At 37.4% G+C, this 125250-nt stretch overlaps 1 protein-coding gene across 3 annotated transcripts; it reads left to right on the top strand.

Annotated features, from left to right (window-relative positions):
• The first annotated feature begins 25555 nt into the window (after window positions 1-25555).
• On the top strand, window positions 25556-123726 carry nbeal1.L (neurobeachin like 1 L homeolog). Of its 3 annotated transcripts, none has more exons than XM_018236161.2 (56): window positions 25556-25686; window positions 31532-31972; window positions 50529-50620; window positions 51035-51196; window positions 52791-52872; window positions 54011-54138; window positions 55045-55127; window positions 55239-55324; window positions 57220-57526; window positions 57863-57969; window positions 59254-59340; window positions 62487-62570; window positions 64048-64146; window positions 65439-66019; window positions 67378-67510; window positions 68359-68478; window positions 70763-71066; window positions 71267-71352; window positions 73182-73271; window positions 73390-73558; window positions 76574-76707; window positions 78294-78453; window positions 79888-79990; window positions 82344-82491; window positions 83776-83934; window positions 85441-85600; window positions 86819-86904; window positions 87169-87753; window positions 87865-88040; window positions 88639-88792; window positions 89773-89901; window positions 90150-90455; window positions 94462-94611; window positions 98011-98168; window positions 98809-98933; window positions 99100-99220; window positions 100715-100863; window positions 101199-101332; window positions 103113-103214; window positions 103334-103429; window positions 103557-103681; window positions 103935-104075; window positions 105111-105241; window positions 106233-106342; window positions 106528-106645; window positions 108156-108253; window positions 109451-109567; window positions 110612-110701; window positions 111552-111661; window positions 112267-112439; window positions 113147-113241; window positions 114981-115088; window positions 115744-115902; window positions 118111-118259; window positions 119392-119527; window positions 119930-123726. In XM_018236161.2, exons 2-56 carry the CDS (start codon window positions 31922-31924, stop codon window positions 120026-120028), a joined length of 8145 nt encoding a protein of 2714 aa, XP_018091650.1. In that variant the 5' UTR covers window positions 25556-25686; window positions 31532-31921; the 3' UTR covers window positions 120029-123726. The 3 variants fall into 3 exon arrangements, with proteins under 3 accessions (XP_018091650.1, XP_018091649.1, XP_018091651.1); XM_018236160.2 differs by having other exon boundaries at window positions 25581-25840; XM_018236162.2 differs by lacking the exon at window positions 59254-59340 and having other exon boundaries at window positions 25581-25840.
• Window positions 123727-125250: the final 1524 nt, after the last annotated feature.

The following is a 125250-nucleotide window of genomic DNA, read 5'->3' as shown; positions in this document are numbered from 1 at the left end:
GGAGTAGTTGTTGCTGTGACAGGTGAGAACTGCACTCCATGCTGCAAAGCATTGCTTTTATCCCTTAGCAGCCACTAAAGACTGGATTACATTGTGCCTTGTGTACAAAAGCTATGGGTGTGCCACTGTATCCTCTCTGTATAGGGTGTGTCTATGGTAGAGGGGGTGGGTTGTCAAGGGGCAAAGTGCAAAAAACGTGATTTCTGTTTTTACCCTTTGTTCCTTCTCTATTCACCTTGTAAATGAGCCATAACTACTCATAGGATTCTGTGTCTAAGTGATAACATTGTTTTGTGTGCAATAGTGATTGGCCACACACTGAGCATCATTTCATTGTCTGCTGTGTGGCCCCCATTAGAACAATTTAGAAACAGTTCAGTAAGTCACAACTAACTGACTACAAGTTGCTGCTTAAATTTATTTTCAGGATATGCTCAACAAACACATGCTCTAGAGTTCTCTCTTTTTCAGTACAATCCTGGCTGGCTGTTACATTTCCACAACATGATACAAAATAGCCAACGTGCACCCGAATTCACTGTATTCATCACAGTCTTTAATAATAGATGCCTGCTTCCATAGGCTTCAACTTCATTTACTAACAAACTGTAGGGCCCAGCCCGAACACTGTTTGGGGTAGGATTGGGGAAGAAAGAATCTCTGCCCTCCTAAATACTTTTTTTAAAAGTCCATTAGAGTAAGATTAGGGGGAACTAGATTTTTCTGGAATTATTGCTTAATAACTGCAATGCTTTCATATCTCAGTAACCTCATTATGGTCTATGGGGGTCTGAACAAAGGGCAAACCTCAAAGAGGGGTTTGCACACAAAAAATCAATGCCTTCATTGATCAGTCCCTAGTAATAGCCAAGTTAGATTTTAAAATGTCCATTTACATGAGAAAATAGTTACATTATTTTATGCCCAGAAAACAACCCCATTTACATTGCAAAGTGCTCATTTACATTTATCTGTGCCCAGTAACATGCTACATTGTTTTATTATCATGGAAATAGCTTAGTGTGACCTAAGCTGCATGAATGTCTCAGTAAGCCCTCAGTGCAAATGGGCTGTAACTGTTTCCCAAGTCACCATGGCAGCAAATCACCAACATTGGGTAATTCCTGCACCTCTAGGTCACTGGACAAGAAAAGGTTAAGCATGACATATAGGCTTCCACCCCATTAGCCCCCTAGTCTTTTTCCTGTCCAGGTCACAGGGACTTTGAAGGTTTTGATGTCTGTTTCTTTTGAGCCTTTGGACTAACGCTTCTCATCAGCCTGTTGAGCTGTAGAAATGTGTTGGCCATCGGCCAAAGATCTACAGACTATGGTGTTTGAAGATAAAGTTGTTATGAGACCAGTCTTTGCATTTTTGCTTAAAGTAATCTCACAATTCCATTCAGATCTGGAGATTTGTTCTTTTATGATTTTATCCAGACTGCCAAATCTGAGCAAGAGAGGCCCGGGCATACTCCAGATCTAGTTCAGGCTATATTTTGTGGTGCAAGTTCAACAAGTTGTTCCTTATCCCTAAGGTTTTGCTCTATCTAAAGTGACAGTTAGCCAGTGGATTGTCTCTTGGCATACCAACTGGCTGGCAGGGAGGTGTGAGAGGATCTTAAATTGCATTCTACCAGGGCAATGGCTATATCCTGAGCAGCAGAAGTCAGGACTCCCCAGCATTACAAGCTGAAGATCCCAGTGTTGCTGATATGTTAACCGAGAAATGTTATTAACTTACTGTAATTTCTATGTCAAAGTCATGTTTCGTGACAGCATTCACCACCTCCTTCCCTTTATTGCTTGGTTACTAAAACTATGGGGCTAAGAGGGTGGAGGCTTATATGTCATGCTTAACCTTTTCCTGTCCAGTGACCTATAGGGGAGGAAATGAGCAAATGCTGGTGAATGCTGCCATGAGGAGCCAACCTATAAGACACAGTGGTCAGTAGCTGTTATATTGTATAGGTGCACAGTTGAGTAGGACTTTTACCTTAAAAGATAGCCAGTTTTATTGCTCAGTATCCAGGTGTAGTCAAGGTTTGTGCAAAATACAGCATTTTGACTGGACTGCCTTGTAACTAAGTTACATTTAATGAGTCCAAAATATCAAATCATTATCTGACCAAAGGTAAAAAAAATCTAAAAAATCTAAAATCTAAAAACTAGAAAATCAGTACTGTATTTATAAATGGAGAGGATTAAATATTGCGATCGCTGTTAAATGCATGCATGCATTCATACTGAACTTTAGTAAATAGACCTCAGCATATATGGTTCAAAATAATTGGACTTCTGAATCAACATTCGTTTTAAACTGAAAAAAGTGATCAAGAAATGTTAACAATCGGATTGTGGTTGGTTATTGTGATTTCCTAATGACTGGAACTTTAAAATTTAGCATGGGCCCATGGCCAGAATCCCTGTGCCTGTTACATGTGAGCACTGTGCACTACCCTGTGTACATTCACTACCCTGCTTACATTCACTACTCTGCTTAAATTCACTACTCTGCTTACATTCACTACTCTGCTTACATTCACTACTCTGCTTACATTCACTACTCTGCTTACATTCATTACTCTGCTTACATCACCTCAACTGCTTACATTCATTACTCTGCTTACATTCACTACTCTGCTTAAATTCACTACTCTGCTTACATCCTCCTTACATTATACCTGCTTACATTCCACTACTCTGCTAATCATTCTCTTACATTCCTACTCTGCTTACATTCATTACTCTGCTTACATCCTTCTCTTACTAACTCTGCTTAAATTCACTACTCCTGCTTACATTCAACCTGCTTAATTAACCTTCTGCTTTACATTCACTACTCTGCTTACATTCATTCCTACCCCTGCTTACATTCATTAACTCTGCTTACATTCACTACATGCTTACACTACTCTGCTTACATTCATTACTCTGCTACATTGCTTACATTCTTACTCTGCTTACATTCACTACTGCTTACATTCATTACTCTGCTTACATTCACTACTCTGCTTACATTCAACTCTGCTTACATTCATCTACTCTGCTTACATTTCACTACTCCTGCTTACATTCACTACTCTGTTTTACATTCACTGCTTACATCACTACACTGCTTACATTCACTACTCTGCTTACATTCACTTCGCTTCACATCTCTGCTTACATTCACTACACTGCTTACATTCATTACGCTCTACATTCATACTGCTTACATTCATTACTCTGCTTACATTCACTACACGCTTACATTCACTCTGCTACATTCACTACTCTGCTTACATTCACTACTCTGCTTACATTCACTACTCTGCTTACATTCACTAACTCTGCTTTCATTCACTACTCTGCTTTACATTCATTACACTGCTTACATTCACTCTGCTTACATTCACTACCTGCTACATTCACTACTCTGCTTACATTCACTACACTGCTTACATTCACTACACTGTTACATTCACTACTCTGCTTACATTCACTAACCCTGCTACATTCACTACACTGCTTACATCACTACTCTGCTTACATTCACTACTCTGCTTACATTCACTACACTGCTTACATTCACTACTCTGCTTACATTCACTACTCTGCTTACATTCACCTGTCTGGTGCTTACATTCATTACTCTGCTTACATTCACTACTCTGCTTACATTCACTACTCTGCTTACATCACTACTCTGCTTACATTCATACTCTGCTTACATTCACTACCAACTGCTTACATTCACTACTCCTGCTTACATTCACTACTCTGCTACATTCACTACTCTGCTTACATTCACTACACTGCTTACATTCACTACACTGCTTACATTCACTACTTCTGCTTACATTCATTACTCTGCTTACATTCACTACTCTGCTTCATTCACTACTCTGGCTTACTGCTTACATTCACTACACTGCTGCTTACATTCACTACTCTGCTTACATTCACATACACTGCTTACATTCACTACACTCTGCTTAACATTCACTCTGCTTACATTCACTACTCTGCTTACATTCACTACTCTGCTTACATTCACTACATGCTTACATTCACTACTCTGCTTACACACTACTCTGCTTAATTCATTACTCTGCTTACATTCACTACAACTGCTTACATTCACACACTGGCTTACATCATTTACTCGCTACATTCCACTACTCTGCTTACATTCACTACACTGCTTACATTCACTACTCTGCTTACATTCACTACACTGCCTTACATTCACTACTACTCATTCACTACACTGCTTACATTCACTACACTGCTTACATTCACTACTCTGCAATTCACTACACTGCTTACATTCAACTACACTGCTTACATTCACTACTCTGCTTACATTCACTACTCTGCTTACATTCACTACCTCTGCTTACATTCACTACTCTGGCTTACATTCACTACTGCTGTTTGCATTCACTACAACTGCTTACATTCACTGGTACCTGCTTACATTCACTCTCTGCTTACATTCACTACTCTGCTTACATTCACTATCTGCTTACATTCACTACACTGCCTTACATTCACTACACTGCTTACATTCACTACTCTGCTTACATTCACTACTCTGCTTACATTCACTAACTCTGGCTTACATTCACTAACTGCTTACATTCACTACTCTGCTTACATTCATTATCTGCTTACATTCACTTCTCTGCTTACATTCATTACTCTGCTTACATCACTACTCTGCTTAACATTCACTACATCTGCTTACATTCACTACTCTGCTTACATTCACTACTCTGCTTACATTCACTACACTGCTTACATTCACTACTCTGCTTACATTACTACTTCTGCTTACATTCACTACTCTCTACATCACTACACTGCTTAATTCACTACTCTGCTTACATTCATCTACTGCTTACATTCATTACTCTGCTTACATTACTACTCTGCTTACATTCACTTGCTTACATTCTACTGCTTTACATTCACTACACTGCTTACATTACACATTCACTACATTCACTATTACATTATTACTCTGCTTACATTCACTACACTGCTTACATTCATTACTCTGCTTAATTCACTACTCTGCTTACACTACTCTGCTTTAATTCCACTACTCTGCTTACATGCTACATTCACTACTCTGCTTCTTCACTACTCTGCTTACATTCATTACTTCTGCCTTACATTCACTACACTGCCTACATTCACTACTCTCTTACATTCCTACTCTGCTTACATTCATTACTCTGCTTACATTCACTACACCTGCTTACATTCACTACTTCTGCTTACATTCACTACTCTGCTTACATTCACTACGCTGCACATTCACTACTCTGCTTACATTCACTACCTTTACATTCACACACATTCATTACTCTGCTTACATACTAACTGCTTACATTCACTACTCTGCTTACATTCACTACTCTGCTTACATTCATTCAAATCTCTGCTTACATTCACTACACTGCTTACATTCATTACTACTGCTTACATTCACTACCACTGCTTACATTCATTACTCTGCTTACATTCACTACACTGCTTCATTCACTACATGCTTACATTCACTACTCTGCTTACATTCACACTTACTGGCTTACATCACTACTCTGTTTGCATTCACCACTACACTCTTACATTCACTACACTGCTTACATTCACTCTCTGCATTGCTACATTCAACTACTCTGCTTTACATTCACTACTCTGCTTACATTCACTACTCTGCTTACATTCACTACTCTGCTTACATTCACACTCTGCTTGCTTCACTACACTGCTTACATTCACACACTGCTTACATTCATACTCTGCTTACATTCACTATCTCTGGCTTACATTCACTACACCTGCTTACATTCACTACTCTGCTACATTCATACTTCGCTGCTTACATTCACTACAACTGCTTACATTCACTACTCTGCTTAATCACTACTCTGCTTACATTACACTACTCTGCTTACATTCACTATCTGCTTACATTCACTACTCTGCTTACATTCATTACTCTGCTTACATTCACTTCTCTGCTTACATTCATTACTCTGCTTACATTCACTACTGCTGCTTACATTCACTATACTGGCTTACATTCACTACTCTGCTTTACATTTCACTACTCTGCTTACATTCACTACAATTCCTGCTTACATTCACTACTCTGACTTACAATTCACGTACTCTGCTTAATTCACTACTCGCTTACATTCACTACCACTGTTACATTCACTACACGCTTACACACTACTCGCTAATTAACTCTGCTTCATTCACTCTGCTTACATCACACTGCTTACATTCACTCTGCTGCTTAAATTCACTACTCTGCTTACTTTCACTACCTCTGCTTACATTACACATCACTACTCTGCTTACATCATTACTACATTCATGCTTACATTCACTATCTGCTACATTCACTACTCTGCTTACTTCATTACTCTGCTTACATTCACTACGCTTACATTCATTACTTCTGCTTACATTCACTCACTGCTTAACGCTATTACTTCTGCTTACATTCACTACAGCTGCTTATTCACCTACACGCTTTACATTTCACTACTCTGCTTACATTCACTATCTGCTTACATTCACTACTCGTTGCAATTCACTACACTGCTTACATTCACTACACTGCTTACTCACTACTCTGCATCCTACACATTCACTACACTGCTTACATTCAACTACTGCTGCTTCATTCACTTACTCTGCTTAATTCACTACTCTGCTTACATCACTTCACTTCTCTGTTTGCATTCACTACACTGCTTACTTCACATACACTGCTTACATTCAACTACTCGCTTAACATCACTACTACCTTGCTTACATTCACATACTTTCTGCTTACATTCATACACGCTTTACATTCACTACACGCTTACATTCACTACTCTGCTTACATTCACTACCTCTGCTTACATCACTACTCTGCTTACATTCACTACACTGCTTACATTCACTACTACAATGCTTACATTCATTACTCGCTGTACATTCACTTCCTCTGCTTAACCATTCATTATCTGCTTCACATTCACGTACTCTGCTTACATCACTACAAACTGCTTAATTCACTACTACTGCTTACATTCACTACTCGCTTACATTCACTACATCGCTTACATCACTACTCTGCTTACATCACGTAACTCTGGCCTTACATTCACTTATCTTGCTTACATCACTACACTGCTATACATTCACGTACTCTGCTTACATTCATCTACTCTACTTACATTCACTTCTCTGCTTACATCATTACTCTGCTTACATTCAACTATCTCTTGTTACATTCACTACACTGCTTACATTCACTACACTGCTTACATTCACTACACTGCTTACATTCATTACTCTGCTTACATTCACTACACTGCTTACATTCACTACTCTGCTTACATTCACTACTCTGCTTAAATTCACTACTCTGCTTACATTCACTACTCTGCTTACATTCACTACTCTGCTTACATTCACTACTCTGCTTACATTCACTACTCTGCTTACATTCACTACTCTGCTTACATTCCACTACTCTGCTTACATTCATTACTCTGCTTACATTCACTACACTGCTTACATTCATTACTCTGCTTACATTCACTACTCTGCTTAAATTCACTACTCTGCTACATTCACTACTCTGCTTACATTCACTACTCTGCTTACATTCACTACTCTGTTTACATTCATTACTCTGCTTACATTCACTACACTGCTTTACATTCACTACTCTGCTTACATTCACTACTCTGCTTACATTCATTACTCTGCCTTTACATTCACTACACTGCTTACATTCATTACTCTGCTTACATTCACTACACTGCTTACATTCATTACTCTGCTTACATTCACTACACTGCTTACATTCACTACACTGCTTACATTCACTACTCTGCTTACATTCACTACTCTGCTTACATTCACTACTCTGTTTGCATTCACTACACTGCTTACATTCACTTACACTTGCTTTACATTCACTACTCTGTTTGCATTCACTACACTGCTTACATTCACTACACTGCTTACATTCACTACTCTGCTTACATTCACTACTTCTGCTTACATTCACTACTCTGCTTACATTCACTACTCTGCTTACATTCACTACTCTGTTTGCATTCACTACACTGCTTACAATTCACTGCACTGCTTACATTCCACTACTCTGCTTACATTCACTACTCTGCTTACATTCACTACACTGCTTACATTCACTACTCTGCTTACATTCACTACTCTGCTTACATTCACTACACTGCCTTACATTCACTACTCTGCTTACATTCACTACTCTGCTTACATTCACTACTCTGCTTACATTCACTACACTGCTTACATTCACTTACTCTGCTTACATTCATTACTCTGCTTACATTCACTTCTCTGCTTACATTCCATTACTCTGCTTACATTCACTACTCTGCTTACATTCACTACTCGCTTACATTCACTACTCTGCTTACATTCACTACTCTGCTTACATTCACTACACTGCTTACATTCACTACTCTGCTTACATTCACTACTCTGCTTACATTTCACTACTCTGCTTACATTCACTACACTGCTTACATTCACTACACTGCTTACATTCACTACTCTGCTTACATTCATTACTCTGCTTACATTCACTACACTGCTTACATGCTTAGCTTATACTCTGCTTACTTACATTCACTACTCGCTTAACATGACCTTACTCTGCTTACATTCACTACACTGCTGCTTACATTCACTACCTGCTGCTTACATTCACTACACTGCTTACATTCATTACTCTGCTTACATTCACTACTCTGTTGCATTCACTACACTGCTTACATTCACTACACTGCTACATTCACTACCTCTGTTTGCATTCACTACACTGCTTACATTCACTACACTGCTTACATTGCTTACATTCACTACTCTGCTTACATTCACTACTCTGCTTACATTCACTACTCTGGCTTACATGCTTACATCACTGCTTACATTCACTACTCTGCTTACATTCAGCTTACATTCACTACTCTGCTTACATTCACTACTCTGCTTACATTCACTACTCTGCTTACATTCACTACACTGCTTACATTCACTACTCTGCTTACATTCACTACTCTGCTTACATTCACTACTCTGCTTACATTCACTACACTGCTTACATTCTGTAGTAGCCATCCTCCTGCTCCAGTCCACAGCCATTAGCAGTATGCTGTCACATTAATGGAATCCTTAATTCCAAACTTGCAACACACCCTGGCAAGTAAATATAACCCAGTCTTGGAACAAGTAACAAATACCGTGAATTCCATTGTCCTTTTATGTGTAAAATACCGTAGATTTCTCATGGTGAAGTGGACTTTGAACATTGTGTGCCCACATCAGTGTCAGGTCTAAAACTGACCTAATCTTCAAGCTAGTGTTACCTTGTCTGTCTAGGTTTGCACACATGCTTGAAATGTACCAGCAAAGAGGGTGTAAGTTCCGATGAACGAAGCAGTGAGAAATATTTTAAAAAAGAAAAGAATGGAATAATGTTAAAAAATCCATATTGGTGTAAAATGACAAACTATTCTGTCAAGTTTAAAGCAGTTATCGGAAGAGTTTATAGTATTGTACAGTGCTACGCAATATGTTGGCGCTATATAAATACATGTTAATAAATTGTGATTAGCAAAATATTATTTAATTGTGTAACAATTCACTAACAATGTTAAGGTTGCTTCCCAGTAGATCTAAAGAGAGGCCGGTGATGAGGAAAAGGTCTCAATTTACAGTATAAAAGACAGCAATACATAATACTGACTGCACAGCACTGCCTAGTTACCACCTGAATGTTTAATACATGGCTCATTTGCAGCTTTGTGCAGATTGTATTACTTGCAGTTGGAGCCAGCTACTCATCTGAAACTGAACATTTGTCTCGAATACAATTCAGCTTTTGAATGGCTTTCTGTGGGAGGTCACACGGCTTTCTTCATTGTCAATAAGATCCGCAGCAAATGAACAGTCCTTTTTAAGCTTGAGGTTTTATCTAACAAGACAGAATATATGACATCCATATATTTTCCCCAAACAAATGTGCCTGTTAGCATATAATATGGTGCATTGTTGTTTTATGCACACCTCGACCATGGAAACAGTTCTAATTCAAATATTCGCCACCTAAAAACTGCCGAGTTCATTTACAAGTCAATGGCAGAGGTCCGTTGAAACATTTCAATATGATAATTGCCTTCCTGACATTCGAGTTTTTTTTAGAGGTAAAACTCTATTGAATTTGATTCGAATTTTCTGGTTAGGTCTGTTTGATTGAATATTATCATATTTTTTCTTATATAACCTTCTATTTGAGCTGTGAGTATATTCAAATTTATTAGAGTAAAGAAATTCACATCAATTTGAAACTCAACCTTTGATAAATCTGATGCTAAATGAAATCTGTGTATGAAAACATATTTTGGTTTTCTTGGCAACTGAAGCTACCATGTTTGATTATATATAGGCTGATGCCTATATACATTGTCATATTTTAATGACACCTGGAGAAGACGGATAAGTCAGCTGATACTCACTTGTTTAAAGGCATGCATGAAAGGAAAGCAGAAATGTTATCAATGAAAAACATTTAGGGGCACATTTACAAAGCTCGAGTGAAGGATTCGAATTAAAAAAACTTCGATTTTCTAAGTGTTTTTTTGGCTACTTCGACCATCGAATGGGCTACTTCGACCTTCGACTACTACTTCGACTTCGAATCGAACGATTCGAACTAAAAATCGTTCGACTATTCGACCATTCGATAATCAAAGTACTGTCTCTTTAAGAAAAACTTCGACCCCCTACTTCGGCAGCTAAAAGCTACCAAAGTCAATGTTAGCCTATGGGGAAGGTCCCCATAGGCTTGCCAGCATTTTTTTGATCGAAGGATATTCCTTCGATCGTTGGATTAAAATCCTTCGAATCGTTTGATTCGAAGGATTTAATCGTTCGATCGAACGAATAATCCTTCGATCGTTCGATCGTAGGATTAGTGCTAAATCGTTCGACTTCGATATTCGAAGTCGAACGATTTTAGTTCCTAGTCGAATATCGAGGGTTAATTAACCCTCGATATTCGACCCTTAGTAAATCTGCCCCTTATAGTTTAGGGGCCATAAAATGGTTTTGGAGTCCAATAACATGCCACTGCTTGAAACCCAACAAATGCTGCCTTAGATCTTAGCCCGAGCATGAAGTAATTGGATAAATGGCTGTTAAATAGTATAGAGAAAAGACATTTGAAATAAATATAAATTTATTGGTGTTGTAGTTTTATGGCAGGCTTGTAGGATGTGTCTTTGCACAGGTATCACTCTAAAGCAAAACAATAATACAGAACACAATGTATCTTAACTCCTGTCAGAAGCAAGAGTGCAACAATTATGCAAAAGCAAAAGCAACTTTCTAAAACTAACCTGCTTGCACGAGTTCTGTCCCCAAGATGGTGGATGGTGGTGGAACATAACCCACGCCAGACAAATGTTTTGCCCATAATGATCAACTGGCTGACAATGTTACTGCCAAATATATTTGACCACAAATGCCTGATGACATCAAAGAAATAAATTAAGCAAGAATCCTGAATGCTGAGCTTGTGAAGCTATCAGCTATATCAGACTGTATTCTAACTCAAGCGTACCCTGTTATCAATGAAAACACATTAATACATAACTAAAAAATAAAGAAATAAAAAGGGAAAGAAAGATGGGAGAGAAAAAAAAAGATGTTAAAGATAACAATAGTTAGAGGTCTGGCATAGTGCCAAGAGACTGGCGAATTGCTAATGTGGTGCCTCTATTCAAAAAAAGATCCAGTTCTCAGCCTCAAAACTATAGGCCAGTTAGTCTGACGTCAGTGGTAGGAAAGCTTTTCAAAGTTAATTAAGTTAACAAAGTTGATAAAGGATAGCAAATCATAATACTATGAGTGTATGCCAGCATGGTTTTATGCGTAATAGATCTTGCCAGACTAACTTAATTTCTTTTTATGAGAAGGTAAGTAGAGACCTCAATTCTGGGATGGCAGTGGATGTGATTTACTTAGACTTTGCTAAAGCATTTGATACAGTGCCACACAAAAGGTTACTGGTTAAATTAAGGAATTTGGCCTGGAACATAGTATTCATACCTGGATAGAGACCTGTATAAGATAGATTACAAACAGTGGTGGTAAATGGAACATTTTCTAATTGGACCACAGGGCTCTGTACTAGGTCCCTTGTTTTTCAACTTGTTTATTAATGACCTGGAGGTGGGCATTGAAAGTACTGTTTCTATTTTTGCAGATGATACTAAATTGTGCAGAACTATAGGTTCCATGCAGGATGCTGCCACTTTGCAGAGTGATTTGTCTCAGTTGGAAAACTGGGCAGCAAACTGGAAAATGAGTTTCAATGTTGATAAATGCAAGGGTATGCACTTATAAATGCAAGTTATATACTAAATGGCAGTGTGTTGGGGGTTTCCTTAAATGAGAAGGATCTAGGGGTCTTTGTAGATAACACGTTGTCTAATTCTGGGCAGTGTCATTCTGTGGCTACTAAAGCAAATAAAGTTCTGTCTTGCATAAAAAAGGGCATTAACTCAAGGGATGAAAACATAATTATGCCTCTTTATAGGTCCCTGGTAAGGCCTCATCTGGAGTATGCAGTTCAGTTTTGGACTCCAGAGATATAAATGAGCTGGAGAGAGTGCAGAGACGTGCAACTTTTCTCTGGAAAAAAAGGCGCTTGCGAGGGGACATAATTATACTTTACAAGTACATTAGAGGACATTATAGACAAATAGCAGGGGACCTTTTTACCCATAAAGTGGATCACCGTACCAGAGGCCACCCCTTTAGACTAGAAGAAAAGAACTTTCATTTGAAGCAACGTAGGGGGTTCTTCACAGTCAGGACAGTGAGGTTGTGGAATGCACTGCCGGGTGATGTTGTGATGGCTGATTCAGTTAATGCCTTTAAGAATGGCTTGGATGATTTTTTGGACAGACATAATATCAAAGGCTATTGTGATACTAAACTCTAGAGTTAGTTAGATATGGGTATATAATTTATGTGAAAGTAGGGAGGGGTATGTGTATGGATGCTTTGGAGGGGTTGAACTTGATGGACTTTGTCTTTTTTCAACCCAATTTAACTATGTAACTATGGCAGTGGGGTATCGTTGTTATGACATCTATGATGCTGGTACTTTTTTAAGGCAACTTCAGTGGAATGTGAAAATGATTGATTATTCTTACCCTTCTCCTGTCCTGTGTTTTACCCTCTTTTATTTTATCACTGGCTGCAAAGCTGACTGGTAATGAATATTTTAGAAGGCACCACAGTTTCATACAGATTTCCACATGGGAAGATTCTGTTCGCTTGTCATTACTGAATGCTAATGCGTTGGCTTTTGTCCAACAGGCCTAATTTAAATCCACTTAACATTGCTGGATGGAATCTAATGTTGTGAGAGGGAATGCTCCCCTGAGCTCTAGTTCTAGGAACCAAAGCAGGGCATTTCTTAACTTATTTTCTTTCTCCGGGTAACCCTAGGAAAATGAAAAACTTCCGTATATATATAATAAATAATACTGTGTCAGCATGATATATGGACTTTCCATTACAAGTTAATTCTCATGCTCTGATATATATTAGGGATAGACTGTGGTCACATGAGAGAGACCAGTTATGAACAAACTTCATGAACATACAGTATATAAAGAAATAATTATTACCTTCACATTTATGAACTGACAATATAAGTGCAATGCAGTCTAGGAACCATATCAATAGGAATAAAACTAAAAATGGAGAACAGTATTTTCTTCACTGATAAGATAGCACAGACATTTGAAAGATTCTGTTCAGAATTCTATCAAGGAGAATACTAATGTCCTCAAAAGTGCTAAACCACTTATAGAAGAAATTAAATTGGCAATTAAAACTACTCAGAAAGAAAATGCATAGAGCGGAATAAAGTCTTTATTACATACTATACAGAGCATAGGTTACACTGGACACTAACACTTAAAGGGGAACTTCAGCTTTCAAACCAAGATTTCTTAAAATATACCCATCACAGTTACCTGTTTCTTCGAAAAGTATGAATAAATGGCATTTTCTGTGCTGAAATCCAGCTGTTTAACAGTTCTTCTCTTTCTGCCTCATAATGAAATCCTGGCAGGTAAGGAGGGACTAAACACTGATGTTAAAAATTGTAACAACTTCTCCACAGCTTACAGACAGCATGCAGGAACTACATAACCCACAATGCATTGCACATTCCTTATTGAAATCACATGTGCAGGGAATTGTGGGGTTTGGAGGATGCAGGCTGAGGACAGCTGGCTGTTGATACAAAGTAACAGTAGTAAACCAGCTCAGCAAAGTAGTCAGAAAGATCAGCAGAAGAGCAGGGGCTAGGCTTAGGGAACTGTTCCAAACCATTAAAAATCACGAAAAGTCTGCATATTTTTTAATTGATGTATATTGCAAAGTTGCTTGAAATTATGTTTACTTTTCAAAAAGCTCAAGTTATGTTTTTGTTGAGTTCCCCTTTAAGGCAGAGCCTTCGCTAAGTGGAAGAACTAAAGGTGTGGTGTAGTGCAACTACAACTCCCACTGGCTACTGAAATGGATGCCAGGAGGTCCTTCCAGTAAAACAAATTGGCAACAGTTTATTTGTCAGAGACAAATGACTCACAGGGTTACTTACAGTACAATGAGGTATATGCAGAATAGAAAATCAGCAGGCTAGGACAGGTTGATGAGACAGCTGAATGTGGCACCCTGCAGATGTAGTCAAGTAGTAAAGCAGACCTCCAGGCAGATATACCTCAAAAGTGGTGTGGATCCCACCCAGTGGAGTGGTCAGGGAGGAGAACCTAAAGCCTGACACCCTATCCACTGTGGTCCCTCCACAGTAGGCAAATCTTACAGCCTGGGAAGCTACTCCCTGCTACACCTCCTTGTTGGAGCACACAGCTGCTCTTTCTCTCTTCCCTCACTATCTTACTCTCCTAGAGAATCTATAATAGATCTTATCCTGTCACTAGCTGGCCTTGTTCATGGGGTCCCTGCTCCCGACTTAACACTAGAGGTTCAGGTCCCTCTAGGGCAAAAGGGTGTACCCAGGCTCCCTGGAAACATCCACTTGGATCAGCAACCAGAAGCCAAAGAGGAAGATCCACCCCTTCCCAAACTCTATATCAAAGTGTGGCAGTTACTGATGGGCGAATTTGCGAAACCCGAATTTGATGCTGGCAACAATTCGACAATTTCGACGCCGGAGACATTTGATGCGCATCAATGTCAATGGAAATTTTCGCTGCAAATTTATTCAATTCTATGGACATTCGCCGCAAATTCACACCTGGCGAATAAATTTGCCCATCACTAGTGGCAGTAAGTGGTCATAACACCTCTTGGCCAATTACTGGGATATGTAAATGATAAACTAGATACATGGGCTTTTAGCCCAGCTACTAGGAGAACAAGGAAATATGGGGATTTAAAGCCATAGGGTCGCATTAACCCTATGTGTCCCTACACATGTCTGTGGAGACACAGTTTGATGCTATTATTGTGATAAATATATTTTGTAGAGATGCACAAATCCACTATTTAGGATCCGGCTGAATCCCCAAATCCTTCGACCAAATACTGAACTGAATCCTAATTTGCATATGCAAATTAGGTACGGGAAAGGAAGAAGTGGGAACAAATTTTTGCTTCCTTGTTTTGTGACAAAAAGTTATGTGATTTTCCTTCCCCCCTAATTTACATATGCAAATTAGGATTCAGATTCAGTTCGGCAAGGCACAATGATTCGGCCAAATCCAAATCCTGCTGAAAAAGGCAGAATCCTGGCTGAATCCCATACCGAATCCTGGATTTGGTGCATCCGTAATATTTTGACGCCTTTATTTGTATTCAAATAATTGCCTCAACTCATTTGCAGAACTCAGTAAACATTCTCATATATTTTAAATGTCATATTTATTCTGCAACATCTAAAAACATTGTTTTCAAATAGTATAAACATTCCTTTCTATAACATAGATTATACAAAGCGGTGGACACAGAATGGTTTTGCAGAAACAAATGCGAGCCTAAATGATCACTAAGCATTTGCCTAAATCACTTTATCTAAAGCTCTATTACTAGAGTATGGCGTATACAGAAAATGTTACTGCATGCCTTTATTTTTTGGAAACACAATTAATAATGGAATATTATTTAGACAAATGACAATTAGTTCCCTGAAATTTGTACAGTGCAGCAAAATGTATACAGCTCCCTTATAAATCCCTTCTGTGTCCTTTATTTTTACATTATGCCTTTAGCATCCCTCATTGGGTTTCTTGTATAAACCTTTTTTAAGTAAGAAACTGTTTTGCTCCCCTAAGAAACAACCCCTAATATACTGTATGCTGAATTTGTCAGGAGAACGCTCTACTTCACTTCTATGTTGCAGTCCAACAAAGAGCCTATTATTTCATTTTAAAGGGCATCTTTATTTTGACATTTCACTGCTTACAGAAAGGCAGGGTACTTTACTAAGCATTCAATTAAGAAGCTAAAATAAATTATATACATACAGTTTTTTGGACAGAGCAAATATTACATAATGGGTACTGTGCAATAGATTTATCTAAAGTGATTTAGGTCATCATGCTTAGTCATCATTAGGCTTGCCACACCTCATTCCTTTGATATTAAACACATGTGAAATGAATATGCCGCTTGGCTGATTAAATTAGGAATACAATTAAACCACATTCCTTAGCACTGGTTTATCATATTACATTACATTTTTAAATCAGTAGTTTGACATTTCATGCATACGCTATTCAATAACAGGGGTTTTGTTTGTTTTATATTTATTAAAATTACATATTGTTCATATATCTGGTTTTAACATTTTTTTCAAGGCTACAACCCTAGTGTTTCTGAAAAGAAATGTGAATCAGTTTTTTTTAAAAATTCGAATTAGATTTTCGAGATTTATTATACACTGACCCTATGAACTCAAATCGACTATTTGTTTCCTTAAACCTGCCGAATTGCTGTTTTAACCTATGGAAGTGTAAGGTACCACTGGGCGCAGCTAAGCCTTCGCCTGCGCGCAGGGGTGTGCAGGGTTCTGTGCATTCTCGGCGCTTGTGTGCTTCTGTGCGCGTGTCTTTGCGCGCACATGCGAGACCGTTTATTCGGATGCACGCTTGTCGCAACGGACGCGCTATGTTTGATGCACAGCGTCATCACGCTGCGCCCTAATGTTTGGCGCCAAAATCGTCCCTTTAAATAGACGTCTGAGGAAGTAAACAGCGCTTGGTTATTTTCCTAGCTTGTGCTTCTCACTTGTGAAACTTTTCCGGTGTGATTCGGCTTGCCTAGATATTTCTGATCTTCTGTGTTTGACCTCGGCCTGTCCCTGACTTCGTTTGACTTCAGCCTGCCTACCGACCTCTGCCTGCTTCCGACTACGCTTGACTTCAGCCTGCCTAGTAACTTCTGCCTGTCATTCTCTCCGCTGAAGTTCTCTTCGATTGGCTAAGCAGTTTTAACTGCTTGAACTCTTCAAGTAATTGGCTCTAACACTCCTGACAGGAAGACATCCTGGGATCAATTTGGAGTTGTTTTCAGAGAAAAAACTTGAATCAAATTTGATTCAAATGCTATACGAGTTTTCATAAATTAGATTTTGGTAGAATTTCGAGTTCATGGGAGTTTTAAATAAATCTGCCCCACAATGTTCTGTTACTGTGTTCTGTGACTATAGTTTATATAATCAAGCTGCTGTGTAGCCACGGGGTCAGCCAATTAAGCTGAAAAAAGAGAAAAAGATACTCAGCAGAAAGCAGATAAGCTCTGTAGTAAACAAAGGGTTTATTTATAATGTACCTGTTTTCTACTGTATATCGTTAGTTTATATAATCAAGATGCAGTGTAGCCATGAAGGCAGTCATTAAGGGTCAGGGCACATGGGCAGATTCAGGGAGATTAGTCGCCCTGGCGACAAATCTCTTCTTCTTCGGGGCGACAATCTCGCCGCTAGAATGAAAAATCGACAGCGGGATGGCACTCGCGGCGCTTCATTTTCCGAAGTTTCCTCGTGAGCCAACTTTGGGCGACTACGGAACACGAAGCGCCACGAGTGCCATCCCGCTGACTATTTTTCATTCCCTTACTTTCAAGCTGAAAAAGGAGAAAAGGCAGAGGGTTCTCAACAGATACGCCCTGGGTTTATTTAGAATGTATCTGTTTTCTACTGAATATTGTTAATGTATCTGTTATCTACTGTACATCCTATGCTTGAATTGCTGCCCCCATGGCTACACAGCAGTTTACTTATATAAACTATAGTATTCTTTCTGAAGCAAACACTCCAGTTTTATCAGTGCAGAGCAACAGTACACTATATTGTCATTCATATAAAACACTTTCATTTTTAGTGTTACTGTTCCTTTAACTGCAAACTGTCAGCAAGTTCCAAGGTGTCCTAATCAAGTTGATGTTGGAGGTTTGGCTGTTTTGACAAATATCTACAATAAAAAGAAAACCAGTAAATACAGGCCATCAATAGACCATTAATAATATCAGGTAAAAGTGTGAAATCCGGTGTTGTAATCAGGATACGTCTAGGGAAATGCTATAGCGATTATGTAGCATTAATATCCGTATGAAACCACATAAAGGGGTTGCCCAGAAAAACATAAACAACCCTTTTAATAGGAGGCTATGTTTGAACTAACAAAGCCGCAGCTCCAACACAACTACACTGGTGTGTCATGCGAGATTGATTGCCATTGAACAGTATGTGTCAGCCATTAAAAACATCTCTGCCAAAAACCACTTTCATGTGGGAGCAACACAATGCAAATAAAGGATAAATAGCCCAAACTGGTTTGCATTATTTGCAAGGCGTTTGCATGTTCTTCCCATGTCTGCATGAGTTGATTCAGTGTACTCTGGTTTCTTTCCACACTCCCAAAAACATTCAGGCAGGTTAACTTGCTTCTTACTTAAGTGACCAGTGTGTGTGTGTGTGACTGTGATAGGGGCTTTAGATTGTAAGCCCACTGGGGCAGGGACTGATGTGATCATGTGAGTGATGTATAATCTCTCCTACAATCTGTCAACACTATAAATAACAGGAAAATAAATAAATGAATGAACCACTGCCCTTCCTCTACCATAAAAAAGCCCATGTACATGATGGTTAGCACATGGGCAATGAGAGTCTTTAGGAATTGCTGCACAATGGGCAAATATGATGCAATATTAAAGTTGCACCCTGTAGTGTAAACACTGTTTCAGTACTGCAAGAATGCTGCTGCACAGTTCTACTAAATACAGTTCACGGACTTGTATGACAGCATTCCAAAAAGCACTGAAGCTGTTCTGAAGACAAGGGGTGGCTCTGATTCCTTTTTTGTAAACAAGTGGGAGGGAGAAAGCTTTCCACTCACAATAAGGAAAGAAAAGAACAGTGACCAGTGGTTTAATGCTTTTGGAGTGTTCCTGTGCTGATTTAGCTGCCAAAGACACAGCTGATAAAAATAATTTGAGGCAAACACTGTCCTTCCTGTAGTGATAAAAGCACATGCACCACAGCTATATCGAACTCTTAAACATGGGGAGCATCAATAATGGCCTGACAGCTATCTCGGGGAGGTCAAATGATTGCTCAGAACTAGTTGCATCCTATAGTGTCCTAACACTGTTCCAATTCACGGACTTGTATGACAACATTCCACCTAGGACTGAAGCTATTCTGAAGCTATCGGCCCAGTGTGATAATAAAATGGCTAAACCATTGCAATGTGATTAGTGTTGCCAATTTTACTTACAAATGTTACACTAAGTTAAGCGCTGTCCTACCTTTACCATCACCTTCAAGAACCTCTCCCTTGTCCCATGTGGATGATGTAGTGAAGCCAATGGAAGAATAGAGTAAATTTACATTCTACCTCATGTGAACGGGGAAGAGCTATTCATATTAGTAATGAGAAGAGGGTTTTTATATATGTAATGTAGGGCAGATACCTCAGCCATAAATATGAAGACATGCAAAAATGTAGGGGGGTAGACGTTGTGGCTGCTAGTTAACCCACTGCAATGGGTTTCTCATACATGAGTAGGCAACATATTGACAGAAATTATTTAATCCCTTATAGACTGACAAAAGATAATCAGCCTACGTATTAAGTTATTATAATTACTACTGGATTTAAGTTAGTGCATTTATTTGACAACATTATATATGTCTACAAGGCATAGGCCAGCATCAGTATATATGCTATAGATGGCAGTGTCTTTATCAATATAAAGAATATTAAACCCAGCATGTATAAAAATCATTGAGAGGCTTTTTAAGGCTGTGGTTAATATAGATTTAGACACTGTTTCATGTTGCCCAGGGTATGTGCCTTTTTGGCTTCAATTAAAAAAACCGACCCTCATTACAGGAAAAACTTGGTGGATAGCAGAGCCAATGAAAAAAATCACTTACATGCTAAAAGACAAACTGGACAATAAGACTGGACTGATAAGATGTTATTGTACCTGAGTATATTTTGTTTACTCTTCTTTTTTTTTCAACCTTTTATTTCCTTTTCTAGCCAAGGGTTCTCTAATAGTCCTCATTGCCTTTATACAGAACAGTATAGCTTTCCATCTAGTGCTTGATAATGAACATATGACATTTATTTTTGCTATATTTGTACTCCCTCAGAAGCTCTTTTGTTATTATTTATGGAAAACTTGAAAAACTTAAAAAAACATAATATTCCTGAGCTATTTCCCCCCTGAAAAATACACACACACACACAAAAAAATCTTTGGTGCGCACATTGTCTGAATCTCGTATTCAGCTCTCTTTAGCAACCATCCCCCATAAAGTCACTCAACCCTTTACATTGTCCCCAAGTCTTTGTAGACCCTTTTAAAGACACTGAAGAAAACAATGCTGATCCCTAAATCTCTATCATCATTGTTTGATTCTTTTGCTCATTTCTAGGGATGAAGAATCTAGTCAAATTATCGTCTTGGAAAATAAGTTGGGATGTATCTACTAAGGAAGTAAATGAATATGTCCCGGTATCGAACAATAATGAATTCAACATAAGGCTGATGTATATGTGCAGCCGCCAAGCAGAAGATTTCCTCAATATAATCATTAGTAAGGGCCATGAGGATACCCTAAACATTGACCTCTTCAGAAATAGCACAGTCACTAATTTCGCCCTTGGCTTTACGAGTCATCATACATTCTCTATAAAATTGGCATTTCTGTCTGGGGAGTTTTTTGCGGGTACAGAGAAATTACTCTTTAGATACCACTTTCAAAAAAAGAACTAAAGAACTTACTCACAGATTGCGGCAACAAGTAGTTGATCTATACGTAAGGGATTTCTGAGGGCCAAGCACACCACACAGAGTAGTACCAAAAGGAGAGATCAGATTCCCAATAAATACAGTTTATAATTACATTCTCTGATCAATGGCAGGCTATTAGACGTTGCAGTGAACAACATTGGTATATTTTGCAAACTGATCCTGTATGGGGGAAAGACCAAGCGTCACTTATCGATGTGCTCCTAATCTAAAATCTAGCTAGCGAGGAGTCATCTCCGTAAAGAGAATAAATTTAAGAGTGTGAAACAGGCACCCCTGTGGATATAGTAAGATGTGTAGATATATTCTACCCAGGTCTGATGTGAGGTACCGGTTTGGTAAGAAACATCCCTTGAGACAGTATATCAGTTGCAATGCAGTGGGTGCTGTCTACTTACTTGAGTGCCAAAACGGACACTTAAACAAATGGTATCGGGACATGTACAGGCTATACAAGCAGTGGTTCCATGCCAGGATATAGAGCAGTGATCCCCAACCAGTAGCTTCTGAGCAACATGTTGCTCTCAGTGTCCTCAAAGCAAGGGCTTATTTTTGAATTCCAGGCTTTAAAGCGAGTTTTAATTGCATAAAAACGACGTATAGTGCCAAATAGAGCCTCCTGTAGGCTGCCAGTCCACATAGGGGCTACCAAATAGCCAAACACAGCCCTTATTTTTTTACCCCAAGGGACTTTTTCATGCTTGTGTTGCTCCCCAAATCGTTTTACATTTGAATGTGGCTCACGGGTAAAAAATGTTGCGGACCCCTGATATAGAGGATACCCCAGGGTGGGAGAGTACTGACTAACTCCTATTGGATGTAATTTTATCGCTCTGGGGACATATCGGCCTTGAAGGTCACAGGCCTGCAACATATTAGAGGATGGTGACATTGACATCTCAACAAGATGTTGTTGACAAAACATAGCAAATGGATATTTGATCTTAGCTCTCTAACACCTGAGGGACTAAATGAAAGCCTCCCTATGTATATGTTCATCTGATGTCTATATCATTATACATCAATACTTATCATTGATCAACTGTGGTTATCATTGGTGTCCGGAGAAAATGTTCTGGGGGGGGGGGGAGTGGCAAGTAAGATATCACATGGGGTAGCATCCACCTGAAAATGAACCTAGTAATGATAATACAAAAGATATCCTGATTAAGGCTTGCCTTGGGGTGGGAAGTATAAAAACCATTTTGTGTTGTTGGGAACTAAATTTTCAAACAGGGTGGGACAATTGCCTCCTCTTGCCCCTTTCTATGCCATGTAAAAAGTGAAAAAAACTGAAGCATTAACGGCGATGTTGCTCATAGCAACCAATCAGAACTTTGCTATTGTTTTGTAACTGTTGAAATCTAATTGCTGATAGGTTGCTGTGGGCAAGATCACTGGTAATGATTCACTCCACATAAATAAGCTGTTACTGTAACTGTATTCATTATGGGGGTTATTTATCAAAGGTCTTGTTTGTGTGTTTTTTTATACCTTGAATAAACTCACAACTTGAACATTTGCTTATTTATGAAAAAAACAGTATAATTGAGGGGGGGGAGAGTTTGAGTTCTCGAATTTATCGAGTTTTCAAGCGAAAACCACTGAAAAAAACCCCAAATATCATGAAGGCTACAAACATCTTCAAATGGTTCAAGGGACCTCTGTCACTGACTTCTACGTGACCTCGACAGATTTTAGCTGGTGTATTTTAACTATTTCCAGCTTCAACATAATGAATCTCTAAAAAATTTTATTTTTTTTTATACCTGAAAAATTCTAAAACTTTCAGGAAAAACACAACTCGACCTTTGATAAATAACCCCCTTTATGTATGCCTCTATTAAGGACAATGGAAAACAGGGCAAATTCAGGTGTTTTGACATCGACAAGATTTCCAGTTATTTGAGCTAGCTCTAATCAACAGCAAAACAATTGCTGTAATCCCTAGTACTGCATGGCCACAGTAATGCTACTGTCTCCACCTAAATCTTAATGGCGATGGCGAGAGAGGAGGGAGCAGGTTTTTCCTCTGGGGGGGGTTATCACTTTACCAGCAAGGAAATCATTCAGACAATCAATTTCTTTAGCATCTCTAATAATACTGCAACATGCTCAGTAACACTGCCAATTCACCAGCCAGTGGCATTCTGTCTGAGCCGACAACTCTGAAGTATTTTTAGCAGCAGGTTACTTGGTCCACCTGTAGAATAGTCACTGAGCTGGTGAAGAAAACATAGTAAACACCAGGCATTATGTTTATGTGGGACACTGTTCTGAGGGCATTAAACATGAATTGAGCATTCTTCAAGAGAAATATAAGCATTTTAAGCAATTCTTATGTCTCCATAAAGCATATGTAAGTGTGAGATAGCTACTGTGACATAATGTGCAATAAATGTGAAATATACAAAATGAAAGGTGGGTCTTCACCTATGAGTTAACTTCTAGCATGATGTAGAGGTCAGTATTGTAAGACAATTTGCAATTGGCTTTCATTTTTTTACTATTTGTGTTCTTTGAGTTATTTGGCTTTTTTTTTCATCAGTTCTCCAGTTTGCAATTTCAGCAATATGGTTGCAAGGGTCCAACATAAACCTAGCAACCATGAATCGATTTGAATAAAAGACTGGAATATGAATAGAAGAGGGTCCAATATAAAGATAAATAATAAAAAGTAACAACAACAATACAGTTATAGTGATAACAAGTAGCAACAATAAATATATAGCCTTACAGAGCATTTGTTTCAGATGGGGTCAGTGACACCCATTTGAAAGCTGTAAGAGTGAGATGACAAATAATTAAAAAATATAAAAAAATAAATAATGAAGACCAGTTGAAAAGTTAAAGGTAAACCTCCCTTTTAAAGGAGAACTAAACTCTAAAAATCAATGTGGCTAAAAATGCCATATTTTATATAATGACCTTTTGCATCAGCCTAAAGTTTCAGCTTGTGAATAGAAGCAATGATCCAGGACTTCAAACTTATCACAGGGGGTCACCACCTTGGAAAGTGTCTGTGACACTCACATGCTCAGTGGGGTCTGAGCAGCTGTTGAGAAGCTAAGGTTAGGGATCGGTGCAAATTATTAAGCAGAAAATTAGGTTTGCCTGTAATAGAAGCTGATTATTAAATTCAGGTGCTAATTGCCCTGGTTTCTGTGCTGTCATGTAGTAATTATCTGTATTGATTACTAATTATCTTTATATTGTGACATTTCTATTCTATGAGTACTGTATATTGTGAGTGGGTCCCTAAGCTCAGTAAGTGACAGTAGCACAGAGCATGTGCAGTGAATCAGCAGAAAAGAAGATGGGGAGCTACTGGGGCATCTTTAGAGGCACAGATCTTTACTGCAAAGGGGATGTGGTTCCTTGGGCTGGTATAGAAACACAAAGCATAATGTCTAACATTTCTAACCTACTTCTTTAGTTCAGCTTTTGTTTTCCTTTAAAAACTAAAAAGGCCCTAGTTTGCACAATATCTCTTTTTTTCAGTTCCTTGGGTCAAGTCAGAACTCTGAGAAGGAAATATAAATGACTTCTGAGGAAACTGGGAGCTAAGGGAATGGTGGGAAACCATGTCTTTTTTTTTGGTTCTCTAAAAGGAGGTGTGAGCAGTAGAGGAAAAATAGGTTTTGAAAGGAGACATATAGGATAAAAGAAAAAACCCTAATTTTGCAAGCAATTATAAGTAATATATGGTGTTGCTTTTACATGGTGCTAAAAATTAAAATTATCTTTAAAAATATGTTCAAATATGGGGGCGTGTCCTAACGGTCCCTGCCAGAAGCACAGTAGGAGGGGGACAGCCAATCACATCCCTGCAGTCACACAAGCACAGACAGGCTTCAGTTCCCTATCAGGTCCTGCTAGCTGCTGATTGGTTCCTGTCCTACAGTGCAGTGAGCTGAGTGTCTGGGAATTCAGGGAGCAGGAAGTGGAAGAGAAGGGAGGGATTATTAGGGGGTTTTGCAGAAATATTAAATAAACCAGCCTGAATCACACAATTCTTCTATATCTAAATGAGTATAATGCACTGGTACTTTGTTATTTTTATACAATGTCTCCTTGAAGGGAACTGCTCTGTGACTTACTAGCGGCTGACTTACACTACATCGTCACTCCCACAGGGCGGCTAAATGATGTGTCCCTCCGCTTACGTGTAGTCGTGACGCTAGTCTCGCGAGATGAGTCTTGCGGCGTCGGGATTTTCTGTAAGACAGGAGGCTGGGGTCCTGCAGTTCACAGTTTCACGGGAGGTGTAAGTTATTATTCGGGAGTGCCGGTTGTGTTAGGAAAAGCGGGAATGGTGGGCAGTGTGAAAGCTGTTTAGGGAGAGGACACGCAGGCACCCTAGCAGACTCCTCCCTCTCGAAGTCTGCGGCTCGCTGACAGCAGGGGGAGCGATTATCCAAGTAAGTTCTGGACCCCTTTAATTCCCGAAACCCACGGGACTCTGGACGACTGTGCCCCTCTCCACGCCCCTCAGCGAGCCTGGCATTAGTTTCGCCTGCGTGTAAACTCATTTGTGTTCCATGAAGTTGCTAGTTCTTTTGTTTTGCTGTGTGTTTCATTAACACGATCCATTAAGTTGCCACTGAGTTGATCATGTTTATACAGTAACTAAGGAATCCTAAAAGAAGTTGCCACTGCGTTTATACTGGTCTGTGTTCAAGGTCAATACAAATGAAGGTATATCTGCATTGACACTGCTATATGCTCTGGGGACATTATCTGAAGCATTAAAAGTGGGTTTGGTACTTTATCAACATGGTATTTGTTCTGGGGAGCTTTAAACATAAAGCTGACACTGAATTTGCATTGCTATCAGTTGTGCGGTTATTTCATATGAAGTTGGTACTATATGTATCTTGTTGTGGTTTTTGGGTGCATTAAATATGAAGTTGGCAGTGCATTTGGTTTTTATAAACATTCTGTTCATGTAGGTGAAATGACAGTGGTCCAATGGAGCATGTCCTAATTCAAGTTTTCGGGGGCCTATTTAGCTTGGTGTGCCTCTGTAATATTAGGCTAATGCTGCTGCTGGTTTGTAGAAAAGGACAATTGAGGAGTTTGTATTGGAGAGATCTGTTTTAAAGGGGCAACAGAGAGATTAAAGCAATTTGATAATTTAATATAGCATATGGTGATTGAGAGGGCTGATCGCAGGACTGTTAGGTTAATACTTGTGGGCTCTGAGATAGAGGTGTAATTTAGAGCTTGAATATCTTCAGGAGGCTGATGCACACAGGACTGCTATAAGAATATATGTAAGCAAGCATACTTACAACGTTGAAAGAACGCAGGGACAAGTAAGGTCCTGCTCTGGGATTGAAGCAAAATATATATTTTAAATGTATTTCATGGCTAGAACTGCTTTACAGTTTCTGATGTACATCATACCTGTTAGGGTGGTGGCACGCAGGGAGATTAGTCGGCCAATGACAAATCTTCTCTACTGCGGATGACTATTCTCCCCGAAATGCCTTCCTGCTGGCAAGAATACTAATCACTGGCATACGAATTGCTTTAGATTTCCATAGTCACCGAAGTTTCCTTATGAGGCTACTTCAGGCCACTTCAGAAATCCTACGCAATTTGTATTCCATCGCACTGGTGATTTGTATTCTTGTTGGCGGGAAGGCATTTTGAGGAGATTAGTCGCCTGCAGTAGATAAGATTTGTCGCTGGGCAACTAATCCCCCCATCCGCCACCACTCTTGGGGATCGTTTCAGATTTCCGAAGTTTCATAAGGGCCATGGCAGAGGGGGAGAATTGTCGCCTGCAACAAGTCTGCGTTCCCATGGATGACAAATCTCCCAAAGTGCTTTCCCACTGGCAATAATGTAAAATGCTGGTTGTAAAACCTGTATGTTGCTTTGTTTTTCCGCAGTTGCTTCACAAGGAAATGTTTTTTGTCTTAGGAAAAAACAAAACGATTCTGTCTTCCCACCGGCGAGACCAGAGCAATGGGATTGGCACAAGGGAAATAAAAAAGTGTTTCTGAACAGATGTGGTTAGGCAGCAGGCTGTCCCCTAAAATCCTGCCACCCTAGGCCCGGGCCTTGGTGGCATTTCCACAAATCCATCCCTGTTTGTAGTTAATACTTATATATATATATATATTAATTAGAGCAGGCGTATAGTCCTATAAAAAAACACAGTATTCAGATAAATAATGCCCACTGAAAGGGAAAGCTATGCAGATATGTAGTTCAGCCTGGCTGAACTGAATCCTAATTTGCATATGCAAAATCACAAAACAAGGAAGTAAAAAATGTTTTTCCCATTTAGGAAAAAATTAAGATTTGGTATGGTGTTCGGCCGAATCTTTCATGACGGATTCAGTGATTTGCACGAATCCCAAATAGTGGATTTGGTGCATCCCTAGTGAATATTATATCCTACGTGAATATTAGCTCTACTTATAGGTTATACTTCCCTCTACAATCCCTTGGAAGTTGTGTACACACTTGTTACACATGTGTTGCTTTCGTGAAGTCTTCAGGGCAAATTTCTATTGCATACAGACTACACACTGAGGGAACGTGACTAGACTTTAGCAAACAGTATGTACTTCAAGCTACAGGCAAAATCAGGGCTATCTGCAAGAGCACAAATTAACTTGATGCTTAAAATCTTCCACAAGGACGGAACAGAATAAGTGAAGACACAAGTTCAAGGCTGCTAGTGACACTAGGGTAGGAGGGAAGGAACCCAAAACAAATAAAATTTCAAGACAAACAAATAATTGCCAAATGATTTGAAAAAACTACATAGTACACACGCTAGGCTTTTGTGAAGTTGGAAATAAATGTATACTGTTATATGTTTTGGGGATATTAAAAAAAAAATTGGAACACCATTTATATTGTTAAAAAACAAGGCCAATTTTTATTAGTTTGACATATGCACTGTTTGTCCATTATCATAAGGGGAGTGTCTTACATTCAGTTTGTGTTGTGTTGGTTACTAATGTCCAGCTCGAGCAGAGACGGAGAACAGAAAGGGAGTCATTCATCTTAAAGTATAAATGCAATATAAATAATAAATACATGGCAATCATCCTTCTTGTTCTGAGAGAAGCTTGATAACATGGGATACTAGCATAGAATTTTTTATTTTTAAAGACACCTGTTTAAATCGTTCTGCAAATAAAACTTGTTCTTTTGTTTCAACCTTGGCTACGGTTCAAAAATGTAGGACATTCCTGTCACCAAAAGCTTCTTGATCAGTTTTGTGTTAATAATGAACTGGCATTTGTTTCTGTCGGGATGATTTATTCACTGTTGAGAAACCAAAGGCTGAAATATGTGGTCTAGTTGAATCCAAGTAGTCAATAATTAGTCAGTGATGCATCCTAAAAGTGTCAAAGGCTTATATTGTGAGAGACGTCACTGTTTTGCTGCAAAAGCCAAATATCTCACAGGCATATTGTGTGTGCCTTTCTGCTTTCAGACATGTACAACAAACTAGCAGTACCAAGTATGACTGTGAAACAAGCAGCTGCCAGACACTCCCTATCTCCCCCATAACATGCATGCAGCTGATGCAAAGGAATGTGCCCTGCTGCATAGTTCACTTTCTCCTTGCATGTAACACACTCTTATTCACCAAGATTAGCATCAATTAACACATTCTCCAGACAGATTAGAATTATTAAAGGAGATCTGCAATTTTTTTCCAAAGGCAGTTCTTTAAAGGGGTTGTTCACATGCCAAACACTTTTTACAGTTCAATTGTTTTCAGATTGTTCACCAGAAATACAGACTTTTTTCAATTATTTTTCCATTATTTATTTTTTACCGTTTTTTCAAAAACTAAGTTTAAAGTTTAATGTCCCTGTCTGAGTATGGCAGCTCATGGTACTTCACGTGCAGACTCTAAACTGTTACACTTTTGCAACATTTAGCTGATACATTTTCAGCAGCATCTCTGTAGTATTAGCAACTATTGTATCATTATAACAGTTGTCTTTAAAGGTGAACTAAACTTTAAAAAAATCAGTGTGGCTAAAAATGCCATATTTTATAGAATTACCTTATTGCCCTAGCCTACAGTTTCAGCTTCTCAACAGCAGGAATGATCCAGGACTTCAAACTTGTCACAAGGGGTCACCATCTTGGAAAATGTCTGGGACACTCATATGCTCAGTGGACTCTAAGCAGCTGTGGAGAAGCTAAACTTAAGTGTTGTCTCAAGACTACAAGGCTGATTATTAAAGGGGAACTCCGGCTTCCAAACCAAAATTTGATACAGAGGCCCACATAACACAGAAACCCCTAATATATCCATCTCAGTTACCTGTTTCTTCAAAAAGTATAAATAAATGTCATTTTCTGTGCTTAGATCCAGCTGTTTAACAGTTCTTCTCTTTCTGCATCATTTCAAATCCTGGCAGGGAAGGAGGGACTAAACACTGATGTTACAACTTGTAACAACTACTCCACAGCTTGCAGACAGCATGTAGGAACTACATAACCCACAATGCATTGCACTGTGATGCTCCTTTCCATATTGAAATCACATGTGCTGAGAATTGTGGGGTTTAAAGGATGTAGGCTAAGGACACCTGGCTGTTGATACAAAGTAACAGTAGTAAACCAGCTCAGCAAAGTAGTCCCAGAGATCAGCAGGAGAGCAGGGGGCCAGTCTTAGGGAACTGTCAGAAACCATTAAAAATCATGAAAAGTCTGCATATTTTTTCAAATGATGTATATTGCAAAGTTGCTTGATATTATGTTTACTTCTCAAGAAGCTTAAGTTATGTTTCGTTCCCCTTTAAATTCTGATGCTAGTTGCTTTGGGTTCTGTGCTGCCATGTAGTAATTATCTGTATTAATCTGTATTAGCCTTATATTGTGACATTTCTATTCTATGTGTACTGTATATTGTGAGTATGTCCCTGAGTTCAGTAAGTGACAGCAGCACAGAGCATGTGCAGTGAATCAGCAGAAAAGAAGATGGGGAGCTAGTGGGGCATCTTTGGAGACACAGATCTTTACTGCTAAAGGGCTGTGGTTGCCTTGGGTCGGTACAGATGCCCAAAATATAATATACAACATTTCTAGCTACTTCCTTAGTCTAGCTAGGTTTAATGAAACCCATGGATTTTGCTCAGCAGAAACAAAATTGAGAAACTTATCAACAAAATGTATCAATTTAGAACAGTTTACAATGTTGGCGACCCTCCCCCCCTGCAAGATCTGCTTTAGAAGGTGAAAAATGGCACTTTACACTTCAGTATTAGAAAAACTGTCACACATAGAAAATACGGAAATAATTGGAAAAGGTCTTTATGGTGAACTATATGAAAACTGAACTGCAAAAAGTGTTGTAATGTGAACAACCCCTTTAAAGTGGATCTAAAGCCAGAAACAAAATGCACTTATTTTGCTATCAGAAAGCAACATAAGCCGCTTTGCAATATGCTTACAGTATTTTTTCTAGTTCTAAAATGACAAAAGCTTGTTCCCTTCAGCAGGGGTAAAACAAGAGAGCTGCTTAGATTTTCTTGCTAAAGGGTCCAGCGGCACTCCTTTCTACAGATCAGAGTGGCAACCATATTTGAATTAGCACTATTTTTGTGCACCGTTATTTGGTGTCATGATGTTCTAACAAATTTTCAGTAGACAAGCTGTTACCTTGAGCCATTTAAGCAGGCCAGGCATGGATGCTGATATTGTTGGATCTTTTTGTTTTTCCAGACAAATTAGCAGGACTGATTGGGATTTCACAATATCCCAATCAGTTTTTACATACAACATCAGACGGTAAACGATATAGTGAGGTTGGTGCATGATCATCAGCCAAGTAGCTTTCCAGTTCCCTTGGTGATCTTGCTTATTTGGCACTGGACCTTTAACCTCTGAGTAATGATTGTGTTGATTTTTCTCTTTACAGAAACGTGTTGATACATGTAGTAAAATACATTTAATTGTGATTTAATAACATTTCATTTAGTGTTTTCCCCCAGTGCTATGTATTGCAGTTTTCTTTATTGTTTTCAAGATGAACAAAAATAAAGGATTAGAAATGTTTACAAAAAATGTAATGTTTTGTATTTTTGTTTCTGAACTGAATCGTATTATTTTCTCTCTTGCAGGTGAGACATCTTCATCTGTCCAGTGTCTTGTTTCCGGCCCCACTGTGCCTTTTGTCCTGTAAATTATTTTACCGTAGCGGATGTTATGAAGGCATTGCTTGGGATTTTATGAAAAGAAGAAAAACGTATTTGTTTTGAAGAACTCGGGTCCGAATTTTCACCTTTTTTTAAACTTGCAATGGAAACAACAGTTGTTAGAAGAAATGCAATGCTATGCCAGCCCTGATAATCTGGTTTTCTACTGGAATTAACTGCAGGCAACTAGTTTTGTGATTGTTTCTGATATACTGCTACGTTTGTGGAACATTTAAATGTGAATGCGTCAAGCTGCAAATGTTGGCTGGCAGGTTCTGAAGCAGCCTCCTGCAAATCCGCTGAAGAGAGCAAGGGATGGCATCCAGAGAGAGACTTTATGAGTTATGGATGCTGTATTGCAATAAGGTATGTTTTCCTTTCTTTGTTACAAACTTAATCAGTTACACTGTTCATTTACCCTTGACCATTGTCTGCTATTAATATAGAATATATTATTCTTTTGTGTTAACTTGACCTTTGCGAGCAAATGGATTTCTTTTTTTTGAAAATGTCATGGAAATCGCTAATATAAACTGTGTTTGGCGTAATGTACTTGAACAATTAAAACCAGTTACTAGAGCAACACTAGAAGGATTAGGACGTAATCATAAATCTCGCTGTGTGTGCAGAAACAATATTCATTAGACACTGCAGGCACATTTCATTGTGACTATCTTGGTATACCTGTAATAATGAGTATTTATTTTATTGATTCTCTTGTTTCCCAGTGGCAATTCAGTATGCAGATCCCTAACGTTCTATCTGTTCCTGTTCGAAATAGTAGTTGATACGTTGTTCAGCTGAAGCTTCAGCCCTTACTGAGCATGCTCCCTGAGCTTTACGATAGTCTGCCATAGCGCAACTGTTATGACTGGTACATTAGTTGCTGGCAATTCCTTCAAAATCATTTGTACAGTTTAGCTGATTGTTCACCTACAGTAGCTTGCACTGAGTACATTGGAATTCATTTTTAAAACATAAATATTAGAAAAACAGTATTAAAAAACTTATTTTAGGAATAGTAGTTAAAAATGTTTTTTAAAGGTGAACTCTTTGTTTTGGAAAAAACCTCAAATTAAATAAAGTTTTTATACACAATTATCTATCTGTTTATGTAAAAATGGCTTCCGTAATAAGGACTATGGGTCTCTGATTCTCCTTCTGCTCTTTTCATGGGCAGAGGCCAACCTTTGGAGTTTCGTCCGCTTTTTTTTTTTTGTTGTTGTTGTTGGTTAAACCAAACCATGTGACTAGTAGAATCCCATGATTTCTATAAAAAAATGAATTTGCTTCCAGGTTTGCTTTTCAGTTTGGTTTCATCTTATGTCTAGAGCACAGCATTGAAGTGCTAGAAATGGTGCCTTTTCACTCTGGAAAATGCAACAAGCTAAAAGGTTGTCAATTAGCATTGAAATTATTTCATATGCATTTTTACAAAATATTTACATGATTAGACTAAACTAAGTGTGGTTGAAGTTTCTATATTTTAACATTATTGTTCTTCTCTGCTGTATCAGGCATTTCCATTCTCTTTGTATTTTTTCTTATTCAGTTTGTGCTGCGCAGTGATACGTTTGTTAATGTATTTTGAAAACCTGTTTTTGTTATTTGGTGATTTTTCTTCGTGTAGGGAACGTGCACCATGCTTTTTTTGCTTTTATTAATGGCTGAATTGTAAACAAATATATACCGCTGCCCCTAAACAGAGGAATTTGCAAAAGTGGAACATTTCCAATTTTAATGCTTTAAAAATGCCTCCTTTATATATTAAAAATTAAACATTTACCCAATTCTGTGTTCAGCATAGATTCAGAGAGGCAGTGAAGGGGAAGGAGAGAGCTTTGCTATGTTTTTTTTACCCGGCTGTACTCCTCTGACATTACTCTCCATTGCCTATCTCTGCATGCCTACAGTTGAGGAGGGACATATCTTAACAATTTTAATAATGTAAAGGCTATATTTTTTAAAAAAAACATTATATTGGTTAATGTTCTCCTTTTCTAAAGTCCTACCAGTCAGTTTAACTTTGCAAAAGGTGAACATTCCATTTAACAACAATGACATATGTACTGGGGACATTTTGACTACCACCGTTCTTCAGAAGGCAGTAGAAGTCCAAACAACTGTGTACCATTAGCCTAAAGTTAGTCTATTTGCTCGCTAAGTCATTTTGCATTTCGCATTCATTTTCTATTTTAATAATCCTTTATTTATATGACGTCCGCAAGTTCCACGGTGCTTAACATTTTATACAGAATAATACGTTTCTATAAAATGTATCCAATTTAGGGGTTATTAACTAAACTCTGAATGCAAAAATCGCGAAAAACTTTTGATTTTTCTTTTTCATAGAATCGGACTTTTAAAAAATCACGAATTTATTAAACCCAGAGGATGGAAATTCTGAATTAGAAAACCCGGCATCTCAGACCTGTCGAGGTTGCATATAAATCAATGGAGAAGTCCCAATGATTTTTTTTGATGTGCGCTGTATTATTTGGTGAAAAATCCAAAAAAATCGTGAAAATCAGATTTTTTTTTCACACAAAGCTAATTTTCGGGACAATAGAATAATAAGCATAAAAAACCTGAGCGGATTTGATTGGAGTTTGTAGCTGAAAATGTTGAGGTAAAATCGGACTTTGATAAATAACCCCCTTAGGGTAGGGACACACTGGGCGATTTGGGGAGTTTTAGTCGCCTGGCGACTAATCGCCGCGACTTTTCTCCCCGAATGCCTCCCCTCGCTCTGCGCCTGGCTAAAATGAAAAATCACCTGCGCTAATCACACGCGGCGATTCGTTTTCCGAAGTCGCCCGAAGTTTCCTCGTGAGGCAACTTCGGGCGATTTCGGAAAACGAATCGCCGCGTGTGATTAGCGCAGGCGATTTTTCATTTTAGCCAGGCGCAGAGCGAGGGGAGGCATTCGGGGAGAAAAGTCGCGGCGATTAGTCGCCAGGCGACTAAAACTCCCCAAATCGCCCAGTGTGTCCCTACCCTTAGACTTGGAATCTGTGTCGGAACCTAGGGTTAACTGATTGTACAGGAAGTGCATATAAAGTGTATAGACAATTAGGGTGGCTGACACTTTGACCTTTGATTTGAAAGTGTATTAGAAGTTTAAAATAGTCTTATTTATACAGTTGCTGTAGGGAAACAATGCTCCCAGGATGGCACTCCAAATGTTACGCTTGCTTGTGTCTGGGTCCAGCTGACCCAATGTTTTTTCAAGAAAATGGGCAGGGCATATTGCCACTAAATCTCCAAATCACCAAAACAGCTGAGTCCCTATAACATAACACTTAATACGCTATAAATAACTTTATTAAGAGCCATTTATCATGTCTGTACATTTTTGCAGTGTAGGAAACTACCCATGCAAGTGCAGTGGGAACATACAAAATTCTTGCCCAGAGTTCTGTGGTAAGAGTCAAATGTAGAACCCCAGTGCTGCAAGGCAGTAATGCTAACCACTGTTCCACTTTGTTTTATCATCCCTTTAAAGGGGACCTGTCGCCCTAAGAAATCATTTTGAATCCTTTTCCATCATGCTAGTCGAGCAAAAGAGACTTTAACACTATATCATTTGTGTTTCCTTCATTCTTTGGATTCACAATCACGGCAAACAGCAGGCACGATTTTGTTGACATTGTTATTAAAGGGGTTGTTCGTCTTTGAGCTAATTTTTAGTATGACGTAGAGTGTGATATTTCACAATATCCAAGGAATAGAAAAGAACCCCCACTATGATATTTTAGCCTCTCAAATCAGCTAAGGGCTCAGTTAACTACGAGACCACAGTCCCGGTTACTCTGCCTTCTCCATCTTTGTGGTGTCCCAGGGATAGAACAAACAAGGTAGCAGTTTTGGGACAACTCCACCTCCTTTTATTTCATTTTCCTCCTTTCTTCATGAATTTGAGCATTGATTTTAGTTTTTATCCTATTTAATGGCAGTCTAGTTAATTTATTCAATTGAACCTTATTAATTAGGAAGGATTATTAACTCATACAGCACTTTATATTTAATGAATTTAATATTCTCATCTTAGTAAATTACTTATACAAATCAATGATATTTCCCAAGTCACCCATGGCATACAATTCACCAACATGGGTTAATCCCGCCTATCAGGTCACTGGACAGGAAAGTGTTAACGATCGGTTTAAATACCTTGCTCCTCCCAGCAATACTCGTCTTTTTTTCCTGTCCAGGTCACGACAGGCTGCTACAAGCTGTTACAGGCTGCTACAGATTGCTAAAGGCTGCTAAAAGCTTACCATACCAGGGTGGGTCTCTCTCTCTCTCTCTCTCTCCCCTCTGATGCCTCCAAGTGCACCCTATATGGGTTGTGGTGAGAAGAACCCGTTGGGCAGGGTTGTGTGCTGGAGCTGCTGTAGGAATTCCCTCCTAGGGTAGAGAGGAGGATGAAGCAGTCCAGAGGATCAGCCGTTTCATGTGGATTCGAGGCTGTGTAAATTGTTTGTTCCATGTGGAGAGCACACGCGCCAATACTGACGCGGACGCGCGTCGAGTGCGGACGCGGAAGCGCGTGGAAGATGCGCGCCTGAGTTGACGAACGGAGTGACGTGCGCCGGAAGTGACGCACGCGGAAGACGCGCGCCCAAAGGGGACGCGCGCCGGGATTGGCGCACACGAAGGACGCGCGCCCGGAGGTGACGCGCGACCGGTCTGACGCGCGGGAAAACTGCGTCAGGAAGTGACGCAATAAGAAGACGCTGGCAGTATGTGCAAGGCTGGTGTTTTGGCTGGATGTGATAGTACACTTCGCTGGAAGTTGGGGAGCGTTTGTTCACTCGGCTACAGATTGTTACTATGGATCAGCCTGGCTCTGGAAAAGGATCTCAGCCCAAAGGTCCTACGTAAGCTGGCTGTGGTTATATGGATGTAATGAGAGAGAACGATAATTAGTGGCTGATGGTTGTCTTTTCCATTTTCAGCCTACATGTGTCAACTGAATTGCAGAAAGGGGAGCCTACTCTTTCAAGGAAAGCGGCTTCAGCTACGGACCCAGTAGCGTCTGCAGACCCTCAGCCTTCAGGAGCCCCACAATTGGATGCTCTGGTCTCCATCATCAAGCAAGCTGTGGTACAAGGCATGCAAGAGGCTACTGCTTCTACCTCTGGGGTACAGAGGAAAGCTAAGAGGGTCAGAGATTTGCCATATGGGTCTCTATCGGATGTGTCAGATGAAGAATTGTATTCTCCTGGGGAGGCACATTCTGAACTCTCAGAGGAAGGAGAAGTGTTTTCTGAGGAAGAGATTGCATTTGATCCTACAGCAATAGAGAATCTGGTAAAGGCAGTAAGGAAGACGCTATGTCTTTCGGAAGAGCTACCTAAGTCTAGTTCAGCAGATAAGTTCTTCCCATCGGTCAGGAAAAGACAGGTGACTTTCCCGGTGCATGATTCAATTAAGGAAATCATCAGCTCTGAATGGAAGAGAACAGAGAAAAAGTTTGTTATCCAGGGGAAGTTTGCAAAAAAGTATCCGGTGGAGGAGTTTTTCTCTAAGTTGTGGGACAATCCGCCTAAAGTCGATGCTGCAGTGGTAAGGTTGGCAAGAAAGACGACGCTGCCAGTGGATGATGCAGCAGCTTTCCGTGATACAATGGAGAAACGGATCGAAACTAATCTCAAGAAGACGTTTATAGCGGCAGGAGCAACTTGTAGACCGGCAGTAGCTATGACCTCCACATCAAGAGCTATGAAGGTGTGGTTAAATAACCTGGAAGATGCCATTTCTTCTAATGTCAAAAGATCAGGGTTACGTGAAATGTTGTCTGAATTGAAGCTAGCGGTGGATTTCATGACAGATACCTCTCTAGATCTGGTACATCTAGCTTCAAGAACTATGGCACTTTCGGTGTCCTCAAGAAGAGCTTTGTGGCTGAAGCCGTGGCTGGCGGATTCAGCCTCTAAGGTGAACTTATGTCAGTTGCCATTTGAGGAGGAGATGCTCTTCGGTGAGAAACTCGATTCCATCATTAAGAAGGCTTCTGGGGGCAAGAGTGTATTTTTGCCGCAGGAAAAGAGATTCAGACGTCAAGGGGGTAGGCCTATTTCCCCCATTAACAGGTCCTTTCGAGGTTCAAGACAGCCTAGATATGGAAGGACTGCCGGAAGACAGACGAATTGGAAGCCCACAAGGGGGGAAAGTAGGCCTCCCAATAGGAGAAGTTCTACTTTCAGCTCAAGCCATACAGAGAAGAAGCAATGAGATCAGGCCGGCTCAGACCAGCAGAGTGGGGGCACGTCTAACATCCTTTTATGCGGTCTGGGCCTCAAAAATCAGAGACCAATGGGTCCTGAGGGTGATTCAGGAAGGATATCGGTTGGAATTCCACAGGGTGCCGTCTTGCAATGTGTTCAAGATGTCTTCAGTCCCGCAGGTACCAGGTTCGGACCAAGTGTTACAGGAGTATGTAGATCAACTCCTGAACTCAGGGGCAGTGGAATGGGTTCCGAAGTCCCAACAGGGCTTAGGTTTCTATTCGAAGCTCTTTCTAGTCCGGAAGGCCTCGGGGGCATTCAGACCGGTTCTGGATTTACACCCTCTGAATCAGTTTGTCAACTGCAGGCGCTTCAAAATGGAATCACTGACGTCCATCCTACAAGCAGTTCCGCCACAGTCATGGCTAATAAATCTGGACTTGAAGGACGCATATTTCCATGTACCAGTGCACAAGACACACCGGAAGTATCTTCGGTTTGCCTTCAAAGGTCAACATGTCCAGTTTACCTGCCTTCCCTTTGGCCTCTCAACGTCCCCAAGAACATTCACGAAGGTCCTGGTCACGGTCGTGGCTTTTCTGAGAGAAGAAGGTGTACCTATATTTCATTACCTGGACGACATTCTGTTGGTGGCTTCATCAAGAGAAGAAGCTCTGAAATTCAGGGACAGAACAATCCTGGTACTCCAACAGTTCGGTTGGGTAATAAATTGGGAGAAGAGCAACCTACTCCCGTCACAAAGGATGGTCTTCTTGGGTGCACACCTAGATACGCAGGAAGGAATAGTTTCACTTCCTCAAGAAAAGATACAGCATATATTGAGACAAATAAGACAGTTCAAAGAACAACAAAGAGTCTCAGTAAGGTCATGCATGTCGGTCCTAGGTCTCATGGCATCTACGATCCAGATGGTGAAGTGGGCCAGGTGGCACATGAGGCCTCTCCAACGATTCTTCCTGAGGGAAAATGCTTCAAGACAGTTGAAACTAAATTCACGGATTGTAGTTTCAGAGGACGCCAAAGACAGTTTAAATTGGTGGCTGGTTGTAGGAAACTTGACTCAGGGGATGGTTCTTGCAAAACCCCCGTATGTGGTAATCACGACAGACGCTTCAGAGAGAGGCTGGGGTGCAGTACTGGAAGGTCGCAGTGTTCAAGGTCATTGGAACCTGCAGGGTGTCTCCTCAAACATTCTGGAACTACGGGCCGTGAAAGAGGCGTTGCTGGCCTTTTCAGGAAAAATTCTACATGCCTGGGTAAAGATTCAGTCGGACAATGTTACAACGGTATCTTATGTGCAGAAGCAAGGTGGCACCAGAAGCGCCCGACTGCTAAAAGAACTGGCCCCAATAATGACGTGGGCAGAGGAAAATCTAGAAGGGCTGACAGCCTTACATATTCCAGGCAGTCAGAATACGGAGGCAGACTTTCTCAGTCGCAACACCTTGCAACCAGGAGAATGGAGTTTATGTCTGCTAACCTTTCAAGGCGTAGTACAAAGGTTCGGAAGGCCAGAAATCGATCTTATGGCCACAGACAAAAACCACAAGTGCAGCAGGTTCTTCTCCAGGGCACCATGTCCTCTGGCAGAGGCAGTGGATGCACTTCTCCAGGATTGGAGCAGGATATTTGGTTATGTCTTTCCGCCCTTTCCAATGATTTGGAGGGTGTTGAAAAAGATGGATGTCGAAAAAGCCTTAGTCATAGCCATAATTCCGTATTGGCCGAGACGCCCTTGGTTTCCGCTCCTGCAGAGTTTGGCAGTAGAGCCACCTCTGAGACTGCCTCTTCAGCCGGATTTGTTATCCCAGGGCCCAGTGGTCTACGAGGGAGTGGATTCCCTGTCACTGACGGCATGGAAATTGAAAGGCAGAGGCTAGCAGAATATGGTTTCCAGGACGATCTGGTGAATTTCTTATTGAAGGCTCGGAGGGCTTCTACCTCGGCTCAATATTACAGGGTCTGGAAGTGCTTCGCAGAATTTGCAGTACAACACAAGTTTGACCCAAAAGATCCTACTGTCCAACAGGTGGTTCAGTTCCTGTTTGTGGGTTTCCAGAGAAAACTTAGCACAAGCACTCTGCAAGGTCAAGTCTCCGCATTATCTGCGTTGTGTGGCCATTCCTGGGCGGAGGAGCCTCTGGTTAACCGGTTCTTCAACGCAATGAGAAGAGTGTGCCCTTTCAAGAAATCCAGAGTTCCACCTTGGGACCTTACGATTGTCTTACGAGCCTTAATGTCTTCGCCTTTTGAGCCTTTGAGGGAGGCCTCGGACTGGCATGCGACGTTGAAAGTCCTGTTCCTGGTCGCTATTACCTCAGCTTGCAGGGTTGGAGAGATTTCTGCTTTGTCAGCAAAAGAGCCAGACACAGTTGTCTATCAGGACAAAGTGATTATGAGACCATCTTTCGAGTTTCTTCCAAAAGTAATCTCCCAATTTCATGCCAATTTGGAAGTTACACTACCTTCCTTCTGCCCTTCTCCAAAGTCTGACAAGGAGCGAGAATGGCATACTTTGGACCTGGTGAGGGCCGTTTCGCATTATCTGACACGAACGAAGGATTGGCGAAAATCTGACAGGTTATTCCTGATTCCGAGGGGCCCTAGAAAGGGTTTGGCGCCAGCTAAGTCTACGATTGGCCGCTGGATTGTCTCCTGCATTGCTCTAGCTTATCGGTTGACAGGCAATGAGATTCCTAAGGACCTGAGGGCTCATTCTACAAGAGCCATGGCTACTTCCTGGGCGGCGGAAGCCAGGGCCCCGCCAGACCTCATCTGTAAGGCTGCTAGGTGGACGTCTTCCTGTACCTTCATTCGTCATTATAGACTGAATGTGATGTTGTCTCAAGATGCAAAGTTTGGAAGAAAGATTTTGCAATCTGTTGTTCATGCTAAATAAAAGTTTTTTTTTGTTGATCAATACTGGTCCCTCCCTTCTTAAAGCTTGGGGAAATCCCATGTTGGTGAATTGTCTGCCATGGGTGACTTGGGAAATATAGAAATTTTTTCATACTCACCGTAATTTCTATTTCCAAGTCACTTCCATGGCAGCATTCACCAACTTCCCTCCCTTCTTCTGGAGCTTGTTACTAGACGAGTATTGCTGGGAGGAGCAAGGTATTTAAACCGATCGTTAACACTTTCCTGTCCAGTGACCTGATAGGCGGGATTAACCCATGTTGGTGAATGCTGCCATGGAAGTGACTTGGAAATAGAAATTACGGTGAGTATGAAAAAATTTCTATATTTTTCTTTAGCATTACAATTAATTTAGAAATAAGTGATCAATCCAGGTATCAGTCTATTAATTGGCTCAATATTACTGTGGTATTATAGATTTTTTTGGCTTTTTGAGCTCCTCACAATTAACTCATTGCACTGCACTTTATAATTTATTGCACAACACTTTATAAATTTTCAACAAGTGTTACATTCAACCTTATGCACTGATTAGTGGTGTTTATTTAAGTGCTTACTATTTAACCGACTTTTAATAAGTGTGTCAAAAATACTTTGTGACTGCCCTAGTTTAGATTGTTCAAGTGGGGGTTCTTTTCTATTCCTTGGATATTGTGAAATTTTTGAATACTGACTGCAGTCAGACCTCTACTTGAATTAGAAGGATAAAAACCAAGGGATAGTGGGGCGATTCGTGTTGTTTAGTAGAGTGTGATATCGTGAGACAGTTTTTTTTGTGTGTTTTTTTTTAGTTATTTCACTTCGTATTCAGCAGCTCTCCAGTTTGCAGTTTCTGCAATCTGGTTGCTAGAGTCCAAATGATCCTAGCAACCATGCATTTATTTGAATAGGAGTCTAGAACATGAACAGGAGAGGGCCTGAATAAAAATGTGAGTAATAAAAAGTTACAATAATAAATTTGTAGCCTTACAGAGCATTCGATTTCTAGATGGGTCATTGACCCCCATTTAAAAGCTGGAAAGAGTCAGAAGAAGAAAGGCAAATCTTTAAAAAATAATAAAAAATAAACAACGAAGACCAATTGAAATGTTGCTTAGAATTGATCATTCTATAACATATTAAAAGTTAACTTCAAGTTGAACCACCTTTAAGGCAAGCATCATCCCAAAATTCTGTGTGAGTGCCAGAATGGGGGACCTGATTCCTATGGCCATGCTACACAAATGTACAAAAGGGAGAGAGGAATGTTACGAGTGGAATCACATCTAAGAAGTACAGAATGGAAAGTAAAAGTGAAGGCAATATATGATTGACAGCTCAGAGTTTTAAATACAATTATAACAGGCATGTATGTTTTCATTAAAAAAAAATAGATTTTCTTGTTTATTTTTAAAAGAACTTTTATTATACAGCTTTTTATATCTGGGTGACAGGTCCCCTTTATAGAAACTAAAATCATATTATTAAAAAAAAAAATATTCTGATTAAAAAGTTATATTTTGATTGCTTGAGAGTGTATAGATAATTCCTGTATTTGGTATATAACGTTCATAGCTGCCAAAGCTAGAAGTATAAGTGCCAGCAAAGGCAAGCTGCAATTGCCAGGACTTGAGATTCCTTTTTGAAACAGAACAATGGCAAACTGGATAAAAATGTGGCGGGCAAGTGCTGCACAATAAAAGCACAACATAAAGGCTGCTACTGTGAGAAAGCAACACTTCTAGGTCTGAGAGTTATTTGGGGTTTTGTTTTTGCAATTGTGTGAAGTTTTCCATTTGGAAACCAAATTTGAGTCATGGAGCTGCAGGTGCCAGAATAGCACAGTAATGGCCAAACCCTGTGCGTTAATATTTTTAAATAGTTCTTGCATGTTGATTTCTTTTTCCAACATATATCTGTTGACAATTGTATTTAACATAAGCATTTTAAAGCTTGTATTGAAAATAAATCCAGCTTATTCTTTTCAGACCTGGTGGTGTGGTCACTGCAAACAGACCTGAGTTTTTGAGTCAGGAATAAGAAAAACTTGTCCCCAACTCAGGAAAACTCAGTACTGTTCACACAGTTCATTATTGATGCAACACATTTACTTATCAAGAAAATGCCTCTCAAATATAATTTAGCAACGTAAAAATATCACTGTGAGAAGAGTGAAAAACACATAGTACTGACTGCTTGGAAGAGTTCCCTCTCCATGTAAATCTAGGGGCAGATTTATTAAGGGCGGAGTTGTGTTTTCCATGAAAAATTTCTTTGAGGTTATTTTTGGGCCATAAATCGATTTTTCAGGTTAATAAAAAAAAAAAAAAAAAAAAAAAGTTTTTTAAGATTTAAAAAAAATGTTTATAATACCCTGCCCCCAGAAATAGCTTGAATCCAAAAACACACCACCTAAAACCTGTTGATGAATTCGAGTTTTTGGGTTTGTTATCCCCGAACTTACTGAGTTTTTTTTTTTTTATTCAAGTTTTTTCTTAAAGGAACAATTCAGTGTAAAAATAAAAACTGGGTAAATAGGCTGTGCAAAATAAAAAATGATTCTAATATAGTTAGTTAGCCAAAAATGTAATGTATAAAGGCTTGAGTGACTGGATATGTAACATAATAGCCTGAACACTACTTCCTGCTTTTCAGCTCTTCAGCTAGTCAGCGACTTAAAGGGGGGGCCAAATGGTACATATCTGTTCAGGCAATTTGCAATTGATCCTCAGCATTCCGCTCAGATTCAAAAGCAACAGATATGACCCATGTGCCCCCCCCTCAAGTCTCTGATTGGTTACTGCCTGGTAACCAAGGCAGTAAGCACAAGATAACCAGGGTAACCAGTCAGTGTAAACCAAGAGAGCTGAAAGGCAGGAAGTAGTGTTCTGTCTATTATGTTACACATCCAGTCACTCCCAGCCTGCTATACATTACATTTTGGACTAACTAATTATATTAGAAACCTTTTTTATTTTGCACAGCCTATCTATTTACCCAGTTTTTATTTTTACACTGAACAATTCCTTTAAATCAGAAACCATTTGAGTTGTGAGTTCATTTGAGGTTTCAAAAAGCTCACATGACTCTAAAATGCGACCTTTGATAAATAACCCCCTCAGAGTGGCACCCAGGGCATCCTTATCATTTCCTGGTAGACTTGTGCAGTTTTTTGATTTTTATTGGAGCAGACATAAGGCTTTGTGCATATTTGTAGAGCACTTTCCCTCTGCATTTTATTCCTGTTTGTCATTGTTCTGTTTTTGGAAACTGGGCAGTTACATAATATTTCAAATTCTGGCAATTCCAGCAAGCTCTTGGTTAGGCTGGCATTTCTATTTCTGCCTTTTTTCCCCTAACTATGATATGTCATCAATTAACCAGAAACCTGTTATCCAGAAGGTTTACAAACTGTCATATCCTTATACATATTGCATTGTTTAAATAACTATTTAATATTTTAATGATTTTTTTGTACATTTCAATGTTTTTAAAGAGGCTGTTCACCTTTCAGTTAACTTTAAAGGAACAGTTCAGTGTGAAAATAAAAACTGTAAATAGGCTGTGCAAAATAAAAAATGTTTCTAATATAGTTAGACAAAAAGGTAATATATAAAGGCTGGAGTGAACAGATGTCTAATAAAACAGCCAGACTCCAACTTCCTGCTTTTCAGCTCTATAACTCTGAGTTAGTCAGCGACTTGAAGGGGGGCCACATGGTACATTTCTGTTCAGTGAGTTTGTAATTGATCCTCAGCATTCAGCTCAGATTCAAAAGGAACAGATATGACCTATGTGGCCCCCCTCAAGTCTCTGATTGGTTACTGCCTGGTAGCCAGGGTAACCAGTCAGTGTAAACCAAGAGAGCTGAAAAGCAGGAAGTTGTGTTCTGACTGACATATTATACATCAAATCACTCCAGTCTTTATACATTACATTTTTGGCTAACTAACTATATTAGAAACAGTTTTAATTCTGCACAGCCTATCTATTTGAACCATGCAATGATTTGAATAAGAGACTGGAATATGAATAGGAGAGGGCCTGAATAGAAAGATGAGTAATAAAATACATTTGTAGCCTTACATAGCAATTGTTTTTAGAAGAGGTCAGTGACCCCCATTTGTAGCTGGAAAGAGTTAGAAGAAGAAGGCAAATAACTCAAAAACTAGTCAAAAACAAATAATGAAGACCAGCTTAAAAGGTGGTTCACCCCCAAACAACTAGTAGTTTTCAGATAGTTCACCAGAAAATAACGACTTTTTCTATTTTCTATGTGTGACTGTTTTTTTAATATTGAAGTGTAAAGTGTAATTTTTCACCTTCTGAAGCAGCTCTGGGATGGGGGGTCGCCGACCCTGTAAACTGTTCTAAATGGATACATTTAGTTTAAACATTTCATATCTTTGTCGCTGCTGAGCAGAATCTCTGGGTTTCATTACAGGCAGCTGTTAGAATTGATACAATAGTTGCTAATATTCCAGAGATGCTGCTGAGAAATGTATCAACTAAATGTTGCAAAATTGTAACACAAGGGACACAAACATTCAACTTTAAATTTATAATATGTCAGTACAGTGAACGCACTTCTCCCGGATTAAATTCTGATGATGATGGTGCGTTGGTCAAAGTTTCATTTTACAATTATTTATGTGTGTGTGTGTATATATATATATATATATATATATATATATATATATATATATATATATATATATATATATATATATATATATATATATATATATATATATATATATGAAATGTTGATTGGAAGAAGAGGGGTGACAATGGCATTGGACAACTCTTAGGGGCATATTTATCAAGGGTTGAATTTCGAATTGAAAATACTTCGAAATTCTAATTCAAAAAGACCAATCGAAATTAAGTGTTTTTTTTTGGGTCGAATAGGTCCATATTCGGCCTAATTCGAATAGAATGAATAGCGGAGTCAATCGAATTTATTTTTGAAGTTTTTCACAAAAAAAAAACCTTTGATTTTTCAAAGTTCACCAAATGACTCCAAATAGGATCGAGGGGCCCCACATAGGCTAAAACAGCAATTCGGCAGGTTTTAGATGGTAATGGTCGAAGTCGAATAAACATGATACATTTCATATTAGAATTTTAAAATTTTTTGCAAATTCGAATCGAATTTGGAATATTCCCTAGTCGAAGTACACAAAAATAGCTCAAAATTCAAATTTTTTCAATTCGAAAATTCACCTCGACCTTGGATAAATCTGCCCCTTACAATATGGTCATTGTCATTTTGGGTGCTTTATTACCAGTGTGGAATGCAATTTACATGGAGCAAGAAAGTGTCCCATCTGTGTACCCTTAAGAGAAGCAATTTTTACTTATCTTAAGTTATTGGAATGCTGGAAGAAACTAAAGTCCCTGTAAGAAATTTTAACCTGTTGCCATGTTATATATAATATGGAGAAATATACAATTTCCAGCTGTAATTAAAAAGAGATTTGCAACCTATATACTAATTGACTTGCTTGATTGGTAAATAAAAATGGGAGTAGTCCTTTCCCTGAACTCACACTTAATCAATGATGAAAGTAATTATTTATACTTTCCAACAGTCCCTCTCCCAAAGACAAAGCCAGTGACATCTTGGTGGCCCATAAAACTTAAAGGAACAATAACAATAATTTTAATATATTGTATTGTAACTGTGCAGGTGTAAAAATATTGTGTTTGCATCAGAAACACTGTTATTGTTTGTGTAAATATGCTTCTATGTAGCCATAGGGACAGCCATTCAAGTTGAATAGGGCAAAGGGGCTTATGTTTGCACAACAGATCAGCTGTGTAGAATACAATGGGTTTAGTACAGGACAATAAACGGGGGTCATTCATGCCATTCATAGCTCTTTACAGGACTATTAAATGAAGACCTTTCACTTAGGACTTCTGTTGTCAAGGAATACGTTTTGTAGGTGTTGAATAACTTTAAATGCAAAAAGAAAAAAAAAAAAAATATATATATATATATATATATATATATATATATATAATCCGTTTGTGGAGCGCACACCATAAAGTAAATAATAGCCTGGGTGCCAGCCTGAAAGAAAATAATAGAGTCAATGCAGAAAAGACGGCACTCACAGGCAAAAAATCAAACGATCAAATAAGGTGATAAGGTTTATTGTGATCCTACGTTTCGGTTCCTTCTTGGAACCTTCGTCAGGGAAAGAAAACAGCTGTTTTCTTTCCCTGACGAAGGTTCCAAGAAGGAACCGAAACGTAGGATCACAATAAACCGCATGGTTTCACCTTATTTGATCGTTTGATTTTTTGCCTGTGAGTGCCGTCTTTTCTGCATTGACTATATATATATATATATATATATATATATATATATATATATATATATATATATATATATATATATATTTTTTATAAAAGGCAAATTTGTTATGAATTCCTGTCATTCTTCCATGATTCCCCCCTCCTTTTCTCCTTATCTTCTCTTACTTTACATATCCTATTTTCTGCTTTCTATTTTTTTAAACACTTTATGTTTTGCTTTTTTTTCCTCCAGTGTCTTCCACTCTCCTCTCCCACTACTTTCTATAATTTTTCTACTAACATGTTAAATTCTCTCCATCTTCATGTTGGGACTTGGGGAAGGGGGCAGAGGGTGGTAGTAAGGGTAATTATGTGCTGGCACTTTAATTGGTTCAACACTCCCTTCTAAAGTGAGGTATTTACTTGTCTCATGCCATACACACAGCACTGCCTAGATACCAAAAATGAGCGTTTTGTGTCTCCTATAAGGCATTATGGGCGGAGACATTCAAATCACTCCATTATGTCCCTTTGGCCAACTATGCATCCAGAACTGCTGGTTTATAGCACAGATACAGCCTAATGGTTCAGAGCCATAGTTCCAAACTTGCAGACAGCCTGTTTCAATCTTATTAGATCTCATCCGTGCAAGATATTGGAACATGGCTTCTGATGGGTAGAACTTGGAGGGTAGCGAAATGGGAAACCGAACCTGGTTAGGGTGAGAAGGGCTGAAAGGAGCCAAAAAGCCATTCACAAGCAATTGCATGCAAAGTGAAGCCTTCTGATAATAATTTTTAAAGTCCTTCCTGCTACTTCTTCTCTGGGATGCAGTATTAATCTTTTATGTGAATGGAGGTCGAATAGGCTATACTTAAGGCGGCCATGCACTATTAGATCCGCTCGTTTGGCGACCAAACAAGCGAATCTTAACCCGATATGCCCACTAATGGCTGGGCGATATTTGGTGAATCTGAACGTTTGGCCCTGGGGCTGAACAATCGAATTACAATGCTGCGAATGGGTGCCGACAAGGCGCTGATACGGTCCTGGATCGTAGAAAAAAAATCAAACTTGACCTATCGATATCTGCCTGATACCGATCGGGAGGACCCGTCGGGAGCCCCCACACGGGCAGATAATTTGCCGACGGTCGAAAGGGCCGATAGCAGCTTTAACCTTTAACGTTATCCTCTGCATAATGTACTCCTGCTAACAAAACAGTCACAACAAAGGCTGAAGGGTTTAAGACAGGACCAGGCCATAGTGGATCTCCAACTGCATTTTTCCGCAGGCTGAGAGTCCACTACCCTGCTGTGCTTCCGCTCCTGGTCTGCCTGCACCTGGGAGGATTGTTTCCTCTTGGGTGCAGGCAGACGCGGCAGGTTTTGGCACCAAAATGCGGCATTTTGCGCTCAAATCAACCTGCAGTTAGAAAGCAAAGAGGAGCAGCAGGACAGCAGAGAATCTGCTTGTGCTAAGGATAGTCTGGCCCTAGCCTTATACTGTCCCTTTAAGACATGTAAGGACATTTTGCTCCGTATTATGGTTGGACTCCTTATCCAGAAAATCCCAGGTTGCAAACATTTTGGATGGCAGAACCCACACCCATACCATTTATAGAAAGTGTTACAAATTCTCCAGCACTATATTTCCGTCACCTACATTTAGTCAGATAGAAATTCCATTTATCAAAGTGAAATGAGGCATTTTTGCTTTGGCATTGAGATGCCTGAGAACAAAAAGTTCTGTTTTCATGTGCCGTAAGTAAAAAAAAAAATATCAGTTACCTAAAAAATATGCATGCTTGTGTTTTTGGTTATTTATTTGGGTATATGCTATAATCAGGGCCTTTCTCTTAGAGTTGTTTGAGGAAAGCTGCTGAGACAAACCACCAAAAAGGCTTAAGTATTCAATAAAAAAGTCTCCTCACTTGGAACCCTGTTTATTTGCTTACTTTCCTTTTAATGTGGTTTTGTAAGATTTCTTTTTATTACACATATACTAAGTGATTCAGCTTTTATTCCATTATCCCAAATGAAGGCATTTCTTATTGCAGGGATTATTACCTATAGTTTGGGACCAATTTTGGATACCGTGTTGTTTAGAACGGGTCCTTTTAATAATGCGAATTTTGATCTAGAATAGAAAATAAACTAAGCAAGGAGCAGAAAAATAATTTTTGTGTCTCAACAGTGATTTTACATCTTAATACTGGTTTCTTGAGAAAAAGGTTAAGATAATTGGTTGGTAAAGCATATTTTATTTGCCAAAATGGGCAATGGCAGAAACCAAGCTAGTGCTTTGCAATAGTTCTTTGCCCTGGGGGGGGGGGCAAATCAGAGGCTGAAAGGCCAACCTGAAGGCCAGTTAGTTTGAAGTTTTGTGAGAATGTCTGCTACATATTCTGTACATCTACAGATGTTGGGTCCTTTATCTGTAAACCTGAAAGCTCCAAATAACAAGGCATACTCCCATAGACAGTATTGCCCTATGTCTGCTTCCTTCTCTTTTCTCTTTTACATACTCCCATAGAGTCTATTTTAAGTAAATAATTCTCATTTTTAAAATAGATTTTTTTTAAATAGATTTCCTCTCAATAATAATGAAACAATACCTTGCATTTGATCCTATCTAAGCTGCAATCTTAATGGGTTTAATTAGTCTTAAATTAATTTTTAGTACACTTCAGGAATTGTTGGTCCAAATTATAGAAAGAGCCCTTATCCTAAGTCCCAAGCATTCTTTATAACTAGTCCCATACCTGTGCATTTGCTGAATGCCTGTTAAAACAACGTATTCATATAATGTGGATGGGAACCTTAGATTGAAAGCTCCACTGTGGCAAGAAACTGAAACATCCAGCAAGCTCCAAATTACAGTAATGCCATCTCTCACAGAGCCCATTTTAATCAAATAACTCTTTGTCTTTGTTTTTTTTCTCTGTAATAATAGAACAGTACCTTGCACTTGATGATAACTAAGCTGTGTGAATATTACAGAAATATGCCTTGTCTGGAAAACCCCACGTCCTAAGCATTCCAGATAATAGATCCCATACCTGTACTATGTGATAATAAAGATCATATCTGTAACATTGTTATGAGCTAAGCAGGAACCAGTCCAAATGTTGAATTCAAAAGTGAGTCCAAAAACCTGGAATAAAAAAATGTCCCGATTAGTATTATGGCACTAACTTTGTTACAGGTCTATTTATGCATAACTTGAAATCCTACTTAATTTAGGATCCGATGCCCGTCTTTTCGAGTCAGGAAATTCATTGCCAATACAAATTGTGAGAGAGACTACTCAATATTAGACCATTCTTTTTTTGTAGGCATAAATTAATACTTTTATTCAGACCACTTTATCCAAATAAATATCTTCTATATCTAGGAATGTGGTTTATTTAATTGTACTTCAATTTTAACAGTATTTTTCCTAAACTTTTATCTCTGTTACAGAAAGACCCAGACTATCTGCGGCTTTGGTTGGACAGCTTTGTTTCAGGTTATGAACAGTTCCTTGATGTTGACTTTGATGAATTGCCAACCAGGTATTGTACATAAAATGTAGGTTTTCTTTGTAAAGCTATGTTTCTTGCCTTAAGAAAATGTCCATGCATGTAGGGTCATTGTCATTCTACTGGCTGCTGACTTCACTATTCCTGACTGATTCTGCTGGACAAAACAGCTTCTTTCTTAAGACGTTTGACCAACCTGATTTGGCCAACCATTTGGATATTACTGTGATGTCAAAACTTCACGCTTCTTCTAACCAAGGGTTTAGTGAAAAATACAGAATCAGCATGGGGATGTTTTGAGTACAGTAGGGGTTGGAAACATAGGAGGTAAACAAAAAAAGAAAAAACTCAGCTGTATTTTTATGTACATAATAAAGTAGACATTTTATTAGATTATCTTCTTTCTTCATATTTATATGTGTATTTTTTTTTTTCTGCATTTTGTAGGATTGACGATGAACCTCCAGGATTGTCACTGCTCCCTGATCATATCTTGCAAGTGCTTAGACTTCAGCTGCTGTACTGTGTGCAAAAGACTGCGGATGGAATGGAAGAGGAGCAACAGAACCTCTCCCTCTTGCTTGTCAAGTTTTTCATCATCATATGCAGGTGATAACCAGTTAGTGTTGGTCTACATGCTTATATAAATAACATGTTTTGACAACAGTTTTCTGTGTTCTCAGTCCGTTGGCACATAATCAGTTTCCTTGGGCCTGAGTTAATGAATTGCCAGGTCTTTGAAATATATATATATATGTATATAATTTATTTTACAATTCACTTAAAAATCACATATAGTTTATAAAACTGGGGAATGGAATAGCAATGAATTGAAACTCTAATTTTAGTATTTTTTAGTATTTTAACTCTGAATTGGCAGATTGGCTTATGAAAAGAATACAAACACGACTGCCCCTTTATTTTACTGCTATATAAGTAGTTAAATTGTATTGTGCTTTAAGTCATCAAGTGTAATCATCTTTCTGCAATAAGTAGCTACAGCACTGGCCAGCTGTTTCAAGTCTGAATTGATCTGTAAGACAACTTAAAGGATATGTAAATCCCCTCCACAAAAATGAAATCCGTGAACAGCCTCTTTGAAATCTTTAGATACCTGCCACTCTGGTTGTTAAAATGTTAACAGTAAGGCTGCAGCATTCACTTTATCACTTAGAAATCCTTCTTCTCCTATAACCCCCTCTGCCCCCCCCTCAGGAATTTTATTTGGCTGTTGTTTTATGAGCTTGCTCAGTTCTTCTCAACTCAGATTACTAAACACACCCTCCAGTCTAACAGCCAATGAAGAGATTGCATTGCTGGTACCCATAGAAACTCTACTCTAACTGTCTGATCCTGTTTTTTTCTCCTAACCACTTCTGGGCTCAGCTTAAAGGAAAACTATACCCCCAAAATGAACACTTAAGCAACAGATAGTTCATATTATATTAAGTGGCATATTAAAGAATCTTACCAAACTGGAATATATATTTAAGTAAATATTGCCCTTTTACATCTCTTGCCTTGAGCCACCATTTCGTGATGGTGTCTGTGCTGTCTCAGAGATCACCTGACCAGAAATACTTCATCTCTAACTGTAACAGGAAGAAGTGTGGAAGCAAAAGACACAACTCTGTCAGTTAATTGGCTCATGTGACCTAACATGTATGGTTTGTTGGTATGTTTGTGAGTACAGTGAATCCTACGATCCCAGGGGGCGGCCCTTATTTTTTTAAAATGGCAATTTTCTATTTATAATTACCCAATGGCACATACTACTAGAAAAGTATATTATTATGAAAATGGTTTATTTACATGAAGCAGGATTTTACATATGAGCTGTTTTATGCAATATCTTTTTATAGAGACCTACATTGTTTGGGGGGTATAGTTTTCCTTTAACCATTACAGTGCTCAACCCCAGTTGAACTTTTTATCAAAGTATATTGTGCCTGTGTAACCTGTATTTTGCATTGCATGAACTTTACAGCATACATGTCTCAATGTTTCTGATGGTGTCTAAGGGAAAATGGCCGCCGGTGAAAGCTGCACTTGCAAATGGATTGGGTATTTGCAGTACAAATGATGTGGCTTGGGTGGGTTAGATATGCCCAACTTTTATACATGGTAGGGAAATATAGGCTTTTACACATGCTTTAACATTTTCACTTGTGCAACATAATAATAAAAAATCATCTTCTTTCAGAAATCTTTCCAATGTGGAAGAAATTGGATGCTGTTCTTACATAAACCATGTTATCACAATGACAACGTTATATGTGCAACAGGTAACGTGTTTTTGTTTGAACTGAATTGTGTTATTAATTTATTTCCACATATTTTGTGTGCTTTTAATTAAAATGTGTATTGCTGTTCATTTGGTAATAAAGAGGGGTCTATTAATACTAATAAAACTTGAGGTAGGAACTCCTCAGACAGGTATTCCTTTATTTAATATTGTTCTAAGCATTTTGACGTAACTACTGTTTGCACAGTGTTCGGGAGATTGTCTCCCCTTCTTTGGCTGCAAAATTGAAATATAAGTGGACCCACTTTATAATGCTATGGCCTCAAAGAATAGTTATATGCAGTTTTATTATTTACATGTACATATAATAGTATAATATAAAACATATAAATCATTAGTATTAGGCACACTTTATACTGCATCTAATTGAATGTAAAACTGTCTTGCATTACTGCAGTCTTATGTTGGACATAATTAGTAAGATAGACTTGGTCCTACTTGATGTGGCAGAGATGTTGGAAAGTTTTTCAGTCGGCAACGGAAGCAATTTTATGGTATCTTAAGTGTCTGTAAAATGCATATTTCTTCAAGATAGGGTAAGTGGTCACTGAAAAACTTCCTTGTTATCCCATAAAACCTATTTTAAACAAGTTTGCATGTGTATGTATCCAGCTTAGTACAGAATCTGCTACAAAATTACGAGTCAAACAGAATCTGAAAGCTACTTTACAAATGGAAATGAGCCATAGAGTTTTTGCAGCGTACAAGAGAAAATTGTCACCTTCAATTTTTATGTTGTTGTTTATGGTTATGCATGGTTCAGCCAGGCCCTCCAGATTCACTTGATTCCTGCAATAAATCATTTGGCCTAGTACATACACTTTTTTACATAATGCTGCTGTGTGCACACTACTTTTATTTTACAATGCAGGAAAAACCAGTTGAAACATTAGACTGAAATTACAAGGTAAAATTAATTGGCACATGTTAAAAGACACAAGGAGGGGAGGATCATGCCTTGTAGAGCTTACAGTCTAAATGGGACTAGGTTTTTATACATTGCTGCAACTGCTGGAAAATAATGTTATGCAAAATAAGGGGTATGCTTATACCTAGCACCATGAGTTTTTTTTCTAAACCAAAAATTAACTTGTGATTTAATTCAATGCTTCTTGCAGCTTAAAAGCAATACAAAGGAGAAAGAACTCATGGACCAATCATCTACTGAGGAGTTTGTACAGCATGCTCTGGTATTTTGTGAAAGCCTCTATGATCCATATCGAAACTGGAGACAAATCATTGCAGGGTATGTTTCAAAATTCTATAACGCTTCCATTCCACTTCTGTAAAGGGAACTTTGAAAGTAGACCAACTTTTATACTTGAAGTGTTGGATATTTTGAATTGTCTAAAGATATTGAAGATAATGTTGGATATCCAAACCATTTTTGCAAAAACAAAAAAAAAGATTAAAACCTCTTGTGACTTGAAATGTCTTCAAGCTGGCTTTTTTCCCTCCCACATGTCTGTCTTTATGTGCTTCAAATTTAATGTTTCATTTTGAGCAGTCACCAGGTGTGTCAGCAGGAGGTATTACTTGGTTACTCATTCTTGGCACTGATCACAAGAGCTCAGTTACCTCAAATGTTCGTTACTTTAGCTTACAGTTTGAGGCTATTCCTAGAATATGAAGTCCAAAATCTGACCTGAGAGTAAAATGTTAATTTACAAAACTCCACTGTAGCAGCAACAATGTTTCTTTGATATGTACTGGTGAAGATTTGCACTAAATGGCCGTACTTTATATATGACCTGTATTACAAACGTGTGTAAACATGTTGGTTCCTTAGCCCTTTTTAGTGCCATGGTTTACTCTTTGATCACTTTGTAGACACATTTCTACAGCTGAACCATGCAGCTTCCTTATTGCAGTTGAAGGCACATTCCTGTAGTCTACAGATCTTTACCTCCCAACTGGCTGCTCAGTTTGAAACACCTTTCATTGGGAATGCACATTAACTTGTCACTCTGATATCTGTACTAGCTGGAACCACGTCGTCTCACTGTGTATTCATATACTGCTGAGATGACAATAGTTGACTTTGACTTATACATATTGGGTTTTCAGGATTTTTTTCCAAATGCTATTTTGCTTGCACTGTTATGCTGTATATTTGTGAAATAATCTTGTTATATAAACCTCTGTTATTCAGGAAGATCATCTGTCCAGTTGAGAAGAGTAGACAGAAATACAAAGCAGCTTCCCTCACTGTTGAATTCATACCTTTCTTTTACCGTAAGTATTTCGAGATATTAGCAGAAGACTAAGCAAACCACTATTTATTGGTGTGATCAAATGCTTATGACGATTTGAACTTGTATTATGTTTTTTAAATTTGTTTCTTAGAATGTTTTCAAGAAAGTGAACATCTCAAAGAAAGCTTGAAATGTTGCCTTCTGCATCTCTTTGGGTCCATCCTTTCTGGTGCTCAGGTAAGAGGTGAAACGATTAACACAGTTGTGCAAGGCAAAGCATTTTCTTGGAATGGATCAAATAAAATACTGTGACCATCTGCATTCAAGTGTTTTGCAAAAATTAATATTTTACATAACCAAAATAGCGGAATTTTTGCCCTCTCCAATGATATGGCTGAGATGTAATTTAAAGGAACCGTAACACCAAAAATCGAAAGTGTTTTAAAGTTTATAAAACATTATCCCTGCACTGGTAAAACTGATCAGTTTGCTTTAGAAACACTACTATACTTTATCTATAGTAAAAAGTCAAATCAAGATGTTTCACTAGTCATCTTATGGCTTTCTCAATTCAGAATTGAGTTCTGAATTGAGAAAACCAGTCGTATGACTAGGGAAACGTCTTCAAGGAAAAAGAAAATACAGCAAGCCCAGTTGATATAACTTATTACTATAGATATACCATAACCTGGATGAATGAGAACCTTCACAGACACTACTATAGTTTATATAAACAAGCTGCTGTGTAGTAATGGAGGCAATTGTAATAAGGCTAAATGGCATAGGTTAAATAGCAGATAACGAATAACCTCTGTAGAACATCACTTAAGTCTACAGAGCTATGTAACCTGAGCCTTTTCCCTTTGAATGAATTTCCCCAACGGCTACACAACAGCTTGTATATTATATTCTTCTATATAACCGTAATAGTGTTTCTGAAGCAAACACACCTGTTTTACCAGTGCAGAGCAACAGTACATTTAAACACTTTAATTTTTTAGTGTTCCTTTAAACTGCACTTGTTTTTAGTTTGCTTTCTTGTAGCAAAGAAGGCTCTTCACTATAGTCTTTTATGATTAATACAGTTTGACACACATAAGACTGACTATAAGCAGGGATATTAAATGTCAAAATACCAATGCATCCCCAGCAGAGGCATGTCATGTCTTCCTAATTGTGGTGTAAAACATTTGAAATCTGTACTTGTGTAACAAAGTGCTCTTTTGTTTAATGCTGTTTGTAATACAGTATTAATACGGTTTGTGGTATGGTTATTTGTTCCCTTTAACAATAAAAAGTTAATCAAAATTGATACTGTTATTACATATTTACGTCCAGTTGTGTAACTAGCTGTGACAGGGTCTGGGTGCAGGATGTGCACCGGGGCCTCCCCACCCTCCAAACTTGCGACAGCTGCAGACATTGCTGAAATAAAGAGGCTAAATTGATGGAAGAATTGCATATAGTATGTAAAGAAAAGAGACTAGGAGAATAGAGGTTGATTGAGGAGATGAAGAATATTAGTACTGAGAGTGGGCCCCTGGTGTCCCAGTCCGACACGGCTTTTAATAATACGTATAGTTTCTAACGTCATACTGATATCATCCAAGAGCATATCGGTATACCTACCTCTCCCACGAGCCCTGTGATACTTGTGTTGGTTTTCCAAAATCTTTTAGCCATGGTTACTTCAGTCTGTCATGTGTTTTTCCCACCTCGAATACAACTCAATAGTTTTCCATGTTTTAGAAGAGCATTCTTATAACTTACTACCATTACTATTACTTATTTTGTTGTTAAATGGATGTTCAATCAGCCACTGTAGATCATATCAGCAATGTAGTAATGTTAATGAGCCTTTCAGATAAAAGGCTGACTTAAGGTGGCCATACACGGAGAGATCCGTTCGTTTGGCGATGTCGCCAAACGAGCGGATCTCTCCCTGATATGCCCACCTTGAGGTCTGTCGGCAGCTTTTATCGGCCTGTGCATGGCCACCTTTAGCTTTGCATTGAGTGAGAGCTGCTGAGAGTACTTCCAAAATCATGATAAATCATGACAAATTAGAAGTAGAATAGAAATAAGTACCAGTACTTCTGTGTTTTTGATTTAAATGGTTTTTTTTCCTGTAGAGAAATGCACTTCAGGCTATCTCTCCAGCTACAATTGAAGTCCTGATGCGTATCTTGGCAGATTGTGATACTTGGGATGATGGAGACACAGGTGAAGTGAGTCGAAAGGCTGAGCTAACTCTAAAATGTTTGACAGAGGTCATTCACATCTTGTTGGTTAGCAGCTCTGACCAGCGACAGGTAGAAATAAGCACTATTCTGGAGAACTACTTCAAGCTGCTCAACTCTGACCATTCAGCATTATCCAGTCAAAGGAGATCCAGGCATTGGGAAAACCGGTTCATTACACTGCAGATTAAGATGCTGAGTAAGTTTTTGTTTTTCTGTTTGTTTTTTTTTTTTTAAATAAGAATAGTCACAGCAAAATAAAATGCATATAAAGATTGTAATGTGATGTAAACTTTATTTTAAAATATGATTTCTTGTTACTTCCATTTCATGTAAAATGGTAACTGAAATACAGTGTTTTCGTGGATGTCCAAACATTGTCCTCATATGAGAAAACTACTATTAAAATTCTTGAATATAAAATTCAGTCTTTTCCACTGTAGCTAAAGCTCCGGCATCCACTTTGTCTGCTTTTTTAAATGTTAAAACATATACAAATATGCTGAATCTCAGTTGTTTTTTTTTTTTTTTGCAGCCTGTATGACTGAAATGTTAAACTGCAAAGACAGACCAGTCCTGCAAGCAATTTTTCTAAACAGCAACTGCTTCGAGCATCTCATCCGACTACTACAGAACTGCAGGGTAAGGTTAAATTGAAAATGTGTTTGTTGCTCTTCATATCGAATGCAAGATTCTCATTTTTCAATAAAATGCAGGTCATCTGGAGGGTTCTTGAGTAATCCCAGCTGCTGGGCTGCCATGTTACCAGTCACTCACCTGCTGGGTCTATATAAACTGGCCTTAAACCTACTGGTAGCAGCATACATTTGCAATCACTGTCAAAAGGCATCATATCTCAAACTTGTGACCTTTTCCCTTGGTCCTTAAAGGGATACTGCCATGGCAAAACATGTGCAGAACACACCAGTTAATAGTGCTGCTCCAGCACACTTCTGCACTGAAATTCAATTCGCAAAAGAGCCAACAGATATTCAATTTTGAAATCTGACATGGGGCTAGACATATTGTCCGTTTCCCTGCTGCTCCAGTCATGTGACTTGTGCCAGCACTTTAGGATGGAACTACTTTCTGGCAGGCTGTTATTTCTCCTACTTAATGTAACTGAATCAGTCTCAGTGGGACTTGGCTTTTACAATTGAGTGTTGTTTTTAGATCTACCAGGCAGCTGTTATCTTGTGTTAGGGAGCTGCTATCTGGTTACCTTCCCATTGTTTTTTTGTTAGGCTGCTGGGGGGGGGGGGGGTGATATCACTACAACTTGCAGTACAGAGTGACTGAAGTTTATCAGAACATACTGAGGGCAGCTGGGAAACTGACAATATGTCTATCCCCATGTCAGATTTTAAAACTGAATATAACAAAATCTCTTCTGAAAAATGGATTTTAGTGCAGAATTCTGCTGGAGCAGCACTATTAACTGACAGTATCCTTTTTATGTTTGTTAATTTTTGCATTGATGAGCCACTGATTTTTCTAGTTTATTATATGATGAAAAATAACCTGATGTCCTATTATGTTCCTGGTTATATAATACTTTTTCTTCTTGACTCCCTAAATTACTATATATATATGATTTTTGCATTTAACTAAACAGTGCAAAGTTGCTTTTAGTCTTGTTTTTTTTTTTTTTTTTATAAAGCTACAATATTTGTACTGCCCCCAAGGTATTTAACATATTAAGCACCCCAGTCCTAGGAACCAAGTCTAATAAACCATTAACAGTGCATGATTTTTTTCCTTTGCTATAAAAACCCATTTACAGGCTGGCATTTATTTGGGTTAATTGTTTTTATATTGGAATACATGTTCTTGTTGAGATTCTCATCTGTGATGGTCCAATCCCCTTCCTGGCTGCTGCTAACAGTTAATTCAGCTCTCTGCAATGTTCTTGTCTCTATCCTGCAGCTTTTGTTAAACGCTTACTATAGAGGGGCAGAAAAGAGCGAAAAAGAATTTGCCAACAAATTACTGACAGAAATGAATGAAAATCAGGTACACATAGTCAGTAACAGCACCAATGGACTAAGGGCTTGAAAGGATGACATTTCTTGCACCTTACTTTAACTCAGCTTAATTCTATATTCTGGTTTTTAACATTCACTGCATGAAACATTTTTCATAATTTTAACAGATATTCAGTTATAAAGTTAAGATGGTTTTTTTTTTGTTTTACAGTTATACAGTTATTTTTTACTAAGAAACAATAAGCAAATATTGTTTTCCAAACAATTTTAAATATTTTACATTTACCGGTACACCCCACTCTTAAAGGGGATGTTCACCTTTGTAAAAGTTTATAAAAAAATAATCTTTATTTTTTTATATCTTGCACTGAAGTGGTATAAAAAGATAAGTAAATGGCTTTGAATTAATGGCAGTGTCTGCATTTAGGATGGTGTTTTATATGCATAGCTAGAAGAGGCAATAAAAAGGGCAATTTGCATGTCTCTGCCTTCAGTTTTTCAAGTGAACGTTTCTTCTTTTCATCATGTGTAGTACTTTTAGTTTTTAGTGATTGCATATTTTACATAAAATGCTTGTGTAAAACCTTTTAACCATTCCAAGGGCTGAGTTCAAGTAATGTATTTGAAATGTGATTCAGTTATCTTCACTAGTAATGACAATTCTTTAATTTATTAACTTTTTTTCAGCATTTTGGTGGATTGGTTATTTGGGTCCTATGTGTGGTCCTATCTGAATGTATGTTAGATTATAATTAGCTGTAAGATCTTCCTTTTGAGCCACAGTTCTCTTTTTGTTATCTGTAATTCCTGAAAATATACTTGTATAGAAGTTGAGGTAGAAACAAGTGCTTAAACTTACTTTTAGCAACTTTTTAAAGTTCAACACATTTAGGGTCAGGGCACACAGGCAGATTCACGGAGATTAGTCGCCCGGCGACAAATCTCCTATTCTTCAGGCGACTACCGGTAATCTCCCAGAACTGCCTCCCTTGCATTCCCACCAACTGAAATGCAAATCGTTGTCAGGATGGCACTCGCCGCAATTCGTTTTCCGAAGTCGTCTGAAGTTTCCTGTGCCTGTGTGTCCTGACCCTGTGTGCAGATTTATTAACGTTCAAATGGAAAATTCGAATTCAAATTTTTGATTTTTTTTTTTTTTTTTTGGGGGGGTCAAAACTCATTTAAACCACCAACTCGAATTTGAATGTGAGATTTATCACACCTAGCCCCTGGAAACTTACGTACAAGTCAATGGCAGAGGTCCGTTGAACCATTTGAAGATGTTAATTGCCTTCCTGACATTTGAGTTTTTTTCGGTGGAAAACCCGATTCAAATTCAATTTGTATTCAATTTTCGGGTCTTTCGTATTCGATCAAATGTTCAGATATATCAGGTGCTTAAGAGCTTGGAAAAGTACAAGGAACTGAACTTTAAGTTTTAATGTTTAATAAAAATAAGGCAAAATAGTATCATTTTAAAGGGCAACCTAAAAACTCTCTTAAGGAAATATAACTATGAAGATTTTCATTCATCCAGGTCATGGTATATCTAGTATAGGGAAATTTAAAACAACTGAACTTGCTGAGTAATCATTGAAGACGTTTCTCTCTTAAGGAAATAATTTAATAGTGGTAGTTTGTATATATGTATGATATATCTGAAAAAGTAGCTGGATTTCAGCTAAATAAACACATATAAATAAACACAGTAGCCTACTCTTAAATTTGTTTTCTTTTACTTGGAGTTGCAGCTATTGTAGAATTCCTTAAAAATGAGAAAACGAGAGAGAGAATTTGAGGTTATAGAGGACATTTAGGATCACTGCTCTCAGCAACAAGGCATGTTTTTCGATACCTGAATGATGCATCAGTTGGTAAGAACCAGAACAAGATGAGAAACAGTGAAGAAACAAAAATGTAATTTTCACAGTCAATCGCACGTCGTTTTTATGTTTCACTTTCCATAGAGGTGAAATCGGCAAATTATTAAAAAAATGGGAAAAAATATTTAGATGAAACTAAATGGACATTTGCTGGGATTACTTTCATCTGTAACATTTTTAAAGGGCCTTTGAAGGTAGTCTTCCGCTTTAACAACTTTTAGGGCTGTGGCAGGACTGGCCAAAATTGTGCTTTTGGGGAGAAAGCTCCAGTGTCAATGTCATGGTCTGTCATAAATATAAATTGTCCAGTCTTTTCGAAAGGAACAAATGGCTGGTGTGGTAGGGCATTGTGACTGCTATGGTGTGTACAAAATGTACAATCGCTATATGATTTGCATAATCACAAACTGATTATAACATTAGCGGTAAGCAGCGGGATTCTATTTGTAATAGTATATACAACAGTCAAATAGAATTCAGTTTTTTCAAAGCATTTTATACATAGCAAAAGCAAACTTTTTATAAAGATGCAATGCTACCTTTTGATATAACGGTGCACTAATTGATAAAGAAGGCAAATTATACTGACCTTTATATAAAGGTCAATATAATATAGGTTAAGTCTAGGTTGAATGTGTGTGAAAAAATGTGGCATTTATTTTGTGTTGATTAGTGACCCCAGTTATGCATTTTAGACGCACAGTATAACATTTTAAATATACTAATTGAAGCTTCTAAATCATTTAGTGGCAACCCCCTTAAACCATAATACACAGCTATTTTATGTATCAATGAATGCTTGCATTTTCCCTGCGCTTTGTGAGTATGACCGTTTTTCTTGTTCTCCTGCATTATACATTGATTGATTTTGTTTTTAAGTTGGGCTGGTGGAGGGACCTATATAAATACCTAAAATCAGTATTGTGTGATTACAATGGTTAAAGGGCAGGTATCACCTCTAACTAGGCTTATTAATTTGGAGAAGACAAGTTAAGTGTATACTAGTAGTGCTTTCAGTAACTCATTTGGCTGTCTCTCTAATTTTTATATTAATGCATGTATGTCCTTTGGCCTCACATAAACACAATTAGGTGGGAGTCTGCTCCTATGTGTTAGGATTATAAGAGGTAGTAGTCAGCATTTAAAATCCTAGAATATTCTCATTTGTATAGAACAACAGACATGTTGGAGGTGATAAATACTCTTTAAAATGATTACATTTTATAATTCTCCATTCAAGAGCAAATCCATCTATTCAAGTATGTTTTTGTTGGTATTCCTCCTTCTGCAGGTTTTTCAGGAAAGGTTAGATCGCTTAGCTGTAACTACCATTCAGGCTCTTACAGCAGTGAAGCATAAATCTCCTTCTGCAAAGGTAAAACTTTCTTTTCTAGTTACAGAATTGCATTTATTTCTAGCTACCTAACATTGATGATGTATTAATGCATGAAATGTATGCAGGTAAACAACTGTCTTTACTGCCTCTGTTTAAAGGTTTATTTTCTTTGTTTTTTGGGTCCCATATGGCTAGGCACAACACTGGCACAAATGCTCAACCCACTAATTTTGGAAAAAAATAAATAATCATCTTCCAAATTCAAAACTTCACTCACATAAAAATATTGGAACCCTTGCACTTTTTTTCAAATAACTTACACATTTTTCTGAAATAAACTGATTTACTTCCACAGAGATTCAGCTTTCTGACAGTGTAGTAAAGCCTTTGTAATCTCATTATTTCATGTTGCGGTGCAGAAATTCAAGGCGCACTGTTTCAAGGGCAGCAAAACACTAAAACATCATTAACTGTAGGGATTGTGTTCTTTTCTTTGGAGGCTTATTTTTGGCCTGCAATCAAAACAGTGTTATGCCTTACCAAAAAGTTTAAAATTTTGTCTTGACTGTCCACAGGTCCAAATCAGTTTGAAGCTGCAAGTACATATTTTTCAGTGATGCTGGCATCCCAGGGAAAACTCTGCATTGTGTGATTTGTGCCTTGCATATTGCACTAGCTTACATAGTAAATGAGCCTTTATATGCAGAATGTTCCCCTACGCACTGGACCAAAGTCTGCCCCCTTCTCTTGGCATTTGACACATGCACAGGTGGTCCTGCTGTCGTGCTGAGTGCAGCAGAGAGGGGTATACCTTAAAGCAGTGAGCTGGGTTTTTCCCCCAATGCACTTTTATCTGCTATATAGGCACCCAAGGAGCACCCTCCTAAAACTGCTGCCATAGACATGATACTTTGTGTGTCTTAATGGTAAATACAGCCATGTTTATATTTAGCAATAAAAATATTTAAAAAAAATATTGAATCTGCCAGTAGAACATTATATAATTTGAATAATTACCTAATCCTTTTTTACAGATTTTTTTGTGTGGGATATCTTTGATTAATTATGTCTTAGTATGGTATTTCTTATTTTACCTAGTTTTAATTCTGTTGTACCTGTATTTTAATTTAAACTCACAGGTTTTAGGCAGAGACTGAAACCTTTATTACCTCATTGGTGAATTTTTTTTATATTTTAAGAAAATTCTGGGCAACCATGATGTCCAAATGAATAAAAATATGCACAATTAATTAGATCTGTTTTCTGCAGTTAATACATTCTAGACTTTTATGAAGATGTTCTCCGATGACTTTTAGAGACAGCATTCATACCACTTCCTTCCCTGCTTGAAGTCAATGTGCATTGACAGTATAGGTGGATTTTGGCACAAAAATGTGTAAACACTTTGTGTGACATAACTCTAAGTGCAATATCAGCCAGGGATATTAAGTCATACTGGAATGCTTGTAAAATTAGGACTGCTTTTCATGCTCTTTTCTTTCCTGTTTTTTTAAAGGAAGTTTTTAATGAAAGAATAGGTTATGCACACTTTATTGATGTATTAAAATCACTTGGACAACCATCTCGGCTTTTACTAGAAGAACTTCTAAACATGGTAACTTTTTTATTTATTTTTTAAACTTTAAATTGATATATAATTGATTCTACAGCCTGTTTGAGAACAGATCATTTATTCACCACATAATTTATATATCTAATAGGGATTGTCATCATCTGCACAGTATTTTGACATAAACAGCCATATTAACAGCACCCTTTAATTTTGCTTGATGTAGAGCAGTTTTGATTTTACAGATATATAAATATATCTGTCGAAACATGCTGTATAGATATACAAAATAAGGGTGTTTTATCAAAGGATAAACAGACAATTTGCCTCATGGGACCTTTATTGGCCTGTACAACATTAGTGCCTTAGGGCCAGATAAAACCGAAACTCAATATACAGATGTAAAACGCTGTGTCTCTGGATACTTCTCTTCACAATTCTTGCACTGGATATGACAGTAGTGATAGAACTGAGCAGAGGACTGTCAGGAGATACTGCTTGCATGCAAAGCTTTGTGCCTTTCTCTTAGCCCTAGCATGATCTGCTTATATAAGAAAATGCAAATTTCAAAATTGCTCAGAGGAGCAATTTTTATGCATACAGGTGAATATATATCCCCTTCTACTTGACTTTGGAGTTTTCTTCTGGTGATCTGTGGAAAACTTGAAAAATGCTAACAGCAGACTGAAATGTCGCTATTGTCAAAGGTTTTCTAAGCCATGTGTTTCATATAAAGGCTTTTTAACTTTTACAAGGGGTGAAGAGTTGCTGTTTGCTTGCTTTATTGGAACTATGTTATGGGTCATGGCCATTAATGAACATGCTACACATTGCAATCATAAGTATATGGTGTAGCTGACTCTGATGTCTGATCTGTTTAAAAGTGCCTGTTTACCATGTCATATAATAGATGTGCAGAGCTCTAAGTAGAAGGGTGATTTCATAATTTTGTGCAGGTTGGAAAAAACCTAACCCACCCATTTGCAAATTATATGGGTCTGTGTGTAGATATATGTATGGTTTGCATTTTTCCATTGTAATTTATTTTACTTCAAAATAAAAGAATCTGCATCTGTTGATCACAGTGTTGACAAAATATAAATATATATATATATATATATATATATATATATATATATATATATATATATAATATATATATATATAATATATATATATATATATATATAAATATACACACACACACAGTATATAATATAAATTGAGGGACTGAGGGACTGAATACTCTTTATAGGCACTGTATGTAGATTTGTTATGCAACTTGTATGTTGTGTTCATATTCTAACTGCACATCTAACTGCAAATCTGTTTTGCAGGCTGTTGAGGGAGATCATAACATTGTTGGAATTTTGGGAATCAGTAATGTTCAGCCCTTGCTGCTACTTATCCAGTGGTTGCCAGAGATACAGTCCCATGATCTCCAAATCTTTATCTCTGAGTGGCTGAAGAGAATCTGCTGCATAAACAAACAAAGCCGAACAATGTGTGTTAACGCCAACATGGTCATTCGAATAATAGAGACTCTAAATTCACACTACTCTCTTCATCGAGCCTGCGCAGAAAACCTAATTGGCCTTCTGGGTTCACTTGGAAGCCAGTCAATGAGCTCTGAAGAGTTATTTCACCTCTTTTACTTGCTGAGAACTAAAGAACCCAAGCAAAGTCATCCTTATGTAATACCTGTAACCCGTGCCTTGCTTGCAATAACTAGAAAACAGGGATTGTGTAGTGCCTTACAGTACTTCAACTTGTCCCATAGTTTGGCAGGTATAGCTGTGCCCACTTTTCAAAAATGGCCCGGTTCTGCTTTTTCATTTTTTGCTTGGTTTTGTCTGGATCAGGACCAGTCATTTTCTAGTGCTTCAAGCAGTGGAATGAGGCGAAAACAGTTGTACAGGTATGAACTCAACCATTTGTTCATAACTAATTTTTAAATTTGGCAGTTTATTTAAACATTAACTCTACATGTAAAGTACTTTTGTGTTGCTGGAATATTTAGTGTACATATATGTGTTCAATATTATGGCATGGTCTGTTAGTGCCACGTGTTAACAAACTTTCATAACAACAATATATCCGGTGGCTAGCTAAAAAATTTAGGGGCACATTTACTAAGCTCGAGTGAAGGATTGGAAGTAAAAAAATCTACTTCACCACTTTAAGCCTACTGAGCTACAATGTTAGCCTTAGGGGACCTTCCCCATAAGTTTTCTAAGCTTTTTTTGATCGAAGGAAAATCCTTCGATCGATGGATTAAAATCCTTTCGAAGAACGATCAAAGTACTTGCGGTAAATCCTTCGACTTCGATATTCGAAGTCAAAGGATTTTACTTCGAGGGTCGAATATCGAGGGTTAATTAACCCTCAATATTCAATCCTTAGTAAATGTGCCCTTTAGTGTACCTCTAAACAGACTAATGCAAGATCATACATATTTTTTCTGTACTTTCTGTAATCGCAGCAAGATGGAGCATTTTTATGCCTTGATAGGTATGTTATTTTTGCGTGTCAGTATTTTTGTAAGGTGCAGAGTAGTTAGCAGAATATACAGTATTCAAAGACTGACTTACATGCTATTGAATACAGGGAAAAAAATGACATATTTATTGTAAGTGATGTTTCAAACCTTCTAGGATCCTTTATGAAGGATGGTGTGGTCACATTAGCCATGTAATACAGCACTGAATTCACTGAAAAGGCTCAATCTGATGTAATTTTTACAGTAAAATGTACTTTTAACCTTGTGTAATCTGTCTTGTATTTCTTTAAACATACTTTTTAAATAGACTGCTAGGAAATGTTTTGCCACAGGCAATTCACTTTATCTCCAGTCAGGAAGCATTTGGAGGAGATTAGTTACCCGCAGAAGAGGAAATTTTGTCACGGGCAACTAATCGCCTCATGTGACATTGACCTCCTCTTGGTCTGCTGAGTGGAATAGTGTCTAAAGCCATACATAAGCTCCTGTTTTAGAGTATAAATTATAGTATAACCCCTAATAAATTTAAAAAAGCTATTAGAAGTCACCGTTGAGTTTTGCAAACCTTATATGTTTTGCCTTGGGGGGCTTCTGTAAATTACAGTAGTATACTTTTATTCGCTATATGTTTATATTTGTAATATAGAATATAAACCAATAGTGTGAACACACAAGCAAATGTAGTAAATATGCAGTTTCAATTAACTGCCCAAACCATGTGATGAATATTTTTTATTGTTTCACAACAAAACTGACCAACAACTCTCTTTTTACAGCTTTTTCACCAGCAGTGGTACAGGCTTTGAAGCATTTATTACTTCCTCGGGGGTTCTTGTTGTTGCAGTATGCACAAAAAAGGAATATGCTACAGTTATGTTACCCGACCATTGCTTTTGTGATTCATTATGGGTAAGAGCAGTTTCCAGCAATAGTATGCATCTCTTAAATTAAATAAGAAATATCTCTGTAGCGTATCTATTCCCTGTTTAACTAGCCCTTCTTTAGATCTATGTATATTTAGGGACCAATGTCATATTTAAAATGGTTTAAAACTGTCTAAATTAATGCCAAACTCCGTTAGTACAGGCATGGTAGCTGTTATCCAGAATGCTCAGGACCAGGGTTTTTCCAGATAGCGGATCTTTCTGTAATTTGAATCTGTATACCTATACTAGAAAATCATGTTAACATTAAATAAACCCAACATACTAGTTTTGCTTCCAATAAGGATTAATTATGTCTTCGTTTGGATCCAAGTACAAGCTACTGTTTTATTAATACAGAGAAAAAAGAAATCATTTTTAAAATAGAGTCTATGGTAAATGGCCTTTCCGTAATCTGGGGTTTCCAGAAAAGGGATCCTATACCATGCGGTGCATATGCAGGCCAATCAATCAGTCAATCGGCTGACCTCCTCTTGCTCCTGTGTTTGCAGAGAGAAGCTCTTTGTGGCCCTTGGTACAAACATGGAGGCGTTTTTTTGCTCAGAAATGCTCAAGTATGTAATTTTTTGTGGCAAAATCCACTCTGCATGTTTACCAAGGCCAATAAAATGCCTCTCTTTTCAGACACAGGAGCGAGCCTGAATCTCTGCCTGTGTTTATACGCAGGCTGGGAATCGGCACCATGTGGCAATGGCCTTAGAAATACTCAGTTATTATTTACAGCTTACAGCTAGGTATCCCGCATTTAAATGTATTGTAAATAACTTTTGTTATATTTATTTAATAAGATTGTTTTTTTGTCACCTGCAACAGCATAATGTTACAATTGTTCATGTGCCTGGAAAAAGACCGTTTGGACAAAGCTTTGTATATATCTATGTGAATGGCCAGCAGAAAGTCTCTGCCCCTCTCAAGTTTCCTTCGATGCATGAAGTAAGTAAAGTTTAAACAGTCTGTACTGCTACATAAAAGTATTTTCTCTTATGGAATGATCATATGGGCATTAGTTAGAGGACCAGTACTGTTGTTGTTATTATAATTATTAACATGTATTTATATAGCGCCAACATATTTCACATCGCTGCCTGTTAAAAATGTAAATATTTTTTCAATATTTAAAGTTTTGTATCTGGTGATTTAGTGGATACAAATTATTTCTAAGCACCACAAGAGAATGATCAATGTCTTCTTTAGTCCTGTAGATAGCCTTGAATTGCATTTGGACCCCTATTTACCTTCCTAAACTATTGGTTCTACACACCTTAACTACTATGTAAACGTGCCTTATTGCCTTACCCATCCACAATGGCTACCCCCATGGCTATTCGTTTTTTATATAAATTATAATAGTCTTTCTGAAGCAAATATATAGTTTTATATAAATATAGTGCATAATAAACACATTAGGTATACACACACACACACACACACACACACACACACACACACACACACACACACACAGTAATATATATTTATAAAAATACTGCTTTGAACTGAATAATTTTAGTGAGCTCACTTAGAATTGCATTAAATAATACAGCACTATTACCTGTTCACCAGTAGCTTGCTTTTAATCAAGACTGAATATACTTCTCTCCATAAGTATGCAATGGGCTAACCAGCAATGTTCCCTCGAAGCTGTGTGCACACAAATTTCGGGACCAGTACACACAAAAACTGTGCACACAATTTACATAGAACACATAAGGCCAAGTTATTTAGATATTTTAAATTCCTTTAGTAACTTGTATTTTCTGGTATTTTCTTTTTTTAAAGGGATACTGTCATGGGAAAAAAATGTTTTTTCAAAATGAATTAGTTAATAGTGCTGCTCCAGCAGAATTCTGCACTGAAATCCATTTTGCAAAAGAGCAAACAGATTTTTTTATATTCAATTTTGAAATCTGACATGGGGCTAGACATATTGTCAATTTCCCAGCTGCCCCTGGTCATGTGACTTGTGCTCTAATAAACTTCAGTCACTCTTTACTGCTGTACTGCAAGTTGGAGTGATATCACCCCCAACCTTCCCCCCCCCCCCAGCAGCCAAACAAAAGAACAATGGGAAGGTAACCAGATAACAGCTCCCTAACACAAGATAACAGCTGCCTGCTGGGTCTAAGAACAACACTCAATAGTAAAATCCCATGTCTCACTGAGACACATTCAGTTACAGAAAGCATTTCTCTCCTAAAGTGCAGGCACAAGTCACATGACCAGGGGCAGCTGGGAAATTGACAAAATGTCTAGCCCCATGTCAGATTTCAAAATTGAATATATAAAAATCTGTTTACTCTTTTGAGAAATGGATTTCAGTGCAGAATTCTGCTGGAGTAGCACTATTAACTAATGCGTTTTGAAAAAACATGTTTTCTGATGACAGGATCCCTTTAATATTGAAATTTAAAGTTTCATATGTTTTTCTGAAGCAGCTCTATTCTAAATTGATACATTAGTTGATACATTTCTTATCTTTGTCTCTGCTGAGCAGAATCCCTGAGTTTCATTAAATGGGAAATCCTACTTCCAAAACCAAAATTTGATAAAGAGGCCCACATAACATAGAAACCCCTAATACATCCATCTCAGTTACCTGTTTGTTCAAAAAGTATAAATAAATGCCATTTTCTGTGCTGAAATCCAGCTGTTTATCGGTACTTCTCTTTCTGCATCATTTGAAATCCTGGCAAGGAAGGAGGGACTTAACACTGATGTTACAAATTGTAACAACTAATCCCCAACTAATCTAAAAACAACTGAACTGAAAAAAAAATTGTTTGGAAGGTGAACAGAGAGATTTAGAAAATGTAGCAAAAATGTAGTTTTCTTTACCCTACAATAGTTTTATGGCTTTACCACAATGGTCACAACCACCTTTTTTTTCATTTTTAGCAATAGAATTTTCTAATATTATGTTTATTCATAAAGGTGTGAAATGCTGTACACAGAAAAGATCAGGAAACATTTTAAGAACAATTATAGTTTTTAAACAATACTTAACCAAGGTGAAAGAAACTGTTATAATTTGCACATTTATTTCACATGAGAGAAAAGCACCAATAATTCTAGACTAGTCAAGGAAAGGGGGAAAGGAATATTTCAATTTTAAAGTTACTTTACAGATCAGTGATTTATTTGAAATATTTCCTTAAATGTGCATTTCACTTTCTTATTTTAAATTAATTTGGTTAATTTTTTTTCAACACATTCTCAGGCTTTCACGTCTTGTTGTATTGGGTCTGCTGGCCAGAGAACGAATACTCCGCCACCCTCTCAGATCCCAGACCCACCCATATCTCCTCCAAGTGCAGGCACTAGGACATCATTGGGTGGAATTCTGTCTTCTCCTTCATGGAGTGGCACGCATGGAAAGACTGATGGTGTGACAAAATTAATATCGGCAGGGACACAGGACAGTGAATGGGGATCTCCAACATCACTGGAGGGACATCTTGGGTCTGTTCTTATTTTCCATGATGTGTTGCAAGCCTCACAGGTGAAGACTCTTTATTTGGCTGGTATGTATCACAGAATATTACAACATATTTTACACGTTTTTTTTTACTTCTTGTTGGCTACAATGGTTAAAAGGCTGGCCGGTCATTTTAATAAACATTGAAGTAACTGAAACAAGTTTTGAAATTCTAAATCAGCCTTTTGGCTTGCTGTGCCCTGCAAAATGTTCTCTTTGCTAAAAGAGAAACAATGTATTTTCTAGGTCCAAACAGCCTGAGTCCATGGAAATCGCAAGAATCAGAGTTGACAGACTTACCCGCTAAGCTCCTTCTCTACTACACACCAAAGGTGAGCCAGACTGTGTCAGTAATTTGTGTTCCTTTAGGTCAGTGACTGTTTGCCCATAGCAGCTTCAGGCAGTGTCTGGTTGTCTGGACACCCTCACAGGAGTACAGATGATTAAATGTTTAATTTTAGGGCTGCTGTACCATTAGTATGTAATCCATTACATTTTTATGGTTGTTGAGTCTGTACTGCATAAAGAATATAGGAATGGGACCTGTTATCCAGAATGCTCGGGACCTTGGTTTGTCCGAATAACAGATCTTTCCATAACTTTTGTCTTCATAAATGTAAAACATTAAATAAACCCACTAGGCTGTCTTTGCTTCCAATATGGATTAATTACATGTTAGTTTGGATCAAGGGCAAGGTACTGTTTTATTATTACAGAAAAAAGGAAATACTTTTAAAAAAATGTAATCGTTTGGATAAAATGGAGTCTATTGGAGACAGCCTTTCCTTAATTTGGAGCTTTTTGAATAACGTGTTTCCGGATAACGGATCCAATACCTGTAACATATTCTCCCTAATTTTAAAATATATTGTTTATATGTAGACCACAATTTTCAAATGCTTCTCCATAACATACATTTAAGGGCAGTGGCCGACAGGGAGATTTGTCGTTCGCGATTATCTATGCGCGTGACAAATCTCCTGAAAATGCTTCTACATTTGAAATAACTGAAATTGCTGGTGGTAAAACCAACATATTGCAAAGTCGCCTGAAGTTTCCTCACGAAGCAACTACGGGCAACTTCTAACAAACCTAGCGATGTGTTGGTTTTACTCCCAACAATTTCAGTTATTTCCAATGGAGAAGTATTTTCGGAAGATTTGTCACCCGCAGTTGTGCATTTTTATCGACAAATCTCCCCGTCAGCCACTGCCCTAAAAGATGTCAGCCCTCTCCTGTGTTAGTATGTCTGCTGATAAGAGACTTGGTAAATTATGCATTAAGTGCAGTTACATGTCTTTTCAGAACTAGAAACATTTATTCAGGTCTGGGGCCTGTTATCCAGAATACTCTGGACCTGGGTTTTTCCGGATAATGGATCTTTCCATAATCTGGGTTTTCATACCTTAAGTCTACTAGAAAATTATGTAAACATTAAACCCACTATGCTGGTTTTGCTTACAGTAAGGATTAATTATATCTTAGTTGGGTTCAAGTAAAGGAGAAAGGAAATCATTTTTAAATTGGATTATTTGGATAATATAAAGTTTATGGGAGATGACCTTTCCGTAATTCAGAGTTTTCTGAATAATGTATACATATGGTTGAGTCCTTTAATGAGTTTTGATCCACAAAAATTGTGTGTTTTATGGGCAAAGAATTGTAATAATACACAGGAACTAAGAAAAAATACAATACATTTTTGTGTTGTTATCCTTAGGTCAGTTGCACATGTAGCAATTTACTTTACTGAGAAAAGACACCTCTTTTTTCACATTAAAACTTCTGGTACAAATGCTTGCCATTTGTGGCATTAGCCTATTTTATTTTTTAAAAACACTCTAAAGTAATGAACACCATAAATAATCCTTGTATAGACCTCTCACTCTAATAGCTGTGAAGCATTTGTTTCTGAGTAATCATAATATTGATTATGATTTAACCAGGATTATGATTTAACCAGGAAAATAAGAATACAGTGTTGGACACTTTGGTTGTAGCTTTGTCTTTCTCAAGAAGCAAGATTTCCCCCAAGTTCCATTTTATCCATTTTATTTTATAAATGCGGACTTACTTTCAATATGACAGAACAACATCTCACATTCATGTTTGTTTTGGAAGCATAATATACATCATTATACTGTTAATTCCTTTGTTACAGGCTTGCAAAAATCCCATCTGCCTGGATTTATCATCTAATGTTTTGCATGGAAGACTAACTGGGAACAAAGTTGTGAATTGGGACATTAAGGTATATATTTCATTTAATTGTATTGTTTTATATTATTATTGCTGCCTTGCTATATTTAATAGTGTACGTTGCATTGTTTGTCCCTGGGATCAAGATTTCATGCTGTGATTTTTTTCAGGACATGATAAACTGCATTGGTGGTTTAAATTCACTGTTTCCCCTGTTGGAGCAAATCAGCTGTTTAAATGAACTTCCATGTGAAAAAACAGACTTGTGTGTTACTGTCACTGAACATCTGACACCTATAGAAGGGGACTTTGTTGTTTTATCCTCAACTAAAGCTTCAGGTAATGAAAAGGTTTAGTTATAACCAGTAAACCCCCGATTCTCTAAAGAATCGTTAATGAAAGAATGGTAACAACAGTGAGGTAGCAAAATGCGATGGGTGCTGATTCACTCGGCATCCCCAGGCAGCAACTGGCGACGCTAATTTGTGGGGATGTAGAGTGAATCTGTGCCTATTGCTTGTTATTACCTATCTGCTATTAGAATTCTTAAATTTTGAGTTTATTGGTAGTAAAGTGTTACTGAAAAATTTCTTTATAAACAACATTTTTTGTGAAAATGTTCTCCTGTCCTTGAATGAGTTCTCCCTGGTGAGCTGTACTTAAAATCTTGACTTTAACATCAGATGAATGCTGCACTCTTGAAAATGCAACATAAAGTTGACCATGACCAAACACAGGCTCAGATAGGTAAATGCCGACTTTATCCAATGTTTGTCCTTGTGATTTGTTGATTGTCATGGCAAATGCAGCCTTAATGGGGAATTGTCGTCGTTTAAGTTTAAAAGGTAATTCCTGGTCAGAACTGGTAAGGTCAATTCTGGGAATCAAAACAGTATCACCGCTATGGGATCCTGTAAGCACTTCTGCCTTGATAACATTTTGTCTCATGCTCTTCACAACCAACCGTGTACTGTTACATAAACCTTGCTTAGTGTTAGGGTAGGGGCACACGGCGCGATTTCGCCGCGATTCTGCGCTGGGCGAGTTGTCGCTGCGTTTTTTAAGCCGAAATAGCTTTGCTAACTTTGGCGCTGGCGTCAATGCAAATCGCGGCGAAATCGCTGCGCTAATTCACACGCGGCGATTCTTTTTCTACTGTCGCCCGGAAACGCTCAGCGAGGCAACTTCGGACGACAATAGAAAACGAATCGCCGCGTGTGAATTAGCGCAGCGATTTTGCCGCGATTTGCATTGACGCCAGCGCCAAAGTTAGCAAAGCTATTTCGGCTTAAAAAACGCAGCGACAACTCGCTTAGCGCAGAATCGCGGCGAAATCGCGCCGTGTGCCCCTACCCTTAAGGTTTCTTAACAGCATGACTATTGTTCCTACTTTGAGTATAAGATTGTGTTGTGGTAATCCAGCATTGTTGATAGTGTTTAAATATTCTAATGGGAAGTTAAGTTTCTCACTTTCGTCTTCAGAATCAATACAGTCAGTACTCAGAAAGACACAGCTTTGTCCAGGAAGTAATGCAATCACTTGGTTGTTTATCATGTCAACATCAATATTTTTTGGAGATAATATAGCCCGTTTTGCTAAAAATGGCCACCCACGCAGGTACGCAACCGGTTCCCCTCCTAGAGTGACGCTAGCGCCGCCATTAGACAAACTTGCAAAGGAGTAGCAAGATGGCCGACGCTTATACAGACTTTAGTGGGCGGATGACAAACTCGCAGAGGAGTAGCAAGATGGCCGACGCTTATACAGACTTTAGTGGGCGGATTTGGCAGTGGGCGGATGACAAAGTCGCAGAGGAGTAGCAAGATGGCCGACGCTTATACAGACTTTCGTGCAGGTACGCAACCGGTTCCCCTCCTAGAGTGACGCTAGCGCCGCCATTAGACAAACTTGCAAAGGAGTAGCAAGATGGCCGATGCTTATACAGACTTTAGTGGGCGGATGACAAACTCGCAGAGGAGTAGCAAGATGGCCAACGCTTATACAGACTTTAGTGGGCGGATTTGGCAGTGGGCGGATGACAAAGTCGCAGAGGAGTAGCAAGATGGCCGACGCTTATACAGACTTTCGTGCAGGTACGCAACCGGTTCCCCTAGTGTGACGGTGAGCGCATCTGCCTCCCTAGATCCTAACCTTCCAGCGGTCGCCGCCTGAGTGAGCAGGAAAGAAGAGGCGGCGGGAGGCAGAAGGAGACGGTGAGCGCATCTGCCTCCCTAGATCCTAACCTTCCAGCGCATCTGCCTCCCCGATCCTAACCTGTTCTGATCCTAACCTTCCAGCACATCTGCTAATCGAAGGCCGCATCTATGTCTTTCGGCTGAAGTTGCGCGCGCATCTCATAGATCCTAACCGAAGTTGCGTGCGCATCTGCCTCCCCTCCACTCGGGACATAGATAGGCCTTCGGTTAGTATATAGGATATGTTTGATCTCTATCAGTCATCAAAATAAACATTCTGCAGATGAGCTACTTTTGAATGATTATTAATCGCTTAAATTTACTCCACATGTTATACTGTCAATGAATGCTTTGTAGGGATGCACCAAATCCGCTATTTTAGGATTCGGCTGAATCCTTTGTGAAAGACTCAGCCGAATACCCTAATTTGCATGTGTAAATTAGGGACATGAGAGAGAATCCTGCTGAAAAAGGCAGAATCCCGAATTGAAACCTTGATTCAGTGCATCCCTAATAGTTTGTAAACACTAATGAGTAACATACACTTTTGTTCGTCCATGCACAAAAGGCATTTTGCTGTACACTGGTAAAACTGGATGCTTTATAAAGGATTTTCTTGTATTAAAGATTTTTTTCTTCTTCTCATACTGTGATTTGGTCACATGGTACTTCTGGCAAGTATCTCATGATTTTCTTTTACATGCTGAGCTTCTCCAGTCTTTGTGTTGTATAGTAGAGGAGAGACTCCCTGAGCTAATGAACTACAGCTACAGCTCTAATCTCTCCCCATGAGTAAGCAGAATTCTGCTGTTGCAGGCAGGGGTTCTGTTGGTAGACAAGCCCCTTTAAATAATATTGGCTGTAAATGGCTGTTGCTGTACATAGTCAAGGAATCTGACAACCCAATAAGCATTTGTCACTTTCTCTCATAAACTACTTCTCTCAGCTAATACTTCCTTCACTGCAGCACTTCACTGTACAGAAGAGTCCAACCAGGCCCATTCGGAAATGTATTTCATATCTGAAAGTCTTGCCCATCTGGCCCTGGCTGATAAAATGCTACGATGATTTTTAGATGAGAAATATTGACTGATAATTCAGAGAGGTTTTCCCTTTTCTGTTTTTCTTTGTTCAAAAATTTCTAATAATTTGTTGCAGAGGCTCGTTTGGAAAAGAACATTGTTGCAACTTTTATTTTGTTGATAAAACACCTCATTCAGAGACATCCAATCAACCAGGAAATTCTCATTCACTCCCATGGAGTTGCTACTCTAGGAGTTTTGCTGCAGAAGGTATGGTTCTTTTACCATATTTTACACTTCCCTTAGCCACCAGTTCTATGCCTCTTAGGGTAAGGTCACAATGTGAAATTCGGGGAGAATTAGTCGCCCGCCAACTAATCGCCTCTTCTTTGGCTAATCTTGCCGAACTGCTTCCCCGTCTTCCGTCTACTACAATGAAAAAACTACTGCGGCATGGCACTCGCAATGCTTCGTTTTCCGAAGTGGCCTGAGGCTACTTCGGACGACTAAACTCCCTGAATCTCCAGGTGTGACATTACCCTTAAAGGAACAGTCCAGTGTAAAAAATAAAAACAAACTATTATGACCTATATGGCCCCTTCTCAAGTCTCTTATTGGTTAATAACTAGTAACTAATAAGAGAGCTGAAAAGCAAGAATTTGGCTTCTGGTCCAGTCACTCCAGCCTTAATAGATTACATTTTGGCTAACTATACTGAATTTTTTTTTATTTTACCTAGTCTTTACCCAGTTTTTATTTTTACACTAAACAGTTCCTTTAAGATAGAATCTCTTTTTTTCAGTTCATTTGTTTTCAGATTGTTCACCTTATGCAAAGACTTTTATCAATTGCGTTTTATTTTTTACCATTTTGCCAAAATTGAAGTTTAAAGGTTTATGTCCCTTTTAGTGATGTGCGGGCCAGCCTGCAAAAAAATCTTTGGGTCGCTCCCTTACACTTTCCCTGCCCACAACCGCACACTGCCGGCTTCCAGCCCTTCTATTTATAGACGCCCGCCCCAGCCCTCAGTGACCTCACGATCAGGACTGAGCAGGCCAGGCTGGGTTACAGTTGGGAGGGTGTGGGCTGGGTGCAGTTTGAGGGAAAAGTAACCCTCACATCACTATTTCCTTCCTCAGTCTGGCAGCTCTGTAATCTAGGTGCAGATTTTGAAGTGTTACAATTTGCTAAATTTGGTGATACATTTCTCAGTAGACTCTGTGGTATTTTGACAAAAAACAGCATTTTAGAACAGTCACAGAGTCAGTGACCCCCCTATACCAGAGCTGCTTTAGAAAGACATGAGAAGGTGCCAAATGAAACTTTAAACTTCAATATTAGAAAAACGTTTACAAATAAAAAATAAAGACTATTTTCAATTGCTTTCTATTTGCCTCCATACTTTTACTAAAAGTGAATAAATCGGTGGGCAAACAGTGTCTTTTATTATATTCATGAAAGAATTTAGATTGCATATGGATGAAATCTGCATGACATTCAAAACTGTAGTGGGGGTAAACCACTTCAAATATGCTGCACAGGATCCTGGATTTAGTTCAGATACATCTGAGCCTTTTTCAGCAGGATTCGGTCCAAATCCAAGTGTCTTGCACAGCTGAAACTTTAAAATCATATGCGCTTAGACCATGTGAAAAATTCACGTGTTTAGCGTGCAGATCTCCTTCCCTTAGTATGACACTAATTTACATAGTCATGCACCCAGTCATTGACATCCATTTTACATTTCAAATACAATTGGTTCTTGATTATCTGTCATATCTTTGGATACAACAGTAGATAATAATATTTAACATGTCAATATAAGTATAATGTGTTTTAATATTTTGTTTCGTTAGGTATCAGGCAACTTAATGGATGTAAATGTCCTCATGGCTGTACAGCTACTCATTGAGCAGGTGTCTGTGGAAAAGAATAGTTTACTGTTACAGCAGATGTACCAGTACCTACTCTTTGATTTCCGTATCTGGAATCGAGGTGATTTCCCTTTTCGAATTGGTACGTTTTTCTTTATTCAAGCGGGTATACATTCTGTAATGTAACATTACTGTATTTTATGCGGAAATGTGTTAGTTATGTGGTTTTGTACAAACATTTCATTAGCATTACTTACCTCATTTCTTGATAATATTTCTGAAATACGTTCCTCATTAGCTATATTTATTAATGGGATCAGACTTATTTGGTGTCCAGCTGGAAGCCCAATAGAAGCATGTGACCCTCCAACAACTTTTTAAAGATCCATTTTGCGCAGTATGTCTGATTTTTTGACGTGCATAATCATTTCATAATCAAATCCAGCTCTCCAGCATACAACCTAAATTGCACCTAAAGGGAGTAATGTGAAATCAAGTAACCTACAGTAACCAAACATATTCTGTGAAACGGGTAACCCGTAAATGCTACCTGCCAATTAAGCCTAGTGCAAACCTTTTGACGTTTACAGTACCCCCATTTGGTGTAGTTTCTGTTGAAAGCTGAAACTGAATACAACAGATAACTATTATTATCTGTTATTTATACAGTGCTGGCATATTCCAGAGCACTTTTTTTACATCATTCATATCCGTCCCTGCCCCAGTGAAACTTAAATTTTAAGGCCCCTATTGCATTACACAGAGCAGGGTCAATTTTATCAGGAGCCATTTAAAGGAGAAGGAAAGGTTAAAACTAAGTAAGCTATATCAGAAAGGTCAATATAAATACACCAGTAAACCCTGTATCAGACCTCCTGTTTTCAGCTTAAACATCGAGGGCTTGGGCTTGAGTATGCTCAGTTTTCTCCTCTCCCCTCCCTCCTTCCATCCCTGCTGTAATCTGAGCTCAGAGCTATGATTGAGTAGGAAGAGACAGGCTAATATTGCAGCTGCTATTCTAAACTTACAGAGACAGTGTCTAGAGCGGTTTACTCAGGTATGGAAAACAATTCTAAAGAATTAGACACAATGCACTTTTGTGTCTAATCTATTGGCAATAAACTGCATTGATAGCTTTCCTTCTCCTTTAACATGCCTGTATGCTTTTTGAGGGAGTGAAAGCTACACACTAGGCCATTGTGGTGCCCAACAGTTCTGATCTGCTTAACATAACGGCTCCCTCAGACCTGCCTAGACAGAAGTTTAGACTATTAATTACTGTTGATCCAAATCTATAGAAGACACATTATTGCAGGTGCCCTTACTGGATGGTACTTTAGTTGGTTTGATAGATTTTTTTTTTTTTTTGCTGATCCAGAAATCCCTCGTAAAACTTTTTATTTTTCATTAAATGTGGCAGACACACATATAGCTGTTAAAGCACTAGTGCATTCATCATTTAAATGTAGCAGCTATACCCAAGGTTTAGGTAAATGCTGATGTGCCTGCTATATCTGAGGAGATCGACTGAAGAATTGCATCTTGATTAAAATGGGTTTTATATTTTTATTTTCAGGGCACATACAATATGTTTCCACTATTATTAAGGACAGCAGGAAACTTTTCAGAAAGAAATATGGCATTCAGTTTCTCTTAGATACAATCAGAATCTATTACAGGTATGGGATCTTTGTTTCAAGTGATATTTGGAGACTTTTAGTACTGCTCGCTTTCTCTCGGCTCAAAACAAATTAGTTTTGTCTTTTTAAGTACACATTTTATTTAAATGTTTAAATAAAAATTATTCAAAATCCTATTTTATCACATTAGTCAAGCAAAATGAACTTTAATTACACTATATAAATTATTTGGATCTTGCTTCCTTCAGTCTGGGATTTCAAAATTATAGCAAGCAGGCAGCAGCCATCTTGTGAACAGTGTTATTAAGACAAGCCTTGTATCATCTCAGAATCTTGTTTGTGCACCAGAATAGGGGACCCAATGTCCATCCCCATGCCCTGGCTACACAATTAAATGGTAAAGAGAATGGGGGAATGTGGGGAGAGCAGTGACATGTAGGAAGTGCTGAATGGAAAGTGAAAGTAATTGTCTGCCCCGCCTCTATGCCACTGGCATAGAGGAGTGGCAGACATTATTTGATTGACAGCTGAGATTTTTAAATGAGCTTACAACAGCTATGAATGCTTTAATAAAAAATAGAAATTGGATTTCATGTTTAGTTTGAAGAGGACTTTTATTATACAGATTTTTGTGTCTGGGTGACAGGTCCACTTTAACCTTAAGAATGGTGTATATTAAATAAGACTAATGTACATTTTTAATTTATACTGTTAAAGGAATTGTTCAAATAAAAACTGGGTAAATAGATAAGCTGTGCAAAGTAAAAGATGTTTCTAATATAGTTATTTAGCCAAAAATCTAAATCTATAATAATAAAAATAATAATAATAATAGCCAGAACACTACTGCCTACTTTGCAGCTCTCTTGTTTTCCACTGATTGGTTACCAGGCAGTAACCAATCAGTGACTTGGGGGGGGCACATGAGGCATAACTATTTGCTGTTAAATCTGACCTGCATGCTGAGGATCAATTACAAACTCACTGAACAGTTATGTCCCATCTGGCCCCCCTTCACATCACTGACTAACTCAGAGTTATAGAGCTGAAAAGCAGGAAGTTGTGTTTTGTTCTGTTGTGTTACACATCCAGTCACTGCAATCTTTATAGATTACATTTTGAAACATTTTTTCATTTTGCACAGCCTTTCAATTTACCCAGTTTTTATTTTTACACTGAATTGTTCCTTTTAATCTTTTTCGGGTCAGTGACTAGTAAGGAGGTATGAATAGGATAGGAGAATTTCTCTAAAACTGAATGTTGAGGATTAATAAATATAGGAAGTTCTGTAAAATTGGCTGTTTAGTCCCGTATATACCAGTCATAAAAAGTTTGGTTAGCACCAGAATAATTAACTCAAAAACAACTTAAGAAATTTCATGAAAATATTTATTGCTCTATTTAAAATTAAAAAAAATACAATACCCAAGGGCCATACAGAATTGAATACAGAAGTTATATGTGCAGATATATGCTAACATATAAGTAAAAATAAGCAGTCAGACCTGTGCTGTTTATAACTTACAGACACACCAAAGGTATACTATAGATGAGTGATCCCCAACCAGTGCTCAAAAGCAACATGCTCACCAACCCATTGGATGTTGCTCCCAGTGGCCTCAAAGCTTGTGCTCATTTTTTAATTTACAGGTAAAAAAGGTTGGGGATACCCCTGCTATAGATATAAGGATATTCGGTGTGGGTACACTGTAGTAAGATATCAGTACTCCAGTTCTTGTAGTTTAATATTACTTGAGATACTAAACATAATAAAAATACATAAACTTAATGGCACCTATATTATAGTATAAATCTTACAAAGTTATGGGTTCAAGGCCAAATGAGAGAAAAAAGGAATCATTTACATTCATCCATCAGTAGAGTGAGCAAGTATGAGTTCGATCACATTCACCATATTTTTTTTAAAAAATTTCAGATTTCCAAATCTGTGGACAAGTGAGAGGGACCAGTAGGGCCAGATTACCCTTTAGGCAAATAAGGCAGGCATCTGGGGCTTGTATTATATAAATAAATATCACACGGGAATGACATACTGTTTATTTATTTATTTATTTGGTTAATGTCTACAAAGATTTTGGCATTAATGGGCAAACCCAATAGAGGGCCATGGTGCTGGTTTTAGGCAAATTAGTTTTTTTGCCTTTTTACTGTCCCATGTATATTATTCATTGCAAATCATAATTTAAAAAACAGATTTTATCTAAAGGTTCATTTTAAGATAAACTTCTACTTTTAATACACTTTGAGGTCTATAACTTATCCCAATGGACAACAATTTATAGACACCATAAATAGGTTGAGAAATGTATTTTTAAAAAATCTGAATTGTCTATTAGTAAAATTTTAACAATTCTTTTGTTTGAATTATCAGTAAAGAAAATACGTTAACAGGAGATGATCTGACAACAATAAGAACATCATTATTTGGATTAATAAAATATTTTCTCAGCAAGGGTGGAACCCCAGAGGAAATTCAGAGTATTATTGGATATATAACGGCCATCACTGATGAGGAACAGGTACTTATGAGGCACAGGAACTTAGTTAAAATTTCTGGGGCATTTTCTGTTTCGGATTAAGAACCAAAGACATTAAAAAAATGCTACTTTTCCTATCCCCATGAATATAATTTAACATTGAGGCAAGAAGTCTAATTCTAAAGGGACTTGTGTTTCATCTCAGCAAGCTTAAAATTCCATTTGTTGGTATTATTATCCTTTTTTTGTCTTTCGTATTACGGCTGACAATCACACTTTTCAAAACGTATTGTTTGCAAATGTTCACTGCAAATTGTGACTCTTTTCAACTGCTTTCTATTTTCATAATTTTTTTTAAAGGTTTTAAAAATCATATTGTTTAATTTCCTTGCTAGTGCTTACTCGTAAGCTAATAAATGCCAGGGAACACAGTAACAGTTGCAACAGTTGCCCCAGTAGGGGCTTAAACTACTGCAGCAACTAATGTATCTAATCTTAAAGGACCAGTAGCAAGTAATAAAACTATAATGCAGTCAGGGGCGTAACTACAGAGGAAGCAGACCCTGCGGCTGCAGGGGGGCCCAGGAGGTACAGGGGGCCCCATGAGGCTCTCATTGATGAGCAATTTGAACATATATTGGTAAAACAGGACAAACACTGGATATGTTGGGGGCCCTAAAATTAATTTGCTGTGGGGCCCAGCAACATCTAGTTACGCCACTGAATGCAGTGGTGCCCTGCACTAGTAAAACTGCTGTGTTTGCTTCAGAAACACTACTATTGTTTTTATAAATAAGCTGCTGTGTAGCAATGGGGGCAGCCATTCAAAGGAGAAAAGACTCACAGCAGATAGCAGATAAGCTCTGTAGAACATGTTATCCGTTATCCACTATTTAACCTGTGCCCTATAGACTTTTTTTCAATTTCCAACAGTTGCTATACAGCAGCTTGATTATATGAACTATAGTAGTGTTTCTGAAGCAAACAGATCAGTTTTACCAGTGCAGGGCAACACTACATGATATTTTCATTACTTTAAAACACTTTAATTTTTCTGTATTACTGTTCCTTTAACATATCAGAATCATCTACAAAGGTAACTGAGTTGTTACAGTAAAACATGATAAATGGGGAAAATAATGAAAATACATTTTAGAAAGTAAATTATTAGAAAATTGTAAACCGTTAAAGTAATGGTTTGTGGGGAATTATGTAAAATAACAATCATCTTGTCATAGTTAACTTTCACTTTAAAGGGATTTGTTTAATAAAAAAGCTGATACATTTGTTTTGTTATCGCTTACCACACCATTTTATTTCTTTCAGATATATGGGATTTTAGAAATCATTTTACATCTCCTTAGCAGCAGCCCAGTTCTAGACCAGCTGTTTTTGCTTCTCTTTGAACCTGGAAGTGCTGACATGCTGTATGCGTTATTGCTTAATCAGAGATATTCTGACAGGTTGAAAGAAACTGTCTTTAAGGTATAGTATTTGACACTACTAAATCATTTTCAAAGCCTTCTCAAATGGTTTTATTATAGTTGGTGCATTACATAACATTACATTCCAGATGGTTTATTAGTTTGTGTCTATAAAATAAAAAAAACCTTGCCAAGGGTATCTGACACCTGGGGCTGTCCAGCTGTTGTTAAACATGCCTGATATATTTAATCAGAATACTTAATGATTATTAACTGACCCCATGACCTGCACAGTACAATTGGAATATTGCACATTTGGCTTTTTTTAAGTCATATGACAATTTTCTGTATTACACTTCCCAGCATATCCAGGCAGCCATTTCCAAGGAGTATTGTTGCTGCTGGAATGCAACACTGCCATTATAAGAGGCCCCAAGCTGTTGGGTATGGGTCCCAGAGGGGTTCTCTAGCTCCATGAATAAGTACAAAATAGGTTTTGAAATGTATTGGAGCTCACCCGTTCGGTAGCGTAGCGTCTCTCTCGCGGGATCCTCCTCACCTCGTTCAGGAGGTAACTATAGTGCACAGTCGGTGACCAATTTGCCCATTGTGCGGTATTGTTCTGGGAGGTCATGGTAATTGTCTTCCAGGGTGCTCACCCGAGCCTCCACTTCTGTTGTCCTCTCCCGCAGCCTTTGCAGGTCCCCTTTGATAATTGAGAGGTCTATCTTAATTTCCTCAATCTTGGATTGTATCAATGCAGTGCATGTGGAGTTGGCAACTTTTATTTCAGCCATTAAATCTCGCAGTGTGGGTTCCTCTTGTTCTGGAGGAGCTACAGAGTCTTGGGCTGCAGTAGGTAACTGGGGTTCGCATGGCAGGTTGCAGGGGGAGTTAGGCCTGCTCGCGGCTTTTTCTGCCTCGCAGCCATCTTGTGGATCCTCCTGGGCATACTTCTCTAGCCTCCAATGCTTTTTTTTGCGCCCTGCTGTACCCCATTATTTGCCTCTGGTGTAAGGGATGGCTTGTGAAGTTAACCGGCTCTGTGCTGTATATTTTGGCGCTGTAATATCAGGATATTAGCGGGGTTACTGGCAGAGCTCCTGTACTAGCGTGTGCTCACATCGGAAGCCAGACCATGCCCCACTGTTATTACTTTTTATTATGTTTTTACTTAGGCCCTATTCATATTCCAGTCTCTCGGTCAAACCGTTGCCTAATGTTCCAAAAAAAAAAAGCATAACAGAATAATGTATGAAATCTACTGAAAGGGGAAAATAAATAAAAGTCTATAATTAACAATAATAACTATTGTTAGCATTTGTATTGTTTGTATGAAACGATTTGAAGGAAATTTTGCAGATGTCTGTTCTGCACAGAATTGTTAAGTTTTAATTTCTGTGTGTTTCATTACATTTATTGGACTGTTGTGTAGAATGTTTACTATTTTTTTATTCCTTTTCCTATTGTTAACTATTATTAAAATATTTTAGGCCAGCATATGAGACAGAAATAGAACTGCAGATATAGTAATTCGTGATCATCTTAAAATTTATCTTTTCCATAGATTTTCGAGCAGATGCTAAAGTGTAACAAAGTTTATGAGAAGAGTAAGCAACGTATACGCCTCCGGGAAGTGGGATACTCGGGGCTGGGCTTGCTCCTTAATGATTCATCTATCTCGGCTGTACTGATTAAAGGACTTCTTAACCAAATCCTTACTGCAGGTATTTATACTGTCAGTAACATTTTTAAAGATATGGGTGATCAGGGCTAAAATGGAAAGTGATAAATCATTATAAGAATGTGTATTAAAGGGGACCCGTCACCCAAAAAAATTATTCAAAATCCTATTTTATCAGATTAGTCAAGCAAAATGAACTTTAATTACACTATATAAATTATTTGAATCTTGTTCCCTTCAGTCTGGGAATTCAAAATTATAGCAAGCAGGCAGCAGCCATTTTGTGGACACTGTTATTAAGACAAGCCTTGTATCATCTCAGAATTTTGTTTGTGCACCAGAATGGGGGACCCAATGTCCATTCCCATGCCCTGGCCACACAGTTATATGGTTAAGAAAACTGGGGGAATGTGTGGGGAGCAGTGACATCTAAGAAGTGCTGAATTGAAAGTGAAAGTAATTTTCTGCCCCGCCTCTATGCCACGGGCATAGAGGAGGGGCAGACAATATTTGATTAACAGCTGAGATTTTTAAATGAGCTTACAACAGCTATGAATGCTTAAATAAAAAATAGAAATTGGATTTCATGTTTAATTTGAAAAGGATTTTTATTATACAGATTTTTGTGTCTGGGTGACAGGTCCACTTTAAATGGGGTGCTGTAGAAATTTACAAATAGGAGCAAAATGTTCCCCTGGTAAAAAAAAAAAAAAAGTGGTTGTAATTGCATCTGTGGGGAAGGAAGAAATTTGCATCAGAAAACCTTTGTTTACAAATGAAAATTGATACATGCTTACCTAGCAATAATAAAAGCTGCAGGCAAGATAATCCGGTAGGGATCTAATATAGGTGAATTGCTACTAATACAGTAGAACCCCGATTTTACATCCCTGGATTTTATGTTTTCCCAGAATTGATGCCTTTTTTTGGCTTCCCATACAGGCAAACTATGTTTATCCTATCTCTGACATTTTGTTTAGCCAGAATTTATGCAGTTTTGCAGTCCCTGGAAAATGTAAAGTTCGGGTTCTGCTGTAGTTATTTTATTTACATTAAGAACATTCGGGTGTTTTCTTGCAGCATTTATAAGAAAGTAAATCCATATTGTGATTCTTCATCAGCTTTATTATTATTTTCCCCTAACATTTCTCTATGTGTAGGACACAATTGAAATGGTTAACAATACTGTCCTTTTACCAGGCTGTGTGTGTGATCAAGCACCACAATGCTTAATCAGTTTAAATTGTCAACCTTCAAACAGATCCTGTAAATTACAAGGACCTGCTGGCTGTGGTACATTTGTCCACCAGAACATACCTTACGGTACGAGTCGCCGTCTGCAGAAAGGTTTGTTCATTTTGCATAGTATTTGTGTTTCAGATACAAAATAATCACACTGCATATGCCATGGCATTAAACTACATATTTCAAAAACTGCTCTTCAGTAGATAATTCACAGAAATTCACAGCATTAGAAAACAGTTTGCATGAAAAACTTGATATCACACTGAAAAAAAAATCATCTGGTAGAAAATATTGTACTTGTGTAAGTTCTGTATAATTGTACATTTTCCAAAAATAAGTCATAGTAATTTAAAACCTGCTATTCAGATTTTGCAGCTTTTACAGTTCCATCAAGATGCAGCTTTTCAAGTATGCCAACAAGTTGGCTGGCAAGAGACTTTGGTGAGATTTTTCTTGAGGGAAAATTCAGAATGCAAGAGCAATTTTAGAACTTCCAGTGCAGACAATATTAAGGAAGATGAACAAAATGCTGTTCCTGAAGAGACGCAAAAGCATTCTTCTGAAAGAATTGTTATAGATCAAGTGGATGGCTGCACACTGAATAATAACCATTGCAATAGTTATTTTCATGAAGACAGCAAGTCCCTCAATTCAAGTATTCAGTCATCATGTGCCTTGCTAGATGATGAAGAGTCTATCTTTAGTGAGGCCCAGGTGGAAGACCAAGTAAATGAATGGCCTGGTGATCATTCACATCTCCGTTTGGACTTGACTCCTTTTGATGGTGAATTCAGTGAAAACCAAATTCCAGGGAGTCTTTCTAGCACTCCATCCCCAGAGGAGAGCTCAAAACCATTTGGTATGAATCAATCCGATAAAGAAACCAACAGTTTAAATGATGTGCTCTTCAGAGATGATCTTTCTCTAAGTGTAAATCTGGAGAGCAGAGAGGTGAGGAATAAGAAATCTTGAATGTATTTTATGGCTACAAGTGCAAGCGCATTTCTGGCACAAATTCAACAAAAAAGAAATATGTATATAATTGTTTTGTGATCCTTACAGGATTGTGAAGAAGAACTTGTGCAACTGCTCACTGATATATTGCTGTGCCTGATGTGGAAAGGGCTTGATAAGTCTGATAGTGCTACTTGGGTTGAAAGAGGCCAGATTTTCTCAGCACTAACCTGCCTGGAATCTTCCAACATGTTGCTGAGATCTTCGGATGAAATTAAATTGAAGTAAGCCATGCACTTTTTCTAACACGAGCCATGTATCTATATCATTTCTCCATTAACATTTCTTGCACTTGTGGCCCTTGCCGCAAGAGCATAAAAGAGTGCGGGTTTATGTGTCTGGGATGATGCTTGCATTCTGCTCCTTGCACCAGATTCAAAAGTGCATACAAGGTCCTGAACATAATGTGCTCAGAAAGGAAAGCTGTTTTGGAGGAACATGCAGCATGCAGCAAGGTGTAAAATAGTAAAAATTGTCTGTGCTTAGACATTGTGTTTTTCACTTTGCACTGACCACCTTAATGCTACTGTAGAAAGATATTGGTTTACTTATCTTGAAATAAATCTATTATTATTATGTACCTATTATTAGTGCATGCTGTCTTATTTAAATGACTGGACTTAATGCCAACACCTTTCATAGCATTGGGTTTTTAAACCCAATCAACCCAAACTGTTTATGACTAAATTTTTCTTTATCAAAAGCTTAGTATAATATGTATATGCATTTCTCATCATAATTATTTCATTCACCTCATATCACTGGTTTGGCGGCCCAACCATCACTTCTCTTTTGCCAATGTGTCTATATTTTTCTCTACAGTTTATTAGAGAAAATGCCAGAATGGGCAGTGACCGAGAACAGAGAACCAAAATCCCAACCCATCCATTCTGAAAATGCAAAGCGGTTATTGCACATTGTGCAGGATTTCCTACAAACAGAGGGCCATAAAAATCCTGTTCTTTGGACTGAAAAGGTTAGTCTTCATCTGGCTCCCTTTAACCTCCTCTTGCCATAACCATTGAAGGGGAGTTCACTTATAGCATAAATAACTATTTTATATCATATAGTATGATATACCATTATTCTATGCCAATTTGGAAGATTCAGTTTTCATGTTATTTACATTCTTATTCAACCTGTATTACGATCTGGCTTGATGGTTCAAATCTGGTTGTTTGAGATCAAATATATAAACCATATATCATTTGGAAGTCAGAATAGAAGATTAATAGGAGAAGCCAGAAAAGAAAGATAAGCAATCAAAAATAAGATCAGCAGTACAATTGAAGCTTCACCGTTTCCTAGTTGACCACCAAACAGCCTTTTCTGTTGCTGGCTGGAAATAAGCAGAATACAAACACCAATACATAACATCAAAACAAAATATACAAAAAATAATAATAAAGACCTATAGCATATTGTTATTTTATTGCACATCCCATTAAACTGAGCTTAATGATCAAATTATATCTTCTATAGACACACACAGTTTTTTTTTAAGGAATAGTAACACCAAAAATTGAAAGTCTATCAAACTAATTAAACTATAATGTACTGTTACTCTGCACTGGTAAAACTGGAGTGTTTGCTTCAGAAAGAATACTATAGTTTTATAACCAAGCTGCTGTAGACATGGGAGCAAGCTGGAAAAAAGGTGAAAAGGCACAGGTTACACCTTAGGTAACAGATAAAACATCATTGTATTGGACAGGGCTGATGTACTATGTAACCTGTGCCTTTTCTCATTTTTTCCAGCTTGAATGACTGCCCCCATATCTATACAGCAGCTTATTTATATAAACTATGGTAGTATTTCTGAAGCAAACACACAGCTTTTTACCAGTGCATGGTTACAGTATATTATATGTTCATTACTTTAAAACATTTAAATTTTTTGGTGTTACTGATCTTTTAAATCATAGGTGGTAACTGTGACTTTTTTTTCCTTTTCAGCTGTTGGAAGAGATAGTCACCCTTATGGATGTTATCTCCGTATGGTATTCATCTGGTCCAGAATCAGAGTCCATTTCTCAGTTAGAATTTCGTCTTTTGCTTGGTTTCATTGCTCAAGATAATCTGCAGGTTAGTCAATATTTTATCAAGCAATTAAATGGATTATGATATTTTTCTATGTAATCTATGATCAGCCTTCTGCTTACATACTAGTATAATTGGATTTATATATATATATATATATATATATATATATATATATATATATATATATATATATATATATATATATATATATAGTTCAGATGGATAAGTCTAGGTTATTATTTGTTTTTATGTTTTGTATTCCATATTTATTTATGATTTATGGTTTATAGGTATGTGCCATGGCTGCTGCAAAGCTCAACACTATGCTACAAACCAAAGTCATTGAGAATCAAGAAGAAGCTTGTTACTTGTTAGGGAAACTTGAAGGCATTCTGAGCAAATCTATCAAGGAGAAGACTGAAACCTATTCATTTCTGATCCCTATTGTGCGAACGCTTGTATCTAAGATTTACCAGCTGCTCTATATGCACCTACATTTACCAGCTCTTCCTATAACTAACGGTAATCCTTCGCTGTTTGAAGATTTTCAGGAATACTGCAACTCTGAGGAATGGAGAATCTTTATTGACAAATATGTAAGTATGCCATACAGTTTTATTCACAGGTTATCATGGAGCCTATTTCTGCTCAGTTTTGATCATTCATGCCTACTTTTGTTAGGAATTTGAAAACACATCTTGCACATGAACACTTGATAAAGAGCTAGTCTCGAAACATGTAGTGTGAAATATAGCACAACCAATTTTGCAGCAATTTACTGCTTTTGATTGAAGTTCATCACAACCCTCATTCTTGCATTATTTGCTTTTTTTGGACGTAAGCACCGTCATCTTTACTCTTTAAACATTATGGGTTTACATTGTAACCGTTTTTATGATTGCATGGGATTGTGTAAAAGAAGCACGGTGCCCCTTACATTATATATCTCACTTTTCAGTTTTCCGTGCAGTGTGATCAAGCAGTATCATCCGGATTAAAAATACCTGCTCAGTTACAGTTTTTTAGGCAAAAATAAGTCATGAACAACCAGGCAGAATTAAAAATACAATAGAAAAAACGAATACAGCAAAATTATGCAAATCAATAACATTAAAAATAATCTGTTTGTTTGATTAGTGGTCAAGATGCTTGAATCACTAGTCTCCCTGGGCAAAAACCCAATTTTCATGATTTGGCCAAACTTCAAATCTTTCAGGAAGGATTTATAAGAATCCCAAATTGGACCCAATCCCTAATTTGCATGTGCATATTAGGGAAGAAAGGGTGAAAAAAAAAATTCCTAAATCAGGTGACCTAAAGCCACATGATTTTAAGGGTTTGTATAATATAGGGTTGGAAAGGCTCTTGGATTTGGTCGAATCCTGCTAAAAAAAAGTCCAGGTTCAGCCGAATCCATGGTTCAGTGCATCCCTACAGAAAAACTATTATCTCGTGAGACTGCAATTACATAGTTTTTTATTACTTCTCTGTCTATTGGGCTTCACCTACTTCTCTTACAGTCTCTCATTCTACCACTGCCTAGTTGCTAGGATAAACTGGACCCTAGCAACTGAATAGCTGGTAACATTTCAAACTGGAGAACCGCTAAACAAAAAGCTAAATAATTCAACAACCATAAAAAATGAAAACCAATTCTTAGAATATTAATATCTGCATCAAACTGAAAGTTTGCTTAAAGGTGAACCACTCCTTTAAGTTGGTTTTGTATGTGCCAGAGTGTTAAGTTACAAAATAGAAAAAAACACAAAAAAGTAAACCTTAGACATTGTGTGTTTTTTTTCATTGGATGACGGCAGGATGGCTGCTGGCACCATAGGAGAGATGGAGCTTAAACTGTTGTGAAAGACAGTAGAACTCCTTTACTTATCAGATAGACACAAGTTCTGGTGTGCTAATCAGTCTTGCATCTTTGTTTCCACATGCAGCGCACTTGTGTTGTGAATAGGAGCCTGGTAGATAACACCTTTATTCAGGAGGCATTATTTTGCTTCAGATGTGCCTTGTGCACTTTGCACATTTACACCTTGCCCAAGCATGCCATTCAGAGTCTGGTGCAAATCGGTTGTGCCTGACAGCAGTATGCCCAATTGATCAGGAACAAGGTGCATTGTGGACAAAAAAAAAAAACATGGCTCTTTCAGGCAGCGTTCTGCTTTACAAAACGTTGGTTAAGGGAAAATGTCATCAAAATTGTTGCTTAAATGTTAATTCTTCCTACTATGTACAGTCATATGAAAAAGTTTGGGAACCCCTCTTAATTCTTTGGAGTTTTGTTTATCATTGGCTGAGCTTTCAAAGTAGCAACTTTTAATATATAACATGCCTTATGGAAACAGTAGTATTTCAGCAGTGACATAAAGTTTATTGTATTTACAAAAAATATGCAATATGCATCATAACAAAACTAGACAGGTGCATACATTTGGGCACCCCAACAGAGAGATTACATTATTACTTAGTCGAGCCTCCTTTTGCAAATGTAACAGCCTCTAGACACCTCCTATAGCCTTTGATGAGTGTCTGGATTCTGGGTAGCGGTATTTTTGACCATTGTTCCATACAGAATCTCTCCAGTTCAGTTAAATTTGATGGCTGCTGAGCATGGACAGTCTGCTTCAAATCATCCAATAGATTTTCCATGATATTCAAGTCGGGGGACTGTGACGGCCATTCCAGAATATTGTACTTCTCCCTCTGCATAAATGCCTTTGTAGATTTCCAAGTCTGTTTAGGGTCATTGTCTTGTTGGAATATCCAACCCCTGTGTAACTTCAACTTTGTAACTGATGCTTGAACATTATCCTGAAGAATTTGTTGATATTGGGTTGAATTCATCCGACCCTCGACTTTAACAAGGGCCCCAGTCCCTGAACTAGCCACACAGCCCAACAGCATGAAGGAACCTCCACCAAATTTGACAGTAGGTAGCAGGGAGTTTTCTTGGAATGCGGAGTTCTTCTTCCGCCATGCAAAATGATTTTTGTTATGCCCAAATAACTCCATTTTTGTTATGCCCAAATAACTCCATTTTTGTCTTATCAGTCCAAAGCATTTTATTCCAAAATGACTGTGGCTTGTCTAAATGGGATTTTGCATACAATAGCGACTGTTTGTTGCATACAATAGCGACTCTGTTTGTTGCAACCTGACATACAGATGTTCTTTGTGCAAATTGTGCTGAATTGTAAAATGATGTACAGATACACCATCTGCAGCAAGATGTTCTTGCATGTCTTTGGAGGTGATCTTTGGGTTGTCTGTAACCATTCTCACAATCCTCCGCATATGCCGCTCCTGTATTTTTCTTGGCCTGCCAGACCTGGGGTTTACAGCAACTGTGCCTGTGGCCTTCCATTTCCTGATTACATTCCTTACAGTTGAAACTGACAGTTTAAGCCTCTGAGATAGCTTTTTGTAGCCTTCCCCAAAACTATGATACTGAACAATATGTGTTTTCAGATCTTTTGAGAGTTGCTTTGAGGATCCCATGCTGTCATCAAACAGAAGCACAACTTGCAATTGGCTACCTTAAATACCTTTTGTCATTATTGGACACACCTGTCTATGAAGTTCAAGGCTTAATGAGCTAATCCAACCAATCTGGTATTGCCACTAATCAGTATTGAGCAGTTACATGCATTCAAATTAGCAAAATTACCAAATTTTAAAACAGACAGTTTTTCACATTTAATTTAATTTCATACAACTGAATACTGCTTCACTAACAAATCATTGTTCAGAAAACACCCCAGTACTCGGATGTTCCTGGGAAATGAAAGACATGCCACTGTTATCTTTTTTTTGTTGAAAGTGGAGTAAATTATTATGCAGGTTTAGAGGGGTTCCCAAACTTTTTCATATGACTGTGACCTCTGTAGTGAAATGCTTTATATTTGCCTTGCAAATATCTGTCCATTTCAAAACAGCTTCTGAGCTGTAGCACATGTACATTACCAAGTCACGCAATGTCGGAATAGGAACAGGAACTTTGGGGAGAGGAGAGCTAAAGGACCGAATTAAGCATTGGTTTGCTGAGGATGATGTTAAGTTGTGTTAAATTCAGAGTTTAATGCAGCCAGTGCAATCTTATAGTCTATCGTGTAAATGTGTGTTTGTGTGCACAGGTTGATTTCAAGTGTATTCTTTGATAAAGCAAAATCCAGTAAATAAATATGGGCTCTGTTTGACAAAGGCCAATACCACAACTGGCAGACCCACCACTGGTACTTTTTCTACACATAAAGAAATACCATAATTCGTCCTGTTCTGCCATTTACTTTGCTTGCATGTGTCACTCCAGACATGGAGCGGATTCTGGCCTGAAATGCTGAAGTGTGCATTAACCAACCTTCATCTCCTTTCTGTGCACAGTGACAAGTGAATGCTGGCAAAGTGATTTGTAGAGGCAGTATTGGACTGGCACTGGAGTTTTACAGTTTCATTTGGTTGGCTAATTTGGTATAATGTTTGTAGGGACATGGAATGTGCAATACACAGCAGCAAAATGCCAAATACCAACATATTTTCTCCCAACAAGTTATATTTTATTTGTGTTTATGCATTTTTTTTTCCTTAATTTAGATCATACCATACATGAAACAATACGAAGTAGATACATTTGGCAGATATCATGAGCAGATGGCCACATACTGGAAAGATTGTTATGAAGCACAGATGGTGAATATACACAAACGTGAACGAGAACGAGGTGAAAGCAAGCTGAAAGTTAAGGTAACTTGCAAATTTAATTAACCAAGTTGTGCATATGTTTGGTCCAATAAATTATAATTCTGTATAGCTTTATTTAACTAAAACAGACATAAGGAAACAACTACTCTAAGAGGCCTATTTATTAAACCTTGATTTTTTCTGGTCGAGGGGAAAAACTCTAATTATTAGAGGAAAAAAAACTAAAATGTTAAGAGATTTATTTTACCACGAAGCTGCTAAAAATCAACATCCAAAATTACTCCACTCAGAGGCCACTCAGTGTAACATGCTGCTCAGAAGCCACTGGTTGGGGATCACTGCTTTAAACTTTCTCCCTAGTGAACCAGAACATTTTGCTTGCTGGATCAATAACGGGCTGAAGTTTAATAATAAGCACTTGTTGCTCAGTAAAATAATTTTAAATTGTTACATAGTTAAATTGGGTTGAAAAATGACAAAGTCCATCAAGTTCAACCCCTCCAAATGAAAACCCAGCATCCATACACACCCCTCCATACTTTCACATACATATATATACCCATATCTATACTAACTATAGAGTTTAGTATCACAATAGCCTTTGATATTATGTCTGTCCAAAAAATCATCCAAGCCATTCTTAAAGGCATTAACTGAATCAGCCATCACAACATCACCCGGCAGGGCATTCCACAACCTCACTGTCCTGACTGTGAAGAACCCCCTACGTTGCTTCAAATGAAAGTTCTTTTCTTCTAGTCTAATGGGGTGGCCTCTGGTACGGTGATCCACTTTATGGGTAAAAAGGTCCCCTGCCATTTGTCTATAATGTCCTCTAATGTACTTGTAAAGTGTAATCATGTCCCCTTACAAGCTCCTTTTTTCCAGAGAAAACAACCCCAACCGTGACAGTCTACCCTCATAATTTAAGTCTTCCATCCCTCTAACCAATTTAGTTGCACGTCTTTGCACTCTCTCCAGCTCATTTATATCTCTGGAGTCCAAAACTGCACTGCATACTCCAGATGAGGCCTTACCAGGGACCTATAAAGAGGCATAATTATGTTTTCATCCCTTGAGTTAATGCCCTTTTTAATGCAAGACAGAACTTTATTTGCTTTAGTAGTCACAGAATGACACTGCCCAGAATTAGACAATTTATCTACAAAAACCCCTAGATCCTTCTCATTTAAGGAAACTCCCAACACACTGCCATTTAGTGTATAACTTGCATTTATATTATTTTTGCCAAAGTGCATAACCTTGCATTTATCAACATTGAACCTCATTTTCCAGTTTTCTGCCCAGTTTTCCAGTTTAGACAAATCACTCTGCAAAGTGGCAGCATCCTGCATGGAACCTATAGTTCTGCACAATTTAGTATCATCTGCAAAAATAGAAACAGTACTTTCAATGCCCACCTCCAGGTCATTAATAAACAAGTTGAAAAGCAAGGGACCTAGTACAGAGCCCTGCGGTACTCCACTAACAACACTGGTCCAATTAGAAAATGTTCCATTTACCACCACTCTTTGTAGTCTATCTTTTAGCCAGTTCTCTATTCAGGTACAAATACTATGTTCCAGGCCAACATTCCTTAATTTAACCAGTAACCTTTTGTGTGGCACTGTATCAAATGCTTTAGCAAAGTCTAAGTAAATCACATCCACTGCCATCCCAGAATCGAGGTCTCTACTTACCTTCTCATAAAAAGAAATTAATTTAGTCTGGCAAGATCTATTATGCATAAAACCATGCTGGCACACACTCATAGTATTATGATTTGCTATGAAATCCAGTATCTTATCCTTTATTAACCCTTCGAAAAGCTTTCCTACCACTGACGTGAGACTAACTGGCCTATAGTTTTGAGGCTGAGAACGGGATCCTTTTTTTGAATAGAGGCACCACATTAGCAATTCGCCAGTCTCTCTCTGCACTATGCCAGAAATCAATGAATCCTGAAAAATTAAGTAGAGGTTTGGCAATCACAGAGCTAAGCTCGTTAAGTACCCTGGGATGAATACGATCTGGCCCCGGACCTTTGTTATTCTTAACATGTTCTAGTCTCTTTTGAATTTCCTCATGTGTGAACCATGCATCATTAGTTGTATTTCTAGTATTGGGACTACTAAGAAGGAAACCATCATTAACTGGTTCCTCATTTGTGTAGACAGATGAAAAATATGAGTTCAGAATCTGCACTTTTATTTTGTATTTATCAACCAGCTGATCCCCCTCTGATAGTAAAGGTCCCACCCCTTCCTGCTTCATTTTTTTACTATTAACATATTTAAAAAATAATTTTGGATTTTTTTACTGCTTGCTGCAATATCCTTTTCTATATCAATTTTAACTTGCCTTATAGCTTCTTTGCATGATTTATTGACCTCCTCATACCTTATAAATGATTTGGCTGTCCCAGCTAACTTGAAAGCCTTAAAAGCACGTCTTTTCTTACCCACCTCAACACCAACACTTCTATTGAACCAAAAAGGTTTTGCTTTGCAAAGACGTTCCTTGCTTACAAGTGGAATATACTGACAAGTATATTTATTAAGCAGCATTTTAAAGATTTTTGTTCTGTGTTTAACCCTGCGAAAAGCATTTCCCACTTAATATGTTGCAGAGATGCCCTTATACTGTCAAAGTTTGCACGTCTGAAATTTAGTGTTTTAGTTACTCCCTTATAGAATTGCTTCTGCAACAGAATCTCAAAGGAGACCATGTTATGATCACTATTCCCTAAATGCTTATCCACACAAATGTTAGAGATGAGTTTAGTATTATTAGTTATTACAAGGTCCAAAAGTGAGTTATCCCTAGTAGGTTCTCGAACAAGCTGGAATAAAAAGTTGTCATTCAGCATATTTACAAACCTATTAGCTTTTTCTGTCTTGGCAACCCCATTACCCCAGTCAATGTCTGGATAATTGTGTTCTGTAGCATTCCAGTTTAGAGTTTCAGCAGCTATTTGGTTGCTGGAGTTCAGTGGATAAAGACATTGGTATTCTGTGGGTTTTATTTGATTGTGTTTGAGCATTTCATAGCTCTGCCAGTGAGCAACAAACACTCTGAATCATTCTCTATTGATCTCTGTGGTTATCACTTGCACCCATTGAGTTGTGAGATGTGCCAAACCCTAAGGCTTCGATAAACTTATTATAAGAGACCAAAACATATATGTGGACTCACCATTTGTACTACTATTAAACTAGTGTTATTTTGTACAAACTAAGAACAGTTTTGAAAGGTCTGGATCTAAAAGCTGACCTAGAATGAAAGTGAGCTCTGCAATCGGTAATAAATATGCCAAATGTCTTGAATTTCTTTTTCTGTAAATTTAGTTATTTCCTAGACTTTGCTGACACCAACCACATTATTATTTCATAGGATTCTGTAAAAATGACTGAAAATTTTTATTTGTATTGTATCATTTAGGAATTCTTTTTGGAACCATTTAATAGAAAAACTCGTCAGGAGAACTCTCGCTACAACAATATGCTTAAACAAGTAAACAGTCAATACACAGCTACTTTAAGGCAATGGAAGGCTGCACAAAGATATCTGTTCTGTGAACGTGGACCATGGGCTGACAGGTTTGCTTTGCACTCCCCCCCCCCCTTTTTTTGTCCATTGTTATTTAGAGCTCAGCTACACTTATTTTAAAAATTTATAGCAGCATTTCATGTAAAAGGGACCAAAAGCCCAACCTTTAAGATTTTTTTGCTGAACCAGTGCTACTGTTAGGGGAAAAAATGCACCAGTCTAGGGGAGAGTAGCAGTGCCAAGCCACTGATTTAGTTACTTCCCAAGGTGTCCCTTGTTCATGATAAACCTTTATTTTGTCTACTGCACATGTGCAAGTCTTAGTTTAATGAGGGAAATGTAAGTTATATGGCAGCAAAACTTTAGTTTTCCCCCAGGCCAGGCAATTTTCCTAAAAAGAGCTATAAGAGGTTCTAATTGTTTGGCAGTGAACAGAACTCAGGGTTTCCTTGTCCTTTAAGACTCAATGGTTGAGTGAAAATGCTTTAGAAAGCTAAAATGTTGTTTATTACTGCTGAAAAACCTTGTAACTTTCAGTTTGTTTTATTCCTTTGTTACTAGTACAGTACTGCATTTCCCAATTTTTTCTGGTGAATATATTTTGAAGTTATGAACTGGCACATAGAGGATATTTGTTTTTAGTACTAATTCTAGCTAAAGGGTTTTTTTTTTTTTTTTTGCTGTATGCAGGAAAGAAAACTGGGAATACTGGAAACTTTCCAGTGTAGAAAATTACTCACGCATGAGGCTCAAACTTGTGCAGAATCTCAATTTTGATGCTCATTTAGAAGCCAGTGCATTGCGGGACAACTTAGGTGAGTCTACTAAATTTCAATCATAGTTAGTACGAAGATAGCTAAAATGACTTGTGTTTGCAGATTTAGCAATACATTATTTTTTTCAGTTGTTGCATCAAACGTATGGAGTTGTTTAAAATGTATTTTCCATAAAACAGTAACACAGGTTGCTCTTGTGTTTCAGGTGTCCAACAAATGGAGCCTTCTAGTGACTCACTGTTGTTGGAAGCTGCAAAGCAAGTGAAAGTGAGTGACTTAGAAGAAGATCAACTTGAACTTCCAGAAGAGGAAAACACTGTAAACATGTAAGTATAAAATATTGGTTTCCCCTGTACTTAGTCTTCTGGTTGGCAACACACAATATCACAAAATGAAAAGCCCAAGTATCTTTTGCAATAAGAAAAATATCTTAGAATGAGCACAATATAAGTATAACTGTTAGAAATACCCATAGAAATTCCTTAACTAATTGCACAGGCCAAATCTTTGCTTCAGGTCTGCTAAGCCACATATCTCCATCGCATATTTGCTTTAACAGCAAACTAGCCAATAATAAAGACTCATTTGCTGGTGTTGGTAAGTGAAACTGGAGCACACATTTTTTTGTTATGTCATACTTCTTGACCATAATCAGAGCAAAATTTTAACAGTTACTTGAAAATAAATATAATGGATGCTTGGTGAATGAATGAATGATTATATGCTTATCAGTATAAATGTAAATTTCTATAATGTTTTCATTCTTACCCAAGGATTGTATTATAGCAGGGCAGTAATTACATTGAATAGCGGCTCTTTTTCCCACACTATGTAAAAATCATGTTTGTCCACAATCCAGCTGTGTGTTGGGTTTTTCATGAAATTTAACTCATCTGTACTCCTGTTTATCTCTTGTAAAGTCTCTCACATATTAAAGTGCATCAACCACTGTATTACAGTAGATTGCTGGTGGTGCTCTCAAACCCTTCTACTTAATACAGGTCATCTATATAGAGATGCACATAGCATAATGTGATCATTAAAAAATATTAATTCTGTCCCTTGTTAAAATAGACGTATTTAAAATATGCTGATAGGAATACATGCACATCATCATTGATTTGCAAGGGGGATTTTATGTGGTTCCAGTTAAAGTGTTGATCTTGTGTGCTAAGGCTAATGGCACAGGTTTTTTTTCTTTCCTGTATGAATACGCCAGCAGAAAAAAATCCCTTGCCTTCCATATTTTGTATATGTGTGCACGGACATACACGGGAGCAGCCTGTTGGCGCACGCACAGAGGAGATTATGGCACAGAAACCCTAAAATATGCATTTTCAGGCCAAAATCAATTATGTGTGTGTGTGTGTGTGTGTGTGTGTGTGTCTCATCCTGTGCCGTCACACATACAAAGAATAAGAAGCCAGCAGAACAGATTTTCTCCACTGTATAAGGCACTTGACAAAACTACCTGTGTACTATTAACCTAAAGAACTTTGATATATAGTTCTTTAGTCCATATAGTCCAGAGACGACATAGCTTCATTGTGCTGCTAATCATAAAGGAATTGTCTTTATTATTACTTTTCTTTCTCTGTTTTTATTGATAATGTTATCAGAACTGTCCATAGGCTTGTAGGTATTTTTGTAAGGACAATTGTTTATTTTCACCTGTCAAGTACGAATATATTATTTATTTAAAATGTTTTTCTCTCTAGAGTGGTTTATATAAAATATATATATTCGTGTTTTTGCTATACAAGTGCAACAGCCTGTTTTTATATTATGCTGATGACCCTGTCAATCTGATGATGTTTTAGGAATGACAAAGAAGAACAGATTCAAAAGGAGAAGCTTGTATTGTCAGAGGACTGTGACCTGATTACTGTAATGGATGCAATCTCTGGTCATCTGGAAGTTACAACTCAACATATTTATTTTTATGATGGCAGTACTGAAAAAGAAGAAGGTGAGTTGAAAATTATTATTAGCTCTTTCTCAAGATCATTTTCCTAATTATGGAAGATCCCCACATTTTGTTGTATGCCGTCTACAGCCAGCTTCCCTCTATGTTCCCCTATATGGACTGTTTGATAGTCTGAGGGACAGAACTTTAATAAATGTTGGCTATAATAAATAAATACCTTTGTGTGCCAGCCGAACTCTTGAGTTCATAAAATCGCATAGAAGATCATTTTATCTAAAGAAATGAAAAATACAGATTCATCTTAGATACATATGTAATTTAGATATTGTTTTATTTTCACCAGTACATGACCTAACCGCCTCTGCATATTTTTCTAGGTGTAGGTTATGATTTCAAGTGGCCCCTTTCCCAAATCCGAGAGATCCATTTGCGTAGGTACAACCTGCGGAGATCAGCACTAGAGATATTTCTAATTGACCAGACCAACTATTTTCTAAATTTTAAAAAGGAGGTAAGGGGCTGAATTCAATTACATTTATAACTGCATTTGTATACTACCTTCTGAGATATGAACATGATATCAAAAGTAGTTGTTTTTTTTTCTGTATAGCTCTCTTTAATGGCTGCACGCTTTCAGTAGTCAGACACATGACCAGAAATACACTGGCGAATGCAGCATAAAATATAAAGCATTGTTTACTAGAATTTATTAATGATCAGACAGATGTAAACTAACCTCCTACTAATGATTTTTGACAGCCCTTTACCTTAGCAGCCGAGAAAACACAGACCTTGTAAGACCACAGTGACATTGCAAAAAAAAAAAAAAAAAAAAATTAGTTTTGGGGTATATGCTATCTTAGCAGCAACAACTTTGCATGGGTCCACTACCACATGTTAAATATAAATTAGAAACCTACACAGTCTTTTATTTAAAACATTTATTTGTGCATTTCATCCACAGTGTAAATTCATATTAATACATCCAAACAAAGCTTTTAGCACAACGTTATGCAGTGTCTCACCCTCATGCTGGCCACTTCCTCCTGACGCGTTTTGCGCTATTGGGCACATCATCAGAGGACTTTTTTGAGGAGTTATTTGAAGGCCTTAATCATTACTGTTACAGGGGCGCTGCGTTTCCTGACTTGTATACTACATTTAGGGGCAGATTATCAAGGGTCAAATTTCGAGTTCATGGGAGTTATTTTAAATTCCCATGAACTTGAAATTTGACCAAATTTATTTAAAAAAATAAGTTTTTTTACTCGGTGAATAGGATTGACCTGCAAATTTGAATCAAATTTGATTCGAGTTTTTTCTCCAAAAAAACCGTTGATTTTTAGGAAGACAGCAAACAACTCCAAATTGATCCTAGGACATCCCCCATAGGCTAAAACAGCAATTTCAGGTTTAAGGTGGTGAATAGTCAAATCTGAGTTCTTAAAGGGTCAGTGTTTGATAAATTTGACAGTTTTGGCCATAAAAAAACTAAAAATATTCTAATTTTCACCTCGACCGTTGATAAATCTGCTTCTTAAACTTTGAATTACACCATTTCTGGCCACATTCTTTAGTAAGGCTTTAGTTCCACTTTAAAAAAGCACAGTAGAATGAAAATTCTATGTTTAAGTCACTGAAGTCTAATAATTGCTTACACTGAGTGAAAGAAGGAAACCAACAAAAGCATATGATTATATTATCGATTTACAGTTTCTTGTTTCCCTAGCCTGCAAAGCCATTAGCCCAATGTTGCATTTTGCAATCTTTCCCTTAGGTTAGCATTACAGATCTAATCATTTAAATGTGCAGTCTTAAGGAAGCATATCAAAAAGAGTGGCATTATGATGGCTCTAAAAAAGACAATTAATTCCAGTTGGTCTGTATGCCTATTCTTTTAACTTAATGTTAAATAAAAAACTAGCTTTTTAACTTAATTTCTGAGTTTTTGGGATATCTTTTTGTTTTTGAATTATGATAGATCTGCCTAGCAGTTCACAGGGGAGGAGTAGGGGTCAGCACCTCCCTGAGCAACAAAACTAAGCAATAGTTTATTACCAATAAGTATTTCCCTGTAACAATTGCCATTTTTTTAACCCACAATTTTTTTTTTCTGTAAGCCTTTTTTATTGAGACTTGTGCATATATTGAACACAGATGTATATTTCGCAATTAATACTTGTAAACGATATTCACTTTCACTTATACTAATATTTTACTTTATTAACATTGAAACCTGCATTCCCTCTTGCACCCTGCACAGATTCTAACAATTTGTTTTTGTCTTTAAGGTTAGAAATAAGGTATACAGTCGAATTCTTTCTCTACGCCTTCCTAACATATATGGAACCCGGTCACCGCAGGAACTGCTGAAAGCATCTGGCCTTACTCAGGTGAAGAAGATAATGGGAAAGCTATTTATTTCTATATCCCAGTTTGTGTTAATAGTTTAATGGGAACTAAAATCTAAATTTCAACATAACTCTAACTTGCAGTTTCTTATATATTTTAGAAATGGGTTAACAGGGAGATTTCAAACTTTGACTACCTCATTCAGCTGAATACAATAGCTGGAAGAACATACAATGACCTTGCACAATACCCTGTGGTGAGTTTCTAATGTGAAGTATATTTTTTAGATCATAAATAGCTAACTTGTAAAAAATGTGTTAATGGTTTACTCTTTTCTGCTTACCCACACTGATAATTTTTCTACATTTTTTTTTGAAATTCAGTTTCCATGGGTGTTGCGAGACTACACATCAGAAGAGTTGGACCTTAATAACCCTGCAGTCTTTAGGGACTTGTCTAAGCCCATTGGTGTGGTGAATGAGAAATATGCCGTAACTGTGAGGGAGAAGTGAGTGCCTTTTTATTGCATAATAATAATCAGCAGTCCAAGATATAGTAACAGAAAATCACATGAACTGTATGTCTTAAGGGACATTACTTCCAGCAATTACTCCCTTAACCAGCACTTCGTTAGTCTTCCAACCTATATCTGCATGATGTGTTATGAAGGTATAGGTACTTTTCACATTCCTAGTAAATATAATTTTTAGTTTTAATTGTAATATCTCTATTATCTAATCTAATAATTAATGTGCTTGCAGATATGAAAGTTTTGAAGATCCTCTGGGGACAATTGACAAGTTTCACTATGGTACACACTACTCAAATGCTGCTGGTGTAATGCATTATTTGATTCGAGTTGAACCCTTTACTAGCTTGCATATTCAACTGCAAAGTGGAAGGTAATTGTTTTGTTACCATCTTATTGTGAGACAAATTGTCTATAAAAGCAACAAGAATACTATTATAGAATAATGGTAGAAATATGTTTAATACATGTATTAAGAATTATACTGCATGAAACTAGATTTGCTTTTTGACAACCAATGCGGAAAATGTGTTAATCATTCTAACTGCATAAACATATAACTGCTAATTACTGGTTGTTTGCAGCAGGTTTGCACCTGCATTAGAAAATCAATACATGAGGTAAACAAGGGCCTCTGAAGAATTTTTTAAAAATAGTACTATTCTCTTGTATGAGATGCCTACTTACCTCCACTGCCCACGCCTCTTGAATGCAGCACTGGCAAATGCATGCAGCATTGTATTCAAGGCAATGTGCAAATGGCAAACTTTTTTTTTTTTTTTTGCACCTTGCACACTGCCATAGTAAATAACCCTAAAAATATTTCCACAAGTTATGCTCAATATGTAGGAATTATTATTATTATTATATTGTATAGTATTATTTTATATTATTATTATATATAATAACATATATTAATAATAATAATAATAATAATATAATAATATATATATAATATAGAATATTATTATAATTTTTAACCTAGTTCCAGTCTTCTAAAGTGAGAGAAGAATAGAAATCTACCAGATAATGTCTTTCTCTAACTGACTCCACACCAATATTACAGCTAGAAAAAAAAATGTTTGCTTCAAGAATAATTTAAATAATAGAGTGAATTATTTGCAATGTAAATAGTGTAATTTAGAACTAAAAAGTAAATCAGAAAAATCATGACCGAATCCCTTTAACTTTCTGCCTCCTACTTATCTCAGATTGGACATGTGGTTTTTGTAGATATCAGAATCCAGACTTTCATTTTAAATGGTTGGTTTCTTTCTTTTAAAAGAATATCTGTACAGTCTGTTGTCCAGTAGCATATACTAGTTTACTGTAGCTTTTATAAAATATATAGTGCAGTGCACACAAATGAAGTTTGCAATAAAATAACAGTATCTCTTTTCCATTGTAGATTTGACTGTGCAGATCGTCAGTTTCATTCCATTCCTGCTACTTGGCAAGCTCTTATGGATAACCCAAATGACGTGAAGGAGCTTATACCTGAGTTTTACTATTTCCCAGAATTTTTGGAGAACAAAAATGGTAATACAACTCTGAAATGAATAATAATTTTACAGACTCTTCTTCATTTATACCGCACATAAACTTGAGATAATATACTTGAAACTCCACATTTAGGTTCTGAAAGATTTAGTTGTGGAAATGCTGCACAGTTTTTGTTTTATATTTTAGCTGCAGTTTATCTGTAATTTAAAGATTCTTAAAGCTGGCGTATACTGGCAAAATCACTTGTGAAAGGGCATACTGTTGTCTGGAAACTTTTGATCTTAACCTGTGTGTTCTGAGCACTGCAATAAATTAGGAACACCCCACTGCAACTTGATAGGCAGTACTGTCATGTCTAATTTTCTATGACGTTTCAATCCGTGATGTCATATCAGAATCACACAAATTACTTTTTACCTGGGAGAGGGTAGGTGGGCAGTTGTTTGGAACTATGTCCGTTTCAAATAGAATGTATTTGATACTTTTTAAAATATTGCCCTTAACATTGCAATGTGTGCTACATGAATTTACGGCTGCATGCGAATGCCAACTGTGCTCTATAGCAATGGAGCCTTCCCTAGTAGATATGATTCATATTAATTTGGAAAAACTAAAAAGCACATACAGTGCAGCATTTTAAAGATGTAGTAATGTTGTACAGTAATAGTCACTGGGACTGCGTTAACAGGGATGTCCAAAATGTAATTATCTGCATCTTTACATTATACCTTAATTAAACATTTCCAGTGGTTTTATAGATGCAGATTTATAAATGTAATTGACAGCGGAATTTTTTTTCCTGTTCTATGTTAAATTTAAAGAATAGGCCAAATAGCCCTATGACCTGTTCATTTTGCTTATTTTGAGCAAAGGTGTATAATAGAATAGGCAGAATGCATTTTCAGTATAAGTTCTGTTTCTTTTGCTCATGTTAAAAAAGGTGTATATGTGTATACAGCCCCTTTAATGTAGAGCCTTTGATTATTTTCATCTGTTTTAATATAGTCAAATGAATTTGTTTTTTCAGGGTTTGATTTGGGACGCCTACAGATTACCAAAGAACAAGTGAATGATGTTATTCTTCCTAAATGGGCCAAATCACCGGAAGATTTCATCCTTAAACACAGGAAAGCTCTGGTGAGATGAGGCCTCTGTTTACCTCCTGTATTGATCAATATTTTTATGTAATTTATATTCTTGATATGTAGACCCTGCACAGTACAGTACAGTGCTTAAGAATATGTTGGTACCTTACAAATATGTGTTAATATAATACATTGCACTAAAGTTGTTTGCTTATTTTCTATGATCTGTTTTACCAGGAGTCAGAGTTTGTTTCAGCTCATCTACATGAATGGATAGATCTGATCTTTGGGTACAAGCAAAGGGGACCAGCTGCAATAGAAGCTCTAAATGTTTTCTATTATTGCAGCTATGAAGGTATTTGATTTGCCTGTTGTGTATTTTCTGTGTGTTTGTGAAATGTGTGTTAGCATTGAAAGCCAGGTAACTGGAGCACACTGTTGTACTATTGGAAACAAGGAAATTAAATAGAAAAATTAGTGTGCACAGCCCAGCTTGTCTTGATTCCATTTGTACTACACAGACAACTGAAGACATTAAATCTTCTTCCTCTTCCTGCTCTCTGCGTACACTTTTGCTTTTCTTTTAAATTTTTAGTATGTCCTGCTTCAGAGCTCGCCATTGCAGACATTGAGCCCAGCAATTTACAAGCTTTACAGACACACTTTTCAGCACTTCCTTAAGGTTAAGCACAGCTTTTCAGCACTATTTGTCCTTCCTTGAGTTGCTCACAGTCAGGTTGTTGTGAAGAGTGCTTAGCTATGTTGAGCCTAAAAATCCTGTCACCTGTTTGCTTCATGTATGTACAGTTGTGCCATCCCTTATTACCTCAGCTGTAAATGCTCTAACAGAAAATGTAGAAAGCAAAAAAAATTCACTCCCACTGAGTCAAAAATTGGCCTATGTAGTACTGTGTAAGCGTCTAAAATATTTTTAATAAGGGTGTAGTTTCTGCCCATTCATCTTTGCAGAATAGCACAAGCAGCTCTTTCAAGCTGGTGGTGGATCTCTTTGCAGACTACAGTGATCCATTCCTGCCCAGGTTTTATTGCACAATAGAGCAGGTCTCCCTAACTGTACATTCATCTTCCATCTTTAATACAGTCTTCAACAGCCTTCCTATCACCACTTAATCCCAGAAACATAATACTCCTGCCATCATGGTTTAAAATTAAGACGCTCTTAGAATAATGATGTGCAGCTTGGTTTATGCCACTAAAATTTAGCTAAGCATTATGACCCTTAAATTCTGCTCTGAGGTCATAACATTGCAAAACAGAAACCTAATGCATGCCTTGAAAATGTTATTCACTTTTTCTGATGCATAGCCAGATTCTCTAGGTTTTTGTGCCTCAAAGGGCCCATTATAATCACCACATGCATCAGCAGTGGCAGACAGCTTCTCAAAACTGAAACATTAGCCTTAAGCTATAACTGCAGTGTTATACTGATGCCAAAAAGTTCTATTCTGCCAGTGTTTTCCATTATGACATGAAGGTATTCAGACGCATTGCTGTTGTCTTATATCTTCAATTAATGCATTTATATATATTTATCCTGTAGGTTTTTCAGAATGTTTGAATACATTTTACTTAATAAATAAAAACCACACCGTTCGTCATAAAATCAGTTCAGTTGAGCAGCATAGAAGTGCATTATTATGGTCATTTATTGTTATCCTCCTGAATAATAATTCCCTTTTTAGACTTCTAAATTCATTTTTTTACATTTCTATAAATACATTAGTTTGTGTAAGTGAAGCTAAACAGCATTAACTTTTCATTTTTAGTATGAGAAATGTATATTTTTGAAGATTCTAGGTCTCTACCATCATCATAACGCTGTGTTGTTTTTATTGCATAACCAGGAGCTGTGGATCTTGATGCCATTGCAAATGAAAAAGAAAGAAAAGCTTTAGAAGGAATGATTAATAATTTTGGACAAACGCCTTGCCAACTATTAAAGGTAATTTATTTCTGTATAATGAATTACATATATGCATGCATCCATGTGCAATTCTTTGGAAGTTTTGTGTTGGAACAAGATTGGAGCCACTACTTCTGTTATGTTTTTAGCTGTAGATCTGCTTGGTGTACAATGCAGTCTTTACTTTTCTAGTTATGCATATCAGAATAGCCTTTATATAAAATAAATCTTTTATGCTCTGTGCTCCAGAAAGCATTTATCTGGTATTATACATTACAATGGAATGGGCTATTTTGACAGCTAGAACTACAATGACAAATGAACAAAGGAAGGAGAAATGTAATTAAAAATATTATTCTGTGCTGTAAAATATAAAGAAATTTAAAGGCACATAAGATTTCTATGCAAGGTAGAAAAGTAGACCGACTGTTGCCTTGTGCTCTTATGGAGACAAAACTACTTTATAACCTCATTGCCTGGGGCCCTGTTGGTAAGTTCTGATGTCACTTTGGGCATGGGTAGTTGGAAATTGCCAAAAAAAAAAAAGAATACAAAAAAAGAAAAGAAAATTAATTACATAGACATAACCTTTGCTACTAGCCTGTGTAGAAAGATCCCATAAAACTAAGCCGGCCTCGTTATGACCCTGTACTGCGCAAAATGCTGAATTAATTTATTCACCTGGTTGTTCACCTTCCAAACACACTTTTTTCGGTTGTTATGTTCATATAGATTATTGGGTAGGGCCCAGTGCATAACTATAGAAGGAGCAGACCCCACGGTTGCAGGAGGGCTCAGATCAGGGGGTCTGCTTCCTCTATAGTCGTTAGAAATCCCGCCACCCAAGCCACTCTTACCTACACCAACGTGAGGGGGCTGGGAGGGCCAGTGAATTGTGGGTTGAAGGGAGGGCCTGATGGGAGATTCTTTAGTGCTGCACACCCCCGCAACAAATCTTTGTAGCGGCCCGAAGATTGTAACACTGCTGATAAGGCCAGAAGAAACGGTAGGAATCTGCAAGTAGCACTTACTGCTCACCTCTGGAAACACCTGATTGATTGCTATGGTTTTCTAGATACGGATAAATTTTCACCTTTTATTACATATACAGCTTGAACTGGAATTTAAATTGAAAAAAAAAAATCTGCGTTCAAACACTTAGCAGTAAATGTTTATTTACACTAGAATTTGTTTGGTATTACTAGTTACATTTATTTCCTCTTCATTTCAATACAGGAACCTCATCCAGCACGTCTCTCTGCAGAGGAAGTTTATTTGAAACAAAGTAAATTAGATAGTGCTACACTGAATCTGTTTCAGAACCTCCCTGACTTGAATTCATTTTTCATAGAGGTAAAAAAATTTGAAAAATAAATATAGTAGATTCTATATGTGTGTAAGTGTTCGAAAATGCAAATATATATATATATATATATATATATATATATATATATATATATATATATATATATATATATATATATATATATATATATATATATATATTTCTCCAATGTGTAAAACATATGTTGCAACCATAGCAACCAATCCGATCTGTGCTTTTTAAACTTGTAAGTTATTGTTGAAATGTAATTGCTGAGTGAGTGCTGTTGGCTGCATCACTGGTGAAGGTTTTTCTCCAATGTTTTACACAGTATGATAAATTGGCCCCTTAGTATTCCAAAGAACTGTACTGTTATTGTGCCAAATTATATATTTATATAAATGAGTCATTTAAAGACTGACACTTGATCACTGCATCTATTACATGGAGGTGTATGTAATTTACACTATTAACACTGCCAAAGCGAATTATTGTAGCTAAGTCTGAGTGGTGTTTTACACCAAACAATATTTTTTATGGATACACCAAATCCAGGATTTAGCCGTTTTCAGCAGGATTCAGATTCCGAAACAAATCCGAATTCTAATTTGTATCTGCAAAGTAGGGGATGGGAGGGAAATCGTGTGACTTTTTGTCACAAAACAAGAAAGTAAAAAATGTTTTCCCCTTCCCACCCCTAATTTTCATATGTAAATTATGATTAGTTTCGGCCGAATCTTTCCAAATCCAATATAGTGGATTTGGTGTATCCGTAATGTTTTTATTTTAAAACACCCCTAGTGTCATATCTCTATACTTTCAAATTAGAACCATTATCCTTTCCATTAGTGTATACGGGTCAATGTGTAATTATAGCGGAAATGACATATTGCCTGAAACAGTATGAGTACAGGAAAGCTTTTTTCAATGATCTGTGGTGATCCTCATATGACAGATAGTAACACATAGCACTATTGAACTTTGGAATAGTATTGTAATATGTGAATTCATATTTTTTTTAGTATTGATTTTGGATAAGTTTGCTTTTTTTATATTATTGCTTTTTTCTTTAGGGGATTAGTGATGATGTCCCTGTTGTCAAAGCTATTGTTCCTAAGAATCAGTTACGTTCTTTTTTGTCTCCTGGAAGCCCTGAATTGCTGGTGAGTTTTTTTTTCTTTGTTGAACATTTTGTGGTGGATGAAAGCTCAGCATATGATGAATAATTATGTCTGTTTGCTTTTCAATAATTATTTAGGCATGACATACAGTATCTGCACCTTTCTTTAAAAGTACATGCAAACATTAGATTTCTTTGTCTGTACTAGCAAGATTTATTCTGAAGAGCTGTTTACACAAATGACTAATAATCTTAATTTATCCAGACTAAAGTCACTATTTTTTTGTAATAATTGTAGAAGAGCCCTTTAAGATGCAATACAAGGTTTTTTTTTCTTCTGAAAATACCTGAGTGTATCCTTACGGTGGTGCACCCAATCATGCCAAAATTGTGATATTCTTCAACTTTGGTCAATTGAATAGCACACGTTGATGTGGTTTTCAGAGGACAAGTGATTATTATATTAAAACAATTGTGATCCTTAGTAGGAATCATAGTCAATAATAATGTCTAATAACAAGACAGATGACTTCATGTGCACTAAAGCCCACCAGGACCATCTAGATATAGCACTTGTAAATGCAACTAATGTGCAGTCTGATGCTCTTTGTATTTGTAGCCTTTGGGGCATTGGTTCCCAAACTGTTGGGCTGCCCCCCCTGGGGGATGGGGGTGGAAATGTGATGCCCAGTTAGGGTAAGAATTGGGGAGAATTGCTATTTGCTCTCCTAGATACTCCTGAATCCCAGTTTGAAAGTGATTTAGGGGGAGATTCATGGTGAATATGCATTTGCTCTCCTAGATATTCTTGGAACTATGGCTGAATGACTGAAACACCAATATGTTACTATATCTGTACCCACTCTTTTTTTTTTTTTTTTTTTTTTTTGTAGGTGACAGTAAGTCAGACTCTAATCATTGGTACACATGGCTGGCTTCCTTATGACAGGACTATCTCAAATTATTTCACATTCTCAAAGGATCAAACTGTGACTAATCCAAAGTGAGTTAAACTGCAAAGACTCCAGAGTACCGTGATTATCATTTTTATAATTGAAGGAATCTTTAGGAGGCTTTTTTAACATAACTTTCATATATTATGTGTTCAGTTTTTTGTTTTTTTTAGCATATTCATTTTTAGTTTCCAAAAATAAAAAAAAATCACTATTTTTGAATTAGGAAATTATTTTTCCTCAAGTCCTAAGCAGGTATACACTATTATAACCTGAACCCTGGATCACAAAAACAAAAATGTACATTTTATTAGAACCAGAGTAACTTGGATGCTATAAGGTATGTTTAGCACCTTTGGTGGTTATTTGCTGCTCATGCAGGGTTAAATGTGCTCCCAGGGACATATAACTCAGAAAACTGTAAATTCTTTTGAACTGACATATTAGCTGTGAAAAATGGACAGATGGACAGTGGCTCTGCTACTAGTAAGAGCAGGACCGCATTTAACAGTTATATTTGTTATTAGTTTCAAACAGTAGTAAGCTACAATATATACTTGATATATAAATGAATTTACATGTCCACGTGTATTTACAGTTTACCTGGAGTAATAGAGGATGATTTTGGTATTATAATTGTACATTTCTTCTTCAGGACCCAGCGCCTTGTGTCTGGCCCCTTTGCCCCTGGACTTGAAATTACCTCAAAATTATTTGTGGTGTCACATGATGGGAAAGTACTCTTCAGCGGTGGTCACTGGGACAACAGTATTCGAGTCACATCACTCACCAAGGGAAGAGTGATCAGCCAGCACATCAGGCACATGGGTGAGTAACACCATATATTCACTGTCCTTGCTCGTGTCTCTTATACATAGTTTTTAATGTTGTTTATGTCTCGCTCAAGAGCCAGAAACAAAGGGTTTCCAAATAAGTATATGTTGCCATCCAATATTGATTTTTTTATATGGAGATGTTTCTCTTTTGATGTTATTTGCTCTTTAAAATGTTTAGGCCAGCAGTCTACTGGTAAACATAAACTTTAACACAGTGGAAGTGTAGAAACACTTTGTAACAAATATAAAACCTTGCATTAATTATTGACTCAGTGGGTGAATTTTATAAGCATGGCAGGGGTATTGGATGTCTTTCCATTCTGCTACTACCAGAAGCAAGAAATATTACCAGTAAATCCACAAGGCTTTAAAGGATTAAGAATAATTTTAAGAGAAAAGTATACCTCCTTGTCCAACATGAGAATGAATAGGGCTTGTGATACATAATTCTTTTGTCTATATTTTTCTATGGTGTTTCTTAAACAGGTCCAACAGGGAAATTGAAGCTCCTCCATGTTTGGTCTTCACAGGATTAGATTACTAGCACACAAATAATGCACCTGCATATTGCACTCCTGCAGGGAATGGGTTGTATTCTTGCTAATTGAATTGTGTAATCACATGAAGATATGGAAGGAAGCATTTCTACTACTTAACCAAGACTAACTTTAAAAAAAATATATTTTTTATTATTTGTAGATATTGTTACCTGTTTATCCACTGATTTGTGTGGTATACACCTCATTTCTGGCTCTCAGGACACAACATGCATGATCTGGCAAATAGGACAGCAAGTGAGTAATGCATTTACTTTGAACTTACGCAATAACTACTTGTTATTAATAAAGATTGTAAAATGACCCTTCATTGGGCATTGTTTAATATAAAGTGGGGCCAATATGCCATATACCATCTTTATACAGAGTAAAGAGTACACAAATTTGTCAAAACGAAAATATAAAAAAAGATGCAAGGAGGTTGATCTCTCGGTTAGCAAATTTATAAAGGAAAAGCTTGTGAATTAGATGAAATGTAATACACAGTGATATGATCAGGTTCTGTAGCTTGTACAATTTATGCTTTATTGCCTGACTTGGGCTCCCCCTTGCTTGCTATACAGTTAGTCTGTATGAACCTAAAATCCGTTCTGCCTGCACTTACAGGTAAGTGTAATTTAGAGAAATTCATTCTAGCTTCCATTGAACTCCTCAGCTCTTTAGGCCTCAGAGATAATTGATCATTGATGTGTACAATATCTTATCTAGAGACCTGCGTTTAATTGGGATGACCCAGACACACCAACACACACACATTTACATACCTCCCTATCCAACCAGCCCCACAGCAGCTATTCCCACAACCGTACAACAAACGATTACCATGTCCTTTCATAATAAATGAGCAGCAGAAAAGTTTTGGTCAATCAGTTCTTTTTAACCAGATGCAGACCTTTAATGTGTCAGAAGCTACAATGAGTTTGTGATCCCAAGCTTTCCCCTCAGGTTGTTATTTTTTTAGAATGCCAGGCTCCAGGTCCCTTAGTGCTGTGGTTTGGATTGCAGGGGTTTCCCCTTTTCTTTCATTTTGTTCACCATGGTAAAGTGATGTTTGATATTCCAATCACTTATGGTATGCAAAATGATTCCGATTTACTGGTCACTTGAATTTTTCCCATTTATTTGAATGGATTACACCATTACAATAATGACCTAATCTTTGGCATTCAAGTGTTGTAAAATAAAATCATTACTTTTGCATCATTTTCTGGCATAAACCATTTTACATAGCTTAATAAATAGTCCCTTATAAGAGTGGCTCTAACAACCTAAACTTATGATGAGCTCTGCCTGTCTTTATTTCTAGAGCCTGGGAAAGATGATCATATTATTAGAGTATACAACCATACTCATACATGCTATTTTCTATGTAAAATATAAGATTTAAAAGAAAAACTAAAGCTTAACTGTAGACGTGGACTAGAAATGTTGTACATTATGTTTTGGACTTCTGTACAAGCCCAAGGCAACCACAGCCCATTAGTAGTAAAGATCTGTGTCTCCAAAGATGCCCCAGTAGCTCCCATCTTCTTTTCTGCTGATTCACTGCACATGCTCTGTGCTGCTGTCACTTGAGCTAAGGGACCGACTCAAAATATATTATTACTATATGGCAGCACAGAAACCAGTGCAATTAGCATCAGAGTTTAATAATCTGCCCTCTCGCATCAGTTTATATTACAGGCAAACTTAATTTTCTGCTTGATAATTTGCTACAACCCCTAAGCTTCGCTTCTCAACAGCTGCTCAGAGCCCACTGAGAATGTTAGTGTCACAGATACTTTCCAAGATGGTGACACCCCTGTGACAGATTTGAAATCCTGGATCATTGCTGCTATTGAGAAACTGAAACTTTAGGCTGGTGCATTAAAGTCATTATATAGAAAATATGGCATTTTTAGCCATATTCATTTTTAGGGTTTATTTCTCCCTTAAATGATTTAAATCTGTGGTTGAAATGTCTTTCTTCTTTTCAGGGTGGAGACTTGTCTTCTAAACCTCTACAAATTCTCTACGGACACACAGATGAAATAACCAGTGTCTGCATTAGCACAGAGTTGGATACAGCAGTGTCTGGGGCTAGAGTAAGTCTCTGGTTTATTTATTTATTATTCACAAGCTAGTAACCTTCCCTGATATTGTACAAAGTATTAGTAAATGCCATCTCAACATAGTTAGTAAGAGACAACTAGCACATTTAGAGTTGGGTTGTAGTGTATATTCTTCCTATGTGCAGTCATAATGTAATTATGCCTGCACATAGAAGTTGTGAATGTTTTACTCACACGAGAGGGGGAACGTGTGGGAACTGCAGGGCCTTTCTGTATAATGGTGAAAAGATTGTAGACCAAACATAAACACAATACTTATGTCTGATGCACCCATAACAAGAATGTGTTCCTAAAACATTTATGGCATGACCACCTCACTACTATTGTATAGTATTAAACCTTGAAGATTGTTTAGGATATTTAGACATGTCATGATAATAAACATTATCTGATTGTAGTTTAAAAGCAAAAATAAAAATGTATGTTTCATTTCATGGCAACTTTAATCAGTTAAAACTCCTGTATCATTTCTGAAATCACCAAGGTACTTTTTCCTAAGAAATTTGACTAATATATGGATTTATATGTTTTACAGTATTTTAGAATCAATGGTCTGATGTGTAAAAAAAAAATGTCAATTTCTCAATGTAGATAAAAAAAATTGCTAATCTTTCTCTGCTCTGTCTAGGATGGAACAGTTATTATTCATACAATTCGAAGAGGCCAGTATGTGAGAACACTGAAACCTCCAAGTGATAGCTCTCTGATCATGACTATTCCAAATCTGGCAATGTCTTTGGATGGACATATAGTAATCCACAGCAGTATTGAAGGGAAGAGTATTAAGGTACGCAAATGTTTAAATTTTAATTAAATATGCAAAAATGCTACTGCCTAAAGGCAGTTACTGAGAACTAAAGCAAGTACAGTATTACACATGTTTTGCAACACTATATATATATATAAATCAAAATGGGGGTATCACTGATTAGGTTAGAATTTTTTCACCTGATCCCATGGAGCAGTAGTTACACAGCAGTAGTACTAATGGCTGTCCTGATAGGTTAGACTCCATGAAATGGCCTGTGAGATGCGTGAGCTTTCAGTTTTTAGTATCATCTTGCAACGTAAACATGTCAACTTATTAAATTGCGGGGTCCTAGGTTCAGCCAGGGCAATGTGTTTGTATGTTCTCTCCATTTCTGCATGCGATGGAGCAGCGTCAGATGTGAATAATATATAATCCCTGTAAAATTGCAGTATGATCTGTGGGTGCTATATAGATAAAGCGATATAATAAAGGTGCTATATAATTAAACTTAATAATAAGAACAATTCTGTTTAATTTGCTGTTTATTTCTTTATTTTAAACTGAAATAGGCACGCTCACTGAATAGCAATAGCTTTCCTTCTTCTTTCAAGGGTGAGCAGACAGTTTGTCAGGAGAACTCCACAGCTCTCTTCATTTCTGTAGGATTATGTGCACTCTGACAAAATTTGACAAATATGTCCTGAAGTGTTTGGCTGATGGAGCAGTGGAATCCATAATCATGTTACTGCTCGTTCATTTGTAATTACCGTATATACTCGAGTATAAGCCGAGTTTTTCAGCATCCAAAATGTGCTGAAAAAGTCTACCTCGGCTTATACTCGGGTCAGCGGGCAGCAGCCGAGATTGCAGTCACTTTTAATCATTCCTATACCAACAGTACACTTGGGGAGAGACTGCAATATCCCACAATGCCCTCTGTTGGTTTTATGAAAGAATAACAGTGCGCCCTCTGTTGGTTATATCAAAGAATAACAGTGACTGCAATATCACACAGCGCCATCTGTTGGTTGTATCAAAGAATAACAGTGACTGCAATATCACACAGCGCCATCTGTTGGTTGTATCAAAGAATAACAGTAACTGCAATATCACACAGCGCCATCTGTTGGTTGTATCAAAGAATAACAGTGACTGCAATATCACACAGCGCCATCTGTTGGTTGTATCAAAGAATAACAGTAACTGCAATATCACACAGCGCCATCTGTTGGTTGTATCAAAGAATAACAGTGACTGCAATATCACACAGCGCCATCTGTTGGTTGTATCAAAGAATAACAGTGACTGCAATATCACACAGCGCCATCTGTTGGTTATATCAAAGAATAACAGTAACTGCAATATCACACAGCGCCATCTGTTGGTTGAATAAAGGATTAACAGTGATGGCAATATCACACAGCGCCATCTGTTGGTTATACGAAAGATCAGTGATGGTTTTATGACACACAGCACTCTCTGCACAATTCTCTGTCACCATCAACTTTGCAAAGAAGTCCGGTCGATCGCTGGGGGAGTCTCTTTGGCGGAAGGTGCGCTGCTGGGAGACAGGGCTGTAGTTGTGTCTAGGCTTATACTAGAGTCAATAAGTTTTCCCAGTTTTCGTAGGTAAAATTAGGTACCTCGGCTTATACTCAGATCGGCTTATACTCGAGTATATACGGTATAGCAAGAGAAATAGAGAATCCCAGGTATTTAATAAATGCTTCCATATCAATTTTTAGATAAAAGATCAATAAACCCATCAGTGTTGATGTTATCGCATATTCCTATGGATTCTCTATGCTCAATACTCCACACATTGCTTTCTTAATTCTGACTCTTTTCACCCTGTTTTTTACATAACAAGGCAGATCGACTTCTGGCCTTTTTTGTATGGATTGGGTTTTTGGATTTGATATACTGGCAGAAAAAAATGCTTCCAGGCTTGGATACTTTTTTACACCATGGGTTACTCATATTAATATATCATAAATGATTAATCCAAGGACTGTCTTATTCACCATATTGGATTGGCATTCGGATTGGAGTTGGGATTTTTTCCTTTGTGAGACATAATTTAGATGGAATGTTTTTATCTTCCTTGGGGTAAGAAAAAGCTGTGTGAGGAAAAGGGTTGAGCTCAGTAAAATTGGGCTTTTTTTCTGCCCCACCAAATATTCTTACATTGTACAGTATGTTACAGTGAACAGTAGTTTAGACTTCTGTATTGTATCATTCCAGAACAAGAATGCACTGCATCTTTACAGTATGAATGGAAAGTACATCGTTTCTGAACCTCTAAAGGAGCAAGTGACTGACATGTGCATCATTTCAGAGAACATTGTGTTAGGAAGCAGGCAAGGATTTCTGTCTATAAGAGATCTCTACAGGTATGTGTTCAATGGTTGTATTGTATTTTGATTGTCTTTACTTTTAAGAGCTTTCCTAATTAGGGAAAGGCCATTATTCAAACAGACATTGTTATAAAAGAAAAATGTTATGCTTGTCCATTTCTCTTGAGGCACATTTATCAAGGGTCGAATTTGAATTCATGTGAGGTTTTTTTAAACGTCCTTAAATTCAATTGCATTTGAAATTCGGTTGGGGGAAATTTATTAAGAAAATCGAATTGTTAAAACTATGACTAAAATCGGATTCGATTTGAATTATACAAACCTCGATTGGAGTTTTTTCTCCGAAAAAAACTCAAATGTCAGGAAGGCTACAAACATCGCCAAATTGATCCCTCGATCTCTCCCATTGACAGTAATTTGGCAGGTTTTAGGTGGGCAAATAGTCAAATTCGAATTCTTAAAGGGCAAGAGTATGATAAATCTCGAAACTTGAATTTGAATTTTTAAAAAAACTCAAATTGAGTTTGGATAATTCCCTAGTCAAATTTGACAGTTTTGACATAAAAAAATTCTAATTTTCAATTCGACCGTTAATAAATCTGCCCCTTAATCTCACGAGCCACCTTCTAAAAAATGTTTTTATTCTGCCCTGTAACTATGACACACACTAGTGGATTTGCTTAATAGTTCAACATTCATAGAGAATGGTGGAGATGATGTTTTAAGACACAGATGGAACAATTATTTAAACCTCGCCGAACAGGGCAGATATCAGCTGGCAATTGGGCCCCTTCAGGGTGAGTCGGCAGCTTACCTGCCTGTGTATGAGCCATTGCCAACTGCCTGAATATCAGGTAAGGACCATATTCACAAGTGAACGTGGTCCTCTCCTGACAGGAAGCCAGGTCTGAGAGTATGTATACCAGCATTTAAACATAAGTGTTTTATGTGAATTTGAAATTTGGAATTTGATCTGCTTTCATCCTGACATTATCTACCTTCACTACTAATTCTTTTCTGTGACTCTTTCTGTGACTCAGTTAGTGGGTCAGGGAAATGTTTCTTTAGCTGGGCACAGTGTTGCATTTTGTAATCAACATACACATACATACTCAGCATTTAGTACTGTAAAAAGTGACTTTCTGCTATTCCCGTTTCTCAATCCCAGCTTGAATCTCAGCCTCGCTCCATTGGCAATGCGAGTTCCCATCCACTGTGTTTCTGTGACCAAAGAAAACAGCCACATCCTTGTTGGCCTGGAAGATGGTAAACTGATTGTTGTGGGCGTTGGCAAGCCAACAGAAGTAAGCATTGCATCTGATATTTATGTTCAAATGTTATAGGGAGAGTAAAGGAAAGACAGTGGGCATTAAAAACGAATTCTGGTTATCCACTATTATCTCAGTGGATATTCTTCTCCAGACATAGGTGAATGAAGGATTTAAAAAAAAAAAATCAAAAAGAGAAAGGAGTGGAAGACAAGACAAGATAATGTATTCTTATACTCAAGCCAAGATAATGTATTCATATATTCTTTGTTTAACAAATGGGTCTATACGTTATTTATTATTAATATAATTGATTCTAACCCACCTCTAACCCTTAAATGGAAACATTTCATGTATTTTATCTGTATTTGTCAATATGCTATCTAGTGTTGTTATGCAGATTTTCCATTTTTCTTACCTATGATTTATCTTTAACAGGCAAGATCAGGTCAGATTTCCAGAAAACTGTGGGGATCCAGCAGGAGGCTCAGCCAGATATCATCCGGTGTGACTGAATATAACACACAAGGAACCTAATAATCCCATTCCAATTACCACACGTGTTCTAGAAATGAGTCTCTGTATTTTATATGAGATATTACTAATTTATTCTTACAGACATACCATAACAGAGCAGGTGAATGTCGGTGTAGACTACCAATTCTCAGTTATAAATGGAAGAAAACCTGCTTAGACAATCCGTGTGCTTTTTTTAGGCAAAATGCTGCTTTTTTCCAGGCACTGCTTTACAAATCAATACTTATTACCAGACTTTGCAGCAGGAAGAAAAGTACCCAGTCAAAGTATAACTGCAAAAAAATTTTTTGCACTCTTTTTTTACTTTACCTTTATTTGCAAACTGTATATTTTAAATAACATTTCATGAGTTCCATGCTCTTTAGGGAACCAATATAACATTTGTTTAATGTTGTAAATCATATAGAGATATAAGCATCCGTAATATATAACCCCGAATACCTAGGCAAGTCTAACCATAACTTAAGAAATAAGAAGCTGTGGTGTACACTTCAATGCATTATGATACAGCACTATATTAATTAATTGTTGCATAACAACACAATCTTACAAAAAAAAAAAAAATGTCCCCCGGTCAGTGTTCTGCCTAGACTTATTGACTATTACAGAGCTGCAGTATGTAATTTTTTTTCCATGCAAAAAATGAGTGTGGAAAATCAGTTTGGTTTTTCTTGAAGGCCAATGATGATATTTAAAGGAACAAGTGCCAAGTTACTGTAATTGTTGTCTATTTTACGCACAAAGCTGCTTAAGTGATTTACATGCACAATAGCCCCCATCCAAAGCCTTTATTGGTTATTCTGATGTTTCCTTGTTTGTCCTCCTCCCTGCTTTTTTTGTGACAAAAGACAATACACCATGAGACTTGGCATATACAATGCCAAGTGCAAAGGGCATGCGTTTGGCATCAGAAGGATAACTGGAATATTTGTATTGTGAGACTTTTTATTGTAGAGGCATACTGTAATATGCATACTTTAAATTTTATGTAGCAGTGTTATGCAGTTACTCATGAATTTATAAACATTGACAGCGGTGCACTTCTGTATCACGTTTTACCAACATTATTTTTTACCGTGCATTATTAAAAAAGTTTAAATCACTGAATTAATTATAGCTGTATAGAATCACCTTTTCCCTGAGAAATAACCAGCCTCACTAACTATAACATTAAAGTAGAAGAAAAGGCTGTATTTGCTTGGGGGTGCCAAAAGTTAGGCACCCCAAGTGATTATATTTACTTACCTCACACCCTGGGCCGGTGCTCCTATCAGATAAAAACTGCACCGATCCGGGGGTTCCAGCGAGCACCACAGAGCAATAGTCCTCCTTATTCTTCTTTCTTCAAATTTCCTGGGACAGGCACATACAAGTTTGCCATTTCGTGCTACTGCGCATGCACACCCGCGCAAAGAAAGAAGAAGCCAGAAGACAATTACTCTGTGGTGCTCACTACAAGAACCCCCGGGCCGGTGCAGTTTTCTGCTTATGGGAGCACCGGCCGGGGTGTGAGGTAAGTAAATATATAATCACTTGGGGTGCCTAACTTTTAGCACCCCCAAGTAAATACAGCCTTTCCTTCTCCTATAAAGAGACGCTTGTTTTGTGAGGTTGCCAAACATGTGGATCTATGCCCATCTCGGGCTGCATAAAAGCGGACAAATTGGCAGCATATCTCGAGATATATATATATATATATATATATATATATATATATATATATATATATATATATAGCCACCTGTAGCTGGAGTACAGAATTTTGCAGGAAGCAAAGCTTAGCCCTTCTGTGCCTAGGTCAGCCAACCTTGAGCATCCAGGATTGTCACTCTGCATGTGTATTTGCAAAATTCGCAAAAAAACAGTTAAGACCGCTTCCAAACTCACCACCGCATTGGTTGCTCCCTATTTTTCCGGGTGCTCAGTCCGCAGCATCCCCACTGCCAACATATAATACCCAAGCGAAAAGGACGGCACTCCGGTAAAAGAGGCAGATTTATTGCATAAATGGCCTTACGCGTTTCGGGAACAAATTCCCTTAATTATAGGCTTGGAAAATTTGCAAAATTCCACTCCCCGCTATGTCTTACCATTTGTTGTTTCCAGTGTGGTTTCAGCTTGTTTTTGTAGCAGAAAATAGGCTATGAATTTAAGGTTGTTACGTTGAGATGTGTAATAGTCCTTTTAATTAGGATGGTGAGCTAGCTCAGTCATTGACACACCATTCAGTCTGAGCAATATTCTTACGCTTGGGGTAATATTAATACAGCTTTACCAAAATTTTACACATTGTGTTCCATTTTAAAAGCTTACTTGATAGGGGTCTATTGCATTGCAAGATCTCTGGAAGTTATAATGTAACTTTTTTTTAATTTATTATATATGTATATTAAAGTTGCTGAGATTACATTTTACTTTTATTATGCAAGAAAAATTTGGGGGAGATACCCTTAAATTGTAAAACTTTTAACACTCAATCTACTTATTATGCAATGTTCTCCCTAAAAAAAGGGTTTTATTTGATAGTGTGCAATCCTTTTGCAGAATATTAGCAGTGCTTGTTATTAATCTTTACATACCTAACAACCTTGCCTAACATGTGGCCTCCACAATAACCTGTATAAGAATGTCATTATTTTGAGTGATATATTTAAGGATTTTTTTGTGCCTTATTTCTCTGAAAGGTACATTCCGCTCGCCAGTATAGGTACATTCCACTGGCCAGTATAGGTTTTAAATAAAACTAAGCTTGTGTGCAGCTGTTGAGTAAAACAAGGGTACATGATGCTTAGCGTAAATGTTCTTAGTGAAATCCAATTATGCCTTAAATGCCATAATTCCTTTTAATATGATTGATCTTTTTTTTATTTGTACTCGAAGCAAACTGTATGTTAACTTTTTCTCCTGTTGTATTTAAGTGTTCATATATAAGGCAGGTCAAAGCTCCTATGCTTATAAGTTTTACTGAACACTTAGGGGGATAAAGGGAAAGTAAGTACGCCTTATAAACATAATATACTTTATAGAAAATATTTAGATTATTTTTACATTTTACTATAAGTCTATAAAACTTGGGCACACTACTATACTGACTAATGTTCATAGGCACTAACATTCTGATGCTATTTTAGTTTTAGAAAGGCAGTGGATAATTTTAAACATTATAAACTAGGCTTGCCTTGTTTTTGTCCTTCTTTTATTAGAGTAATTTATAAATGAATTTAGATTTATTTATGTGCATAGTTGGGTCGTGTATATCGGGGAGCAATAAGCTATCATTTTTTATCGCAAAACTTGGAATCTTCAGAGTAATAAATATATATTTGCATAAAATGAGCTACAAATTGTATACTGTAAGGAGGGCTGTTGCTTGTTTTTTATTTGCTGGTTATGTGGAGCTGAACTCATGAAATGACTTAATAGTGGGGTCACAATAAATGGTTTGCTACTTGTCTAGTAACTAATAGCAACCATAACGTTAACACTAAAAACATAAGCCCAGTGTCTTCCAAAGTCCATAAGTGCTGACAAGTTGTAGACAAAGGAGTGAGAACATTATTTTACATTGGAAGTAAAATTATATTTCACAATAAAATAGGCCTTTAGCAGTTGTGTGCATTAATGTGTGATGTTTCAGCCGGGACATCAGAGGTTCACAACTGCAAATGTCAATAATAATAAAGGTATTGGACCTGTTATACAGAATGCTTGGGACCTGGGGTTTTCCGGATAATGGATCTTTCTGTAATTTGGATCTTCATACATTGTCTACTAGAAAATCATGTAAATGTTAAATAAACCCAGTAGTCTGGTTTTGCTTCCAATAAGGATTAATTATATCTTAGTTTGGATCAAGTACAAGCTACTGTTTTATTATTACAGAGAAAAAGGAAATAATTTTAAAAATCTGGAATATTTGGAAAAATAGTCTATGGGAGACGGCCTTTCTTTTATTCAGAGCTTTACAGGTAAAGGATTTCTGGATAACGGATCCCATACCTGTAATAATAATCTCAAGAGTACTTATAAAATAAGGATGGTAAATCACTATAATCTAAATACCCGACGGCAAAAGCTTTCCATTCAGCCAGATAGGAAGTAGCTGTCCAATGCCACACAGTGATACAATTGAGCAAGTATTTAGGTGTGATCTGAAATTTCATTAAAACAGGTTCATTCATTAGGCTCACTTCTTCATCAAGAAAGCATAATACTGTACTACAGTTATGGGACCTGTTATCCAGAATGCTCTGCACCTGGGCTATTCCGGATATTTCCATCATTTGGATCTTCATACCTTAAGTCTACTAGAAAATCATTTAAACATTAAATAAACCCAAAAGGCTGGTTTTGCTTCCAATAAGGATCAAGTACAAGTTACTGTTTTATTATTACAGAGGAAAAGGAAATCGTTTTAAAACTTTGGTTTGGATTATTTGGATAAAATTTAGTCTATGGGAGACAGTTTTTCTGTAATTCGGAGCTTTCTGGATAAATTGTTACCCGATAACAGATCCCATACCTGCATTCCTATCATAAAGCCTCAATTCTATAAAGTTATTATTAATTGCATCATGCCAATCACTTATTCAACACAACTCTTAATTTATAGTGAGTCCGCTTCATTGCCTTGAGTGACAAACCCATGTCACCGGCCTTCAGCACAAACAATAGCCTTGATACAAAGCATTAATCTAAGATATAACAAATATACTGTAAATGTCTCTATTTATTTCCTGTTCCAGAATGAATAACACTACTAAACTTTTATTAACTATGCGAACACTCACTACAGATGACCAACAAAATGTTCATGTTATGTTAATAATAATGTTCTGACTTTTCTGAAAGTATGAAAATGATGTTTTGATTTTTTTTTGGTAAATTTCCATTTAGTCTCTTGTGCAATATATTTTTTTCTTTGGATCCTTGACGTGTACAATGTTAGACTGGTATATCTTTTCAAATACAATTTTTTTCTGAGCTGATATTTAATAATATTAACCCTTTTGCTGTTGGCAGTTGTCCCTACTGTTTGAAATGAAAGCTTTTTAAACCTCAGACAAGCACAGGGTTGGGTGTATGTGTGTATATCAGCTTGATTTTATGTACAGGGTGATTGTGAATGTTTTTAAAATGTTTTGCACTTTTCTAGAAACTTCAAATTTTTAAGGCTGTAACAATTTAATATTTTGTACAGAAAATAATTGAACATATGGAAT

Source organism: Xenopus laevis, chromosome 9_10L, assembly GCF_017654675.1.
Source record: "Xenopus laevis strain J_2021 chromosome 9_10L, Xenopus_laevis_v10.1, whole genome shotgun sequence".
NCBI classification, from domain to species: domain Eukaryota; kingdom Metazoa; phylum Chordata; class Amphibia; order Anura; family Pipidae; genus Xenopus; species Xenopus laevis.
This window is presented reverse-complemented; position numbering and strand designations above follow the sequence as displayed.

Excerpts from the sequence above, each read along its gene's own strand:
- nbeal1.L (XM_018236161.2), top strand. The coding sequence starts at position 31,922 with ATGGCATCCAGAGAGAGACTTTATGAGTTATGGATGCTGTATTGCAAT. Across the intron at positions 88,793-89,772 it reads CTGTTCTTTGGACTGAAAAG|CTGTTGGAAGAGATAGTCAC; the intron begins GTTAGTCTTCAT and ends TTTCCTTTTCAG. Across the intron at positions 101,333-103,112 it reads TTCTAAATTTTAAAAAGGAG|GTTAGAAATAAGGTATACAG; the intron begins GTAAGGGGCTGA and ends TTTGTCTTTAAG.